Raw genomic sequence first — 143,008 nt, forward strand, 5'->3', positions numbered from 1 at the left:
GCAACACCCCAACATCCTGAGCTATTTCTAACAGAGGCTCAAATAGTAGAGTGCCAGACTTGAGAAAAAAAAAAAAAAAAGCTCAGGGACAGCGCTTAGGCCCTGAGTTCGAGGCCCAGAAAGAGTACACACATCCTGCAGTCCTGAGTCTCGTGGGAGTGGGGCATGACAGGAGTCCTGGCTTCCATCCCACCCTGCCAAATCAACTGTTAGGCTAAGCTGCATGGGGGACATTGAGCTGAAGCTGTGATCCACTAGCCACATGCCACAATAGTTTCAGGAAGTGGCCAGGGCAGGCTGAAGCATCCCCGAAGTGCCCACAACTGACCCAGTTTCAGGCAGAAGGAAGTGTGCCTCCTTGGTTCTACACATACAAACGATCGGGTTGCGAGCGCAGTCCCCATTCACCTCTTCCTCCGCAAAGAAGAATCGGAGTAAGCGATGTGTAGCAGCTGTGTGGTGAAAGGTTCCTCACCCTAACACCGGGCTATCGTCAAATAAAATGCAAAAGAACGGACAGGAACGTAATCGAATAGAAAGATCATCAACCAAGAAGAACCAGTGGGAGAGGCTGAAAAGTAAAGTGAATCTCAGCAGGTCTTCTTGAAGCTGAACCAGAAATATGACAGCTCTTTCTTCAGAGAACTGGGCTTTTCAGTACTGTTACATGCAACAGACCAGTAACAGTTAACTGAGACTCTTCCCCCCACACCCCCACTTTTTTTTTCTTTTTTGTCTGTGTGTGTCTGTCCTGAGATTTGAACTCAGGGCCTGGGCATTATCCCTATGCTTTTTTGCTCAAGGCTAGTATTCTACCACTTGAGCCACCACTCCATTTGTGGGTTTGATTAGTTAGAGATAAGAGTTTCACCGACTTTCCTTTCTAGGCTGGCTTGGAACCTCTATCCTCAGATCTTCCTCAGGTAAGAATCCAGACATGAGCCACTGGCACCCGGCCCATAGATCTCTTGATGATATTCCCAGCATTTACTATGCTAGAACAGAATAGAATAATATACTAGAATATGTCGTGTATTTTCCTCGTATTTGTCTAAAACACATGTTTTCATCATTTCTTTGGACTTCTTTCTATGGCAAAGATCCTCATGAACAATTTTTTTTAATGAATGGAATTTACATACTATTCTTCATTAACTAGATTGTGTATTAGATCAGTTCCTAAATACAACCCAAAAACCCATGAAGAGTTAAGGGCTGCTAATGGGATGTCTCTCGCACACACCCGTGGTCTGCCTAAAGATCTTAGAAAAATCAGTTAGCCGGGCCTAGCTACTTGGGAAATTAAGGTCTGAGGATCTCAAGTTTGAGACCAGCCTGAGCAGCATAGTGTTAACTTGACTCAAAATAAACTAAGAGAAAAGGTCTGGGGTATAGTTCAGTTGTAAAACAGTTTCTAGCATACGTGAGGCCCTGGGTTCAATACCTGGTACCACAGGATAAAGAGAAAAAGAAAAGAAAAGGGAAAGAAGGAAGGAAGGAAGGAAGGAAGGAAGGAAGGAAGGAAGGAAGGAAGGAAGGAAGGAAGGAAGGAAGGAAAAGCTAGACAATATGAGAGACTTAAGTTTCAAAAATATTGGGCATTAAAAATACCAGTCACCATAGTTTGCTAGGAAGTGAAAAGCATTTCTGGAATCCAGGTTTCTAAAAATAGGAAGAGTCAGCATTAGAAAACTTCACGTGCAGGCTCCAAATTAGGTATTTAGGAATCTGAGTAATGGGATTTTAAGATGTTTAGAGCCTATAGTCCCAGCTACTCTGGAGGCTGAGGTAAGAAGATCATTTGAGCCCAGAAGTCTGAGGACAATCTATGGAACATAGTGGGGCCTGGGGTGGGGGTGGGGGGCCAAGGAGGAGTGTCCAAAAGCACATAATAAAACATTAGAAAAGACATCTGTGTCAAGTGTTAGTGACTCATGCCTGTAATCCTAGCTACTCAGGAATCTGAGACCTAAGGATCCCAGTTTGTAGCCAGCCAAGATAGGAAATTCCATGAGACCTTAGCTCTGATTAACAAGCAAAAAGTCAGCAATGAAGCTGTGGTTAATTTCTCAGGCATCATATTGTATTTGATCACCTCGGTTTGCAGATTTTATTAACCTGTAGTCATTTTTTCCAAGTGAATTATTTTTCTCCTATTCCCTTTTGCCCTCTCCCCTTCACCCCTTCTTTCTCTTGGTGCTGGGGATTAAACCCTGGGTCTGTTGATTGCTAGACAAATGCTCTAGCACTGAGCTACATCCCCAGCTCTGGATACTATGCTGAAGTGTTAGCTGTCTTAAGGCTTTGACTCATTACTGGTTCTTTAGCAAATATCTATTTTTTTATACTAGGGCCTGAACTCTGGGCCTGGGCACTGTCCCTCAGCTCTTCAGCTCAAGGTTAGTGCTCTACCACTTGAACCACAACGCCACTTCCGGCTTTTTCTGCTTATGTGGTGCTGAGGAATTGAACCCAGGGCCTCATGCATGCAAGGCAAGCACTCTACCACTGAGCCACCTTCCCAGCCGTAACAAATATTTTATGAGGAAAAAAAAATCCTAGGCTCTGGAGGCTACCTCTCTCCCACACACTGACCCCTCTCCATTCCCATCTGGGGCATAACTTGGAGCTGAGGGTGTGCGGATGACCAGGCTGGAGGCACTGAACTTTCGCCCTTTCAAGGTCACTAGTCATGTCCTTCAGCATAAAACCCAGTGTGCATGACTGTTTTATTCCCCCCTCCCCCCCACACACACCTCATGTATTCTGCCCACTCCTGATGGATGAGATAAAAGCAAATGCACTCTGTCATCACAAGCAACATCGTGATAAGACAATACGTTGACTTTAATCTCCCATCTCTGGAGCAATCTGGAAAGTTCTGGCTACCAGCTTAGGAGGCCAGGAGACCAGAAAAGGCCCTGCGCTGGCATTCTGTGCATCTCAGAGCACTTCTTTGTTTGTTGTTTTAGTTTGTTGCTATGTGTGTGTGTGTGTGTGTGTGTGTGTGTGTGTGTGTGTGTGTGTGTGTGTGTGTGTGTAAAGCCTTGGGCCTGTGCCCTGACCACAGAGCCTCAGTGTTCAGAAACAGACTTGAAACTTCAAGTTAAAAGCTAGTTGTGAGACCTCTAGGAACACCATTCTGAGGACGTTTAGAAAGCCATGTTTCCTCTTCCTCTCACTTAGCCCAGGCCTACACCATCTATTTCCTACCACCACTTTCCCATCCCTCTCCACACTCACTTTTCTCCTCTTATAGAGACTGGGGTATCTCTGTGTTGCCCAGGCTCGCCTCAAACTCCTCTGACCATCAGTGATTGTTCTACCTCCGCTTCCTGATCAGCTGGGACAATAGGCAGCAGCCACTCCAGAGGCTTTCCCCCTTTTTTAGCCAGACATCATTTATTTCTGCTTATTCCAATGTCTTTCACTCCTACCAAATCCTCACTTGGTCTTTTTTCTCGGTCCTTCTTTTCGTGTTATTTTATGTTACCTGTGTGCATGTTACATGTGCTTCTCTGCTTCTCAGCTTCCCATGTTTCTTGTCACACCTGTGGGCAACTGACTGTCTCCCGCTGAAGGCTCTCAAAAGAATTTGCATTCAAACAGCCTCCGTGTGGCACAGGAAAAGCTCAGTACACCAAACCCACCATGTACCGTAATGTCAGGTAGTGAGGAGGGCTTTGAAGATAGCCTACTTGGGGAGACTGCTAGAGACGGAGGATTGGCAGGAAAGAACCTTGTGGCTAGAGCAGGAAAGGGGAGCCCAGAGCTCTAAGTTTCTTGTGTGAGTGTGAACAAAGGGGAAAGGTAAGGAATGACACCACAGAGACATCGGACAGTGACACATTCTGAGATCTCTAAAGACTATAGAAAGGCAATACTGGAGCTAGGAAGGTGGCTCAGTGGTAGAGTGCTTGCCTAGCATGCAGGAAGCCCTGGGTTCAATTCCTCAGCACCACATAAACAGAAAAAGCTGGAAGTGGTGCTATGGCTCAAGTGGTAGAGTGCTAGCCTTGAGCAAAAGAAGGTCAGGGATGGTGCCCAGGCCCTGAGTTCATACCCCAGTACTGGCAAAAAAAAAAAAAAAGGGAAAAAAGGGAGGGAGGGAGGGAGGGAAGGTGGGCAAGCAGGCAGGCAGGCAGGCAGGCAATATTGGACTGTGGTAGAATCAGGACTTGGGCCCTGTCTCTTAGCTTTATCATTCAAGGCTAGCACGCTATCACTTGAGTCATAGCTCCACTTCTAGCTTTTTGCTGGTGAACTGGAGAAGAGTGTCTCAGAGATTTTTCTGCCTGGGCTTGATCCTCATATCTCAGCTTCCCAAGTAACTAGATTACAGGCATGAGCCAACAGTGCCAGCTGCAGATTGCTTTTTGAAAATATCTATGAGTTCCTTTCTCTTAGTATGCCAGGAGAGAGAGAGAGAAAGAGAGAGAGAGAGAGAGAGAGAGAGAGAGAGAGAGAGAGAGAGAGTATGTGTGCCTATAAGCACATACATCTGTACTGAGAAATTAACTCAAGGCCTGTAGCTCTTGCTACAGGCATTTTTGTTCAAGTCTGGTGCTCTTACCAGTTGAGTCATTTCCTCACTTCTAGCATTTTGGTGGTCAACTGAAGATAAGAGTCTCATAGACTTTTCTGCCTAGGGATGGCTTCTAACCAGAACCCTCAGATCTCAGCCTCCTGAGTAGCTGGGATTACAGGCCTGAGCCATTAGCACCCAGATTGCTGCAGATTAGCTGCAAATCACTTATTTATTTCTGTGATCCCATTTCAAGAGACACATACTGTTTTTTGCTTTGTTGTTGTTATTGTGATTGTTGTTATTGTCTGTTGTTTTGTGCTGCTACTAGGTTTGAACTCAGAGCCTCAAGCTCTTGGTTGGCTTTTTCTCTCAAGGTTGGTGCTCTACCACTTAGGCTAATCTCTCATGTCTGGTTTTGTGGTGGCTAATTGGAGATAAGAGTCTCACAGACTTTTCTGCCTGGGCTGGCTTTGCAGTTCGGATCTCAGCCTCTTGAGTAGCTAGGATTTCAGGCAAGAACATGTGCCTACCTACATTTCTTCTTCTTTAAAAAAAAATCCCAAATGAAAATACCTTTCTTTTCTGCATTCAGAGATGAGAAACATTTTATAGTTGTAAATTTCAGACGTAAAACCAAAGATGGCTATGCGACATCACTCATACTTGTGACTTCTAAATACTATTATCCACACTAGGCACTGGAACACTTTGGAGAACTGGTTTATTCTTGAGGGCACCATCAGAAGTGTGTAAGAGAGCACTGGAACCGCTTGTTCACAAGGAGAAGAAGGAAGCCCTCAAACATCACTAGGATCCTGTCAAAAAGATCCAGAAGGTCAGACATGGTAATGTACACCTATAAGCTCAGCACTCAGGAGCCTGAGCACTTGGAACACAAACCCCAGACGGAGGCTGATCTGGGATATGCAATAAGAACTTATCTCAAAATAAGTAAGTTTTTTAAAAGACCCTCCCCCCAATAACAAAGAATTCTACTCACTAGCAATGGGCAACGAGAACATTTCCATGCTAGCTGCAAAGGACAGAAAGGCCAGGTCAGGCTTCTCTATGCAGCCTCTGACAGACAGGTGAACAGATGTGCAGGTCCATAAAGCAGAATCCAGATGCACAATCACTTTGGGGGAAGTGATGCACAGAAGATAATAGAGACGAGGGTCAGGGAGCAGCAGCAGGCAAAAGACAGTGTTGGTGTTTTGTGTGTGTTGGTGCATCCTAGTGTGTAAGTTCCAGGAAGCAAGAGTAAACCAGCCCTTCCCATGTAGTCATTAATTAAAAGCAATAACGATGTGTTATTCCAAAGAACAGAGCCATACCTCTGAGTTTCTTGGTTTCCTTAAGCCAATTAGACCAGCTCCTCCCTGGGAGAAGGCCAGGGAATTTAAGTTTCAGGGTGAAACAGAGCAATGAGACAGGTGTAAGGTTGTCAAGATGGCGTCACAGTCAGGGGACAGGGGGCGTCCATGAAAGGGATCTTGGTTTCCAACTGCTTTTTCAAAGAATAGCAAGTATTGGGCTGGGAAGGTGGCTCAGTGGTAGAGTGCTGGCCTAGCATGCATGAAACCCTGGGTTCCATTCCTCAGTACCACATAAGCAGAAAAAGCTGGAAGTGGCACTGTGGCTCAAGTGGTAGAATGCTAGCCTTGAGCCAAAGAAGCTCAGGGACAGTGCCCAGGCCCTGAGTTCAAGCCCCAGGACTAGCAAAAAAGGAAAGAAAGAAGGAAAGAAGAAAAGAAAGAAAGAGAGAAAGAAAGAGAGAGAAAGAAAGAGACAGAGAAAGAAAGAGACAGAGAAAGAAAGAGAGAGAGAAAGAAAGAAAGAATAGCATGTATTTAGGTAAGTAGACACATCATCCATGTGCAGCTAAAGGACTGTCACAAACCACTCCCATTCCAGAAATAGAGCACTGCCAATACTCCAGAAAAATCACTGTATGACTTCTTCCCTTAAAGCAGCCAGAAAAACAATGAGAAACATAGAAATCTTAACAATACACTCTGTCCAGTGATGGAGTCTGGAAAATCTCCCACAAAGTGGCCTTTGACCCTTTCCAGTGAGTCCTCATTCCTGCTCAAACCACCACTGCTCAAAGGTGTGTGTGTGCGTGCGTGTGCATGTGTGTGTGTGTGTGTGTGTGTGTGTGTGTGTGTGTGTGTGCGCGCGCGTGTGTGTGTGTACTGGGCCTGAACTCCGCGTTTCAGGCTCTCAACTTGGCTTTTTCATTCAAAGCTGACACCCTACCACTTGAACCATGTCTCCACTTCTAGCTTTTGGCTGGTGAACTGGTGGAGAGAAGTCTCTCTCAGAGTTGTCTGTCCTGGCTGGCTTCAAACCACAATCCTCCTATCTCAGCTTTCTGAACTGTTAGGATGACAGAGGTGAGCTACCAGCCTCTGACTTATAGTAAGATTTTAAAGAGGAGAAATATGACAGGTACGCCATCTTTATAATACTAACATGGGGAAGATCTTTCTAAAACCCAATAGAACCCAGAAGATACCAAAGACAAGATCGACTACATGAAAACACTGCTGTACTACAAAAGCTGAGACACTAACATTTTAAAGAACATTTTAAGCCTTGTGACCGTGGCTCCTGCCCGTTACTTAGCGACTGAGGAGGCTGAGATCTGAAGATTGCGGTTTGAAGGCAGCTGGAGCGGGAAAGTTCATGAGCCTTATCTCCAATTATCCACCAAAAAGCTGGAAGTAGAAGGGTAATTCCAGTCTTAAGAGTGTTAGCCTTGACCAACAGACCTCAAAAGGACACGGCCCAGGTGCTGAATCCAATCCCCAGGAGTGGCACAAAACAAAACACACACATTTTAAGACAGATATATGATATAGCTATAATATGCAGAGCCTCATTGACTTTTCTGCCTAGCTTAGCATCGTACTTTGGTTTTCAGATCTCAGACAGCTGAGCAGCCAGGATTACAGGCATGAGCTACCAGGCCTGGTTCTCTGTGTTATCTCGATGTCATGTTATCATATATGTAGAATTATCTGATTCCATTTAAATACAGACAAGTGTCAGCCCAAGGATGTTTTGCATTACCTACCTTTATTTATTTGGTTATTGTTGATAGTAGTAGGATTTTGAATTCAGGGGCTTTGCCTTTGCAAAGCAGATGCTCTTCCACTTGAGCTAGGCCTCCAACCACTATCTACCATCTTCTAGCCACAGACACCTCCCTCCCTCTTTCTTTTATTCATCCTTAGATGGTACTTGGCTTTCCATCTACATGATTTTGTTGCTTCATGAATGCTATGTCAATGGAATTACAAAATCTATTATTGTCTCTAGAGATTGACTTTCTTGCCACGTCTATAACCCTAGGTAATCAGGAGGCCCGGATCTGAAGATTTCAAAACCACAGCAGGTAGACAAATTTGAGAAACGTTGATCTCCAACTAACCAGCCCAAAAGCCAAAAGTGGAAGTGTGGCTCAAGTGGTTAAAGCATGAGACACTTGAGTGGAAAAAAGCTAAGCGAGGGACTGGGAATACGACTTAAGTGGCAGAGTGCTTGCTTAGCATGCATGAAGTCCTGGGTTCGAGTCCTCAGTATCACATAAAAAAAAAAGCCAGAAATGATGCTGTGCCTCAAATTGGTAGAGTGCTAGCCTTGAGCAAAAGAGACTCAGGGACAATGCCCAGGCCCTGGGTTCAAGCCCCCAGGACTGGCACCAAAAATAATAATAATAATAATAATAAAGCTAAACAAGAGCATAAGACCCTGAGTTCAAAAATCAGTGCCCATATACCCTGGCTTTTCTTCTCTCAGCAACTTGAGATCCATCCAAGTTGCATGTCTCATCAGCTCGTTTTATTTTTAATTGCTGGGTAATTAATTCCATGGCATAAACGCACCCTCCTTGTTTACCCATTCACCTGTTGGAGGTATGTGGTTTGTTTCCAATTTGGGGCTGCTATGAATAGATCTATTGTGCATAGATGTGCAAATTTTAATTTCTCTAAGATAATGCCCAGGAGTGTAATTTCTGTGGTATACAATAAGTACACGTGAGTTTTATGAGAAACAACATTACCATAGGTCATTAATAAGATTTTTCAGTATTATGAATGCTATATGAGCTGTATTAAAAAAAATAACAACGTACTGTATATTAGCTCTTGGAAATTATCTTTTCACTTCCTACTAGGTTTCTAAGAGTTCTTAATGTTGCCTTGTCTAGTTCATTGACTTTTCAATGCTGTAAAAATGTTTCACTATGGTACTGTGTCCAAACAATGGTGAAATAAATTGGAAACAAACTATAGCATTTAAGCCTGGTGCCTAAGGCTCACGCCTGTAATCCTAGCTACTCAGGAGGCTGAGATCTAAGGATCAAGGTTCAAAGCCAGGAAAGTCCATGAGACTCTTATCTCCAATAAACCACTCAGAAAAGCAGAAGTGGTGCTGTGGCCCAAGCAGTAGAGAGCTAGCCTTGAGCTGAAGGGCTGAGGGACAGCACCCAGGCCCAGAGTTCAAGCCCCATATGGGACTGACAAAAAAAAAAAAACACTTTTGGATATTTTCTTAGAAATCAGAATACTAAGTGGCCAGCCAGGTACTGTTGGCTCATGCCTGTAATTATAGCTACTCGGGAGGCTGAGATCTGAAGCTCATGGTTCAAAGCCAGCCCAGGCAGGAAAGTGTGTGAGAGTCTTATCTCCAGTTAACCACCCCCAAACTGGAAGTGGAGCTGTGGCTCAAAGTGCTATAGAATGCTAACCTTGAGAGAGAAAGAGCTCAGGGATGCCTAGGCCATGAGTTCAATGCCCATGACCAACACCAAAAAAGAAAAAAAAAAGGAATATTGAGTTTTGCATACTTTTTGAAATGCTTTTTGTGATTTTTTTTCCTTGAATATTTTCTGCTAAAATTGACACCTTGTTCACCTGATGGATTTTCTAGTTGGCTACTATTAAGTCTTCATCTTTATCTCCTCAGAACTGGCATTATTGAACACTTCCCTGATAAACGCCACGTGTTGCAAATAGTGATACATTTTTACCTTTTGTTTTCTAATAGTTATTCCTTGTTCTATTATTATAAAGTAAAGGGGGGGGGGAACCTTGTAACTACCTGGATGCTGGTGAATCACACCTGTTATCCTAGCTAATCAGGAGGCTGAGATCTGAGGATTGAGGCTCAAAGCCAGCCCAGGGCAGAAAAGTCCTTGAGGCCAAGGAGTGGAGGCATGACTCAAGTGGTAGAGAACCAGCCTTGAGCAAAATAGCCAAGCATGAACTTGATTGAGGCTGTGAGTTCAAGCCTCAGCATCAGCACAAAAGTATATATGCGATCACATTTCCTTACAATTCCACTTTCCAGTTTTAATAGTTTTTTTTTTTACTAGTTCTATAGAATCCATCTTGACACTTTTTCCTATTCTATTATAAATAAAACGAAGAAATGAACTCTTGTTGAAGTCAAAGACTTTATCAATGTTTCCCAGGGCCTGGTCAAGGAAAATAGTATTCTAGGAATGTATTCCACTTTTTTGTTGTTTTGTTTTGTTGGGTCCAGTTGTGGGGCCTAAACTCTGGGCCTGGGCGCTGTCCCTCAGCTCTTCAGCTCAAGGCTAGCGCTCTACCACTTGAGCAACAGCTCCACTTCCGGATTTTTGTTTTCTTTTTGCTTATGTGGTGCTGAGGAATTGAACCCAGGGCCTCAGGCATGCAAGGCAAGCACTCTACCACTAAGCCACCTTCCCAGCCCTCCACTTTTTTGTTCTTGCTAGTCATTGCGGCTTGAACTCAGGGCCTGGGGGCTATCTATCTCTGAGCTTTTTCACTCAAGGCTAGTGCTCTACCACTTGAGCCCCAATGCCATTTCTGGTTTTCTGGTTGTTAATTGGAAATAAGAGTCTCACTGACTTTCCTGCCTGGGTAAGGGTTTGAACTCTGGTCCCCAGATCTCGGCCTGCTGAGTAGCTAGGGTCACAGGGTGAGTGACCAGCAGCACCCTGGCTTGTTTTGTTTCTGTTTGTTTTGTGTTTTCAAGACAGGGACTCTCTATGTGCCCCAGGCTGGCCTTGAATTCCTAATATTTCTGCCTACACTCCCAATTACTAGAATTACAGGTGTGTGTTCCAACACCCAGCTGGAGTTTATTTTATTTATTTATTCCTGAGTCATCTACATTAGTATTTATTTACTTAGTTATAGAAAGTAGGAAAGAAAATGCTACTGTATGCAGACATGTATTTTATGTTTATTATATAATCATGCTAGCACAGGTGGCAAGTGAAATATTTCTTTCTTCAATATAGGTGGTTGTCTCTCTGAGCCCTCCTGAGTGTGTAAATGAATTTAATGACCAAAACCATTGAACATCGACTTGCCTAATGGAGAAGCCTATAAACTCGTAAAAAATGCTGTGGATGTTTGTAATGAAGGTGAATTCAGTTGGCTCCCTCTATCTAGAACTCCTTCATACCTAGATTGAGCCAATGGTTGATTGAAAAGACACCGGGACATTTTTTTAGCATCAGAGCTCAATGTGAGCAGACAATTTTTCTTGCCATTATGTCCCCAAACACTAGAGTATGTAAACTATTTGCACAGTATTTCTATTGCATCAGTAATGTAATCAGAAGTGCAAATTGTGCATCACAGATTGAAGTCATTAAGGGTTGTTTTTTTTAAAGTAAGTTTCCCACCGGGGGCCTGTGGCTCATGCCTGTAAACCCAGCTACTTAAGAGGCTGAGATCTGAGGATCAATATTCAAAGCCAGCCCAAGCAGGAAAGTCCATGAGATTCTTTTTTTTTTGGGGGGGGGGTCTGGTCATGGAGCCTGAACTCTGGGCCTGGGCGCTGTCCCTTAGCTCTTCAGCTCAAGGCTAGTGCTCTACCACTTGAGCCACAGCACCACTTCCGGCTTTTTCTTTTTGCTTATGTGGTGCTGAGGAATCGAACCCAGGGCCTCATGCATGCAAGGCAAGCACTCTACCACTGAGCCACCTTCCCAGCCCAAGTCCATGAGATTCTTAGCTCCAATAAGCCACCCAAAAAGCCAATAGTGGAGCTTTGGCTCAAATGGTAGAGGGCTAGCTTTGAGTGAAAAAGCTCAGGGACAGTTTTGTACTGGCACAAAAACAATCAAAGCATCTTAGATGACTTAAGTCTACAATATACAGAATCTCTGTATCTATGGGGGGGTAGCCTTAGGAATGCCCCTTTCTCGTCCCTCCCACAAATGCCAAAATCCTGGATGCTCATATTCTTCCTAGCTTACTATTTGCTTGCAGCGTATGCATACCCTACCACATGATTTTAAGATAATTTCTAGAGGCCAGGCACTGGTGGCTTATACCTATAATCCTAGCTACTCAGGAGGCTGAGATCTGAGGATCACAGTTCAAAGCCAGCCTGGGCAGGAAAGTCTATGAGACTCTTATCTTCAATTAACCCCCAGAAAACTGGAAGTGGCATTGTGGCTCAAGTGGTAGAGCACTAGCCTTGAGCTGAACAGCTGAGGGACAGCACCCAGGCCCCGAGTTCAAGCCCCATCACAGACCGAGAAAAATCATTTTAAGATATCTTACCCTAACAACACAATTGACAATGACATGCAAAAACACTGCTTAGAGAATAAATGACCAAAAAGAAAAAACTCTATCACTAGAACCAGGTGCTGGTGGTTCATGCCTGTCATCCTAACGACTCAGGAGGCTGAGATCTGAGGACTGCAGTTCAAAGCCCGCTGGGTCAGGAAAATGCAGAAGACTTGGATCTCCAATGAACTAGTAGAAAGCCAGATGTGAAGCCATGTGGCTCAAGTGGTAGAACACCAGGTCTTGAGTGAAGAAGCGCGCAGACCCTGAGTTCAAGCCCCAGTACTGGTGCACATGGACACCTGTCTGCATGCACAGGTGCCTGCGTGTGTGCGTGCGCACACTACCACACTCACACACACACACACACACACACACACACACTCTCACTGGGATCCTTACAGCGTTCGGAGGCCTTACTCCCAGCCATCTCCAGAGCTGGTCTTTGCATGTAATGAAGCATTCCCCGTGCCCTGTCTTGTCTGTGCCCTTTGAGATTCCTGCAATCCAGACACTATCTGATGGCTCTACCAGAGTGTCCCCATCCCACCTCCAGCACGCGCTGTCGGTCACCAGCTTTCTTAATGAACGGGAGGCAGACTGCCAGCCATCGCAGTGTGAGGGGTCCTGCCATCTCTCCAGCTGTGGGCCTCCCACTGGATCCCGCCTCATTTCCGTTTCCTTTCCAGTTGCTTCCTTCCCCTAGCTCCTACCACCCTTAGTGGGTTGAACCCAGGGCCTCACGTGTGACTCCTCTCACTCTTCCTTCTCCCCCATCCCCCTTTCTTCCAAGGCTGCTGAGCCACTGGATTTGGATTTGGATCTGGATTTGGGGACTGTGGGCCATCTTTCTACTGGTCAGTCCCCACTCCCAGGTCTCCCAGCATTGCCGTTCATGGCTGGTGCTCTACCCCCTGAGCTACTTCTCCAGGCTGACCTTTTGCTGGTTGATGAGAGATGGAGTCTGGTGGACTTTTCTGGAGGAGGGGGAGGGAGTGGCTTTCAATTTCTATGCTCTTAGATCTCAGCCTCCTTGAGTAGCCACTTGAGCCACAACACACACCTCCACTTCGGGCTCTTTGCTGTTCATGAAAGAGAAGAGCCTCACCAGACTTTCCACCAGGTCTGGCTTCAAACTGAGATCCTCAGATCTCAGCCTCCTGAGTAGCTAGGATGACAGGCGGGAGCCATCAATGCCCCAGCTTCTGATTTCTTTGTTTACAAATCCCATCTTCTTACTACCAAAATAGTTATCCTTCCCAATCATCTACACGGCCAGTGCTTGGTGCAGGCCTGAACCCGGTGCATGTGGTCAAGAAAAAAAGAGTTATTTACTTAATAAGTGGTCATCACAGTGATCCTTACCACCTTACCAGGCCCAGCAGTCTGGCTATCCTTAAGAGTTTAGTGGCCCTTGGGGTTGGGAAGGTGGCTCAGTGGTAGAGTGCTTGCCTCACATGCATGAGGCTCTAGGTTCGATTCCTTAGCACCACATAAGCAGAAAAAGAAGGAAGTGGTGCTGTGGCTCAAGTGGTAGAGCGCTAGCCTTGAGCTGAAGAACTGAGGGGCAGTGCCCAGGCCCAGAGTTCAAGCCCCATGACCAAGCCCCCCCCAAAAAAAGAGTTTAGTGGTCCAGATGATCAAGCCCCTCCCATAGCAATAGTCTCCCCCTTGGCCAGCAGAAAGCCTAGAGTCTAAGAATTAGACCAATAGATTAACATCCAAACTCAAAAACTCCAATGAAGTGCCACGGATCGATCACCTGGCTGGTGTGGAAATGTTCTGGAAAGATGAGTTGAGCTCAGCCCTACCAGAAGTCCTGGATGGAGATTGGTGGAAACATTCCAGACTTCAAGTGCTGTATGACTCACAGAATCTTGGAATCTTGGTGTGGAATTTAGGTGGCAAGAGCGAGGCCTGTTCCGAGAAGGGTAAGGAGAACCCCCCCTTTTTTTTGCCTTGGGGTGGGCTGGCACCAGCAAGTGGGTGTCAGTTGCCCCAGGGTCTCAAGGGACCTTGACCTAAGGAGTCCACTTTCGACGCTGTAAGCAACGGGGACTCCTAGAAGCTGCGGGGTAAGGACACGAAGAGGGTTAAATAATTACCTTGGCAACCTAGAAAGGCTGAGAAGGGTTAGTGGGGGGGCGGGCGGGGGGACAGGAAGGCAGGGAGGTCTGTTGGATCACGGTGAGGTTTTAAGACTGGAGACACAGCTGTGGAAATGGGGGTGGGGGGAGGACCGGCAGGCCTTGAGGCCCCACGGGCTTGGACGATGAAAGGAAAGGAAATGCTAGCTAGGAAGGTGTCAGGCGTCGGAAACCAGGGGACTGTGGTCAGGCATTTGCTGTTCATGCCCAGCTTGGGGTGGCACTGGTTCCCTGAAAGCTCTGATGTCTTTTCTGAAAATGCACATCTCCTAGAGGTGGTGGAAACTTTCTCTGATCTGGGCCTTCTTCCCTCAGAGTTGGACTCCTGTGGCTAGGGGGTGGAGGGTGGGTGAGAAGGAAAGACTTCCCATGTGTAGGCACTTGCCTCTAGTTATTAACTGGCACCCTACTCTGTAGAAAGGTGACATCCTGGCCTGTTGGGATTGGGCTAAGCCAGAATGCACGAGGTAAGGGCTATGTCAACCAGGATAGAGGAAATGAAGTGAGCAAAACTGTCAGAAGCAAAACCCAGCATTGATGGCTCATGCTCGTAACCCTAGCTAGCTACTCAGGAGGCTGAGATCTAAGAGCATAGAAATTGAAAGCCACTCCCTCCCCCCTCCTCCAGAAAAGTCCACCAGACTCCATCTCTCATCAACCAGCAAAAGGTCAGCCTGGAGAAGTAGCTCAGGGGGTAGAGCACCAGCCATGAGCAGCAACGCTGGGAGACCTAGTAGGGGGGACTGACCAGTAGAAAGATGACCCAGTCCCCAAATCCAAACAAACAGTATCCCCCAAAGCACATTTCTCATTGAAGCCCCCCCCCTTCACCCAGTTCTGGCCTCCCAGATCACAAATCTCAAGTTTCTCATCTCTTCTTCTTTGGGGGTGGGGTGGGAGGATGGGACTTGAACTCAGGGCCTGGGCACTGTCCGACCATGAGCTTCCTTTGCTCAAAGCTAGCACTCTTACCACTTGAGCCACAGCACCAATTCTGGCTTTCTCTGTATATGCGGTACTGAGGAATGGAACCCAGGGCTTCATGCATGCTAGGCAAGCACTCTACCATTAGACCACATTCCCAGCCCTCAGATCTCTTTACTTCTAAAGAGACTCAAATGTGTGCAGACCACAGCTTGTCGGTTGCCAGAATGCAGGGCAAAGATTCTCCTCTGGAGAAAAGTGTGTGTGTGTGTGTGTGTGAGAGAGAGAGAGAGGGGGGGGGGGGGAGAGGGAGAGGGAGAGGGAGAGAGGAGAAGAATGGGAGAGGGAGGGAGAGGGGAGAGGGGGGAGGGAGGGAGAGAGAGAGAAATCCCTATTTGTGGGGGTGAAGTTCACCCACACACTAACCCTGCAGGTAGGTGTGTATGTGGGCTGAGTAGTATGTATAGTAAGAGTTCCAGAGCTCACAGGCAGAGCGATTTCCTGGGGTGTGTATGTGGGGAGGGGGAGGCTGTCCAGAAGCTCCTATCCTTTCCAAAACAAGATGTGCAGATTGGAGAATGATTACAGCCTGACAGGAGGAGAGGAGGGGGTGGTAGGTACCTCATTAACCCAGGCTCACAGAGACCTCTCCCAGGTCTGGGTGTGTGTTGGGGAGACACTTGTACTTGTGGTTCTCATCTCTGGGGGGGGGGAGGTCTATGGACCCTCTCTCCCCTCCCTTCCTGCGCTCTCTCCCTCACTGGAGAGGACTGTGGAGTTCTGTCTGTCTCTCTCTCTCTCCTCTCTCTCTCTGGGTTCGCTCTGTGGCTCTCTCTGTCAGTGGGGAGGTCTCTCTCTCTTTCTCTGTCAGTGGGGAGGTCTCTCTCTCTTTCTCTGTCAGTGGGGAGGTCTCTCTCTCTCTCTCTCAGTGGGGAGGTCTCTCTCTCTCTCTGTCAGTGGGGAGGTCTCTCTCTCTCTCTCTCTCTCTCAGTGGGGAGGTCTCTCTCTCTCTCTCTGTCAGTGGGGAGGTCTCTCTCTCTCTCTGTCAGTGGGGAGGTCTCTCTCTCTCTCTGTCAGTGGGGAGGTCTCTCTCTCTCTGTCAGTGGGGAGGTCTCTCTCTCTCTCTCTCAGTGGGGAGGTCTCTCTCTCTGTCAGTGGGGAGGTCTCTCTCTCTCTCTCTGTCAGTGGGGAGGTCTCTCTCTCTCTCTCTGTCAGTGGGGAGGTCTCTCTCTCTCTCTGTCAGTGGGGAGGTCTCTCTCTCTCTCTATGTCAGTGGGGAGGTCTCTCTCTCTCTCTCTCAGTGGGGAGGTCTCTCTCTCTCTCTGTCAGTGGGGAGGTCTCTCTCTCTCTCTGTCAGTGGGGAGGTCTCTCTCTCTCTCTGTCAGTGGGGAGGTCTCTCTCTTTCTCTGTCAGTGGGGAGGTCTCTCTCTCTCTCTGTCAGTGGGGAGGTCTCTCTCTCTCTCTGTCAGTGGGGAGGTCTCTCTCTCTCTCTGTCAGTGGGGAGGTCTCTCTCTCTCTCTCTGTCAGTGGGGAGGTCTCTCTCTCTCTCTCTCAGTGGGGAGGTCTCTCTCTCTCTCTGTCAGTGGGGAGGTCTCTCTCTCTCTCTGTCAGTGGGGAGGTCTCTCTCTTTCTCTGTCAGTGGGGAGGTCTCTCTCTTTCTCTGTCAGTGGGGAGGTCTCTCTCTCTCTCTGTCAGTGGGGAGGTCTCTCTCTCTCAGTGGGGAGGTCTCTCTCTCTCTCTGTCAGTGGGGAGGTCTCTCTCTCTCTCTGTCAGTGGGGAGGTCTCTCTCTCTCTCTGTCAGTGGGGAGGTCTCTCTCTCTCTCTGTCAGTGGGGAGGTCTCTCTCTCTCTCTGTCAGTGGGGAGGTCTCTCTCTCTCTCTGTCAGTGGGGAGGTCTCTCTCTCTCTCTGTCAGTGGGGAGGTCTCTCTCTCTCTCTCTGTCAGTGGGGAGGTCTCTCTCTCTCTCTCTCAGTGGGGAGGTCTCTCTCTCTCTCTGTCAGTGGGGAGGTCTCTCTCTCTCTCTGTCAGTGGGGAGGTCTCTCTCTCTCTCTGTCAGTGGGGAGGTCTCTCTCTCTCTCTGTCAGTGGGGAGGTCTCTCTCTCTCTCTGTCAGTGGGGAGGTCTCTCTCTCTCTCTGTCAGTGGGGAGGTCTCTCTCTTTCTCTGTCAGTGGGGAGGTCTCTCTCTCTCTCTGTCAGTGGGGAGGTCTCTCTCTTTCTCTGTCAGTGGGGAGGTCTCTCTCTCTCTCTGTCAGTGGGGAGGTCTCTCTCTCTCTCTGTCAGTGGGGAGGTCTCTCTCTTTCTCTGTCAGTGGGGAGGTCTCTCTCTCTCTCTGTCAGTGGGGAGGTCTCTCTCTTTCTCTGTCAGTGGGGAGGTCTCTCTCTCTCTCTGTCAGTGGGGAGGTCTCTCTCTCTCTCTCTGTCAGTGGGGAGGTCTCTCTCTCTCTCTGTCAGTGGGGAGGTCTCTCTCTCTCTCTCTGTCAGTGGGGAGGTCTCTCTCTCTCTCTCTCAGTGGGGAGGTCTCTCTCTCTCTCTGTCAGTGGGGAGGTCTCTCTCTCTCTCTGTCAGTGGGGAGGTCTCTCTCTCTCTCTGTCAGTGGGGAGGTCTCTCTCTCTCTCTGTCAGTGGGGAGGTCTCTCTCTCTCTCTCTGTCAGTGGGGAGGTCTCTCTCTCTCTCTCTCAGTGGGGAGGTCTCTCTCTCTCTCTGTCAGTGGGGAGGTCTCTCTCTCTCTCTGTCAGTGGGGAGGTCTCTCTCTTTCTCTGTCAGTGGGGAGGTCTCTCTCTCTCTCTCTCTCAGTGGGGAGGTCTCTCTCTCTCTCTGTCAGTGGGGAGGTCTCTCTCTCTCTCTGTCAGTGGGGAGGTCTCTCTCTCTCTCTGTCAGTGGGGAGGTCTCTCTCTCTCTCTGTCAGTGGGGAGGTCTCTCTCTTTCTCTGTCAGTGGGGAGGTCTCTCTCTTTCTCTGTCAGTGGGGAGGTCTCTCTCTCTCTCTGTCAGTGGGGAGGTCTCTCTCTCTCTCTGTCAGTGGGGAGGTCTCTCTCTTTCTCTGTCAGTGGGGAGGTCTCTCTCTCTCTCTGTCAGTGGGGAGGTCTCTCTCTCTCTCTATGTCAGTGGGGAGGTCTCTCTCTCTCTCTCTCAGTGGGGAGGTCTCTCTCTCTCTCTGTCAGTGGGGAGGTCTCTCTCTCTCTCTGTCAGTGGGGAGGTCTCTCTCTTTCTCTGTCAGTGGGGAGGTCTCTTTCTCTGTCAGTGGGGAGGTCTCTCTCTCTCTCTGTCAGTGGGGAGGTCTCTCTCTCTCTGTCAGTGGGGAGGTCTCTCTCTCTTTCTCTGTCAGTGGGGAGGTCTCTCTCTTTCTCTGTCAGTGGGGAGGTCTCTCTCTTTCTCTGTCAGTGGGGAGGTCTCTCTCTCTCTCTGTCAGTGGGGAGGTCTCTCTCTCTGTCAGTGGGGAGGTCTCTCTCTCTCTTTCTCTCTCAGTGGGGAGGTCTCTCTCTCTCTCTGTCAGTGGGGAGGTCTCTCTCTCTCTCTGTCAGTGGGGAGGTCTCTCTCTCTCTCTCTCTGTCAGTGGGGAGGTCTCTCTCTTTCTCTGTCAGTGGGGAGGTCTCTCTCTCTCTCTGTCAGTGGGGAGGTCTCTCTCTCTCTCTGTCAGTGGGGAGGTCTCTCTCTCTCTCTGTCAGTGGGGAGGTCTCTCTCTCTCTCTGTCAGTGGGGAGGTCTCTCTCTCTCTCTCTCTCTCTGAGTTCGCTCTGTGGCTCGCCCTCTCCTCTCTCAGTGGGGAGGACCGTGGTGAGTCCTCCCCTCCCGTCGCCCCCTCCCCTCCTCCCGCCGTTTCCTCTCTCCTCCCGGGATGGCGGGGGGGGGGGGGCTCGCTCGGGGACCCCAACAGCTGCCTCTGGGGAAACGAAAGTGAAGTCGGCTTCAGTTTCCCGCGCGGGCTTTCCACCATTTCTTTCCTGCCTTGATTTTAACCCTTTCATTCCATTTGATTCCCCCCCCCACACACACACACCCCGTCTCCCCCGATCCGGGCGCGGGGTGAGCGCGGGCCCCCCCTCTACCCCCCCCCCACCCCACCCCACCCCAGTCCTCGGCCCCGGGAGGGCGGAAGCCGCCCGGGCCCGGCGGGCTGGCGGGAGAAGCGCAGTTTGAACAAGGAGAACTCTGTGCGGGGCGGCCGGGGCGGGGCGGGCCGGGGCGGGGCGCGGAGGGCGGGCCGGGGCGCGCTGACCGCCCCCCTCCCGCCCTCCCCACCCCCCCCCTCCGGTGCGTCCCGCAGGCGGGGAGCCCCGCACGGCCGCGCCCGGGGCCCCGGCGGGCGATGATCACCTAAGGAGGCTGGCGCGAGCGGGCCCGGGCTGGGGCGGCGGCGGCGACGGCGGCCACCGAGGCCATGGAGCGGGAAGCGGGGTCGTCCGAGGACTCGTCGGGATCCCCGGGGAAGCCGCGGAGGCGACGCCGGAGACGCCGGAGACGCCGGAGACGCCGGCGCTGGGACGGCAGGACGCGCGCCGTGCGCACCGTGCGCTCCAACCTGCTGCCGCCGGGCGCGCAGGACGCGGCGGGCCGCGCCGAGGGCCGCCCCGGGCGCCCACCCCGACGGCCGCCCCGGCCCCGGCGCGGCTGCGCGCAGCACCTGGCCGACAATCGGCTCAACACCACCAAGTACACGCTGCTGTCCTTCCTGCCCAAGAACCTCTTCGAGCAGTTCCACCGCCTGGCCAACGTCTACTTCGTCTTCATCGCGCTGCTCAACTTCGTGCCGGCGGTGAACGCCTTCCAGCCCGGCCTGGCCCTGGCGCCCGTCCTCTTCATCCTGGCGGTCACGGCCATCAAGGACCTGTGGGAGGATTACAGCCGCCACCGCTCCGACCACGAGATCAACCACCTGGGCTGCCTGGTCTTCAGCCGGTGAGAGCCGGGCCCGGGGGGCGCGCGTCTGTCTGTCTGTCCGTCCGTCCCTTCGCCCAACTGGGCGTCATCATCCATCCGATCGCTTTCCGCCCACCGAAGTGCTGGGATGGGGTTGGGGGGGAGGCCAGGCTGTGGGTGGCATCAGGCATGGGAGTGGGGGGGGGGGAGGTGATCTCCAGGGGCTGGGTACCCCTTCCCTCCCCAGAGGCCAAGAGGAGAGGGGGGGGGAGTCTCCAGTTGGCACCAAGTCTAAGGCAGAAGAAGGGTAAGGGAGGTTGGGGTCTGGCCCACAGGGTGGGGTGGGGGTAGGTGGGCAGCCTCCAAGTTAAAGAGGGTTCCCGGGGTCCCCTGTCCCTCCCCACCCCCACCTCGAGTCCGTGCCTCAGTTGCTGGAAACAGAAACAGTTCCAGAAACCGCAGGACACGATGTTTTCAGGACCAGGGGGGGAATGGGGGGGGAAGGTAGCCCGGTGGCTCACGCCTGGTCATCCTAGCTACTTAGGAGGAGGCTGAGGTCTTCTGAGGATCCAAGTGTTCTAAGCCAGCCCCCCCCCCCCCATCCCATCCCAGGGCAGGAAAGCCCGAGGCTCAGCCCTCCCTCCCATCAACCACCAGAAAACTGGAGGTTGGAGCTGTGGTTGCCAGGGGTAGAGTGCTGTAAGCCTTGAGAAAACAGCCCAGGGACAGCGGCCAGGCCCTGAGTTCAAGCCCCAAAGTGGATTTAAAAAAAAAAAAAAATAGACGAAAAAGCATCTGGGTCTGAAGTTAAAGCTGTCTGGAGACAGCAGAGAAAATTGTCCTCAGCGCGCCCCTGTGTAGCTCAGGTAGGGGTGATGGCCGGGATCCATGCGGGCTGGCTCCATTTTCTTCCTGGGAACTTGCTTCTTGATGGAAAGAGGCTTTGGGGCCTAGAGATTGTTCTTTCAAGTCTGGGTCTCCTACACGTAGGACACCCCCCCTCCCCAACCCCCAGGCTGAATCTGAAGCTGCATTTTCCCCCCAGGAGTCCCTCACCAAGCCACCCAGGGGACTGGAAGTTCCAGGATCCCTACAGCCTTAAAGAAGGCAGAGGGCTCTGCCAGCACCCCAGGCTCAGCCCCAGCCTGCTTGTCTTGTCTTAACCTTGCTAGACCTGTGGTGCGAGAACTTTTTCTTTCAATCACAGGGCCTTGAACTTGTCATTTACTGTTCCTGCTGTCACTAGTGCTCTAGCGCTTGGAGCCACAGCTCCACTTCCAGTTGGTTCATGAAGGATAAAGAGTCTCACAGGCTTTCTTGCCCAGGCTGGCTTCGAACCTCCATCCTCAGATCTCAGCCTCCTGAGTAGCTAGGATGACAGGCGTGAGCCCCTAGCACCCAGCTTGAGTACTTGTCATGCTCGGCAGGATTTCCAAACTGACTTTTCTCATAGATACAGGTTCAGAGAGGTTAAGTAACTTGGCCAAGGTCGCACAGCTGCCCAAGAGTGGTACCAGAATCCAATCCAGGTCTTGGAGACTGTGTTCCTTTACTAGGATTCCTGTGCTTGTGCCTCCCAAGCTTTGTATCATAATCATGGGAGGTCTGGGAGTGGGCCCTGGTGTATTTGACTAGCAGAGGTGAAACCTTTGAGTCTCACCGACTGTTAGCCCTCCAGAGAAGCCAGGAGCCAATCACAGAGCGGGGAAAGATGGTTAGAGCTGTGGAGGCTCGTTAGCGTGAGGGGAGGGGGTAGCAGGAACTTAAATGCCTCTCTGTCCTTCCACCCTGGCCTCCAGGCAGACCCTGAAGAACTTGGGTGGGGCTTTAACAGGTTTAAAGCTGTCTGTCCTGGGGCTCCTGGAGCTTTTGTGCTCAAGGACTTAGAGCTGCTTTAGGACTTCCAACCACTTTCTACCAGTTTTCTGGTGTTTAGTTGTAGATAAGTCTTATGGACTCTACTGCTTAGGCTGGCTTTGAACTTGGATCCTCAGATGTCAGCCTCCTGAGTAGCTACAATCACACGTGTGAGCTACCAGCACCCGACTCACAGATTCTACTTCCCAGCCCCCCAGGGGTGGTGCTTGAACTCAAGGCCTAGGCTTTGTCCCTGAGCCTCTCTGTGCTCGAGGCCAGCACTCTACCACTTGAGCCACAGCACCACTCCTGGCTTTTTCTGTGTATGTGGTACTGAGGAATCGAACCCAGGGCTTCATATATGCTAAGCAAGCACTCTACCACTGAGCCACCTTCCCAGCCCTCACGGATTCTTCCTTTCTAATATCACAGAGCAAACAATCCCAGACCTTCTTTAGGCTTCAGAAAATAGTTCCTCTTCCTTTTTTCCTGTTTGTTTTTTTTTTTTTAATGCCTTTTCTGGGGCTTGAACTCTCGGCCTCACATTCTCCCCAGGCTTTTTCACTGAAGGCTAGCGTCTCTACCACCAGAGCCACAGCTCTACTTCCCTATTATTTATTTATTGCTGGTTAATGAGAGATTAGAGTCTCAAGGACTTACCTGCCTGGGGCTGACTTCCTACTCTCCATTCTCAGATCTCAGCTTCTTGAGTAGCTGTGATTGCAGGCGTGAACCACCAGCCTCAGGGCCTGTTCTTAGAGTGAGGTCTTTAAGCTGACCTCTTGATTTCCCTTTGCCTAGTGTGATTGTGAAAGCTTTCACCCCTGTCTGAATTCACCGCTGCTTCCTGAGCCTTCAGCAGTACTTTCTTTACTTTAGGCCGATCCTGTGGAAATGGCTTGCTTTCCCAAGTCCTTCCCCTGCCCCTAGGCCAATTTCTTGAGTCCTTTTCTGGGGGAGAGAATGAACTTTGGGGGTGGAGGGTCAGGGAGAAAATGGTGGGGACACCTGAGTGTGGAGAGAGGGTGAGCCTTGGTCTGGCCATTTCAGCTTCTTCTGAATTGCCGTCTCTCTCCCTGTCCAGCCTCCTCTCTGGGAGACCCAGCCTGGTGGCCTTGTCTATGGGCTGTTCCCCTGCCAGGCCGGTCAGATGCTTTTGGTCCCAGAAGCTCTTGAGATGAAAGGAGAAGTCAGGGGCCCCACCGGCCCTGGGCCAAGACCCTGGACTAGGGCTGGGGTGCAGGTTGCTTGTCCAGAGAGGTGGCTGGAGGGTGGACAGCCATGGAAGACCACAGAAGTCAGGGGGACCAAGAGGGTGAGCAGGAAAGGGTCAGGAGGCCACTGACAGGGCTGGGGCCCTGACACCAAGGCTGGGTTATGGGGTGCGTAGGGTAAGAGGTACGTGGGAAGCAGGGGATGGTGGGAAGCTGGTGCATCAAGCTACAGTGGTGCTCAGGGCCTCTGGTTTACACAGCAAACTTGGGGTATGCCTCCGCTGAGCCTCTTTGCTTTAACCACTGGGCAAAGGAGGTGCCAGAGTCCCAGCCCTACCCACCTCTCCCTTTCCTTTCCTTTCCCTGCCTCTTCCTTTTTTTTTTTTTTTTGTGCTGGTACTGGGGCTTGAACACAAGGCCTTGTGCACTTGCTTGACTTTAAGCCAAGTACTCAACCACTTGAATTACACCACCACTTCGGGTGAGTTGGAGCTAGCCTCACAGGCTTTCTTGTCCCAGGCTGGCTTAGAATACTCAGATCCTTAGATCTCAACCTACTAACGAGCTAGGATTATAGGTATGAAGCCTGGCTTCAGTGTTTTGGGGGCTCCTCCTCTTCCACCTCCTCCTCCTCCTCCACCTCCTCCTTCTCCTCTTCCTCCTTCTGTTGTTTTTGAGACTGGGTCTTGGTATATTGTTCAGGGTTGCCCTGATTGACTCCTTCCTGCAAGTGATCCTTCTGTTTCTGTCACCGGAGTAGCCGGGACTACTACTTTGCTCAGAACATACATACATGCAGCACATCAAGGAAGCTTTTCCTACAGATTCTGTTCCCCAGGGCGGCCTCTGGGCCTCTGACGCGGTGCCTGAGGTGTTTGTTATTTCTGCGGTGCTTCCTAATAACTTGGTACTGGGCCGCCCTCCCTCCCCTTCCTCCCCGCCTCCCCACCTCAGATCTCTGCCAGTTCTGGGTCAGGAATGTGCCTTCCTCTGGCACGGAAGGTGAAGGCACAATCCACCTGTCCAGGTCTTGAGCCCATCTTCTCCTCTCATGGATTTTGGATCCTTATTTAGGGGACCCCTACCCCCACCCCAGCTACATTCAATCAGCCAAGAGAGAACAGTGAAGGGCTGTGCCTGTGACATGTTGCTTGGGGTCTCTGCCCTGTGGGGGTGAGGTCAGGAGTGGGGATCCTCTCTGATTGTTTCCACCTCTTGTATATACCTATATACCTGTGTCTATAGGGATCCATAGCGAACCTTCAAGAAGGTTGTCTCAGCAGTTGCAGACTTACTTAGGTCAGCAGAGTGGCCTCAGGGTGGGTGCCTGGTGGGCAGAGCTGGGGGAGGAGACCGGGTAAGCACCTGAGCGGCCCAGCGGGGCGGCAGCAGGGCTTCTGACTGTGGGAAAGCAGGGTACAGCGGCCCCCGGGTGTTGGTGGGAAATCGTTCCCTGGCCTTGGTGAACCCCGAGGTCCAGGCTGCAGGTCTGATCGCAGCCCACTCACCTGTCCAGCGTGTCTAGACGCGCCTCCGGTGGCCTAATAGTAGGGAAATCCCTCCCCTTCTCCCCTGACCCCCCAGCCCGAACACAGCAGTGAGGCAGAATTGTAATGTCTCCCTGAAGGATGGAGGAGGGGCGCCCTCTGACCCCCCCCATCCTCATCTCCCTGTTTCAGCCCAGCCTGGGGCCCTACTGCAAATGGAGAGCATGGAGATGGAGGGGAGGGGCACGCCTGGGTCTGGGGTCTGGTTCTGGGGTGCCAGCCCTGTTCTAAACCCCGCCGGGATTGGTCTGTATTTCTCTATCACTTCCATGATGACCCAGAAGAGGTATCCCCCTTCCCTCTTCCTCTTCCTCTTCCTCTTCCTCTTTCTCTTCCTCTTTCTCTTTCTCTTCCTCTTCCTCTTTCTCTTCCTCTTCCTCTTTCTCTTCCTCTTCCTCTTTCTCTTCCTCTTCCTCTTTCTCTTCCTCTTTCTCTTTCTCTTCCTCTTTCTCTTTCTCTTCCTCTTTCTCTTTCTCTTCCTCTTTCTCTTTCTCTTTCTCTTCCTCTTTCTCTTTCTGTCTCTGTCTCTGTCTCTCTCTCTCTCAATTTATTTGTACTGGGGATGGAACTCAGGAATACGTGCTAAGTCCATCTTCTGCCACTGAGCTCCTTAGTACCTCAGCCCCGATCCAATCATTTGTATCTATATTTATATTTATTACATTTATATATTTATTTACAAATACATTTTGCATTTATATTTTATATATTTATTTTATTTTTTTTTTAAATTTTTATTTTTTGTGAACATACTGTACAGAGGGGTTACAATTACATGGGCAAGCTAATGAGTATTTTATATACTTATAAAATATTTATATAAATGTATAGATACAGATGCATATAATATCCCACTTACAATGTAATATATAGAATAATATATTTTTTGTATGTTTTTATTGTAAAAATGCTGCATAGAGGGGTTACAGTTAGAATAATATATTCTATCTATAGATGTGCACATACAGATCTACAGATATACCCACATATCGATATGTATAGCTATATTTATATGTTGTATGGGAACTTGGGCGTAAGAAAACAGAGAAGCCACATTTCAAGATGGCGGGTCGGGAGTCTTTATTGGAAAGCCTGCAACTACAGGTGGACTCCTGTCTCAAAGACCTGCAGCCGAGAATCTGGAACAAGGCTTTTAAAGACAAAAAGTTCATGATTAGGGTGGAGATCCAATTGCAGCAGAAGCCGAGCTTTTAGGAAAGTAACTCAGGGGTTAGCATAAACTCTAAGGAACCAGTCAAGGTTAAGCAGATTGGAAGGTTTAGGGAGATAATAACAAAGCTTTCTTGGAGCTAAACGGCGGCATGATACCTCCCATTCAATGAATGGCCTCTCTCACCTCTAGGCTTTTCCGAGCTGGGTGGAAAGTCCCCTCTACCTAGCAAGGTGCAAGGATGGCTGTAAGGACAAGGCTTATTGCTTAGACGCAGTCTCCTTACTTTATATCTATCTATCTATCATCTATCTATCTATCTATCTATATCTATATTTGCCCATCCTGGGCAAATATAACTCCTGGCCTGGGTGCTGTCCCTGATCTTTTGTGCTCAAGGCTAGTGTTCAGCTGTTTGAGCTACAATTCCATTTCTGGCTTTTTGGTGCTTCGTCAGAGATAAGAGTCTCACAGACTTTTCAGCCTGGGCTGGCTTTGCGTCTGGATCCTCAGATCTCAGCCTCCTGAGTATCTGGGATGACACTGGATGACACTGGGCCACTGTACCCAGGCTTCCACGTGCCTGACGCAGGTAGAATCTTTTTGATGCGTTCCAGTCTCTGTGTTCAGGAGACTGAGCTGACCTCCTCCTCTCAATCTGCTTGAGTCTGTGCAAAGCCTCCAGTGGAAGTGGGGGTGGGGGTCTTTCCATGATCTTTTGAGAGAAAGCCAGAGGCTTTTGAGGTGCCCCATGCTGGTTTTAGAATCTCATTCATTTTCTGTCTTCCCTGTCCCCTTGATCCATACTTCATCTTTCCAGTTTCCCAGATTGTCCAGCCGGGGCAGCCTGGCTATTTCCTCCAGGGTTGTTACTAAAGACCCTGGGGGACGAGGTGATATTTTTTACCTAACTAAAGCCTCCTTTTTCTTTTATGCTGTGGGATTTTGTTTTTCTTGCCTCCCCTTGGCCTCCCAATTGTGTCTTTTTCCCCCACTCCCTTTCCTGGTGAGCTGGCAGGCCTCTTCCTCTTCAGATCTTTTAGACCTTGGGAGCCAATTCCTTCCTCCCCCCTCCCCTCTTATTACTTTTAGAAGCTGGCAGCGAAAGCCCTGTGTCCCCCCATCCCCCATATACACCCCCAAGCCCAGACCTTCTTTTTTGTCATTAGGAGTAAAACATTGACAAAAGCAGACACCAGGCTTCTTGGGAGTATAAAAGATTTGGAGCAGAAGATTTGCAAAAGAGATGACTTTCCATTAAGTCTAACACTAATGTTCCATATCAAATGGTCTCCTTTGGCTTTTTATTTAGGCCCTGTCCATATGTCTTAGGATAGGCCTGGTATTATTTATGCCTTCATTATCCTTCAGACTTTGCCATTTGTATCACTGTCAGTCCTGCTTATTAACAGTAATGTCCTCTAATTTTAGACTTACGTTGCTGTCCTGGCTAAAAGTGCTTAGATGAATCAATTAATAATAATTTAAAAAAAGCCGGGTGCCGGTGGCTCACGCTTGTAATCCTAGCTACTCAGGAGGCTGAGATCTGAGGGTCGCGGTTCAAAGACAGCCTGGGCAAGAAAGTGTGAAACTCTTATCTCCAATAGACCACCAGAAAACCTGAAGTGGCACTGTGGGTCAAGTGGTAGAGTGCTCGCCTTGAGCTGAAGAGTGTAGGGATGTGCCCAAGCCCAGAGTTCAAGCCCCACGACTGACCCCCTCCCCACCAATAAAGCCCTGGGTAAGGCTGGATGGGACTATTTTCAAACAATCTGTGTTTGTTTTTAAAATTAAAAAAATAATCTTTTTGGTATAAGTCACAATCATTTGGAGTAGAAGATTTGTAAAAGCAGATTTTGGAGTTAAGCTTAAGTGTGCTAGGGTAGGGACATTTCCATGGTTTTGGAACTAATTTTTCCAAACCAGGCCTCTGCTACTTGAACCATGCCTCCAGCCAATGAAAACTTTTGTCTTTTAACTTTTCCTCCTCCTCCCTCTTCTTCCTTCCCTTTTTTCTCCTCTCTCCCTCTTTTCACTCTCTCCCTCCTTTATTTTCTATACCTTTCTTCTCTTTGCTGTCTTGATTGATTTTTTTTCCCCCCCAGTTCTGGGGCTTGAACTCTGGGCCTGGTCACCATCCCTGAGCTTCTTTTGCTCAGGGCTAGTGTTCTGCCACTTGAACCACAGCACCACTTCCAGGGTTTTTTGTTTTGTTTTGTTTTGTTTTGTTTTGAGTAATTCATTGGAGATAAGAGACTTCATGGACTTTTCTGCTTGGGCTGACTTCAAACCACGATCCTCATATCTCAGCCTCCTGAGTAGCTAGGATTATAGGCTTGAGCCACCAGTGACTGACATTGTTCAACTTTTTTTTTTTCAGTCATGGGACTTGAACTATGGGCCTGGGCATTGTCCCTGAGCTCTTCAGCTCAAGGCTAGCGCTCTACCACACCACTTGAGCCACAGTGCTACTTCTGGCTTTTTCTGTGTATGTAGTGCTGAGGAATCGAACCCAGGGCCTCATGCATGTGAGGCAAGCACTCTACCACTGAGCCACCTTCCAGCCACTGACTGTTTGATTTTTGAGGCAATATTTTCCATCTAGCCCAGGGTAGCCTTGAACTTGTAGTCTCCTGTCTTACCCGCCCCAGTACTGGGAATACCAGTATGTACCTTTATATCCTGTGGTTATTTTCTTTTTAAATAAAAGTTACTCCATTTGTAAGGTTAGATTACTGATTTGAGATGCATGTCTTTTTGCTAATATAGATATTTACAACTATAACTTCCCAATAGAACTGCTTTAGCTGCATCTCTTAAGTTTGGGTGTGTTATGTTTTTATTTTTATTCACTTCAAATTTTATTAATTTCTAATTCCCCTTATGATTTCCTCTTTGATTGCCCAGGAGTGTCTTTAATTTTTGCTCACTCACTTATGAATTTTCCAGACTTCTTTTTTTTTTTACAGACTTCTACTTCCATTTCACTGCCATCTGGAAAATACATTTTGTAGTTGCCTGCCCTTTTAATTTATGAAAGGTTAATATAAGAGTCTGTTCTGAAGAATATTTCATAGGTGATTGGGAAAAATGTGTGTTGTGATTTTTTTTTTTGTCTCTTAGGTCTGTTTCCATATTGATCTGCCTAGTTTGGGTCATTATTAAAAATAGTATATTGAAGTGGCACAGTAGCTCAAAGTGGTAGAGTGCTAGCCTTAAGCAGAAGAAGCTCAGGGACAGTGCCCAGGCCCCGAGTTCAAACTCCAGAACTGGCAGGGAAAAAAAGGATATTGATCTTTCTGATTATACTTGACTTGTTCTATTTCTTTCCTTAACTCTGTCTCTTTTTGTTTGTACTTGGGTGGAGTGTGGGTGATCTGTTGTTACATGTGTTTAAAATTGTTGTGTTTTCCTAATCCGGTGCTTATAGTTCACACTTGTAATCCTACCTACTCAGAAGGATGAGATCTGATGATCACTCTTCAACACCAGCCTTGGCAGGCAAATCTAAGAGACTTAATACCAGTTAAAAAGCCAGAAGTGGAGATGTGGGTCAAGTGGTAAAGGGCCGTCTTCAAGAGAAAAAGCTAAGAATATGAGGCCCCAAGACCAAGATGAAATGATATAACCCAAAATACACTCCTTTATCACAATTTTTGTCTTAAAGCTGATTTTTGCCTAAAATGGATATAGTTAATCCAGCTCTCTCATGGTTACTGTCTAATTAATGTATCTTTTCTCATTCAAACCCTTATTGTGTGTGTGTGTGTGGTTTCTATTTTTCATTCCTTTATTTTGGTACTGGGGTGGGTTTGAACTCAAGACCTCATACTTTCCTCTGACTTGGATGTTGGAATCAGGCACATGTTAGCTGGCAAAAGGCCTTATTACTGGTGATTTGGTTTTTTTGGGGGGTGGTGCTGTGTCTGCTGGGGTTTTCCAGTTCTACATTATGAGAGAGATACTTTGAGATTATGTTGCTATCTTGTTTCTTGTGGAAGTATTATTGTCCAGTGAAGTTAGGATCTTATGTTGCAAGATTCTTGCAATGGTATTTCAGTGATGGCTTACTCTTTCTCCTGTCTCTTCTGTGGGTAATAACATGCATTCCTAGAACAGCTGCCTTTTTTCTTCCCTGTGTATTTACTTATTTATGTCAGTGCAGGCAAATGGAAATTTAGTATCTTCTGGGGATTGTAATTGAGTGGTCTTGTCTTTTATCTTACTCACTTTTGTTCTGTCTCTGGGGGTCTTCCTCAGGTCAGCTAGGCTGAACTCTGGTGTTTTGTTTTGTTTTGTTTTGTTTCTTTGTTTTTTTTTTGTGGGTTTTGTTTTTGGTCTATCGTGGGGCTTGAACTCAGGGCCTGGGCATTAACCCCGAGCCTCTTTGTGCTCAAGGCGAGTCCCTTACCCCTTGTGCCACAGCACCACTTCTGAGTTTTGAGTGGCTAATTGGAGATAAGAGTCTCAGAGAGACTTTTCTGCCCAAGTGGGCTTTGAACTGCGATCCTCACATCTCAGCCTCCTGAGTAGCTAGGATGACAGGTGTAAGCCACCAGGGCCCCGGGCTGTGTCTTGGTATTTTCAGTGCAATTCTTTCTTAGGTCTGTGGTGTCTGAAGTCCTGGCTGTTATTCTTTTCTTGCCATGGCTGAGCTTGCTCCTCGTGAGTGGCCATTCACTGTGATGATTGTCACCTCCACAGGATAGGAGGACTCAAATGGCCTACCTGGGGGGGGGGGGGGAGAAGCAGTACTACCAGATACTTAGTCATCTCTGTGACTGCCAGGCTGTGTAAGCCAGAAGTGATGTCCTTGTCATTCTGGGGACGGGACGGTCCCATCCCATAGGCCAGTCAGGCCCTCAAAAATGAACTCACACATCTGGATTCCTTGCCATGGGGCACACTGAGAAGAGGCTGTGTTGCCCGGCAGTGTCCTGCTCTTCCCAGCGCTGGGGCCCAGCTTCTTCCTGCCTTTCTTCCTGCCACAGGAGCCCACACTGCGCTTCACTGTAGGAGACCTGCCTTGCTATATATATAGCGGAATGGAAGGACTTACAGTGGGGGAAAAATGGAGACTGCTATTTTGAATTGTACTGTTTTTAGAATTCTCTTAGCTTGGCTTTCCATGTTGACTTGGTCTACGCTTTTTTAATTTTTTTTTTTCTTCTGGAGTACAGTGTGTCTGTCTGTGCTGTCTGGGCGTACCCTCTGGCTTATTTTTCCCGTCGTGGCGACTGACGGTATTTTGGAATGCCTTAGTCCACTTTAAGCTAACCAGGGAACATTAAAATCCACTCTGTGAAACGAAAGCCTGGACAAGCAGGCAGATGCTAGGCAAGATCGTTTTCTCTTCAGACTTCATTTGAATGGAAGGCAGGGTATTACATCAGGGTATCACAGTCTCGCCCCCAGCATGCTGAGTGGAGGGGTACGTGATAGAATAGTGGGGTGCAAAGCCCTACAGACAGGTGGGTATGTGGAAAGGTGGTCTGATTTGTGGCTGTTCCCCTTACCACAGCTATAATTGTAATAGTTAAGACTCAACCGGTGGCTCACACTTATAATCTTAGCTACTTAGGAGGCTGAGATCTGAGGATCGCGGTTCAAAGCCAACCTGAGCAGCAAAGTGTGTGAAACTCTGACCTCCAGTTGACCACCAAAAAGCTGGAAGTGGAGGGATGGCTTGAGCCATGGTAGAGTGTTGGCTTGAGCACAAAAGCTCAGGGACAATGCCGAGGCCCTGAGTTGAAGCCCCAAAAAATACAAAAATAAAAATAAAGAATACTGCTAGGAAAAGCTATGGGGAAGTGGTAAAAATGAACTCATTGTTTGTTTAATAATAAAGAAGACAACATAGTATATGTAATTAGGTGGTTTGGGGAAGACTTGTATTGGGGGGGGGGGGTCTATTTTAAAAATAGAAAATGAATTTAATTCACAGACCTATTTAATGGGATCTTGAAAATTGTCCTTTTTTTGCTTATCAGCAAGAAGAAAACTTTAAAAGCCCTAAAAGATGTCTCTTGTTTTCTAAACCTAGACTAGCAATAGGGGCAAGGTGGGGGTGGGGGGGAAGAAGGGGAAGTGTAGGTTGTACTGTAGGAATCCTCTCAAGCTGGACATTGGTGTCTCCTCGCTTACTCAGGAGGCTGAGACCTAGAGGATTGTTGTTCTGAAGCAGCCTCAGCAAGAAAGATCTGGGAGACTCTTTAATTGGCGAATTAACCAGCAAAAAACTGTACTGGAGGCATGGCTTAAGGGGGTAGAACATCAGCCTTGAGCAAGAAAAGCCAAGCGAGAGTTTGAGGCTCCGAGTTCACACCCTAGTACCAGCACACAGAAAATGAGAACAACATCTCAAAGGTGCCTAAGTGATTTCTCAGCAGACCTGTGACTTTAAAGGTAGTAGGGAATGCCCTGTCCATCCCAGACTGCTGTACGTATTTGTCCTCTGGCATCAGGCTTGTGGCTTGCAGGACTTACGGACTCTGGATGGGAACAGACAAGAGGACTTGGCAAGGATAGCCTCCCTCTGCTGGGCAGGGCCTCTAAGAGGTCCCCTTCCCAATTGTTAGGTATGGCTTTTCCTCTGATAAGTGGAGCTCTACCACTTGAGCCACAGCTTCCCTTCCAATTCTTGCTGGTTAGTTGGAGGTAATAGCCTCCCTCATTTGTCTTCCTGGGCCTTTTTTAGGGCTTGAACTCTGCACCTGGGTGCTGTCCCTGAGCTTCTGTTGCTCAAGGCTAACACTCTACCACTTGAGCCACAGCACCACTTCCAGTTGTGTCTGAGTAGTTTTATTGGAGATGAGTCTCCTGAACTTAGCTGCCTGGGCTGGCTTTGAACCATGATCTCCAGATCTCAGCCTCCTGAATAGCCAGGATTATAGAGGTAAGCCACCTGCACATAGCTTTAAAAAACAAACAAAAAAAACCCTGATCCTCAGATCTCAGGTGCTTGGTCATTTTGAGGCATTCTGGTCACTCTGACTCCTTTGTGCTTGGCTACAGAAGAGATCTGATTGGCTCCCTCTGTAGCCAATCAGATCCGGGCAGGGTAGCCAAGCTGGCCCTAGGAGTCACCCCAGCCCTAACTGGACAGAAGGCACAGCTCTTGGGTCTGCCTCAGCTTAGAACCTGGCTCTCAGCATTTCAGTTCTTCTAAAACTGAAGTGAGAGCCTGCTTGAGCATCCTGGGACCCTCAGTCGCCTGCCAACCGACTGTGTGGCCACATGCTTTCTTTTTCTTTCTGGCCTTTTTCTCTCCAGGCTGGGTGGAGGTTAGGAGACACAGTTGGGGCCTGGCCTTGGTTGCTCCTTGCCAAGTTGGAATTCTCTTTTGCTTCAGTGACAGAGTCTATTCTCACTGTCTAGCTTAGTCATCTCCATGTGGAATGGCTTGGGCAGTCTGCAGACTCAGAAAGCCAGAATAATCTGAGGAAGAGCCGGTGCTCTCAGGAGGAGGCTGTTCTTACGTGTCTCTGTCTCTCTCTGTGCAGACATCAGGTTTTCAACATCCATTAGATGTGGGGTTTTGTGTGTGTGTGTTTGGGGGGGGGGGTTGTGGGGCTTGAACTCAGGGCCTAGGCACTATCCCTGAGCTCTTTCGCTCAAGGCTAGCTCTACCACTTTGAGCTACAGCACCACTTCTGGTTTTCAGGTGGGTAATTGTAGATAAGAGTCTCGTGTACTTTCCTGCTTCATCTGGCTTTGAACCAAAATCCTCAGATCTGAGCCTCCCGAGTAGCTAGGATGACAGGCGTGAGCCACTGAAGCCTGCCAGATGTTCTGTTCTTTCTTTCTTTTTGGGGGGTGGTCCAGTCGTGGGGCCTGAACTCTGGGCCTGGGCACTGTCCCTCAGCTCTTCAGCTCAAGGCTAACGCTCTACCACTTGAGCCACAGTGCCACTTCCAGCTTTTTTCTTTTTGCTTATGTGGTGCTGAGGAATCAAACCCAGGGCCTCAGGCATGCAAGGCAAGCGCTCTACCACTGAGCCACCTTCCCAGCCCCTTTCTTTCTTTCTGTAATCAGAATGTCTTACATAAATAATACATAGGGGAAGTAATTGTGGACCTTGCACAGGGCAGGATTTATTTTGGGTTATGACTCCAAAGCAGTAAAAACTGACAAATGGGATAACATCAAACAGACAACTAAAAAGCTTCTTCAATACCAGCAAAGAACAGTTCTCACAAAACAGCTGAAAGACAGCTTACAGAATGGGAGGGAAATTTACATAATTGTTCTCCATTGAGCAGTCTCCAGAGATACATAGCATTTATTTCCTTAAAAAAAAGGCATTGAAAAAATTGAGCTGGGTAGTATTTTATTACGTCCTGTCCCTCATCTCTTTTTTTTTTTTAAGGCGGAAACATAAGCAGTAACATGTCATATTGTAACTGCTATCATTGCCTGGTCAGTATTTTTATTTATTCCTTTGGTTTTGACAGATTTGAGTCAAGTCCAATGTGAGAGCTGTTCTGGACATTTAACTCATTAGGACATGCACTGTCACAGTTTCTATTTATAATGACTTCCGTGTGTCTGTGTGACTGTGTGTGTGTGTGTATGGGGTGTGTACACACAGACACACACACTCACCTGTGTGTACATTGCAAGTACTAGGGATGGGTCTTAAGGCCTTACACTGGCTATATAAGCATTCTGTTCCTGAAATAGACAGACCTTTACTCCCTCCCTCCTTCCCTCCCTTCCTCCTTTCCTTCTCTTCCTACTTCTTTCCATCTTCTACCTGACTTATTACAACATTGCCTCCAAATGTTCTTTTACTCAGTGAAATGTATCTGTGTGTGTGTGTGTGTGTGTGTGTGTGTGTGTGTATAAACCCACTGTTATAGTTATTTATGTATTTATTTTAAAATTTTTAAATTGTTAATTGTTGTTGTTGTGGGTCGTGGGGCTTGAACTCTGGGCCTGGGCGCTTCTGGTTTTCAGTGGTTCATTGGAGGTAAGGTTCTCACAGAGGTAAGGTTCTCCTGAGTAGGCTGCCTTTGAACTGTGATCCTCAGATCTCAGCCTCCTGAGTAGCTAGGATTACAGGTGTGAGCCACCAGTGCCCAGTTCATGATACAATTTTAAAGAACTCCAGGCAGCTTCCAGCACCAAAAAACTCAAACCAAACCAGATGGGGAGTGGTTGAAGCCATCTATGTTTAAAACTATCTAGACTGCCTGTTCCTCCCATTTGAGGGCTCCTAGGAAAACGGAAATTATTTTTAAAGGAAAATAGTTTGAATTATTTGATTCACTTTTGACTCTCTTGGATAATGGATATCTTATTTTAAAATACGTCATCATTAAAACTAATACAGTTGGACCATGCTCCTAAGTAGCAAAATCTCACTTTATTACCCTAAACAGGATCTTTGTTCTAGGAAGACCCATAAAATTTTCTTTTCCGTGCATTGTAATTTACCTTGACCTCACAGTTTATGATACCTTCCTTTTATGATGGCTCAAAAGATGTGCTATGGAAAAAAAAAACTTAGACATCTAATCTCAAAGTATTCCAGGGGTTTTTGTTTGTTTGTTTTGTCGGTGGTAGGGCTTTAATTCTGGGCCTGTGTGCTGTCCCTCAGGTCTTCAGCTCAAGGCTGGCATTCTACCACTTGAGCCACAGCTCCACTTCTGGTTTTCTGCATGATTTATTAGAGATAAGAATCTCCTGGACCCTCCGGCCCAGGTTGGCCTTGAACTGTGATCCTCAGATCTCAGCCTCTAGGAGTAGCTAGGATTACAGGCGTGAGCCACCGGTGCCGGCTTGGGGATAGAATTATTAAAGAGAAAGGGAGAGTTTAAGAGAGGTTCTTGGGACAGGTAGAGTTGGAATTGTAGGAGAAATTGAAGGGAAGACAGTCCCCCCCATTTTACCCTTTACTGCAGGGAATAACTGAGCCCCCAGACTCCATGTTGATCTGATAACAGATGGTGTGTCTAGCAGGGCGGTGTCCTGGGCCAGCATCTTGGCGTCCAGTACGATGCTGGATCACGAGTGATTCATATCCTGGGGATAATGAATTGGGACGGTGTGAGATTTTATCCCATGACTCAGAATGACATGCGATCTACAACGTAACAGATTCTTTCTGGAAGTTTCCATGTCATAGCTTTGGATCATAGTTAACCTGGGCAATGGAAACCATTGAGGGTCAAACATAGGTGAAGACGGACTTTCCTCTGCCTGGGATGAGAAATAAAGGCTGTGCAGCTCCTGAAGCCAAGAAAATGTCTCTAGGTCAGGCCGAGTGTCCCAGCCCTGTGTCACCGTGACAAGACAGGGAGCCACCCATGGTCCTGTCATCCTTGTGGGTTTGGATAATCACAAGTCATGGATTTTGGTTTTATTTATATAGTTTGGTTTGTTTGTTTGTTTTAAGGCTGGGCCCTAGTGACTCACACCTGTCATCCTAGCTACTCAGGAGGCTGAGATCTGAGGATCGAGGTTCAAAGCCAGCTCACGCAGGAAAGTCTGGAAGACTCTTAACCAGCAAAAAGCTGGAGAGGAAGTGGAGAAATGGTTCAAATGGTATGCTGCGAACCTAGAGGCAAAAAGCTGCATGAAGGGGCTGGGAAGGTGGCTCAGTGGTAGAGCGCTTGCCTTGCATGCCTGAGGCCCTGGGTTCGATTCCTCAGCACCACATAAAGCAAAAAGAAAAAAGCCGGAAGTGGCGCTGTGGCTCAAGTGGTAGAGCGCTAGCCTTGAGCTGAAGAGCTGAGGGACAGCGCCCGGGCCCAGAGTTCAGGCTCCATGACCGGACCCAAAAAAGCTGCATGACAAAGATGAGGTCCTGAGTTCAAACTCCAGCAAAAAAAGAGGAGGAGGAATTGGGGGGAGGAGGAGGAAGAGAGGAGGAGGAGAAGGAGGTAGAAGCAAGATTCTTTTTGTTGTTATTGTTGTTGGTTATAAAGCCTGAACTCTGGGCCTGGGCGCTGTCCTTCAGCTCAAGGCTAGTACTCTACCACTTGAGCCACAGCACCACTTCCAGCTTTTTCAGCTTATATAGTGCTGAGGAATCGAAGCCAGAGCCTCATGCATGCAAGGCAAGCGCTCTACCACTGAGCCACCTTTCCAGCCCAGAAGCAAGCTTTTTGAGACACAATTCACACAATAGATAGCTTATCCATTGAAGTGTGCATTCTGCTCCTAAAGGCATGCCAAAGGGTTACAAGCCTGTAATCTTAGCTCCTTTTGGGCTGTGCACATTTATGTACAAGTTAGTGTAGACATATGTTTTCTTATTTCTTGTGTATTTATTGGGAATTGAACTAGGAGCTGACACTTTACCCCTTGAGCCATAGCTCTACTACTAGCTTGTTGTTAGTGGTTCATTGGACATAAGTCTCACAGGCTTTCCTGCCCAGGCTGGCTTTGAACCTTGATCCTCAGATCTCAGCCTCTGGGGTAGCTGGGATGATAGGCGTGAGCACCTGGCTTGTTTGGCTTTTTTGTTCATAGTTGGGATTCCAGGTGTGCACTACTGGCGCTTGGCTTCTGTTCTCTTCTTATACAGACACTATTGGAGTAGGACCCAGCATGTTCCAATGTAACTTTTTCTTAATGAATCTTATCTGCAAAGACTCCATTTTCCAAAGAAATAATGAAAAAAAGTAGAAAAGAGAAAATAAAAAGACCTTTTTCTAACTAAGATCATATTCTGAGGTTCTAGATAGGCATAGATTTTTTTTGGGGGGGGGCAGGGATACACACACACACACACACACACACACACACACACACACACACACACACACACACACACACACACACACACACCAGTAGTGCATATGTGTGTGTGTATATGTGTGTGTATATATATCACAGTACAATTGTCTTAGGCTTGTGGGGTTTTTTTTTTTTGGTTTTTGGTTTTGTTTTGTTTTGTTTTTTTGTCACGGGGCTTGAACTCTGGGCCTGCGCGCTGTCCCTCAGCCCTTCAGCTCAGAGCTAGTGCTCTACCAGTTGAGCCAAGGTCCCACTTCCTGTTTGCTGGTGGTTCATTGGAGATAAGAGTCTCACGGACTTTCCTGCCTGGGCTGGCTTTGAACTGCGATCCTCAGATCTCAGCCTCGTGAGTAGCTAGGATGACTGGTGTGAACCCCTGGTGCCCAGCTTGGGCTTGTTTTTAAGGACGTTTATTTTGGTAGAATGACTGCCGGCACGGTTTGGATGGCCCTCTTACGCCGGTGTGGCCATGCTGTGTTTTCTCCACCTGTTTACTTGGTCCGGTAGTGAGGTAGGAGCTGCACCTAGAACCTCTACCTCCAAGCGCAGACTTGCCATGCTTGCACAGCGCCTGGCTCATCATGGGAGCGCGCGGGCGTCCGTGGAGAATTGGTTCATGAAGACTGTTGTTGATGGCCAAGAATTTCGAGGATATTGCTAAATCGTCCCCCGTTGTTTAAACTCCATGAAAAAGCTTTCCTTAACCCGTGGGGCTTTTATAGAATTCCCCAACGAGGTGCCACACTAGGAATTCCCCTCCCTCAGCCTCTCCCCTCTCATCCCTCCCACCTCCTACCCCTCCTCCTTTTCCTCCCTCCCTTCCTCCCTTTTTATTTGATTTTTTGGCCAGTGTTAGGAATTGGAACTCAGGGCCTTGTGCTTTCACTTGACTTTTTTTAAATTTAATTTAATTTAATTTTATTTTTATTTTTTCTCACTTGGCTTTTTTGCTAACTACTTGGAGTCAAAGCTCTATTTGTGGCCTTTTTTTTTTTTTTTGTCTTTTTGTCAGTCATGGGGCTTGAACTCTGGGCCTGGGCGCTGTCCTTCAGCTCAAGGCGAGCGCTCTACCACTTGAGCCACAGCGCCACTTCCAGTTTTCTGGTGGTTTGTTGGAGACAAGAGTGTCACAGACTTACTTGCCCGGGCTGGCTTTGAACCGTGATCCTCAGATCTCAGCCTCCTGAGTAGCTAGGATTACAGGCACCTGCCACTGGTGCCCAGCTCATTTCTGGCCTTTTTGTTAAAGCCACTGCTAGAATTTGAACCCAGGGCCTGGACACTGTCCCTGAGCTTTTTGTTTGGTTGGTTTTTTTTGGGGGGGGGGGGCAGTCAAGGCTAGTGCTCTTATCACTTGAATCACAGCTCCACATCTGGCTTTTGTTTTTGTTTTGCAGTTCTTTGGAGATAAGCGTCTCACAGACTTTCCTGCCCAGGCTGACTTTGAACTGGGATCCTCAGATCTCAGCCATCCTGGGTTAGCTAGGATGAGGGGTGTAATCCACCAGTGCCTGGCTACATTCAGCATTATGAGGAGAGGGTATAAACAACGCAGAACCTCTTAGGGGGATAGCAGTCATCCAATCATGTGCAAGGATAGCTTGAAGAGCCATGGAAGGGCGGGGCCTGAGACCTCAGAACCTCACACAGCGTTGGTAGGAGCTGTGTTGCCTTTGGAGAGGGAGGGGCCAGGCAGGGTCATATCCAGAGGTCCAGACACAGGGCAGGCAGCGCTTCTGGGGTCTAGCCTTGTCTGATGAGGGCTAGGCAGGGTGTTGGTGAGGAGGCGGGGGGGGGGGGGGTGAGGGGGGGGGGGAAGCCAGTAAGTGGCAGCTGGCAGGGTGGCTTGCATTTCTTGGTGGTAACATCACTCACCCCAAGAATCATTTTGCTTTTGAATAATGGAAAGAGCAGCAGAGAAGGGAGAAGTCTGGCATGCTTTGATGCTGTGAAGTCCAGGAAGTAAAAGGAGCCAGGGCTGCCTGGGAGCAAGTAGCTCAAGAAACTGCTGTCTTGCTTTCCTTCGAAAGTCTAGGAAAGTGGGACTGGGAAGGTGGCTCAGTGATAGAGCGCTTGCCTTGCATGCCTGAAGCCCTGGGTTCGAAAGTTCAGGAAAGTGGAATTATGAACCTTTCCTTACATTTGCTTTTTTTTTTTCCTTTTTCTTTTTGCCAGTCCTGGGGCTTGAACTCAGGGCCTGGACACTGTCTTAAGTTTCTTTTGCTCCAGGCTAGCACTCTACCACTTGAGCTACAGCGCCACTTCCAGCTTTTTCTGTGTATGAGGTACTGAGGAATCGAACCCAGGGCTTCATGCATGCTAGGCAAGCACTCTACCACTAAGCCACATTCCCAGCCCTTTACGTTTTTCAAGATGTTGGAACTAAACTAACAAGTCAACTAAAGCAAAAGAAGGGGACTCTCCCATTTAAAGCAAAAAGATCTCAAGCAGGTCAGCCAGTTTCTTCACGAAGTTAACCATTTCCCCTAAAATGACTACTAAAAGCCGTCTTTTTGTTTAACATATCCAACACTCTTTAAAAACTTTGTTCCAATTGCTCCATAAACTTCCATAAACTTACCATTTTCCCTAAGACGGCTAATAAATAAGAGCAGTCTTTCGTTTAAAATAGCCAATACTTTTTCTTTCCTGCGGGGGGGGGGGGGGGAGGGAATGCAAAGAACAGCATCATTTAAAATAAGCTTAATAAAAAAAGATTTTATTTTTCAGAATTAATTCCTTTGTATTTGGGTTTGGCTTTTCCTCCCTCCTTCCTTCTTCCTCCCAGCGGGCCCCCCCCCCTTTTCTTTGCTACGCTGGGCAAATGCTCTGCCACTGAGCTACATCGCCTACCTGTTTCCCAGCATTTTGTCAAGACAAGTACAAAAAGCTGGTGGGAATGGCAGAAGGGAAAAGAGGGCCAGAAAGTGTGTCCTTGAGATATGTCCTCTGGTGGTGCCTGCACAGTGCCCCCTGGTGGTGGTCCTGAGTGACAGAAACCAGCTCATCTGGAGAGAAGGCTCTACAGCCAACAGAGTTGGCAGTGCTGGCTGCATTTCCTATTGAGGTTTTCATGTCTTTTGTATGTCTTTTCCCCCCCTAGTTTTCACCACTGGTTGGAAGCTCAGCATTCCCCCCCTAGCGATCCCCCACCACGGGACAGAGTATTCCATGCTATCTCGGAAGGGCTAGCAATAGAACCTGGAGACCATTGGGAGCAGCAGTGCCTCTTTTGCAGTGAGAAATCCATGTAGATAAAAGGAGAAACAGGCTTGGAGCATGTGTGGCCTGCCTGTAGTCTCATCCTGGGATGCTACAGGCGCTCGGTGGCCCTGAGACTTGTAGTCGTAATCATGTAGATTGTTATTTAACTAGCATGCATCTCTTTCTGGCTTTGTTTTTGTGGTGATGGAGAATAGCTGTTGGATGCCATGCAATTGACCATCAGTGGTCAGCCTTCATTTCCCTTGTCTTTTGTACAAAATCTATGTCTTGGATGGGGTAGCTCACAGTACTTGGTGTTTAAATTCAGTAGCTTATCTTTCTTTTCTAGTTGGCTAATCTACTGGTCATTCTCAACTCCTAGATTTCTTTTTTGTTTGTTTGTTGTTGTTGCTCATCCTGGGACTTGAACTCAGAGCCTGGGCACTCTCTGAGCCTCTTTGTGCTTGAAGCTATTGCTCTACCACTTGAAGCCACAGTGCCATTTCCAACCTTTTCTGAATAGTTTATTGGACATAAGAGTCTCACAGACTTTCCTGCCTAGGCTGGCTTCAAACCATGATCCTCATATCTTGGCCTCCTGAGTATTTAGAATTACAGGTGTGAGCCACTGGCACCCAACTTTCAATTACGAGATTAAACAACAACAACAACAACAAAAACCCCTCAGATATTGTAGTTTTCAAATCTCAAATTTGCTCTGGGTTTTATTTTTATTTTTTTTTTGGGGGGGGGGGTCCGGTCATGGGGCTTGAACTCTGGGCCTGGGCACTGTCCCTCAGCTCTTCAGCTCAAGGCTAGCGCTGTACTTCTTGAGCCACAGCGCCACTTGTGGATTTTTTCCTTTTTTTTGCTTATGTGGTGCTAGGGAATCGAACCCAGGGTCTCATGCATGCAAAGCAAGCGCTCTACCACTGAGCCACCTTCCCAGCCCTCCATGAGACTCTTATCTCCAGTGAACCACCAGGAAACTGGAAGTGGCGCTGTGGCTCAAAGTAGTAAAGCACTAGCCTTGAGATGAAGAGCTCAGGGACAGCACCCAGGCCCAGAGTTCAAACCCCATGTCCAGACCCCCCCCCCACAAAAAATATGTATATAAAAAAAAAACAAAAAGGAAGTAGGGCAGGTATAGCACTCACCTTGCCCCACAAAAGAGGATCATTGTCCTTTAGTTTCTGCTGTTTGAAAAACTATTTTTTAAAATGCATTTCTTAGCTGAGTGCTGGTGGCTTATGCCTGTAATCCTAGCTGCTCAGGAGCCTGAGGTCTGAGGATAGAGGTTCAGAGCCAGCCTGGGCAGGAAAGTCTAGAAGACTCTTATCTCTAATTAACCATCTAAAAGTTGGAAATGAAGATGTGATTCAAATTTAGAGCATCAGCCTTGAGCAAAATTCTGAAGTACAGTGCCCAGGTCCTGAGTTCAAGCCCTAGTAGTGGCACCAAAAAAAAAAAAACCAGAAAGAATGTTTCTTTTTTTATTTTGTGGAGGTGGATAAATCCTCCACTCTTAATTCCATCTTGACTCAAAGTGGAAGTCTATCATCACTTTCAACAGTGAAGCCATGCTTTGTGTGTTTTGCAAAAATCCAAAACAAAAAATTACCAATAAGATGTGTGGCTGCTTTTTCATGGCCTAGAGAGAATAATCCAGCAATGTTTCAAAATAGTATATTCCCCTGTGTTAAAAAACAAACAGTTCCAAACACACACATACACACACACACACACACACACACACACACAAATATAGCCTGTTTTAATTTAAACTGGAACAAAATGAGTATTTCCCCCCTCTGTGTTTAAAGCAGATTTGATCATAGATCAATAAAAGAACTTTGATATCACGAGTACAAACAGATTCTCACCGCCTCAGGAACAAATGTAAGTGTTCCTGGAAAAGGCTTCGTGGCTGAGTGGAGGGAGGGCCTTGTTATTTTCTCCCTACTTTGAATGAGAAAGGAAACTTATTTGTTTTGATAGCAGTGTTTCCTCAAAGAGGTTGTGTGGCCTGTGTGGCCCTGAACACTTACCCTCGCTTACAAAGCAGAAACAAACAGAGCCTTGCCCTGGACTTGATAGCCAAGCCTCACCAGGGAGAATGGACTCCGGGTTCCTGTTACCTGACTTGTTCTTTTTAAGTGTGATGGATACCTTGGGCTTCACCCGAGAAGAGTCAGAAACTAAGGAAGCAGTTGAGAGAGAGAGAGAGACAAACCAGAGGCACTTAAAATAAAAACCCAGCTGGGTGCTGGTGGCTCAGGCCTGTCATCCTAGCTACTCAAGAGGCTGAGATTAGAGGTTCATGGTTTGAAGCCAGTCCTAGGAAGGAAAGTCCGTGAGATTCTTACCTCCAATGAACCACCAGGTAACCGGAAGTGGCGCTGTGGCTCAAAGTGGTAGGGTGATAGCCTTGAATGAAAGAGCTCAGGGACAGCGTCAGGCCCTGAGTTCAAGTTCCACGATCAACAGAAAAAGAACCTCCCCCCGACCCCCCTTTTTTTTTTCTGTTTTAACTCCAGGCTTTTTTGTGTTATAGAGGGTGCAACCCAGACCGCAGTGGTCAGCTGCTGTTATAAAATGTTCCTTGTGTGTTGATCTGGTTCACTGGAGCCACATGGAAACACATGGCGTGGGGGCGGGGGGTGTGGGCAGATCCTGGAAGGGTGTTGAGGGAGAATCCTATCAATGCTACATTGCCAGGGCTATGGCACTTGGTCTAGGCTCCCAGCTCCCAGGAGCGTGCCTCAGTTTACTCTGGCCTCTGAGGCAGGTCTCTGTGGTTGCCCTCCATCAGGCAGACATACCCAGACCTAGCCTTGACCCAGCACATTCTCCTGGTTGCTTAGATCTCAGTCTCCTAAGAAGCTTGGATTACAGGCGTGAGCTGCTGCGGGTGTCAGGGCTGCTTCAGAACCTGGCTAGCCCTTGCTTCCTGGTACCACCCAGTCCTGTGCTTGCTCTCTTTTCAGAGTAGAATATAAACATCTCTTGTTGACTTGGTGCCTATTATGGGAAGGTATGAGAAAAATGCATAACTTGGACTTATGATCTGAGCTTATATGGCTGTTGTTTTCTTTGGCTCGTTTTCACCAATGTGTACTCTTAACACACGTGTAAGATAGCCCGTATATCCGGAGTAGTGCTATGCTTTCAAAGCAAACAACATAGCCAGCACTGGTGGCTCACACCTGTAATCCTAGCTCCGCAGGAAGCTGAGATCTGCAGATTGCAGTTAGAGGCAGCCCCATGCAAGAAAGTTCCTGACGCTCATCTCCAGTTAACCAGCCCAAAGCTGAAGCTTGGCTCAATGTATGTGTGTGTGGAGGGGGAAAGCTAATGGACAGCACCGAGACCCTGAGTTCATGTCCCATAAACACTCATCTTCCCTAGGACATCCTCAGATTTAAAGCAGCTGTGGAACACTCAGGTATGAGCATGGGGCTGGAGCACACCGGGCAAGTGCTAAGCGGTGAGGGCACCCCAGACTTCAGTCAGGGTGGGAGGGTCTCCTGAGCTGCCCTGTCTGGGGGCGCCCCCACCCCCAGAACTCTTCTGTCGGTAGCAGCTGTGTGATGCCATAGCCAGAACTCTGAGAATCTTCTGGTGTGCGTGAGCAAGAGAATGATCCTCAGATCTCAGCCTCCTGTGTAGCTAGGATTACAGATGTGAGCCACCAGCGCCTGGCGGCTTCTCTGTCTTACTTAGCTCTTACTGGAGCTTTGTACTCAAGGCTAGCGCTCTACCACGTGAGCCACAGCACCACTTCCGGCTTTTTCTGTGTATGTGGTGCTGAGGAATCGAACCCAGGGCCTCAGGCATGCAAGGCAAGCACTCTACCACTGAGCCACCTTCCCAGCCCCAGAGATAAGAATCTTTCAGGTTTGTCTCACAGATTATTTTTCCTGCCCAAACTGGCATGCAATTGTGATCTTCAGATCTCATCTTCCTGAGTAACTAAGGGTTACAGATGTAAGCCATCGGCGCCTGTCAACGTTTTTTGTTTGTTTTTGTTAGTCACAGGGCTTGAACTCCAGTTCCTGGGTGCTGTCTCTCGGCTCCTTTTGCTCCAAGCCACCTTGAGCCACAGCACCAGTTTTCTGGTGATTCATTGGAGATAAGAGTCTCCTGGGCTTTCCTGCCCGGGCTGGCTTTGAACCACGATCCTCAGATCTCAGCTTCCTGAGTAGCTGGGGTTATAGGCGTGAGCCACCAGCACCCCGTGTTCTTGGCATCAGATCAGCCTGAACCCTTGCTTTGGGAATGAACGTAGTCATGTGTCAGTGGAGTGAACAAAATCCCATGCATTTTGTCCCATTTCTGCTCTGGTCCAAGAAGAAAAAACCTCCAGCATGGACAGTGCCCAAATCATCTTGGCTCCCAGCGACACGTCGCTGACTTAACACAGCCAAAGAATGTAAAGGGCTTTTCTAGTGAACAGAGATGGCTTTGTAAGTTGTGTTGAACCCGAGGAGGCCACGTGCTCCCCCTCCTGTGGAACACATGTCCTGGGTGTGAGTCGAGGAGCGTGGATGCCATCGATGCCTTTGGAAATGCAGGGAGATGTCAGGCTTCCTACCCAAGGCAGACAACTAATTGCTTCCTGACTGCTACCAGGTAGCCGTGCATCCAGTCAGCAGAGGGAAGCTTGCAGACTATGGCTTCTGAGGCTCGTAAGGGCATTTTCTTTTCTTGGTCAGTCATGGGGCTTGAACTTGGTGCCTAGGTGCTGTCCCTGAGCTCTTTGGCTCAAGGCTAATGCTCTACCACTTGAGCCACAGCTCCACTTCTGGTTTTTCTAGCGTCTCACTGGAGATAGGAGTCTCACAGACTTTCCTTCTCCAGTCTGGCTTTGAACTGCAGGATCTCAGCATCTTAGGATTACATCGGGAGCCACCAACACTTGGCTTAATATCGGAGATACTTATCTCATTTTGTGCCAGTAGTGTAGAGTGAAGCCAGAGACAGCCCCTGAAGTTGTAAATGAAAACGTGTCCATGTGCTTTAGTGAGCTGGAAGGTAGGGTTTCCTTAAAACCAAGCTTATTAGACTGAACAATTTTACCTCCATTTTCTTTTATGGTGTCAGTCCTAGGGCTTAGGATTACAGGTGTGAGCCATTACCTTACACTGTGATCATCATTATTCTATTATTATTATTATTGTTGCTATTATTATTACTAGTGTGTGTGTGTGTGTATGTGCCAACCTTGGCTTGCACTCAGGTCCTGGCCTCTGGCTCTGAGCTTCTTTTGCTCAAGGCTAGCGCTCTACCACCTGAGCCTCAGCTGCACTTTGGGCTTTTTCTGAGTAGTTCCTTGGAGATAAGGATCTCATTGACTTGACTTCCCCCCGAGCTGGTTTCCAACTGCAGTTCTCAATTCTCAGCCTCTTGAGAAGCTCAGATTTACCACGAGCCACCAGCTCCGGGCTGTGATTCCCTATTATTACCAACATGATACTATCTCCGTGCCTGGAGGAATTCATCTCCAGACTGCCAGCGGATTCTGGCTTGAAAACTTGCAATTAAAAAAACAAACAAAAAATCACCAGGACTGCGTTCATCGCTGGCCCTGGTCGGGGTGAGATGTGTTTGTCAAGAACAGCTGTGTCCTTCAGAGACTAAACAGTCTGGATGGGAAATGTGTGCCAGGGGTGACGGAGGGGGCCATGGGGGAGACAGATGCACGCTGGGAATGTCTGGAGAGAGGACCCTCTCTGTCTCTGTGGGCATGCCGCTGGACCTTACCGCTTCCAGAAACGCCGAGAGAACAGGGTGCTTGCGTGCACGCATCGCTGTGACTGTTTCTCTAGCTGTGTGCATTCGCTTAGCTCTGGCGTTCAGCCACCTGCCCGCCATGTTGGCCGTATGAGGTTGGGCACCTTGGAGACCTGTGCTCACTTTCCGACTGTCTGGATCCCAGGGATCGAGGATACCCTGCCCTCCCCTTGTCGCTGCCCCGTCTGCAGTCTCTCAGACTAAGTTCATTCTGATCTACCGTCTCACTCCTGGTTGGGATTCCCGGTGTGTGCCACTATACCTGGCTTATTAGTTGAGATGAGGTCTTGCTAACTCTTTGCACAGACAGACTTTGAGCCACCACCTTCCCCATCTCCAGAGCATTTTTGTCACCCCCTGGAAGTAAAGCAGTCAGTCTCTGGTTTTGCCCTGCTGCCCACAGCAGCTGCTAATCTACGTCCTTATCTGGTAAGATTTTGTGACATGTGGGCTTTTCACATAAGTGGAGTTAAGCAATATTTAGTTTTATGCTTATTTTTTTTTAAAAAAATTCATTATGGAAACTTTTCAATAGATGCAAAAGTCGAGAGAATGGTAATATGGCCTTTCCTGAACTTCAGCTGTGTTAAAGCTCGTGTCAGAGCTGGGCGCCGGGGCTCACGCCCATCATCCTCGCTACTCAAGGAGGCTGGGATCTGAGGATCAGGGTTCAAAGCCCGCCTGGGCAGTAAAGTCCCCCTGAGCCTCTTATCTCCAATGAACCACCAGAAAACCAAAGTGGAACTGTGGCTCAAAGTAGTAGAGCGCTAGCCTTGAGCAAAAGCAGCTCATGAATAGCACCCAGGCCTTGAGTTCAGGCCCCAGGACATGGTGTGTGTGTGTGTGTGTGTGTGTGTGTGTGTGTGTGTGTGTGTGTGTGTCTGTCTGTCTGTCTGTCTATGTGTGAAGCCTTTTATCAGTCCTGTTGACTGAAGTCTCTTTACCAGGGAAGAGAAGAAATACGTGAACCGATTCTGGAAAGAAATCCACGTGGGAGACTTCGTGCGGCTCCGCTGCAATGAGATCATCCCGGCGGACATCCTGCTGCTGTCCTCCAGTGACCCGGACGGCCTGTGCCACATCGAGACCGCCAATCTGGACGGCGAGACCAACCTCAAGAGGCGGCAGGTGGTCCGCGGCTTCTCAGAGCTCGTAAGTGACTGGCTGTCCACCTTTTCTTTTTCTTTTTGCCAGTCCTAGTGCTGGAACTCAGGGCCTGGTCACTGTCCCCTGAGCCTCTCTGTGCTCAAGGCTAGCGCTCTACCACTTGAACCACAGCGCCACTTCCGGCTTTTTCTGTGTATGTGGTGCTGAGGAATCGAACCCAGGACCTCAGGCATGCGAGGCAAGCACTCTACCACTGAGCCACCTTCCCAGCCTCCATCAGCATTTGCCAAGCCATCGCACTAGCTCACGCCCATTCAAAGCAGCATTCGCAGAAGCAATGGCTCATTTCTCTGTGGGCCGTTGAGGAACAAGTTTCTCCTCAAGGGAGCTTCTAAATTCCACCACAGGTCTTCCCTGGCTGAATTCTGCCTCAGGCCATTTGCACAGGAGGCCAGGAGGCACACACACTGCAAGCCAGTGAGCTAGAATTTCCAGCTCCCTAAGGGTTCTTCCCCTTGTGTCTTAATCCCATCTGCGTCTCTGCCTTGGATGCATGGTGCATTTCCCCCCCACATCAGGTGTAATTAAAGTAGCACCGGTTCTCAGAGACTACAGAGGAGCTGGGAAGGAAAGGGGCTGCCCTGCGCCTCCTCCTGACCTTCATCCTGGCCTAGATTCCTTGTCTGATTCATGCCTTGGAGTCAAACTACCAACCTGTATTAGGCTACTAGGCCCAGGTCTGGGAACGCTGGTGGCTCACGCCTTTAATCCCGGCTACTCAGGAGGCTGGAGATCTGAGGGTCACAATTCCAAGCCTGCCGCAGCAGGGAAGTCTATGAGACTCTTCTCTCCAACTAAATCACCAGAAAGTCAGATTGTGGAGCTGCTGGGGCTCAAGTGATGAGAGCTGTAGCCTTGAGTGAGAAAGTTCAGGAACAACAGCGCCCAGGCCCTGAGCTCAGAGCCCCAGGAACTGGAGCAACCACAAAAATAGGCCGTTCCAGGAAGTGAGTCCCTGCATTTACAGGGATGACATCACATTGTATCCTGGTGACGTCACAAGGAAGGCACTTGTTTTCTGCCTCTTCCTTGAGCTCTTCCTGAAGAGGGCTCTCCCAAAGCCTTTTACCCAGAATCCACTGGGCTCCACTGGGGCGACTTCATCTGTTTTCTGTATTACAGCTCTTTTAGGTGTGGGCTGGTGGTATTCTGAGAAAAGCGTTAGGGTGGTTTAGGTACGAGCATCCCTGCCGGTACAGTGTCCCACCATGGGTTTGCCCTCCATGGCTGTCACAAGCACAGGCCCCTTGACTTAGTTCCAAAAGTCCAGGCCGAGCTGTGCACCCTGTGCTGTCCAGAGTTTCTGGACCTGACGTCAGCCCACGTGTAAGTGGGTCCCTTTCCGACAAGCCTTTGGATTATTGCGCTCTGTCATTGAGCAGTTGTGGTGGGAGGAGGGAAGATAGGGGAAAACCAAAGGAGGAGGCAACAATTCTCTTTCTACATTGCCACCACAAACCACCGTTTCCTAACTTCTCCTTTGAGAGACCTTCTGCTGGACCTATGTTTGTGGCGCTGTCTCCAAACATAATATAAATCACAGCAGACGCAGAAATTAGGAGTGAGCTGGGCCTGGTGGGGGCTCACCTATCATCCTAGAAGGCAGAAATATGAAGCCAGTTCTGAGCAATGTAGAAAAAACACACAGACACACACAGACACACAGACACACACACACACACACACACACAGACAATTTGGCTACATGGAGAGACCTTATTCTAGATCCAAAGAACCCCATGAACAAGTTGGCTAGTCCTCTTCTCCTCAGGGGTCCTGTGATTGATTGACTTCCTCCGCTTGGTAACAAATGTGGGGCCCCTAGCTAGAACACACAGACTTATCTCTGCACTGCTGGCCATCTGGGGAGTAATTCAGCCTCACTTGGGCTTCTCTGGGCCAGCCTCAGTCTCCCAGAACCTGAAGCTTTTGCCTCTTGTCTTGGCAATAAGTGGATCGACTGAGTGAATTGCTCCTGGCAGTTGAAGGGGTACAGGTCTCCATTCTCCTGCCGTCAAAAGGAGTTAGGAGGTGGCGGTGGTAGGATGGGAACTCTCTGTGGGGTCCATTCTCAAGAATAGCTTCTTTAAAGCCAGGCACTGGTGGCTCATACCTGTAACCCTAACTACTCCAGAGGCTGAGATCTGAGGATCGTGGTTAGAAGCTGGCCCTGGGGCAAGATACATCAGTGAGGCTCCTAGATCTAATTAACCGGCCAAGAGCGAGAAGTAGAGGTTTGGCTCAAGCGATCAGAGTGCCAGCCTTAAGCAGAAATAAGACAAGTGAGATTGTGAGGCCGTGAGTTCAAGTCCCAGTACTGGAATGCACATGCGTGTGTGCACACATGTGCACGCGCGTCTCACACACACACACACAGACACAACTTCCTTATTCATATCTTCTGATCTTCAGCTTCTGACTTCAACCGTATCTGAAAACATCCCCGCCCACTTACTCCCCATACAATAACGAGCACTTGGCAGTTCAGTGGCCCATTGTATAAACAAGTCCTTTGTGGGTGGGATGTTTAAAATCCCAGGATGGCTGCCAACCAAGACACCCTCCTGATAGAGCCCTCCAAAGATTTGAGGCTACACAGATAGGGATGGCACACTGAAATAATTCTGTCTTTAAAAGTTAGCATCTTAGCAACATCAGACTCACATTTTTGCTTGCTTGCTTGCTTCCTTCCTTCCTTTCTTCCCCTCCCTCTCTTTTTCTTTCTTTCTATCAATGTCTAAAAACATGCTTTCTGGTACTTGAATTCTTAGTTTATACATTATTATTCTGAAATTTGTGAACCACCACCTCCTGTAAAATAAAGGCAGTAAATCTCCAACAACTAAAAAATACCCCCAAAACAAAAATCAAGCTTATGATGGCATCATTATAATATCACGATCATTTGAATGATTCTGTTAGTTAAGTGAGGTCTTGTAAAATACACTTTGCTACTCTCAGAAGATCTGGGCAGTGATTTGTGTCAACTCAAAGAAATACTTTATCTGCATGATTAATGGGCCACAGGACATGGTGGGTTCTAAGACTACTTCGACCTTAGGCAGGGTGGGAAGGAAGTTGAATCTCGTTATGAATGATAGTGAATTTTGGCAGTAATGAACCAACTGGGTATGGCCTTCAGAGGCCAATCAGCACAGAAATGGTGTAGGATTTAGTCAGGGAAAGGGAAAGGAAAGGCTGGTGGGTGGGAAGATGAGTGTGTGTGTGTGTGTGTGTGTGTGTGAGAGAGAGAGAAGGAGGGAGGGAGGGGGGATAAGATGGAATCCAAGGCCTCCCTTGAGACCTTTTTTTTTTTAAAGAAAACAAACCAGGAGAAAGGAGTAGATGAATGAAGAGGAGAAATGGGTGGAGAGTAAGTCAAGAATTCAATGTAGCCAGGTGCTGGTGGCTCACACTTGTAATCCTAGCTACTCAGGAGGCTGAGATCTGAGGATCACGGTTCAAAGCCAGCCCGGGCAGGAAAGTCTGTGAGACTCTTATCTCTAATAAACCACTAGAAAACCGGAAGTGGTGCTGTGGCTCAAGCGGTAGAGCGCTCGCCTTGAGCTGAAGAGCACAAGGACAGCGCCCAAGCCCAGAGTTCAAGCCCCACGACCGACAAAAAAAAATAAAAGAATTCAGTGTATAGCCTACAAATTGAGAAAGGTTGAGGGAAAGGTTGGCTTGGGAAGGATGGGTAAAAATGTGAGTGACATGGATTGTGTTCATCAACTGCTGTTAAATGGCAACGCCTTTGTACATCTCTTTAAAGATTAAAAAAAAATAGTAATACTCTAAAACAAAAAGAGTTGGCAGAACACTTGCACAAATGCAAGGCCTTTAGTCCAAACCCCAGGATTACAGGAAGCAAACAAACACACAACAAGGGCTGGGAAGGTGGCTCAGTGGTAGAGCGCTTGCCTCGCATGCCTGAGGCCCTGAGTTCGATACCCCTCAACACCACATAAGCAGAAAAAGCCGGAAGTGGGGCTGTGGCTCCAGTGGTAGAGCGCTAGCCTTGAGTACAAGCTCTGTCACCTCCCTGGGTGTCCCCAGCAGCAGGTGTGCCACCCTGACCTGAAGTCACATCCGGTCAATCCCCGGTGTGGACTGTCCCTTCTCTTTATTCGCTCAAGGCCGGTGCTCTAGCACGTGAGCCACAGTTCTACTTCCAGCCTTTTGTTGGCTCATTGGAAGTAAGAGTCTCTCAGCTCTGTCTCCTTGGGTTGGCTCTGAACTGCCATTCTTATTAGCTCTCAGCCTCCTGAGTTGCTAGGCCTAGGCTGCCAGTGCCTGGCCAAGACTCATTTGTTGCAAAGTATTATACATTCACCAGATGCTTGTGAACCGTACAGGAGGCTTGGTGAACCACTGTTTTAGATGCTGCTTTGGTCCCAGCTGGGAGCATCTTTTCCCCTCTGTTACTCACACTGCTCTGTCGTGAATGAGCATGTGAGGTAGAAGTTGAAGGGGTACGGGAGGGCTTGGCTTAGGCCAGAAAGCAGAAGCAGAGCTGGGCGACCTCTGGTGGGCATTGGCATTGAAGAGGAGGAGGGTGGGGCTTCCCAGTAGAACCTAATCCCAGATGCCTCATTCTGGTTGGGGAAGAGCTATCTATGGAGGTGACATCTGTGTTAGTTAAGTGACTGAGTAAAGTATGTTCCCTTGGTTTGTCTTTTGGGGGGACCTGGTTGGATTCTTGTTTTTGTTTTTGGGTTGGTTATAGGGCTTGAACTCAGGACCTGGGCGCTGTCTCTGTACCCTTTAGCTCCAGGCAAGCATGCTACCACTTGAGTCACAGCACCACTTCCAGTTTTTTCTGGTGCTGAGGAATCGAACCCAGGGCCTCAGGCATGCAAGGCAAGCACTCTATCACTGAGCCACCTTCCCAGCCCCCTGGTTGGATTCTTACACACACCCCAGGCTGCACATCCAGCACTGCTTGGAGCAGCCATTGCGGGCTTGTCAGAAGAACTCTCCCCCAGTAACTCCTCCCAGGCAGGTGTGGATGTGTGTGCTCACGTGTGTGTGCATGTGGGTGCCTCATCAGGGTGAACAAAACATGAAACAGTTATGCGGGGGGCAGTTAAAAAGCATGAGGTGGAAAAGGATTTACCTAGTATCCGGATCTGCTCAATTCTAGCTAAGTGACCTGGCTTCCTGTGTGGACATCACAGGAAGTTTCTAGTACTGGGGTAGGTTGAGGAAAAGCAGCTTTATTCGTTAAGGAGTGACCACACAGAATTCAGAGAGCACTCTGTCTCTTTCTGCCTCTCTCTCTGTCTCTCTTTTTCTGTCTACTTTCAGTGTCTCTTTTTCTCTTTCTGTACTGTTAGCGTCTGTTTGTCTCTTCCTGTCTGTGTGTCTGTTTTTGTCTGTCTTTCTCTCTGTCCCTGTGTGTATCTGATCTCCCTTCTTTTAGTGTCTTTGTCTCTCAGTGTCTTTCTTCCTCTTTTTCTCTGTCTTTATCTCTGTCTCTTTCTTACACATGTACACACACAGACACACACACACCAACCACCACCACCACTGTGTGCTTAGCATCATCTGATGCTCTGGGTTTCATCCCAGAGCAGAGTAAGCTAAACCAGAGCGTCTCATTGGACTCTTTAGAAGTCTTTAGGTGAAAAGGAAACCAAGTGCTTTTTCACCTGAAATGACTTTTCAGCCATCCTACCTGCCATTGGCTGAAACCCCAGCACTTTCGTGTACGTGGTTAAGAAAATCAACTTCAAAGGCGTGCAGATCGAGGTTTGTTTTGGACGGAACTTCAAATAGTTGGTTTGGCCATCCGGCCTTTATCAAGTGTTTCAGAGCGTTGATTATCAGGCAGGAAGTCCTTTGAGGGCAGATTTGGGGGTGACGCCCCCACATCATCAAGGCCCCAGTGGGCCTGCGCCCTTCGCAGGAATTTGTCATGTTGTGTTGCTAGAGTCAAAGGAGAGGAAAGTTCTTTTGATGCATGCATAGGTTCCCAAGCCGAGGTCGGCCTGCTGGGTCTCCAAGTAGCCAGGATAGAAGGTTCTGGGAGGTGATGGCTGCCTTCTGAGAGGAAGCCCTGCCTTTTCTGGGTGTTCAGGAGACAATAACCCCCCCCCCACACACACACACACTCCACAGAAGACACAACCCAGGGAACTGGAATTGGAGCAGCAGCTCACTCACCTGTGTTAGCTTTCCATGAATATAACAGGTAATGAGGGTCACGAGCTTAGGAGATGGAAAGGTTTATTAGGTTTCCAAGTTTTGGAGTCGGTTGGGCCTGTTGACTGTGGCCCATCATGGCGGGGATGTGAGGCTGAGTCAAGACCACTCACCTTGTGACCCGGAAGCAAAAGAGAAAAGAGGGAGGGGCTGTAGTCCCACAGTCTCCCCCCCCCCCTTGCCCAATGACTTAACTTTCTCCCCTTAGGCCCAACCTCTTAAAAAGATTCCATCACTTCCCAACTGAGCCATGATGGAGACAAGGCCTTTGCTTTGTGGACTTAACCTTGCAGGGGAGGTTTAAGGTCCAAATTGTGGCACCTGTTGGTGTTCCCTGCCCCAGGTAATGGAGCTAAACTTCATTCAGTGATGTGCCTGGACCTCTTCTGAACGTTCATATCCGTTACTCCATTGAAGTCTCCTGATCGCCGTGACCTAGATGCTGTGATTCTCATGTTACAGAGGAGCTTATGTCAACCAGTGGAGTGACGTGGGCTGGTTTGAGGCAGGCAGTGGGCTCCATGTCCGATGGGCATGCCCACTCACAACTTCCCTTTATAGAGCACTCACGCTCCACTTCTGGATTTTGAGATAAAGAGTCTCACAGATTTGCCTGCGTGGGCTGGCTTTGAACCTCGATCCTCCGATCGCAGCCTCCTGAGTAGCTAGGGTTGACAGGCATGAGTCGCTGGCACCTGGACGAATGGGACTCTCTGAAATCTTTGGTTCCTGAAGATAATATTAGGGGATCTGTCTTCTCTGTCTTCACAGCCTTGTAGGGCTGGCACTCTGGTGCACATCTCCAGCCTTTTGCAGATTATTTTTTTAGATAGGGTCTCACTTTTTATGTCTGGGCTATCCTGGAACCATAATTCTCCTGTCTATACCTCCTGTGTGACTGGGATTACAGATGTGTCCGGCTTATCGGTTGAGATGGCAGTCTTTTAGCCTAGGCTAGCCTTAGACTTCTCAATCGCTGGGATTGTCCAAGTAGCTGAGATTTCAAGCATGAGCCACCACACCTGGCTCTTGTTTCTGGTTGTAGTCGGGAGTACTCTGTACAAGGGGGTCTAAATTCTGAGAGGTCAAGTGGCCTTCCTCCTCCTCCTCCTCCTCCTCCTCCTCCTCCTCCTCCTCCTCCTCCTCCTCCTCCTCCTCCTCCTCCTCCTCTTCCTCCTCCTCCACTTCTCCTCCTTTTCACCTTCTCTTCCCTCTCCCTTTATTTCCCTTTCCCCTCTTCTTCCTCCTCCTTCTTCCTTCCTTCCTTTTTCTTCTTCTTTCTCCTCCTCTTCCTTCTTTTTCCTCCTCCTCCCCCTTCCTCCCTCTTTCTCTCTTCCCTTCTTCTATTCCTCATCTTCCATTTTTCCTCCTCTTTGCCTCCTCCCTCTCCCTTCCCCTCCCTCTCCCTCTTCTTCTCCCTCCCTCTCCCCCTCCCTCCTCCATCTTTTCCTTCCTTCATTTCTTTTTCTTCCTTTTTCTTCTCATCTTCTTCCCCTTTCTCCTTCTTTCTCCTCCTCCTCCTCTGCCTTTCTCCCCCTTTCCCTCTTCCCTCTCCTCCCCCTCATCTTTCTTCTTCCCCTCCCATGTTTCCTCCCTCTACCTTTCCTCCTCCTCCTCCTCCTCCTCCTCCTCCTCCTCCTCCTCCTCCTCCTCCTTTTTCTTTTAAACATTCAGAGAAGGGCCCTAAAGAGGAGTCCCCAAGTGGTTATTTGTAAATCACAAACCCAGCCCTGGGGCTCTAGAGCCGGTTTCCATAGCTCTCTGCCTCCCGCCCGCTGGTCTTTGCCCATTTACCCAGGTCTCTTTTCAGAGAGAGAGAACTGCACTGCACCCAGGACCCGGCCTGGCCACAGCTGTACCCTGCTGCAGCCCTGCCCCCTTCCCTGGGCAGTGTGGTCCATGTGGATACACGGGTGTGTCGCATTCCTGCAGTCTCTGTCCGCACAGTCAGCCCAACTGGGCAGCTCCGGCTGCCAGACTGCTGTGCCAAATTGCATCTCTGACCTTGGCATTCTCTGGCTCACAAGCTACCCAAAGAGATGAAGCAGCACTTCGGGCCCCGGAATGAAGGGGAAGGATGCCACCAGCCCAGCACAGGCAGATGTGATTTGGTCACTGTCCACTGATCCGACTGCAGTGCTCTGTGCAGCCAGACGGCCTTAGCTAACCTAAGTGCCGATGCTAAGAAACCAGGCGAATGAGCATGCGCACTTGTCTGTGCATGGCAGTGTATACACCCACAGTGTATATGGGCCCCACGGATATAGGGACCACTTAATTTTTATGGGTGCTGGTCCTGGGGCTTGAACTCGGGACCTAGGTGCTGTCCCTAGGCTTTTAAATTTTTTTTCTAAAGGCTAACATTCTACCACTTGAGCCACAGCTCCACTTCTGGCTTTTTTGTTGGCTAATTGAAGACAACAGACTCAGAGATCTTTTCCTACCCAGGCTGGCTTTTGAACTGAGATCCTCAGCTCTCAGTCTCTTGGGTAGCTAGGATTACAGGAGGTGTGAACCCCCTGTACTGGGCTCAAAGTCTCCCCCTGCCCCCTCAGGCTGGACTCCTGATCTTCCTGTGTAGCTGAGATGGTAGATCTGTGCCACCACACCCAGCCATGGGTTGAGATAGGGTCCCTTGAACCGTGACCGTCCTGATGGTCTGCCTCTTGAGTAGCTAGGATGGCAGGTGTGAGCCGCCGGCACCTTGATCCACAGGTGTGATTTTAATTTTAAGGCTGCTTTATATCGCTTATGAATGGATCCAAGTGGGAGGAGCTTATAGCTGATTGATTTTAAATTGAACGAAGGAGTTCGTTGCGCCCCAGCCTTTATTTCCTCCAGGCTTGTGTTAGCTGGGGGTGCTCCATTATCAGTGCCTTGCTGTGTGCCGTGCCCCTCAGCCCGCGTTCCACCCAACCTCCCCAAATAAAGATGAAGGACCGACACATGTAGCGGCAGTGATTAACCAGGGCGCACCTCAGGTTGACTGAGTTTATCTGGTATCTGGGGATAAAGGCTTTGTTCCAACACAGCTCTGACAATTGGGGAGACCTGTGCTCCCCCAGATCCAGGGTTCTCCTGGGTATTGTGGACATTCCCAGCCTCTAGACCCAGGAGCCCTAATACATTTTTGCTCCTTAGATAAACTACTCACTTGTCCGTATGTTGTTTGGTCAGTAGAAGATAGGCTGAGCCAGCTCCCAGTATGTAAGACTGTGCTTTGTTGCTCTGGGTAGTGAGTGGCTGCATGGGTATCCAGGGACCAGATGTTCCGCAGATGTTCTGATGGGCGGGAGATGGGGCAGAGGGGCGTGGGGGCCAGGCAGACTGAGCTGTGGATGATGGGCAGTTCAGAAGGAGGAGAGCGAGGGAGTGAGGTCTTCAGTGCTGGGCAGGACATGAGGAGAATTTCTGCCAGGAGAGGAAGAAGGGTAAGGCGATGGTGACTGGATCCTGGCCCTCTCCTGTCTTCTAGAATGAGTCAGATTCACCAAAACAAGCAAGCAAGCAGATGTGAAATTAATGAGCTGCAATTAAAAGGACACCCGATCTGCTAAAAATAACCAATTTTTGAGAATTCTGCGGGCCAAGCCACTCAGGCTTTGTGGAAGCAAAGGCCTGGCGCTTGGCAGGTTAATTATGCTCCGCAGTGAGCCGCATGCAGGTGGAGAAGCCATTGTATTCTTAAAATAATAAATATCCCCTTTCTGGGAGACAAAAGAGCTCAGATCGGATCACAGTGTAGTTCCTGAAGAACAGGCAGTTCATTCGTGTTCGGTGGTTCTGTTAAAACCTCTCTTACAAAATACAAAGCTAAGGAAAGTTAAGGTGTCATGAAAACAAAGAGACCACGGTTAGTCATAGCTTGAAAATTGAGCTTGCCTCATTTGGGGGAGGAAGGGAAATGAGGGCTGGTACTGAGACTTGATCTCAGTCCCTAGTACCCTGCTTTGGCTTTTTCTTGTTTACGATGATGCTCTACCATGTGGAATCATTACCTTTAATCCTACTTTTTGGTTGCCAGTTGGAGATGTAATCTCTAGGATTACAGGTATGAGTTACCAACACACTTGGTTTTACCATTCTTCTTTCTTCTTTCTGTTTTCTTCTTTCTTCTCTTCCTACTCTTCCTCCTCCCTTCTTCTTTCTTCTTTTTTCCTTTCTGTGCCTATCCTGGAACTTGAACTCAGGGCCCTGCGCACTGTCTCTGAGTTTTTGTGCTCAAGGCTAGCCCCCTACCAGCTCTACCATTACAGCCACTGCCCAACCTCCAGCTTTTATGGTAGTTAATTGGAAATGAGTGTCTTGCAGACTTTGCTGCCCAGGCTGGTTTTGAACCATGATCCTCAGTTCTCAGCTTTCTAAATAGCTAGGATTATAAGCATGAGCCACCAGTGCCCAGCCTTCCATTTTTTAACCAGCTTTCTTTTTGAGATGTACACAGTAAAGGGCACATAATTAAAGTGTCCAGTTTTATGAGCCTTAATATACACCAAGTTAAACTATCACCACACAATCAAATTGATGAGTTCATCTGTCCCCCCCCCCAAAAGTCTGTAATCTGTATCTCCAGCCCCTTCCTGAATCCCCCCCCCCCCAAAACCATTGATCTTCTTTTAGTCATTCTAGATTATTTTGGACTTCCTAGAGATTTGTGTAAATAGAATCATATGGTATGTAAATTTTTGTTCTGTCTTCTTTCTCCTCAGTACAAATATTTTCAGATTCATCTAAGTTGTATATATAAACACTTGCCTATTTCTTTTTTATTGCTAGTACTATTTGCTGGTTTAGCTGTGTCTCAAGCTATATATCTTGTCAATAAATTAATCTGTTGAGATGTAAGGTTTTGTGGGCCCAAGGGGTTTCATTTCAGTTAGACAAAGGAAATAGGCAAAGACTTGGATCCTATACTATGTGTTTAACTTTCTAAGAAGTTGCCAGATTTATAGCTAACGGTTTCAAGTTTTCCAAAGTGGTTGCACCCTTTTATTTTTTTAATTCCACCAGCAGTAAGGGAGTTCTGTTCTCCTTCTGCTCAGTAGGGCCCTGCATAGTGGTGGGTAAAATAGATATATAACATAACATTTTGCTAGCTTGTCATTTCAAATGTACAATTTAGTGTACATTTCCCACTACACACAATATTGTGTAATGATCATTATCATTTTCTTCCTCCAAACTTAGTATCTTCTCAAACAGGAAACTCTGGAAACAGCAGTAATTGTCCATTTCACCATTCTCTAGTCTCTCGTAACTTCTTCTTTCAGTCTCTATTTATTTATTCTAGGTATTTCATGTAAAGAGTAGGAGACAATACTGTTAACATTTTTCCTATTTCACTTAGCACAGTGTGTTTAAGGAATTGCCATGATGCAGCATGTCAGACCTCTGTTCCTTTTTGTAGCTGAAGAATATTCCATTACAATTACAGGTGGATACTGCATTTTATTTATCTGTTGATGGACATTAGGGTGGTTTGTACCTTTTTGGTTATTGTGAAATTGATGTACAGGCAGTGTGTGTGTGTGTGTGTGTGTGTGTGTGTGTGTGTGTGTGCGCAGATAATGCTTGAACTCAAGGCCTGAGTCACTTCCAGTTTTCTGGTGGTTAACTGGAGATAAGAGTCTCATGGACTTTTCTGCTTGGGCTGGCTTTGAACTGTGGTCCTCAGTCAGCCTCCTGAGTAGCTAGGATTATAGGCATGAGCCACCAGCCCCTGGTTGACAAATCTCTTGTTTTAAGAATCCAATTACTGAGCTAGTCTGGTTGTGATTTAAATTCACATGTCTGCTGCAGTTCTGTTCTGCAGCTGAGCGTAAGAAGTTCTTGAGCCAAGCTCCTCGTTTTATACCCGAATTTTCTCTGTCATACTGTAGCCTAATTTTCTCCTAAAACAAGATGGCCATTTTCAGCTTGAGGCCCTCCTTCCTCACCCTCCCTTTTCATGATTAGACACCTCTCAAGCTCTAGTTTCTCTCCACTGCTCCAGGGACAGAGACCTTTTCTATCAATCCCGTGTGCCCATTGATCTGTAAGATATGGTGTGTGTGTGGGGGGGGGGGGGGGAGGGGGTCACATCCTATAGGCCATCTTGGCTGGCCCTGTGGCTCCCGCCTGTCATGGCGGAAGAGGCTCCAGGTGGCCTGGGGCTGTGAAGCAGATAGACTGGTCTGTCCCCCGGCTATGCTGAGTAGCCCAGCCTCACCCCTGCAGACATGCTTCATGCAGCAGAATCATGTTGGAATAAGTCCAGATTCTTTGGAGTGGGCCATTGTGAAGAGTGGAGTGCTCAATACTTGTGTCCAATGCACAGCCAGTCTTGATACCTTCATACCTATTTGATCAAAGAAAATAGTGGGGGGCGGAGAGGAGTCTGTTAACTGCCCCACCATGCTCATGCAGCACGAATCGTTTTGGCCCAAGAGGAAAAAAGAAAGATGTTTGATTGGGGGGGGAGGGCGGGAATTCAGGCTCAAACTCAACCCTATGAGCCTTTGGATTTGGGCACCTTGTCAATGAAAGCTTGGAGGCTTTTTTGTTGTTTTTTTTTAAGCTGTGAAGTAACCAAGAGATAGAGGAACAAAGGATGCAAAGGCAACAAGAGAGGTCAGATTTCAAGAGAGAAAAGCTGGCTTTCTGCTCTCAAACAAAGCCAAGACCACTTGATCTCTAATACTTGGGTTTATGACAAGAAAATTTGCAGTTCCAGGGTAGAAGTGGGGGATAAAGTAGAATGTCAGACACCCCTTGGTGCGTTTATCCAAGAACTGGCAGAGATATTGAAGTGGCCGGAAGCCACTGTGGTGCGGACATGATGGAGTCACTCTTGAGGATGGACTATGAAGATCCTGAAATCAGCATCCCTGTTGCCATGGAGACAGTGAGCCATCTGGAAGGGACCTATCACACACACACACACACACACACACAGATCCTGTCACGAGTTGGGCTGTCTGCTTCATCCATCCACTGCCCTGTCAGCCTGCTTATGCACAACTACGTGTAGACTTACCAAGGGCAACTAGATGATTGCTATTGTTGATTAAATTGTAATTTCAGGGGCACTGAAATCACTAGGAATGCTGAACCTAGCAAGTTGATTGGAAGAACAGTGACTTTGGTGTTTCTTCATCTGCTTGATACATTCTGCTCCCATCAAAACAATATGGGTGGTTTCGTTAGGACATTTGCTTATTGAACACACAGGATGGAGTAGTCAATGCCAGGGATCAGACAGGGTATCTCTTTGTTTCTTCCAGCTTATGAATTGGAGATGTGGACGTGGTATATGAGTATAAATAAGTTCTCGCATTTACTTACTCTTTGGTATTGACCAACTTTTTTTTTGGCCAGTCCTGGAGCTTGAACTCAGGGTATAGGCGCTGTCCTTGGGCTTGTTCACTCAAGGCTAGTGCTCTATCACTTTGAACACAGCTCTGTTTCTGGTTTTCTGGTGGTTCGTTGGAGATGAGAGTCTCATGGTCTTCCCTGCCAGGGCTGGCTTCAAACTACAATCCTTAGATCTCAGCCTCTTCAAAACCTAGGATTATAAGCTTGAGCCACTGGCACCTGGCTTAGACCAGTTTTGAAGTGAAAACTAAACCACAGATGTGTGTTTTCTCATGGTACCAGAGGCAAAAGTCCAAGTTGAAAGCAGCAGCATCTTCTCCCTGGGTCTCATAGCCAAGCCCCTGGATGTGTCTATGTCCGGTTCTCTGCTTATAAGACACCAATTCTGTTGAGATAGCACTCACCTATTCCCATATTGCTTCTATAAACGACCTGTCTCTGAATATGGACCTCTTTTGAGGTAATAGGTTAGGACTTGAATATTTGATTTGGATGGGGACCTATTTAGCTCATAGTAGTTTCTAGAAATCCTCCTTGTCTCCCCCTCCAGTTGCAAAGGAAAGCAGGCATCCATGCCCTGGGCATACACAGATCTCAATGTATATGATTATGACAATATTACTCTGCAGCTCTGAATTCCCAGAGACAGACTGCCCAACTGTTTCTGAACCATGTACAGTACATTTTTTTTCTTAAGAGAGAAAGAATAATAAACAGAGACAGAATATTTTAAGTCCTGTTTTTTCTCATCTGCCAAGAATAATTGTGGTGTTCTCCGGAGTCCACTGGCTTCCCAGCCATCTTGTACCCTGTATCTATCTTCTGGCTTCAAGAGAATTCACAAAGCTTTAAATAAACAAGAGGCTCTGATACACAGCCTTGCTCTGTAAATAGACAGTCCTTTCAGCCCAAGGAGGAGGGTGCAGAAACTTCCAGAAGAACCTTTTGAAAGTAGCATTCTTGGGGGCTGGGAAGGTGGCTCAGTGGTAGAGCGCTTGCCTTGCATGCATGAGGCCTTGGGTTCAATCCCTCAGCACCACATAAGCAAAAAGAAAAAAGCCGGAAGTGGCACTGTGGCTCAAGTGGTAGAGTACTAGCCTTGAGCTGAAGAGCTGAGGGACAGCGCCCAGGCCCAGAGTTCAGGCCCCACAACCAGACCCCCCCCTCCCCCCCAAAAAAAAAGAAAGTAGCATTCTTTGGGACAGGGCTATCGTTCAGTGGTAGAACATTTGCTTAGCATTCATGAGACCCTGGATTTGATCTCAGGTGCTACAAAATAAACTTGAAAAGAATAGCATTTTAATCTCAATTATTGTCTCTAAGTCCTTTCATTATACTTGATGCATTGCGAACTAGGAGAGATTTGAGAACATATCTTGACAGCTTTGTTTTTGCGTAGGTTGTGGTGGTGGAATAGGAATTTTAAAACTTCAATGTATATCCTCCAAAATGAAGAAAAGTAAGGGGACGGGGTAGATTGGAACTGGAGAGATAGATGAGAATGTGGAAAGGGGTGATAGGGATTAAGACACATTTCATTCATAAACTGCTTTGTTGAATGCCACCTCCTTTGTATAAGTACTTCAAGACATTTTTTTTGGTGCCAGTTCTGGGGTTTGAACTCAGGGCCTGGGCACTGTCCCTGAGCTTCTTTTGCTCAAGGCTAGCACCCTACCACTTGAGCCACAGCGCCACTTCTGGCTTTTTCTGTTTATGTGGTACTAAGGAATCGAACCCAGGGTTGCAAGCATGTGAGGCAAGCTCTCTACCACTAAGCTATATTCCCAGCCCTAAAGACAAATTTTGAAACTTTAAAAAAAAAAAAGAATTTCCTAGAATGGTGTTAACAGTGTTTATGAACTTTCGTGATCTAGCTCCCATACTTTTTTTCCCCTATGACGTATATGTGTGAAAAAGTTCACTTTTTTTGACCGTCATGGGGCTTGAACTCAGAATCTAGAAGCTGTACCTTCAGCTCAAGGCTAGTGCTGTACTATTTGAGCCACAGCACCACTTCCGGTTTTCTGGTGGTTTATTGGAGATAAGTCTCACACACTTTCCTGCCTGGTCTGGCTTTGAACTGTGATCCTCAGATCTCAGCCTTCTGAGTAGTGAGGATTACAGGCATGGAACATTGTTGCTCAGCTCGGTTCAGTGTTTGACCATTGAAAAAGTTAGAATGGCAGTCTGTGGGCTGATTGAAAGGAAATACTTTAGCTAAGCACTGGTGGCTCACACCTGTAATCCTATCTACTCAGGAGGCTGAGATCTGAGGATTGAGGTTCGAAGCCAGCCTGGGAAGGAAAGGCTATGAGACCCTTATCTCCAATTAATCACAGAAAAAGCCAGAAGTTCAGCTATGGCTCTAGTGGTAGAGTGCTAGCCTTGAGTAAAGGAGCTCAGGGAGAGCACCCAGGCCCTGAGTTCAAGCCCCATGATAGACCAAAAAAAAAATCCTTTAATCATACTCAGTTATGAATACTAAACCCACAGTGTGTTTCTTACATTTCCTTCCTTTCTTTATCCTTAACCTTCCCTCAGATCTGATTTCTTTATAAGGAGCAAAGCATCTATCAAAGACAAAACTACATTAATTGTCACTTTGAAGGTGCATCATGATCATTTTTTGTACCTTTACTGAGGCTCCAACTCGGGCCTGGCACTGTCATTTAATTTTTGTTGTCTTTGCTGAAGGCTGGCATTTGGCCACTTGACTCACAGCTCTCTTTGGGGCCTTTTGATGGTTCACTGGAGATAAGAGTCTCATAGACTTTCCTGCCTGGGCTGGCTTCAAACTGCGATCCTCACATCTCAGCCTCCTGAGTAGCTAGGATGATGGGCGTGAGCCACCAGCACCTGGCATTACAAGTCTCTATTTGAACAGAACAGCTGGAGCCCAGATTTGTTTCTCTAATGTATACATCCCATTATTCTAGGTCTCCGAATTCAATCCCTTGACCTTCACCAGTGTCATCGAGTGCGAGAAACCGAACAATGACCTAACTCGGTTCCGAGGTTGCATGTGAGTACTCTGCCTCATTCTGTGCCTGTCCTTCTTTTCAAGAAAACACACACTTTATAAGATGGGCCTTCTGAATATTCTTGGTCATTGCGGGGTGGGAGTGAGCTGCTTGGACAGCTGAGCAATCTCAACTACTAAGGTTGACTGTTTAGTAAAAATCCATAATCAGCAGCCAGGCACTCATGGTGGCTTATGCCTGCCATCCTAGCTATTCAGGAGGATCTAAGGATCGTGGTCCGAAGCCAGCCTGGGCAGAAAAGTCCCTGAGACTCTGACCTCCAATAAATTACTTTGAATTAGCCAAAAGTAGCACTGTGGTTCAAGTGATAGAGTGCTTGCCTTGAGCGCAAAGTGGCTCAAGGACAGGGCCCGGGCCTTGAATTCAAGCACCAGGACTGACCAAACAAAAAAAAAGTATCCAATCAGCAGATGACCTTAAGAGACCCACAAGGACAGATAGGGATTAGTAGCAGCTGAGTTATCACCATAAGGCTACTGGAGGGACACGTCAGGACAGTTTGCCATTGTTCCTTTACAATAGGAAGCAGAGAATGAACTCCGTCACTTCTTGCACTCATCATTCCCAACATTTCCATTGGATGGACTCAACCCAAAACCAAGGTCATGCGGCCCAAAGCCAAGGTCATGGCAATGTTCAGCATTCACTCGATGCAGAAAGACACCTCAGTGATGCACAATAGAATACAACACAAGGATCTCTAACTATAGGTCCTGGTGCTTAGCTCAGTGAATATTCCTGAAGGCTGGAAAACTTTACTTCACCCTTGGGAGGGTGGAGATTCCCCCCAGCCTGGGGTAAACCTGGCGTGACCGTGGCTTGTAGCTGGCTGGTACAGAAAGCTTTCCAGAAAGAGTTTACATAGGTGCTACCCTGTAGACTGAGCCCCCCCCCCCACACCAAGCCAGAGGAATCAAGGGGCCAAGAATGCTTACAGAACTTAACAAAGAAGAAGGGTCTATAATTTCATTGGTTTTACCTTCATGATATTGAGTCATGTCATCATGGAGCCTTAACTCTGAGCCTTAACTGTCCTTCAGCCCTTCAGCTCAAGGATAGCGCTCTACCACTTGAGCCACAGTGCCACTTCTGGCTTTTTCTGCTTATGTGGGGCAGAGGAATAAAACCCAGGACCTCGTGCAGGCAAGGCAAGCACTCTACCACTGAGCCACCTTCCCAGCCCCGAGTCATGTCTTGCATAAGCCGGGACCTTTTCCACTATTGGCTTCAGACTCTCATGCTCAGAAATCCAAGGTAGCTTTTGAGCTACTGAGGGCTGGATCCCTACTCCAAGCAGCCTTCCTTCCACTCCTGATTTTGGGAAGGGCTGTTCATATAGAGGTACAGCCCCATTCCCTGTACCTGCTGCCAGTCCTTGAGACTGTGGTCCATCTAAGGGGTTGTCAGTGAGCTTGGTGTAATGAGTTTCTACCTGATATAGTTGGATGAGAAAAATCACAGTACAGGGATGGGGGTATGGTTCAGTGGTAGAGTGCTTGCCTAGCATCGATGAGGCCCTGGCTCAGATTCCAAGCATAGCAACACGCGAATACACATTCACACCAAAACAGACAGAACTGTACTGTCATTCCTCTGTACCAGATGCATTGGTTTTCTTTTTCTTTTGGGTCCGGTCATGGGGCCTGAACTCTGGGCCTGGGCGCTGACCCTCAGCTCTTCAGCTCAAGGCTAGAACTCTACCACTTGAGCCACACACCACTTCCGGCTTTTTTCTTTTTGCTTATGTGGTGCTGAGGAATTGAACCCAGGGCCTCAGGCATGCAAGGCAAGCGCTCTACCACTGAGCCACCTCCCCAGCCCCCAGATGCATTGGTTTTCAAGACCACTTACTGATACCAAACCCTATAAATACTCAAATTCCTTATGTAAAATGGTGTGGCATTTCCACACGGTCTCTGCACGCCCTTCTGTAATACTTTAAATGGTCTGTAGATGACTTACGATACCTAATGCAATGTAAATGCTATGTAAATATTTGTCATGCTCTCTTGCTTAGGGAATAAGGCCAAGAAAAAAATAGAATGTACATGTTCAGTACAGGTGAATTATTTTTTCTCCATGTATCTTCCATCTGGTAGATGCAAAGGGCTGGCTGTAGCTACTTGAAAAAAATTGTGCCATATCAAAGACAGCTTAATCTGGAATGTTGGTCTTACTTCGTTGCTCCTGCTAAGGATGAGTGGAAACCGAGATGATTTGTGGGTTTTTTGTTGTTGTTGTTGTGGTTGAAGGTTTTTTGTTTGTTTGTTTGTTTTTGTCGGTTGTGGGGCTTGAACTCTGGGCCTGGGCACTGTCCCTTAGCCCTTAAGCTCAAGGCTAGTGCTGGACCACTTTGAGCCACAGCGCCACTTGCAGTTTTCTAGGGGTTTATTGGAGATAAGAGTTTCACAGACTCCTCCTGGGGCTGGCTTTGAACCGTGATCCTCAGATCTCAGCCTCCTGAGGAGCTAGGATTATAGGCGTGAGCCACCAGCAGCCAGCTGGTTGTGTGTTTTTTTTAATTTTCATTTATTTATTTATTTTTTACTGCTGCAGAGAGATTTCTACTGAGAGAAATGTGACCATCATGTCCTCTTACTTGAAAATGTGGAGCAGGACTTGGTGTCTAGCCATGTTTCTGACAGGCTGCTCTTTGATGCTTCACCTGGCAGTGAGGCTTTTCAGCCTTGAATCACTTTTTCAGGTCAAGCCTTACACTGTCTGGGAATTAATTGCCAGTGTCAACCATCCACACAATGCTGGCTGAGCGATCTCCTGCAGTTCCCTTTGCATTTGCTCTGCAGAAAACTGGCATTCTAGCCTCAATTTTATGATCAGCTTCTCCTCTATGCCGGAAAATAGGGTGATTTCTGTGGTCAGTGTGCAGGAGGCTAGGACCCGGCAGGAGGGAATTTCTTCAAAGGTCTCTGGTGAGCTTTCAAGAATAAGAATGACTGAGGGAGGAAGCATTTGGATGATGGGTTTGTGGGCAGGCAGGCACACACAATCTGTCTATTCAGAGTTATGAAAAGAAGCTTTTTGGAAGGTTCTTCTGTGGTAAGCACTGTTTGGGGAAGGTTAGGCCAGGCTCCTGCTGTGCTTCTGGAAGCTTCCAAGGCCTCTCCCTCTGTATGACCTGTGCAACTCAGACTGAGGCTCTCCTAATGTGTTCCTAGCATTGGGCTCTTGTGGCCAAGTGCATAAATTTGAGAATTTCTGGCTTCATTGCTGACTAACTTGTTAATCTACATACTAGTGAAACAATTTTTTTTAATTATCTATTTTTTTTGTTTTTCTTTTCTTTTTTTTTGTGCTTGACCTAGAGCTTGAACTCAGGGCCTGGATGCTGTCCCTGAGCTTCTTTTTTGCTCAAGGCTAGTGCTCTACCGCTTGAGCCACAGCTCCCCTTCAGGCTTCAAACTTTCTGGTGCTTCATTGGAGTTACCAGTCTCATTCACTTTCCTGCCCAGACTGGCTTTGTGGAGTGCGATCCTCAGATCTCAGCACCGTGAGTAGCTAGGAGTATAGGCCTGGGTCATTTTTACATTTTTACTATCGTTTTTAGGATCGATTTTTACGGCCTTTTTATTATTTTTAATTTCACCTTTAAATCCATTTTCAGTATCCCTAAGTAGCTGTACAAAGGGATTCCAATTCGACACGCCAGTGTGTGAGTCCAGTGCATTTTGATCAGTGTCAGCCCTTGCATCCTTCTCCCCCATCTCCCCAAGCCCACCATCCCCTGTTTTCCTAGTTTCCTAGGCTCTGCATTGAATGTGATGATGACGCCCCTCTCCTCCTGTCTTCACTGTGAACCCCTCTCCCTTTCGGGATTAGTAACATCCTCTTTTCTAGAGGCGTCTTGCTGTGTTTGTGCCAATATGAGACGCTGATTGAAAGTAATACTTGCCCTGCAGAGAAGGCCGTACCGAGCCAGGGCCCTTCTCGTTTCCCCGCTCTGTGGGCCTCGGTAACGGGATTGGTTCCTGGAAGGAGGAGGAGGCCTTGTCACGGGCGCTGGCCGCTCAGGCCTGGAACCCTCACCGCTCTGCTGGAGGCCGCGAGGTAGTGACTGCGCGGCCGCGTGGCGCCGCGTGCGTGGCCGCGCCAGCGTGCGTGGCCGCGTGACGTCACGCGCACGGCCACGTGGCGCCGCGGTCGGTCACGTCGTGCGTGCCCCGTTCCTCCCCAGCATTCACGAGAACGGGAAGAAGGCCGGGCTGCATAAGGAGAACCTGTTGCTCCGAGGCTGCACCATCCGGAACACGGAGGCCGTGGCTGGCATCGTGGTCTACGCAGGTGGGTGCGGCGCCCGGGCCTCGTGTGCGTGTGATCACGTAAAGCTCACACGACAGAAGTACATGTGATAGAGTGTATAACGTATAACGCATTGCACATGCTACAGCAACATACTACTATATCATGTATAACACACTACTATATCATGTATAACAACATACCATTATATCATGTATAATGCATAATATAATACATTATAACAGACTACTATATCATGTATAACAACATACTATTATATCATGTATAACATACTATTATATCATGTATAATAACATACTATTATATCATGTATAACACACTACTATATCATGTATAACAACATACCATTATATCATGTATAATGCATAATATATAATACATTATAACATACCATTATATCATGTATAATAACATACCATTATATCATGTATAACAACATACTATTATATCATGTATAACAACATACCATTATATCATGTATAATAACATACCATTATATCATGTATAACAACATACTATTATATCATGTATAACATACCATTATATCATGTATAATAACATACCATTATATCATGTATAATGCATAATATAATACATTATAACAGACTATTATATCATGTATAACAACATACTGTTATATCATGTATAACAACATACTATTATATCATGTATAACATACTATTATATCATGTATAATAACATACTATTATATCATGTATGACATACTATTATATCATGTATAATAACACACTACTATATCATGTATAACACACTACTATATCATGTATAACAACATACCATTATATCATGTATAATGCATAATATAATACATTATAACAGACTACTATATCATGTATAACAACATACTATTATATCATGTATAACAACATACTATTATATCATGTATAACATACTATTATATCATGTATAATAACACACTACTATATCATGTATAACACACTACTATATCATGTATAACAACATACCATTATATCATGTATAATGCATAATATAATACATTATAACAGACTACTATATCATGTATAACAACATACTATTATATCATGTATAACAACATACTATTATATCATGTATAACATACTATTATATCATGTATAACATACTATTATATCATGTATAGTAACATGCTATTATATCATGTATAACAACATACTATTATATCATGTATAACATACTATTATATCATGTATAATAACACTATTATATCATATATAACATACTATTATATCATGTATAGCATACTATTATATCATGTGTAATAAGATACTATTATATCATGTATAACAACATGCTATTATGTATAACATACTATTATATCATGTATAATAACATACTATTATATCATGTATAATGTATAATATATAATGCATTATAACATACTATTATATCATAAATAATGTATAATATATTATACATTATAATACATTATAACATATACCATTATATCGTGTATAATGTATTATATATTATACATTCTATTATATAATAGCATACTATTATATACAGTAGATGTCAAAATTTTATAATATATAATGTAACTATAAAATTGGCATTACCTATTATAATATATACATAATATTTATATATTGTACTGTATTCTCTAATAGTATGTAAATATAGTTACATAATATAGATGAGTATGAGATTGTATAACTGCAAAATTACATAAATATAAACCATTTCTACATAAATTTATATGTTTGTATGAATATGAGATTATACATATAAAATTATTTTATATAACAGAACTATACCCTATTATGCACTTATAGTTTATATGTGAAACTATTATATATAATCAGTTTCTACTCGGCCAGATAGACTGAGTCTATCACGTAACTTTGGCCAGACCACAGCATAATCGTTCACCCCATAGGACCCCCCCACCACTGGTCCTGTGTACGTGGGGGGCATTGGTTCACTGTGTGCCTCATCCTCCCCTCCCAGGACACGAAACTAAAGCTCTGTTGAACAACAGCGGGCCCCGCTACAAGCGCAGCCAGCTGGAGAGGCAGATGAACTGCGACGTGCTGTGGTGTGTCCTCCTCCTCGTTTGTATGTCTCTCTTTTCAGCCGTCGGTAAGTCTTCCAGACAGCTCATCAGCTGAGGGGCTGTGGCCGGATCACTTCCGGAGAGGCCAACCTGGCAGGCCGTCTCCACTCATTCCACGCCAGCACCACCTCGACTCTAGAGTTTGAATCCAGTAGCCATGTGGCAGATACCTTGATGAATGGGTTGCATGTAGTTAGGTTATTTTCTGAACTGATGAAGACCTGGAAGGAAGAAGGGATTCATGGCCAAGGTAGTAATGAGCCCAGTGGAAGAAAATTCAGGAAGCTGGAGATGAACTCATACCAAGAGAAACATCAATGTTACCGCTGGGAACTTCATGGAAAGACAAAACTAGTGGCTCCTAAAGAGGGGCGTATGTGCTTCTTGAAGGGGAAGGAGAGGGTAGAGGCAATAGTGGATATGACCTTCACCTTGACCCTGAGCTGCTGTCCTCCAGAACCAGGCAGGTGTGATACGATCCTGATAAAATGATGTGCTGAACACATAAATAAGACTTCTGTTCTTAGATAGGTGCTAGACCCAATTCGTGAAATGGCATGCATTTCCATTGGCTTCTTATTCTGTGTGAGGATTGCTGGACCCTTGTGGTTCCTATCGGGAGGCTGAGACCTGAGATTGGGATTTCAAAGCCTGCCTTGGGCACTTAACCAGCAAAAAGCCAGAAGTGAGGGCATAGCTCAAATGGTCAAGCACCAGCCTTGAGCAGAAAAAGCTAGGCAAGAAGAAACCACAGCCCTATGTTCAAGCCCCAGTCTAGACAGACAGACAGACAGACACACATACACACACACACACACACACACACACACACACACACACATAAAATGATTACATTTCAAAATAATGATCAATGTTGCCCATTGAAAAACCTGTTGCTTTTACACTAAGCAGCTCACGAGCCTTTTTTGGTTTTGTTTTTGGTACCAGTCCTGGGTCTTGAACTTGAGCATTTTTACACATGATGATTGCTTAACCATTTTGAACACACCTTCACTTCCAGCTTTTTTGTTATTCATTGGGAGATAAAAGGTATTACTGACTTTCCTGCTCAGGCTGACTTTCTGAACCTTGACCCTCAGATCTCAGCCTCCTGAGTAGCTAGGATTTCAGGTGTAAGCCACCAGCACTGAGCTTGTTTTTGTGGGGGAGTTTTGGTGAGACGTGCCCTGGCAAATACTTTACTAGCACACAGGCACTTTTGCCTTCTGACCAGTGGAGCCATTCAGCACCTCCCGATGTGAGGAAAATGTCAAGTCCAAATTCCTCCATCAGTCTGATTGTGAGTGTCAAGAATTGGCTGTGCTTTTACTGTATTGCAGGAAAGGAAAGCTAAGAAACCAAAGAGCTGTGTCTCGTAACAAATCGTAGTTTTTAACCTTAATTTTATTACCAGCTGTGACCCCAGCTTTCACTCGGCTCAATAACCTTTGTCTTTGCATGTGGCTTCAGGACATGGATTGTGGGTTCGGAGGTATCAAGAGAAGAAAGCATTATTCGAGGTCCCTGAGTCTGATGGCAGCTCTCCCTCCCCAGTCACAGCGGCCGTGTATTCCTTTTTGACAATGATCATAGTTCTGCAGGTATGATCACTGCTTTAATTCTCCACAGAGAACTTCAGAGTCATTGTGCTCACCGAGGATTTCCAGTCACTGCTGTAGCCCCGAAGGTGCCAATGGTGTCTTTTTAGTGTGATGCTTCTTTAATTTCTTTCATTTATCTATAGGGTTTTTGCCTTAGGGGATGTTCAAGTCAAAATTCTCTTTGAATAGTTGGATGTGGTTGTGGTCACTGCTTCATTGATTTTCACATGTTTTTAAAAAATTGGGGGGTGCATGACAATGATGACGGAAGGTAGATCTTCATGCATGCTGTACAGGTGTGCTGTCAGTGACCCCTGGCTTGCTCTGCTAACTTCAGGTGAACTTCATGCTGGGTGCCAGTGGCTCCTGCCTGTAATTCTAGCTCCTCAGAAGGCTGAAATCTGAGAATCGAGGAATGAAACTGAAAAAGTGGAGGTGGGGCTCAAGTGGTAGAATGCTAGCTTTGAGTGGAAAAAGCTCAGAGACAGTGCCCATGCCCTGAGTTCAAGACCCACTATCAGCACACACTCACACTTACACACATACATACACACCAGTGGACCAATGGAACTGGGTCTATAAAAAGATAGTATATTACTCAAGTTTTGGGTTGTTTTTTTTTGGTCGGTTGTGGAGCCTGAACTCTGGGCCTGTGCGCTGTCCCTCAGCTCTTCAGCTCAAGGCTAGCGCTCTACCACTTGAGCCACAGCGCCACTTCCGGCTTTTTTCTTTTTGCTTATGTGGTACTGAGGAATGGAACCCAGGGCCTCAGGCATGCAAGGCAAGCACTCTACCACTGAGCCACCTTCCCAGCCCCCTCCTTTGCTTTTTTCTGTCAAAGCTAAGGCTCTCCCATTTGAGCCACATCTCCACTTCCAGCTTTGGTGGGGGCAAGGGGAGTTTAACTGGAGAATTGGAGGTAAGAAAGAATCTTAGGAATTTCCAGCCCAGCCTTGCTTTGAACTGTGATTCTCAGATCTCAGCCTTCTGAGTAGTTAGGATTACATATGTGAGCCACCAACACCAGGCTGAGCATTGTTTTGTTTTGTTTTTTTAAATTTTTATCATTGTTTTACCACTAGTATTCATTCATATATCTTCTCCACCCCCAAAACAGTACCCAATCCCTGAGGACGTATGTCCAGAAGATTTGTTAGTGTAGGAACGGTGTTCAAGTGAGAAGAGGCAGGAAAGGTCACTAACCTTTTGGGAACACAATGGCCAGAAGGTGCGCGCTTAGCCTCATCTAGAAGGAAAACCTCATTCTTTCTTACCATAGGTGTTTTATCCAACCAGAAATAGCTTTATTTTGAATTTCAAATTAGTTTTTGTTTTGTTTTTTTGTTTTGTTTTGTTTTGTTTTCGTTAGCCATGGGACTTGAACTCAGAGCCTGGGCACATCCCTGAGCTTTTTGCTCAAGGCTAGTGCTCTACTACTTTGAGCCATAGCACCACTTTGGGTTTTCTGGTGGCTTATTGGAGATAAGAGTCTCATAGTCATTCCTGCCTGGTCTGGCTTCAAACTGCAATTGTCAGATCTCAGCCTCCTGAGGAGTTAGGATTACAAGCATGAGCCACCAGTGCCCGGCTAGTATTAGTTCAATATTGGAATGCTACAAAATGAACAGTGATTTTAAGGAAGCTGATGTTTTTCTCAAAGTCTTCCTCCCTTTGCTTTGGTTTTTTAACTGTATTTTTTTTTTGGGGGGGGGGTCTTTCCTTTTTTGGGAATTGAACCGAGGACGTTACACTGGCTAGGCAAGTTGCTTTGCCAGTGAGCTACATTTCAGCCCTCCCTTTGCTTTTTAATCATGCATCATGGTGGAAATAGATCCTGTAGGATAAACTGGCCTCCTTTTGTGGCTGCTCTCTGAACTGTGGGGTTGCGTCTGCAAGTGACAGACAGCTTCTGTCACCCAGGGCCCAGGGAAAGCCTGGGGGTTGAATATTGCTGTGGTTTGAGATGACTTTGCTTTTACAAGGAGTCTGACGATGCTATGTTTTTCTCCTTTTTTTTCTCTTTTCTCTCTTTCTCTTCCTAGCCTCTCTCAAGCAAACCTTAGTAATACGAAAACGCTTGCTTCTCTCCAGACATTCCCAGACACCATAGTGGATTTCTACTCTGCAGGTGCACTTAGGCTCTTCCTAGTTTAAACTCTTTTTGCCAATACTCTAATCCTTTTCCAATAGTGATTCTAAACCAACCCATGTAAGAGCTTCAAGGTACAGTATAGTTCCTGTTCCTTGTGGTTTGTAGTCATTTGTCAGTGAAGTAGATTGGACTAATTCTGTGATTTCTGGTGCTTGCCATCATTCACCCTGTGTGCCTTCTATCTTCTTCTAGGTTTTGATCCCCATTTCTTTGTATGTTTCCATTGAAATTGTCAAAGTGTGCCAAGTGTACTTCATTAACCAGGACATAGACTTGTATGACGAAGAGACTGACTCACAGTTGCAGTGTCGAGCTCTGAACATCACCGAGGACTTAGGGCAGATACAGTACATTTTCTCCGATAAAACTGGCACCTTAACTGAAAATAAGATGGTTTTCCGAAGATGCATTGTGTCTGGTGTTGAATATTCTCATGATGCCAATGGTGAGTCTGGCAGGGTGGGTGTTGGGGGCTTCCAGGATGGGCTGGACAGGAAGGCTGCTATGTCTAAAACTATATCCCCCCCCCCCCCACTGCACACACACCATCACCACCACCACCACCACCACCACCACAAGACTCAGAGAATGCTGATCTTCACCTTGGGAGCCTGAAGCCTGTGCTATTTATAGAACAGGCTGACATGGCCCAGCTCACTGCAGAGTCTTTGGAAATGATGGCCATCTATTTCCGTATTCATTTTCTGCCAGGCAGATGCAGCAGCCAGCCAGGGGTTTCACACCCCCGAGGAACTCATTTTCTGGGGCAAAGCAGTCGCTTTACTGTGCCACACCAAAGGGACAGAGAGATGTTCCCTTTGTCACTTATCCATCTTCCTGTTATCAGCTGAAATTCTCAGAAGGGCCGCCTTCTTTCCCTTGGAACACAATGTCCATGGGAGCTGGAGAGAAATGCAGCGCCTTACTTGTGATTATCTGGGCAGGCCCTCCTCCTCCCAGCTCTCTTCTTATCCTCGGCTGCCTCCTTCCTTGTTGAAGGAAGCCAGAGAGTTACTAGTTTCGTAAGCCCAAGGATGACTGGAACAAGCGGTCTCCAACCCTGCCAGGAGAGGGCGCTATGGGGAACGTTCCCCCACTCAGGAGTGTTTCTGAGGGCGATTGTATGTCCCAAGAGGACCCCCTTTCTTTCCTAAATCAGCAACAGAGGACATCAAAAGCCATGCCCAGAAACAAACTCCTGAGTTATATAGCCCAAGCTCCCTAACACTTAACTGTCTTCCTTCACTGTACAGTTAAAGTAGCCTAACATGGCACGTCTTGTTTTACTGTTTTTTCTGCCAGCCCAAGTAAACTGCCTGTGTCCCATGCAGCCATTCTCAGTCTCCTTCTGGTGTCATTCCTTTCCTCCTGCCTCATCCCCGGGCCTGCATTCCTTCCCTCTTCCCAGATGCCTAAACTTCATACAGAATAGCTTGTTCCCCAGACAAAATATTCCGCAACAGCCTTTTAGAATTTCAACATTTCAAGAGAGTCAAGAAGAAGAGGTTTGAGACCTAAACAACGGATGGACTCGAGTCATGAATCTATATTCCAGAATAGTTAAGTGTCTATTTCAGATAAAGGCAAAGCCGGTTACCGGTGACTCATGCCTATCATCATAGCTTCTCAAGAGGCTGACTTCTGAGGATCCCAGTTCAAAGCCATCCCAGGCAATCTCCATTGAATCAGCAAAATGCCAGAAGTAGAGGTGTGGCTCAAGGGGTAGGGTGTCAGCCTAGAGCAAAAAAAACTAAAAAAGCTAAGCAAGCATATGAGGCCCTGAGTTCAAGTTCCAGAACTGACCTTCCACATACACACACACAATGAAAGATAGGCAAGTGAGGTGGCAGATTCATTAGCTTGACTTAATCCTGCCACATTATATATAGATATCAAATACTGATCCATTTTAGTGAAGGATCTGAGCCATGACCACATGGACCTCTAGGCTCTCATGGCGACTGCTGGCAGGATTGGTGAGGACAGACAGATCTCCCCTTCTGCGGGAGGAAGCCGAACTCCCAAATACACAAGGCTCAAGGACAGACACAATCTCACTGGTCTAGAATTTGCTCTTCCATGCCATCCAGCTGTCATCAAATTGGGATTTAGGTCACAAGGCTGAACAAGGCCATGGACATTTTCAGCAGGCTTCCTGGTATTAGGGTACCTGGTGTTTCTACCCGGCACTCTGCACACAATGTTGGGATTACAGGTTTGTTTTGAATTAGTAATCCTGACAAACAGTCCAATCACATCATGTTGATTCGTGATGCAACAGGCCCTGCTAACTGGGCAAATCCAGGAAAAGTTGTTCAAATAGTAAGTTAGTAACAACAGAGCAGGAGTACCACCATTCCCAGAAGGCCCCAGAGACTGGTCAGCAGTGCCTCCGATGGGCTCAACTGGACCATTGCTTCTTGGATTGAGTTTGACTGACTGGACCCAAACTCTGGATGCTTACAATCACACCATGTGATCACAGAAGGAATATCAGTGTTTTGTGTGTGTTGGTGTGTATTTACATGTAGATAGAGTGATATTTGTGCCAGTACTGGGTCTTGAATTCAGGGCCTGGGTGCTGTCACTTAGATTTTTTTGCTAAAGGCTAACAGTCCACCACTTGAGTCACAGCTCCACTTTGGGTTTTCTTTCTTTTCTTTTCTTTTTGAGTCATGGGCATGGGCACTATCTCAAGAATAGCTAGTGCTCTACCAGTTGAGCCATAGCTCCACTTCCAGCTTCTTTTGGTAATTTATTGTTAAGAGGTCTCACAGACTTTGCTGCCTGGGCTGGCTTTGAACTGTGATCTTCAGATCTCAGCCTTCTGATTAGCCAGGGTTATAGGCATGAACGACCAACACCTGGCAAGGATATTTTTTAGCCCTTTACTGGTAGAAACTCACTAAATGTGGTGGCCTTGTCATTGGGGAACAAAGATTGTGTGTGCTCTGGGGTGTGGGAGTTGGTAAAGGCTCATGGAACACAGAGCACCCTAAGTCAGCTCAACCTGCCCTCATGATGCCCTGCCCCATGTCCCTCTCCCCACAGCCCAGCGTCTGGCCAGGTACCAGGAGGCTGACTCTGAGGAGGAGGAGACTGTGCCCAGGTCCAGCACGCTGTCCCAGCGTGGCAGCATTGGGAGCCACCAGAGCGTGCGGATCATGCACCGAACCCAGAGCACCAAGTCCCACCGGCGCACCAACAGCCGTGCAGAGGCAAAGAGGGCCAGCATGCTGTCCAGGCACACGGCGTTCAGCAGCCCCATGGTGAGCGCGGCCAGGGAGGGTGGATGGCCTTGTGGGAAGGCTACCTGTCTGCCTTCCTCCTGTCTTGTCACTGCCAGCTGGGAGCTGGTGGCTCATGCCTGTCATCCTAGCTACTCAGGAGGCTGCCATTCTGAGCATCATGGCTGGAAGCCAGCCCAGGGAAAGACCATCCATGAGACCCTTATTTCTAATGAACCACCAGAAAACTGGAAGAGGCGCTGTGCCTCAAAGTGGTAGAGTGCTAGCCTTGAATAAAAAGCTCAGGGAGAGGGCCTGAGCCCTGAGTTCAAGCCCAGTGACCAACAACAACAAAAAAGTGTGTCCTATTTGATCAGATAAGCCCCTGCTGGGTACTGTGGCTCTGATCAGTTTTCTGGCTGACAGCTTTTCTACTCCCATTGTCTCTTTTCCAAAGACTCAAAGCCCTCTGTGTCATGGTGCCTATGGGCTGGGTAGCTGCTGTGTAAGCCACACAGAGAGAAAGCCTGGCCTGCCAAGTGAAATACATGAATAAAACATCAGAATAGCCAGGTGCTGGTGTCACGCCTGTAATCCTAGCTCCTCTTAGAAGGCTGAGATCCGAGGATCGTGGCTGCAAGCCAGCCTAGGTGGGAAACTTCAGGAGACTCTGATCTCCACCAGTACAAAGCCAGAAGTGAGAATATAGTCATAATATTTTGGGTACACATGTGAAAATGCAGCGTGGAAGATGGAGTGGATGGGAGGAGGGGGGAGCTGGAAGAGATGGGGAGGAGGAGCAAAGGCATGACATTCATCAAAGTGCGTGGGACTCATAAGCTGACAAGCTGTATTATAACCCCCTGGTACAACTACTTAAAGATCATCATAATTTTTTAAAAGCCAGAAGTAGAGCTGTTGCTCAGTTAATAGAGTGGCCAGCCTTGAGTGAAAAAGCTGAAGGAATAGCGCCCAGCAGTGAATTCAGTACCGTCACAAAAAGAGAGACAGACAGACAGACAGAGACAGAGGAGACAGAGACAGAGAGAGAGAGAGAAGGCAGGCAGGCAGAGAGGCAGGCAAAAGAAAACAAAAATGTCAACTGCAAAAAAGGAGAGTGGGTCCCTCTCTTTACACACACACACACACACACACACACACACACACACACACACACACACACACACACACACACACAGTATTAATTAGGTAATCCTAAATCCCATTAAAACAACTTCCTCCGACTTACCTGCTGTTCATGTACTGCCACCAGAGAGGAAAATCTCCGGAAACAAGTGGAAATTTTCTGGGTGGCCTCGCTTGTCTAGATGTGTACAGAATCTGCCACTGAACTATGATAATCTAGAGTTATGGCCACAGGGCCCCTGGGAATGCTGGGGGGGGGGGGGAAGGGGGGAGGTGGCAGGCAGGTTACTGCATTGTGGGACGTTCTCCTGAGGGAACGTCCTGTGGGGCGTTCTTCTGTAGTGTGTGTGTGTGTGTGTGTGTGTGTGTGTGTGTGTGTGTGTGTGTGTGTGTGTGTGACAGATGTGTGAAAGATCAGACTTCCTGACCTAGCAACTTCATGATTCACAAATCGTCACACACAGTATGGCAAGGGATACCTAAAGAGCCAAAAAAGAAGAAGATGATGATGATGATGACCATCATAGATAAATCATGGGTACCTTCATCCATTTTGATAGGACTTTTTTTTAATGTGGGTTTTTTTTTTTTTGTTTGTTTGTTTTTTTTCAGTCGTGGGGCCTGAACTCTGGGCCTGGGCACTGTCCTTTTGAGCCACAGTGCCACTCCCTCACAAACTTTTTTGACTGGGCCTGGCTTCCAACCACAATCCTCAAATCTCAGCCTCTTGAGTACTAGGATTACAGCTGTGAGCCACCAGCCCCTGGCTTATTATATCCATATTATAAGAAATGTTTTACTAGTTACTTGTAATAAAAACGTGCCTTTCTTCCCATATGTTTGACCTTCACTTCTACAGCTAAAATTATACACAGATGCCTTCAGAGATGACATGTATGCCTGACATGCCTTTGTTGCCAACTGTAAGAAACCACATCAAGGCCCCTGAAGTCGTTGAGCATGAAAACACTTGCTGGGTTATTCAATCAGACCCAACTGGGGGGCCTCTATTTGTTTCCCCTAGGAAAAAGACATCACGCCCGACCCGAAGCTGCTGGAGAAGGTGAGCGAGTGTGACCGACGCCTGTCCATCGCCAGGCACCAGGAACGCCCCCTGGCCCACCTCTCGCCCGAGCTGTCCGACGTGTTCGACTTCTTCATTGCGCTCACCATCTGCAACACAGTGGTGGTCACCTCCCCGGATCAGCCACGACAAAAGGCAAGTGAAGTGCTCTGTCCTCAGTCTTCCCGAAGTGACTCAGGCATGCGCGCTGCCTGCAGGGTGTGCCACTCAGCCTCAACAGCACCTCTCAAATGTGAAGGGTGGACAGGTGAGTTTGGGAGGTCTCAGCTTGCCTCAGTGTTTCCTGGACTCGGACAGGGGCAGAAGGAAGCTGCAGACAATGATCCACTCAGTACTCAGCACCCCAGAGCCACACGGGAAGAGGGGGCGGCGGGGGCAAGCTGGATTCCAATCCAGACTCTGGGTGTTCTGACTTCATGTCTTTAGATATGTCTGTGCTTCTGGTACCTCACTGGGCCCTGGGGTGATGGGTGAAGATTTATGGAGAAGCTCAGAGTGGATGTCAGATGGGTAGTAATAAGAATTCAGCGAGGCCCCTGTGGTGAAGTGGATAAGAATCGGTCAGGTTACCTAGGGGGAGAAACAGGAATCAAGTTGGTTTGGGTCTGGGCTCATATGAAGGCCCTTTCTGAAGAGAAGAAAGGTATTTTTGTTTGCTGATTTTTGTTTTTTTTGGTCAGTCCTGGGGCTTGAACTCTGGGTCTGGGCACTGTCCCTCAGCTCTTCAGCTCAAGGCTAACTCTCTACCGCTTGAGCCATAGTGCCACTTCCGGCTTTTTCTGCTTATGTGGTGCTGAGGAATCGAACCCATGGCCTCATGCATGTGAGACAAGCACTCTACCCCTGAGCCACCTTCCCTGCCTGTTTGTTTTTATGCTGGTACTGGGCTCACATTCAGTGCCAGGACACACTCACTGTGCTGTAGCTTTGTTGCCCAACACTGATGTTCTACTACGTGAGCCACCCCTCCACTCGTGACTTTTTGCTGGGAAACTGGAGATAAAAGTCTCACAGACTTTATTGCCCAAGCTGGCTTTGAATCCTGATCCTCAAATCTCAGCTTCCTGAGTAGCCAGGATGACAGGCGTGAGCCATCGCCGCCCCAGCAGAAGGGAAGGTTTTATGTGTTACCCACAGGCTCCTTAGAAGGCCTGCAGGTGGGCCACGCATCACGAGGGCTGAACCTGTGGATGTGCCAGCAAGCCAGGCAGCCTGGCAGGGGGGAAGATGAGGGCATACAGGGACTCGATCATGCCCCTACCTCCTCTTTTTCTGGGCACAGCTGAACCCAGCTGAACCCAGTGAGCCTAGTGGATCCCAAGGAGACAGGGTTGGGCACTGAGAGGCTCTCCTGCTGCCTGTTCCAAGGAGGAGCTGTTTCTTGTGGCAGAACACAGATGCCCCTTTCTGGCCTGAATGCAGTAATTCTACCCACATTAAAGCTCACTGGCACATGCGTTGTGTAAGTCTCTGAGCTGTCTAGGTTGGCTGGCAGACACAACCAGTGTAGCAATTATGTATATTATACATACTATCTATTATATATAACACATAAACATTTAACCATATAGTTAATATGATTTTAAATAACATTACATGTTATATTATATAATTATATTATAATCATGTATAATTATATAATATATATTAAATACTAGTGTATAATCATATAATTATATAATATATGTACAGTATAGAACATGCATAATTACATATTATGTTATAGTTCTATATACATATAGTGTGTCATATACATATTTTATATATTTACTTTAATAGTTAATATATTGAACATTTTTAAAGATATTTTATATAGCACAAAATTAACAACAATAATAATAATTTACTAAGAAAGGTTCTTTGGGGTTTAGAAATGTGATTTTTTTTTTAATTTAAATTTTTTAACAAAATGACACTCTGCAGCGCGTTTTGATCAGGGGAAGGAAAGGCCCAGTTTTGTGACTGGCCGTGGCGAACTGAGTCCCTCTCTGCTCACTGTGAGCCCCCCCCCGCCCCCCGCTGCGGCCCCAGGGTCCCCGCTCGCTCCTGACTCCCGCTTCTCCCGCAGGTGCGGGTGAGGTTAGAGCTCAAGTCCCCCGTGAAGACCATCGAGGGCTTCCTGCGGAGGTTCACGCCCAGCCGCCTGGCCTCGGGCTGCAGCAGCGGGAGCCTGGCCACCAAGTTCAGCCAGAAGTCGGGGTCCAGCTTCCTGTCCAACCTGTCCCACGACAGCATCTTCGACCGGCTGGGCCAGCCGGCGCCGGCCCTGGCCAGCAACGGCTACAGCAGCCAGGCCAGCGGCACGGACGGCGCCGAGGGGCCCGAGGGCGCCGGCGGCTGGAGCCCCGAGCGCGCGCAGGCCCCGGACCGCGCCGCCGCCGCCGCCGACCCCGAGCTGCGCTACGAGGCCGAGAGCCCCGACGAGGCGGCGCTGGTGTACGCGGCCCGCGCCTACAGCTGCCGGCTGGCCGACCGGCTGCACGACCAGGTGTCGGTGGAGCTGCCGCACCTGGGCCGCCTCACCTTCGAGCTGCTGCACACGCTGGGCTTCGACTCCATCCGCAAGCGCATGTCGGTGGTGATCCGCCACCCGCTCACCGACGAGATCAACGTCTACACCAAGGGCGCCGACTCCATGCTCATGGACCTGCTGCGGCCCTGCTCCCCAGGTGCGCGCCCGCGCCGCGCCGCGCCGCGCCCCGGCTCCCCGCCGGCCCGGCCCTGCTCCCCCGCCGGCCCACCGCATCCCCGCGCCCCGGCTCCCCGCCGGCCCGGCCCTGCTCCCCGCCGGCCCACCGCATCCCTGTTCCCCACCGGCCCACCGCATCCCCGCGCCCCGGCTCCCCGCCGGCCCGGCCCTGCTCCCCGCCGGCCCGGCCCTGCTCCCCGCCGGCCCGGCCCTGCTCCCCACGTGTCTGCTCCCCGCGCGCCCCTGCTCCCCACCGGCCCGGCCCTGCTCCCCGCGCGCCCCTGCTCCCCACCGGCCCGGCCCTGCTCCCCGCGCGCCCCTGCTCCCCACGCACCTGCCCTGCCCTCCACGCTCCTTCTCCCCACCTGCCCACCGCATCCCTGATCCCCCAGCACCCGCCCCGCCCCTGCACCCCACGCTCCCGCCCTCCCGCCGCGGCCCGGCTCCCCAGGTGCCCCACGAACGGCACCTTTCTCTTCCATGCCCCCCACCGAGTCCTCAGGTACCCTTCCCTCTCCCCGGTTGTATTTCTGCTCCTCAGACACTCCCTGCTCGCCCCTAAACCCCTAGGTACCCCATCGGCGTGGGGAAGTCTTGGGGCGTGGGGTTGTTCGGGGCGCGCGGGCGGGGTTCGGGCCTGGACTCCCCGGCCTGGACTCCCCGTTCGGCCGCCTTCTGCAGCAGCGAGGCCGGGGGTCGGCTGGGAAGCCCGAGTGTCCCAGCTCAACAGCCCAGGCTGAGAACCCTGAGACCCCAAGTGCTGGCAGCTTCCTTCCCGTCCCGTGCCCGGGAGCAGCCCAGCCGCCCAGGCCAGCCCAGGCCAAGGGCGGCGGCGGAGGCTGAGATCTGAGGATCGCGCTTGGAAGCCAGCCTGGGGCTGGAAGGGCCGAGAGATTCTTACCTCCAAGTCCTCCCAGAAAATGCCAGAAGTGGTGCTGTCGTGCTTATGTGGTAGTGTGCTAGCCTTGAGCCATTAAAGGACCCAAGGGGCTTTGGGACAGAGCCCGGAGTTCAAGCAAAACAAAAACCAAAGTCGCAGACTTTGCTGCCCAGGTTGGTTTCAGACCAGGATCCTCAGATCTCAGCCTCCCGAGTACCCAGGACTTGCAGGCCTGAGCCACCAAACCCCCTGTTTCAAACTAACAGCCAACTTTGGACTTGGAACTCTGGGGACGCGGGGTGCCCTACTATTTCATAAAAGGAAGAAAAGGGCCCCGGGGAGAAAGAGGGTAGATCTGCAGCAGGACATCCTGGTTTGCCCTTTCCTACTCCTTCACCGTCTCCCATTTGCCTGCCCACCTAGACGATGCCAGGGGGAGACATCAAAAGAAGATCCGAAGCAAAACACAGAATTACCTCAACCAGTACGCGGGGGAAGGCCTGCGCACCCTGTGCATCGCCAAGAGGGTGAGTGGGGGCCGCCCCTCGAGGGCTCCCTCTGGTGGCCGCCCCGCCGCCCCGCTCACCTCTGCCTGGCCTTCAACCACAGGTTCTGAGCAAAGAAGAGTATGCCTGTTGGCTGCAAAGCCACCTGGAAGCCGAATCCGCCGTGGACAACCGCGAGGAGCTCCTCTTCCAGTCTGCCATCCGCCTGGAGACCAATCTGCATCTGCTGGGTAATTTACCCCTTCCAGCTGCCGGGTGCGGTTGGAAGGGAATTGAGCTTACAGAGAGATTGGTGATCTGGAGCAGGTGGCCCTGCCCGAGCTCTGGGCACGCTCTTGAGTTGGCTGAGCCTGGTTAGGGACTAGATTGGGTCTGGCCCCATGGTAGCTTGTCTCCCAGGACCCAGAGAGAGTTCCAGGGGGCTCATATGGCAAGCAGGTGTCCCGTCCACACGGCCACCTGCCTGCCCTCTACCCAGCTTTTGCACACAAAAAAAATAGAAATGACAAGTTCTTTTGTTTTGTACCATACTGGGACTTGAACTCAGGTTCTTGTGCTTTGGGTTGGCTTTTTCCGCTCAGGGCTCTTCCTCTACTACATTTGTACTTCGGGCTTTTTGCTAGTTAATTGGAGATGACTCTGGGCTGGCTTCAAACCAGGATCCTCTCAGATCTCAGCCTCCTGAGTTATTAGCTAGGATTACAGGTGTGAACCACTAGGGCCCAACGTCAAGCCTTTGGATAACTGATCGCTGATGTATTTCATCCCTCAGACAAACCCAGGAGAACATTTATGCTCCAGAAACCGCTGATTTTTGCATTTTATAAATATTTCAGATTCACTTGGGATCAAAAGAAGACGAGCTCATTTTTATTGAAATGTGCAATTTCCTTCTGGGGGTGTTCCTATTTATATTTCATAAATACTGATCACTACTGGTAATAAATTGGGGCATTCATACTTTTGCACTTAATTTTAATATTGAATTTCAGCTTTGAGATATTTAATATAATATTTATCGACGTAGCAAAGGGATTTGTCAGTCTTTATATGCATGGGCTGCCAGCTCTGTCCTCACGGAGGAATTGGTGACAATATCAGACACTCCCTGCAACTTGGGGACCCTCCTCAGAACCCCCTACCCCCACTAGTCATACACAAAGCTCCAGAATTCTGTTAGGTTTTTTTTTGTTTTGTTGTTGTTGTTGTTGTTTTTCATTTAACAGAAAAGACTACCTTGTGTTTAGTTCCTTGGGCAGAAGAGTTGGGTGATCTACCATTTCTATATGTGCATATCTAATAGGCACATATCTAAGTGAATAGCAATTAATATTTAATAGTATAATGTGTGGTAGACATAATGAATACACATGGGAACTTCCTGTAATGTCCACCATGAACTATTCAGAAAGCCCCAAGATCCGGAGGTCTGGTGACCTATTCCACACTGCATCCTTGAGTGTGAATTACAATGCACCTCTTCCTCTTAAAAAGACATTCTGCTTACTTGGATTGATGGAACTGGGGTACTCTTATGAGCATGGGCCTCTCCCCGGCTGGGTGTGGAGCCACATGCATGTAGTCACAGCGACTCTGGAGTCTAAGCATGAGGAGAGATCCTCAGGATCCCAGGAGTATAAGGCCAGCCTGAGTAATATGGACAGACCTTATTTTCCAAAAAGCAAGCAACAAGGTCAGGGGTGATGTTGCATGCCTGTCATCCCAGGAAGGCCTGTCATACTTGGAAGGTGGAGATGGGAAGGATGAGGCTGGCATAGACAAAAACTTGAGAACCTTATCAGATACACAAACCCAAAGCAAAAGCAGCCGAGGGTGTGGTTCAAGTAGCAGCGGGCTTAGAACCCTCTTCCAGTGGACAGTGATCCCACTGTTAGCAGTGCCATCTCCTCCCTGAGATTTGGGAAGGATGTGACTGTGAGATTTCAGGATGAATTCTTGTCTTGATCTGGGTTCTGGGCTCGGTTTTTCTGTCCTGGCTCAGCCGAGAACTCGTCATTACACTCTTGAGCAAGCAATTGAGTCTTTTTTTTTTTTTTCTTTTCATCTCGGTTTTCTTATGTGCCAAGAAAAACAATGCCAATGTGCGCAGGGCCCTGGGAGGGCAAAAGGGATGTCCTGAAATCTTTGAGCATGGTTTAGGCCCAGGCCTCCTAATTGAGACCTCCCTGTTCCAGCCTCCTGGGATTATAGACAGGAGTCACCATGCAGTTTATATGTATGGTGTTCGTTTGTAGGGGGTGGTGTTGGTGTTGGAGCTTGAATTCAGGGCCTGGGTTTTGTCCCTGAACTTTTTTACTCAGTGCCGACACTCTACCACTTGAGCTATACTTCCACTTCTTGCTTTTTGGTGGTTAATTAGAAATAAGAGTCTCATAGATTTTTCCCAACCATGCTGGCTTTTGAACCATGATCCTCAAATCTCAGACTCCTGAGTATCTGGGATTACAGGTGTGAGCCATTGGTGCCCAGCTGTATTTAGGTTTTAAATGGCAAGGCCTAGGCTAGAAAATAAAAGCAATCCTCACTCACCACTATTTAGGACCATGGCTGGAGCCACGAATAGGCCATTTAGGGGTACTATATTGTTTCAACTCTTCGGCTTCATTTTTTTTTTTTTTGGTCTGTCATGGGGCTTTAACTCTGGGCCTGGGCACTATCCCTCAGCTCTTCAGCTCAAGGAGAGCACTCTACCACTTGAGCCACAGCACCACTTCCAGTTTTCTGGGTGTTTTGCTGGAGATAAGAGTCACAGAATTTCCTGCCTGGACTGGCTTTGAACCGCGATCCTCCGATCTCAGCCTCCTGAGTAGCTAGGATGACAGGTGTGAGCCACCGGCGCCCAGCTAGCTTTATTTTTTTCATCTCTCTGAACCAAGTACCTATTTCTAAAGATCTTTTCATTTAGATGCTAGTGTTTCATAGCCTCGAGAGACCCACAAATAAATACCATCAGTGGAAAAGTTCCGCATCCACACCTTATCCTGGAAATTTTCTTTTCCTGCACATTCTGGCCAAAGACTCTAAATTCAGAGGAGAGTGTTCTATTTGTCTCCCTCCTTTCCCCCCCCCCCCCCCCCAGCACCTTTACCTGTGGCCATTTTCTTGCTAGTTCGTCTGGAGTGTCACCTGCAGCTCCACTACAGGGGACATCTTATCCTTTCCCATGGAAAAGTCACCTGGCACAGAGGTGGCATGGTGGCCCCAACCCAACTCTGAACTCTCCAACCTCCCATACTTTAACACTCACAAATGCCAAGCCCTCCCCTGGGTCCCATGGGCATTTAGCCAGAGTTACGTAAGTTATATCACATACAGCCACCTTGGGAGATGCGCTTCAGATCACTTAATAAAGGCCTTTTCTCTTTGAATGCTGCCGTATTTCATGCTGAGGTCAGGTGAACCTTCCAGAATTCCAAGAGTTTCCTAGAATTCTGTGCGTGACCCAGACCTGCAGGGTTTCTAGGTCAGGTTAAGGGAGGGACGTCCCCCAAGAGGGAGCTCATTGGCCAGTAACTCCTGAAATGAAGGAAGTTCTAGGGTGCTTTTGGTTGCTGCTGTTGTTTGGTTTAGGTTTTTGTTTTGTTTTGTTTTCTGTTATTTATATTTATTTTTTGTTAGTCGTGGGGTTGGAACTCGGCCTAGCACTATACCACTTTGAGCCACAGCACCACTTCCGGTTCTCTGGTAGTTAATTGGAGATAAGAGTCTCATGGCCTTTCCTGTGTGCGCTGGCTTCGATCCATGATCCTCAGATCTCAGTCTCCTGAGTAGCCAGGATTACAGGTGTGAGCCACCAGCACCTGGCATTTCTGTTTTTCTTTTGGGCTGGGATTTGAACTCAGAGTCTCATGCTTGTTAAGTGGACACCCTGCCACTTAAGCCATGCCGGCATCTCTGTCCCTTCTCTGCCTTTCGTGATTTTCTGTATAAGACCTCATGTTTTTGCCTGGGCTGGCTATGCATACACAGGCTGTCTTCCTGTTGATTCATCCTGTAGCTGGAATCACAGGCGTGCTCAGCGCAGTAGTTGTGATAGGGTCCTGCTGACTTTTTGTTTAGTTGGTCTCTTCTCACACTTCTCCCAATCAGGTTCTCTCTGAGAACCAGAGATGACAAGAATACCCAGCCTGGGAAGTTCCAGTTTTAAGGTGTTAGCAGCAGCGGGTGACTCCTGCCTGTTATCCTAGCTGCTCTGGAGGCTGAGCTCTGAGTATTGTAATTGGAAGCCTGCCGAGGAAGGAAAGTCTTTAGACTCTTATTTCCAGTTAACCACACAAAAAGCCAGAAGTGAAGGTGTGTCTGGAGGTAGTTCACTATCATTAAGAAAAAAAATAATAAAGCGCAGGGACCATTCAGACCCTGAATTCAAGTTCTAGAACCAGCAAGTGTGCATACGACCACCCACTCACCCCTACACACATAAGCTAGAATTGGAAGTATGGCTCTAGTGATAAAAGCGCCATCCTTGAGCAAAAAAAAAAAAAAAGCTAAATTAGGAGCCGGGCACCAGTGGCTTACCCTTATCATCCTAGCTACTCAGGAGGATCAGGAGGATCAATCCAAGGATCAGGATTCAAAGCCAGCCCTGACAGGAAAGTCCATGGTGCTCTTATCTCCAGTGAACCACCAGAGAACCAGAAGTGGCGCTGTGGCTCAAAGTGGTAGAGCGCCAACCTTGAGCACAAAAGCTCAAGTCCAGCGCCCAGGCCTTGAGTTCCAATTCTATGGCCAACAAAAGAAATTGGAGAAAAAAAAAAAAAGAAGAAGAGGAAAAGAAACTAAGGCAACAGCATCCAGGCCCTGAATTCAAGCCTCAGTCTTGACACTAGACAAATAATGTCGATGCCATCTGCTTTGGTAACAAGTGGTGAATGGCTCTGAGCAATGGTGGTGTTGGCAGAAACTTGCCAGAGGATATGTTAGATTTTAAATATGGCCCTTTGTGCCTCTGCCTCACAACTCATGTAAAGTTCTGAGTTCGCTTCCTAAAGCAGAAGGAACTCGAGGCCCTTGGAGTCTGCAACACGGATGTTCAGTGACTCCAACAGCTCTGCAGTGTTGAATCACGACAATTTTCCAAATGAGAAATGGCTTTGCCTGTGGGTAGCGCCCTCTGCAGGGTGCAGGCAGTCAGGGTGTATCTGATGTGTTCAGTGGAGCCCTTGCAGGTGGGGAGGGGCTAACACACTACCGCTCCATGTGATCAGGGGCCACTGGGATTGAGGATCGCCTGCAAGATGGAGTCCCAGAAACCATCGCTAAATTTCGGCAAGCCGGCCTGCAGATCTGGGTCCTCACTGGAGACAAACAAGAGACGGCCATCAACATTGCGTACGCCTGCAAGCTCCTAGACCATGGCGAGGAAGTCATCACTCTCAATGCTGATTCCCAGGTAGCTTGGTTTCGGGGAGGCTCTGCCTCTGTCCCCATGTCCTGGGAAGAGGTGGGGGGGGCTCATGGCAGGGCTCCTTTGGGGAAGCCATCTAGGAGACTTCTGTCTCTAGCGGCTGCTGTGGGAAGATCCTTTGCTTCCTGAACCTCCCCCCCCCCCCCACTAGGTGCTGGAGCTCTGTCTCTGGGACTTTAGGATATGTTTGGAAGATGTGGAGGTTTTTCTTTTTTAGTGCCAAAAGAATACGCAGCTGGACTTGATGATCACTAAGTTGGACCTTTTTATTCTTGACATACTATAGTATGGGAGAATTTGTTTTGCTCAGGAGGTCACGTGTGTGTGTGTGTGTGTGTGTGTGTGTGTGTGTGTGTGTGTGTGTGTGTGTGTGTGTGTGTGTGTGTAGCCAACTCTGGGCTCCATTTTGCATTGATTTCCTCTAGATCAGTAGCTGTCTTTGGGATACACCAACAGGGACCCAAGGATCTTTGCAGTCAAGTCACGTGTGTCCCTTAAATCCCCAAGAATGTAAGGAGCACGTAGCCTCACCTACTAGCCTCTGTGCCGGCTCTGAGCAAACTTCTGGAGCCAAGCATGAGCTCAACTCAGAATATGGCCTTGGGCCAGGCACGGGTGGCTCACGCCTGTAGTCCTTGCTACTCAGGAGGCTGAGATCTGAGGATCGAGGTTTGAAGCCAGCCCGGGCAGGAAAATCTGTAAGACCCTTATCTCCAATTCACCACCCAAAAGCCTGTAGTGGAGCTGTGGCTCCAGTGGTAGAGCACTAACCTTGGGCAAACAAAATAATAATAACAACAACAACAACTCAAGAACAGCCCTCAGGTCCTAAGTTCAAGTCCCAGAACTGGCACACACAAATATATATATATTTGTTTTATGTATATGTAGTCTGGGGGCTGGTTCATAGATTCTCGATAGGGCAAATGATCAAAGCGATAAAAGCTCTTCTAAGGCTCAAAACCAGACTCGCTAATTCCTTCGCAGTTTGACACCCAGACCCTGATTTTCAGACACTGTTACCTATTCATAATACCTCCCCCCTTCCCCCCTCCCCCCCCCCCCACTATACTACTGAAGCCAACATTTGCTTATTTGCAGAGTCTCAAAGACTTTGCTGTCCCAGGTGGCTTCAAACTAGGATCCTCTGGATCTCAGCCTCCTAAGTAGCTAGGATTACAGGTGTCAGCCACTGGTGCCGGCCTAAATCCTATTTTTTTTTTTTGGGTCCGGTCGTGGGGCCTGAACTCTGGGCCTGGGCGCTGTCCCTCAGCTCTTCAGCTCAAGGCTAGCGCTCTACCACTTGAGCCACAGCGCCACTTCCAGCTTTTTTCTTTTTGCTTATGTGGTGCTGAGGAATCGAACCAAGGGCCTCACGCATGCAAGGCAAGCGCTCTACCACTGAGCCACCTTCGCTCGAGGGACCCGCAACGATAGTCCTCCTTTTATTTTTTTTAGTTTATTTAGTTATTTATGATACTGGTCGTGTGAGGCTTCTCTTCTGGTAAGTTGTTGTTTTCTGTTACTAGGAGTTAAATTCAGGGCCTCGTGGTTGCTAGGCACGTACTGCTTTGCTGGAACCACACCCCTCCCCACTTCTGCTATAACTCTTGCCTGGGCTGGCCTCAAAAGCATTTTCTTCTTCTGCCTTTGTGGCAGCTGAGATTATAGGCATGCACCAATACACCTGGCCCTTTTGGTCAGGTTTAATAGCAGTATACTAATTTCATCAATCTTTCAAAGAACAAGGTTTTAGTTTCTTTATTATTTTTTGTACAGGTAACTGGGGCTTGAACTCAGGATTGGGAGCTGTCTTTTAGCTTTTTCTGCTCCTACTACTTGAGCCACAGCTCCATTAATTGGAAATAACAGTCTCACAGATTTTCCAGGCCCAGGCTGGCTTTGAAGTGTTGATCTTCTGATCTCAATTTTCTCCAGTAGCTAGGATGACAGGTTCGAGCCACCAGTGCCTGGCAAGATTTTGGTTTCACCGATGAACGTTTGTCCTTTATTTTTTTGTTTTTAATTTTATTGATATCTGCTGTTGCCTCTTTTGTGTTCGATTTCTTTCCCTAGTTTCTCAAAATACAGTCATGTGTTTCTGATCTGAGAATATTTTTCTGTTTCTCACGAGCACAATTTTGTGCTTTCATCTACATATTCAGCTCAAGATTGTTTTTGGAATTGTTGCCCTGAAAATTCTTGTTTGAGCCTGAGTTTGTTTAGAAGGATTCACTTTCATTTTGAAGCGTCTGAAGGTTTTTCCTGTGGTCTTTCTCTTACTGATTTCTAGTTTAATTCCATTATGGTATGAGAACCTGCATTTTAGAATTTCAGTTTGGTCTTTTTTTTTTTTATTTCTAATTTTAGTGTGTTGTAGCAGGACTGGAGCTTGAATTCAGGACATCTCCCTCTCCCTCTCAACTTTCTGGCTTACAGCTAGCGCTCTATCATTTGAGCCATGCCTCCAGTCCTATTTATTTACTTATTTAATTGACTTCTGTGCCAGTCCTGGGGCTTAAACTCTAAGCCTGGGCTCTGTCCCTGAGCTGCTTTGGCTCAACACTAACACTTGAGCCACAGCACCACTTGGCTTTTTCTGAGTAGTTTATTGGAGGTAAGAATCTCCCAGATTTTCCTGCCTGGGCTGGCCTAGAACTGCAATCCTTAAGCCTCAGCCTCCTGAGTAGCTAGGATTACAGGTATGAGCCACAAGCACCCAGCTGTTGACTTATTGTTGACTTGGTGTTTGCTTCTTAGGCTTTTCTGTTGTAAACTTTTCTCTTTTTCTGCCCACACTATACTCATTCAAAGAAGTCACTAGACAGAGCTCATATTGAGGAAATATGGAGTTTGAGTTGCATGCTAGGGGCTCACACCAGCCCAACACCCCATCCTAGCTACTCAGGAAGCTGAGATCCCGAGGATTGTGACTTGAGGTCAGCCTGGATAGAAAAGTCTCTGAGACTCAGTCTCCAAAATAACCAGCCTAAAAGGTGGGCTGGAGGCATAGCTCAAGTAGTAAAGGGCCTGCTACCCGAGGAGGCTGAAGGAGAACCCTGACTTTGATCCCAGTGCCAGGAGAGAGGCGGGGGAGGGAGGGAGAGGAGGAGGGAGAGAGAAAGAAAGAGGAGAGGCAGGGAGAAAGAGAGGAACGAAAGAGAAGGAAAGGGAGGAAGGGAAAGAAAGAAAAGAGAGAGGGAGAAGAGAGGCGGGGAGAAAGAGGAGAAAGAAGGAAGGGAGGAAGGAAGGGGGAAGGAAGGAAGGAAGGAAGAAAAGAAGGAAGGAAGAAAAGGAAGGGAGGAAGGAAGGAAGGAAGGAAGGTAGGAAGGTAGGTTAGGGCCTCGGAACTATTAAGCACTTAGAGCTCCTTGCCAATCATCTCACCTGGTGTGAGACATTTTACGTTATAATATGATCCATCTTTCAAGCATCTACTGCTTTCTTTCCTTTGCAGAAAGAAAGACCTCCCCCTTCAGCTGACCTTTCTGGAGGTCATCCTCCCTCCCCCCTCACACTCCCTCCCCCACCCCAGGTCATCGGATCTGGCAGCCTGGGGCCCTGGAAAGCAGTCAGCTCAGAGCTCCCAGCGCCGGGTGACCGGGGGAGTCCGTGGTGTGACCCCCGAGTGAACCACACCGCCCTCTTCATGTCCTTTTCAGGAAGCGTGTGCAGCCCTCCTGGATCAGTGCCTGCAGTATGTGCAATCCAGGGGGCCCTACAGTGCCCCCGAGAACACGGAAAGCAATGTGAGCGTGGGGTTCTCCCCTCTCTACCCAGCCTCCACGTCCTCGGCCTCCGGCCCCAGCCCCAGCCTCGTGATCGACGGGAGAAGCCTAGCGTATGCCTTGGAGAAAAACCTGGAGGACAGATTTCTCTTCCTGGCCAAGCAGTGCCGCTCGGTCCTCTGCTGTCGGTCCACCCCTCTGCAGAAGAGCATGGTGGTGAAGCTGGTGCGAAGCAAGCTCAAGGCCATGACGCTGGCCATAGGCAAGTATCGGGAGCGGCCGGGCAGCGCCGGAATCCATGGCTGTCTCATTCCGCCGCTTCCTCCCTTACAGCCTGGATGTTTGATTTCCTTCCACACAGCGCTGAAACAATTGTGGGGAGGGGGGAAATTCTTCACTGTTGGTTCCATTTGTGACACAGTTACTGATGTGATAACTCGGGTGGCAAGTTCTAGACATGTCAAGCTTAACTGGAAGCTAGGCGCTGGTGGTTCACACCTGTAGTCCTAGCTACCCGGGAGGCTGAGATCTGAGGACAGAGGGTTGAAGCCAACCCTGGCAGAAAAGTCTGTGAGAACCTTATCTCTGATAAAGCAGCAAAATGGTGGGGATGGAGGTGTGGCGCCAGCGATAAGAGCCTTTGAAGAAAGAAAGAGAGAGAGAGAGGGAAGGAAGGAGGGAGGGAGGGAGAGAGAAAAGAAAGCAAGCAAACAAGAGTGAGGCCCTGAGTTCAAGCCCCCCTGTAGGTACACAAGCACGTCCACAGCATGTGCCTGTACACACACACACACACACACACACAGAGCTTACTTGGATAGCCACAAAATATAGTAGTAGGTACACAGAATATTAAGAAGTCAATAACCCAGTGGTAATTTCAGAAGACGAGACAGATAAGGTATTGTCTGACCCAGATAGTCCTGGCTGCAGGAAGGTCCCAGGTGCCCAGCATTAGCCCAATCCAAGGAAAAAACGCCCTCTGTGAGGGCTTTGAGTCACTCTGTGTCTTTTGGGATTTGAGGCTGTTTCTTGTAGGAACCCAGAAACTGTAATGATCAAAATCCCTAGTCTGTTTCTTTGCCTCTCTCCCTCCCTCCCTTCCTTCTTCCCCTCTTCCCCTCCCTCTCCCTCTCCCTCTCCTCTCTTCTCCTCTTCTCCTCTTCTCCCTCCCTCACCAGGCTTGGCCTCATGTTCTCATTCGGCTTGCCTGCCCACGGCACACTTCTAGCCCAGCATTTTTGGCTGGTTCTTTGGAGATGGAGTCACACCGACTTTTCTACCTGTGCTGGCTTCGAACCTCAAATTGCCCCCAGATTGCAGCCTCTTGAGTAGTTAGGATTACAGGTGTAAGCGGCTGGCGCCTGGCCCCCTACATCTCTTGTGAGCTCAGCTTCACAAATGGTGTTAAGATGGACATCTTATAGGAACAACAAGATCTGAATAGCCATACAGTTTTATATAGAAACAACGCGATCTGAATAGCCATACAGTTTTATATCATATAGAAACAACGAGATCTGAATAGCCATACAGTTTTCCCTCATTAAGTAAACTTAAGGACATGTATCTAACGGTATTTTTCCCCTTTTAAGCACTATTAGCTGAAGAACCTTCTAGGTTGCTCTCCAGTGATTCCCCCAGGGGCAATTTCTCCTACTTGGGGGTCAAGCGGAGTCTCTAGCACAGGCTCAGGGACTCTGCAGTGCCACCTAGTGGTGAGAAAGCTAGAAAGGCGGAGTCTACCATGATAACCCATGGTCATGTCCGCCAGAAATCACCCCTTGTAGAGGGAGGGTTGACATCCTGACCTCAGGGCACCTTATCAGGTAGGAGAAGGCTGATTTAAAGCCTTAAATGTGGCGGGGGGAGGAGGGTTAAGAGTGAGGTCCTTGATCAAAGCAGTTGTCAAGCAGACACAGCCTTTGCTCCCTTAACACGCTGGGGTCCGTCTTTATCATCATGTACCTGGAGTGGCCCTCGGGGTTTCTTGGAGCAAGTGGATGGTAAGAACAGTGGGTTACTGCCTAAACATGGGTTCCAGGCCACTCACTACTCACCCATGTCCTTGGTACTTCGGTACCCTCTGAGAGAACATGAGGACGAGTCTGCCTCAAAGCCTGGGGTGCAGGGTGAGTGGGAAATGATGTTCTCACAGCCTGCTCAGCAGCCGACTCCGCCCACGAGTCACAAAGCAGAAGTCCAAGCCAAGGGCTGGTGGCTCATACCTGTAATCCCAGCCCACTCAGAAAGCTGAGCTCTGAGGACTGAGATTTGAAGCCAAGCCCCAGGCAGGAAAATATGTGAGAGACTCTTGTCTCTAATTAACCCAACAAAAAGCCGAAGTGAGCCAGGTGCAAGTAGCTCACGCCTACAGTCCCAGCCACTCCGGAGGCTGAGTTCTGAGGATTGCAGTTGGAAGCCATGCTTGGGTAGGAAAGGCCATGAGACTCTTATCTCCAAGAAACTACTTCAGAAAAAGTATTGTGGCTCAAGTGGTAAAACTGCAAACCCTGAGCAAAAGCAACTCAGGGACAGAGCCAACAAGGCTCAAGAGTTCAAGTCCCAGAACAAGCACACGCAAAAAAAGCCAGACGTGGAGCTTTGTGGCTCAAGCACTGGAGTGCTAGCCTTGAGTGACAAAGCTGTGGGACAGTGCCCAGCTTATGGCTACACTCTGCCTTCGTTAATCTTCATGTTGTATCATTAGTGCACCTGTCACTTCTATGATTTGAGCTATTCTGCCACGAGCTCCCAGAATGCTCACTGCCCCTGAGGAGTAATGCTTTTATATCTCTACTTTGCCTCTTCCTGAAGGTGATGGGAACTCTTGCCCTTAGGATCTTAAAACCTGTTGTCGGCCAGTCGTTTCCACAGAATAAGCAGAAATTCTCATTCACTACATCCTCAGAGAGACCAAAAGATATACACACTAAGTGCTAATCAATGTGAAGGGAAAAAAAAATCTCTGTAGTTGCTGGGCAGAATGAAAGCTCCTCCATGTAGGTGAGCGTAAACTGCTTGGGTGGGTCTGAATTGGAGCTGCCTGGCTGGAATAGCTGAGTTCTTGTAAACAAGAAAGGGGATGATGAGCGCATCCTTCATTATGCCAGACACCGAGGGCTGTGTCTGTACAGGAGCCAATACTGTAGAGGGAACATCGAATTAAAAGGTGACTCAGTGTGGAACTGCTTTGGGGAGCACTTCTTGATTAGCCAGATGGCAACCTCTAGTTTATTCCAACTGCTTACCTCCATCCTCCCAGAGAAGATGCTAGAATTGCTATTTTCTCTGATCTTCCCCATGATTCATTCACAAAACCCAATCTAGTGGGGACCTCATCTTAGGCCAATTTACTTCTGTGCTGCTCAGCTGGCTGCCAGTGGCTCACACCTATAATCTTAGCTACCCAGGAGGCTGCGATCTGAGGATCATGGTTCGAAGCCACCCCGGGCAGGAAAAGTGTGTGACTCTTATCTCTAGTTAGCCACCAAAGGTCAGACGTGAAGCTGTGGCTCAAATAGAAAAGTGCTAACCTTGAGTGGGGGCAAAAAAAGGCTAAAGAATAGCATGTAGGCCCTGAGTTCAAGCCCCAAGACCAGCACACCACACACACACACACACACACACACACACACACACACACACACACACACACACACACACACACACACACCTTATTCTATACATCCCAAGTGACTCTTCCTGCCTTTGTTCTTTCTAGGTGATGGAGCCAATGATGTCAGCATGATCCAGGTGGCAGACGTGGGCGTGGGAATCTCAGGCCAAGAGGGCATGCAGGTACTGACCAATAGGGGCTGTCCGCTGGAACCAGTCTCATTGGCCTCTTGTCCTGTCATTCTTCAAGCTGTCTTAACTTTCCTCTGGGCACCTCCAGACAAAGCTAAGGAATTGGCCTTCAGGACTGGCCTTTTGCGAAGCTAGTAAGTAGCAGAAGATACGGTAGATATGGTGGAATGTCAGTTGCTCTGTATTTTTACAAAGCAATGTGCAATACCTGTGTCTGCCCATGTCTATACACGTGTATTTTGGGGAGATCTGGTTTAGCAGGAGGCAAGGCGAGTTAGCACCAGCAAACCAGGTTAGCCCTGGGAAGCATTCTCTATTTTCTATTCCTAAACACTGCCAATACCCTGTGGAAACTGCCTTTGTTATGGTGCTCTTGGTACTACTAAAAGATTAAATGTCCGTCTCTGTGTGTGTGTGTGTGTGTGTGTGTGTGTGTGTGTGTGTGTGTGTGTGTGTGTGTGTGTGTGCTGGTCTTAGGGCTTGAACTCAGGGCCTTCACTGTCTTGTTTAGCTTTCTCTGTCAAGGTTGGTGCTCTACCACTTGAGCCATGCCTCCACTTCTTTTGGCTTTTTTGGTGGTTAACTGGAGATGAGAGTCCTATAGACTTTTCTGCGCATGCTGGCTTTTTGAACTATGATCCTCAGACTGCAGCCTCTTGAATAGAGAGGATTATAGGTCTGAGCCAGTGGTGCCTGCTCAAATGGAGACTTTAGGGAACACTTAATTCAGTGTGTTTCTAAAAACTGGATGGTTGATCGCCACTTATTAATTAATGGAACTACTTACACATTCACTTGATTGGTGATTATTTATTTAAGCGCTTTCTTATGGGTAGGAGGCCTGTACAGTTAATGTTTCCTTGATGTTAAATAACTCAAGTAACAGATCCTCAGCTGGAGGCCTGGTGTAGTTGTCCCTCAATATCTGTGGGGAACTGCATCCAGGACCCTTGTAGACGCCCAAATCCAGAAATGCATTTACATGAATTCATATGTTTGCAGATTATCCTCACACAACCTCTAATATACATCTAATCATCTCTAGTTACTTTTAATGCAAATGCAGTATAAACGTTTGTGATACTGTTTAGGGACTAATAACAAGGAAGAAAATCTGTACATTTGCAGTACTTGTTTTCCACGTTTGTTTCCAGCCACAGTTGTTGTTGTTTTCCATTTTTTTCTTTTTTATGTCTGAGACCAGAACTCGAACTCAGTCCCTGATGCTGTTGCTCCTTGGCTAGGGCTCTAATGGAGCCAGGCTTCTCAATATGGTGGTTCAGATCAGTCCTAGCTTCTCAGCAGATGCAGAAGTGTTTTTCATTGTCCATCTGCTTGCCCATAATGGCCTCTCTACCAAGCCTGGGTTGGCAAGCTCTCTTTTTTTTGGTAGGTCATGGGGTTTGAACTCTGGGTCTGGGCACTGTCAATGAGCTCTTCAGCTCAAGGCAAGCACTCTGCCACTTGAGCCACAGCGTCACTTCCGGTTTTCTGACAGTTAATTGGAGATAAGAGTCTCACAGACTTTACCACCTGGGCTGGCTTTGAACCGAGATCCTCAGATCTCAGTCTCCTGAGTAGCTAGGATTACAGGCGTGAGCCACTGGCACCTGGGATCAAACTCCTTTTTATTCTTGCTTTCTCTCAGTGGCTCAGCCCCTACCCCTGAGGTCCCAGCCACCACAGCAAAGGACTCACCTCAGTGTCCCTTCACTCGACATCTAGACCTCAAAGAGGAGTTCAGCCAGGTGCTAGTGGTTCACGCCTATGATCCTAGCCACTCAGGAGACTGAGATCTGAGGATTGTGGTTGGAACCAAGACGGGAAAGCCTGTGAGACTCTTATTGCCAGTGAATCGCCAAAAGAGCTGGAAGTGGAGCCATGGCTTTATAGAGTGCTAGCCTTGAACAACATAGTTCAAGGACAGCGCCCAGGCCCTGAGTTCAAGCCCCAGAACCAGCACACACACAAAAAAACCCCACAAAAAACAAAAACCGACATTAAAACAAACAAAAAACAAGACCTTGCTACATCTACCCCATTACCTGTTGTTCATCCTCGGAAGCTTTAAATGAGTCCTATAAAGCGATCTCCCTGAGGGCCTATTGAGAATAATTTGGTTTTGATGGAAAGAGATGATGGGGGGGAGGGGGGGGAAGAGGGCAAAGCCACACCTAACACTGAGTTTGAAGCTGGGTGGTTTTTTGTTGGCTTTCTTCCCACCATCCATCCATTGCCATGCATTTGGGAACGGGGACAGGGCTTATGACAAAGAGGCATGGCTGATAACCAAATCTCCCCTCCCTCTCAAGGCAGTGATGGCCAGTGACTTTGCAGTGCCCAGATTCCGATACCTGGAGAAACTCCTCATTGTCCACGGCCATTGGTGCTACTCCCGCCTGGCGAACATGGTGCTGTACTTCTTCTACAAAAACACAGTACGTATTACACACCTGTCACCAAGAAGGTGACTGCGGTGTATGACCGGGTGCCAGTGGTTCACATCGGGAACCCTAGGTACTCAGGAGGCTGAGGTCTGAGGATCGTGGCTCAAAGCCACGCAAGGCAGAAATGTCCATGAGACCCTTCTCTCCAATTAACCAGCAAAAAGCTGAAAGGGGGGGGGGGCTTGTGTCTCAAGTGGCAAGGCACCAACCTTTAGCAAGAAAGAAGAAAGGAGAGCATGAAGCCCCAAGTTCAAGCCCCAGAACAGCTTGAGTGAGAGAGAGAGAGAGTGGGGAGGGAAGTTTCTAGATGCTCTGCTGAGACGTTGCTTGGTTGTTTCTTGGGACTAAAGGAACCAATATAGGTGCACTCTCAAGATAAATGATCTATTACAGGCATCCCATAGAGGTAGTTGTCTAGTCAAGATTGTCCCATACTTTGCTGAAAAAGAAAAGTAAAATAAAAGGCGCATTTTTTTTCTCATTTCATATGAAAATCTCCATGCTGCCTCTAGCCTGCCGCCTGTGTGCCTCCTGTTCACGCTCTCAGTGGTTTGTGATGCCTGCCGTTCTGTTCTCCACTTCTCCCACCCACTCTCTCTCATCTCATTTTCCAACATCTTCTAGCAAATGAGTACGGAGGCCCAGAACCCGTCAGGGCGTGTCTAATGGAAAGACGCGGCAGGTGCACTGTTCTTCCCTTGGGAGTTCAGCCCTCCCGTCCTCACAACCCAGCACTGAGAAGCCTTAGCTGCAAACCCAGAGGCTCCTCCCCCTTCCCAGGAGTCGACAGCCAATGGGAATGGTCAGGCTGGAATCCAGCCTTATTTCTTTCATTCTTTACAAGTGGAATCTGAAGCAAGTTCAAGGTGCACCTTGGCTTACTGTAGAGCTGTGTCGTCCTGATACTCATTACACAACAGTTATATGGCAAGCTGCAAATGGCAGTAGCTACATGAGCTCCACCTAGCCTACCCACCATCACACTTAACTACATGAGCATATGGTAGGGTGTTGGCTGTTTTCCCCCATGGTCTTGTGGTTGACTTGGAACTGCGGCTCAAAGCCACGGCTGAGCATTTCAGAAGAAGACTGGACTGCGTATCCCCAGCCTTGGCAAAGTTGAAATTCAGAGTTCAGAGGAAGGCACCAAGAAGCTGTTAAAAAGTCATGTTGAATTGTGATGGTCCACACTAGTTATTCCATCTGCTCCAGAGATGGGGAGAGGAGGATTGAGGGTCGAGGCCAGCTGTTGCAAAGGAAGCACAAGACCCTATCTGAAAAACTAAAAGCAAAATTATTAGGAGGTATGGCTCAAATGGTAGAGTGCTCACCTTACATGTGCCAGGTTTCTGAGTTTAAATCCCAGTACCAGGAATTTTAAAAAAAGTGGAAAATAATACCCTACGTCAAATCATGGTAAGTTGAGGACCAGCTATATTTACCTTCTTTGGATTTTTCTTTACCTAAAAGATAAAACCTGGGAATTGAGCTAACTCTGGTTGCAAGAATGATAACCTGGTATTGTTGGCTATATATCCTGGCTGTGCTCAGAAGACTGAGTTTGAAGCTAGCCTGGGCAGAAAGAGACTCTTATCTCCAATTAACTACCAAAAAAAAAAAAAAAAAGCCAGGTGCTGGTGGCTCACACTTGTAATTGTAGCTACTTAGGAGGCTGAGATCTGAGAATCATGGTTCATCGCCAGCCCAGGCAGTCAGTCTATGAGACTCTTATCTCCAGTGAATCACCAGGAAACCAGAAGTAGCATTGTGATTCAAAGTAGTAGAGTGTTAGCCTTGAGCAAAAGAGCTCAGTGAGGTGCCCAGGCCCTGAGTTCAAGCCCCATAACTGACCAACAAAAAGACAAAAGGCGTGGCTCAAGGGGTAGAGTGGGATCCTTGAGCAAAGAACTTAAGGAACAACTCCAAACCCTGCGTTCAAGCTCCAGTAAGAGCACAGAAAAAGAGAGAGGAAAGAAAAATGGAAGGAAGGAAGGAAGAAATGACATAAGCCAGTGCATTCAACATTGTAGATGCAAACTCACCAAGGTCAGGGTAGCACTGAGTTGGACACAGGCTCCCGCCTGCTATGATATAAAGCTGTCTTTCCTTATTGGAGAACAAAAGGAAGGGAAAGGGTCGCCTGTTTTTAGTTCATAAAAGATGCAGGGCCTTGGTTAACAAGGATCTCTCCACAGGAAGGGTTCAGGGATAATGGCTCCTAACACGAGAGATTCATCTGTTTTAAGAATACGTTGGCCTTCCCTTCCAATAAAGAACGGAGTAGGACCGTTTCCATAGCAACAGTGGTTTGGGAACAAAGCTCTTTGGTACTACAGGAAAAAAGAAACTCAATTATCTGGGTATTTTTTTTTCTCCCTCTTTCCCTTGATTGCAGTCACTCACCAGTGACTCACAAGGCTGAGCCTGAGGGGTGGGGAAGTGTGGGGGGGACAAAGTGAGAAAGTCAGCCATGGGAAGTAGAAAGGGAAAGAAAGTCAGTGAGGAAAAGTTCAGCCAGGCGCCGGTGGCTTCACGCCTGTCATCCTAGCTGCTGAGGAGGCTGAGGATCACCCAGTTCAAAGCCACCAGAGCAGGAAAGTCTGTGCGAGACTTTTTATCTCCAGTGAACCACCAGGAAACTAGAAGTGGTGTTGTGGCTCAAAGTGGTAGAGCACTAGCCTTGAGCGAAAGAGCTCAGGGACAGCACCCAGGCCCCATGACAACAAAAAAAGTCCCAATTTGTCAGTTGTTGCTAGGGAGGGAGAAAATTGTGTGTTAAGAGACTTAAATAATAGCTTGAAACATGCAGAGAGAGAACCAGCCATCTCTTCTGATCTCAACAAGCCTTTTTCAGGTCAAGAAGACAAATCTCAAAGAAATCAAGTGTCTGAGTTCAACAAGGTGTAGATAGTTATGATTTCAGAAACAAAACCCAGGCCAGGGAGTACTCAACAAAGAGCATCCATTTACCCCTGCCTCATTCCCTTACCCCAGACCAAGAACCATTTGAGGTTGAACAAATTGGGTTACTCACACGATGATTATGGTCAAACCACTCAACATCTTGGAACCTCCCATTTCCTTTTCTGGGAACAGAAAGAAATCTGCCCCTGCTTAAAAAGAATATAATGATGTTACTTCATGCTAAGAACATGCCTCAGAGGAGAACAGGAAGTTCCTAGCTTGTGCCAGGAGCTCTGGCGAGTACTTTAAGAGCATTAGCTCCTTACTCCTCATAACCAGTACTTGGCAGAGAAGACTGCCGTGAGCTATGCCACATTACACAACTAACTAATTTAAGGCTGTTTTGTGACTATAACAAAATACCTTAGGTAAACAAGGAGGAAACGTTTATTTGGGCTGGTAGTTCCTAGTTCAGTGGTTGTTCAGCCTTGTCCTGGCACATGAAAAGAGCAAAGCTGCCCACCCATGAGACTAAGAAGTGAAAGACAGGGAGGGGCTGTGTCCCCTTACACCAATGACCTAACTTCCTCCCATAAGCCCCACCTCTATCCCTCCTGAAAACATCACCGCCAGGGATCAAGCCTTTACCACGTGGGCGCATTTAAGATCCAGACTGCAGTGCATGGCAACTGTTAGACTCCCATGCCTTCCCCCCTACCCCGTATAAATGCACTCAGTGTGCCAGTCCACACTCAGGACCTCGTACTAGTCTTGCTGTGCTCCCCTTCCTTCAGAGTTTGGGCTTGAGGAAGATGAACTTTCCTATACAGCAAAGAAGACCAGAGACTGGATCCTCGGAAGAGAGCCCAGGATATAATCCCACTACGCTGTAATGTTCATACCATCGCTGTCTTTGCTTTTGTGCTTGTGGGCACTTTTCTCTTGAATGGGAGTTGATCCATTGTCCGCTGCTCCTCATTAAAAACAAAAAACTAGAAAAAAAAAAAAGTATGGGCTGGGCATGGTACTTACATGCCTGCAGTCCCACCTGGGAGGCTAAAGCAGGAAGACTTCAAGTTCAAGGCCAGCCTGGACTACCTAGAGACCATGTCACCAATGAAAAGTAAAAGGAGAAGGGTGATGGAGGAGGAATTCAGGATCGGGGATGTAGCCCAGGCAGGTTTTCTTGAGGGCACAAAGGGCTATCAGAGAAGAAGCCACCAAGTCCCTGTAAAATGTAAAGAGCCCTTGTCCCACTCAACCCTTGATTCTGTGTTCAATGAATTAATCATCACTAGCTTTTCAGGCACAGAACCTCACCCTGCCAGGGCTGCTCCTGGAAATTCCAAATTCCCATTGGCCAGTCCCCCTAGTGATGGGGACAAGGAAGGTCTGGAGAAGAGGAGAGAGGAAGAGCCTGTAGCAGGACTCCCTGCAGGGCTGTCTTGAAAGAGATTGCTGCCTGTTGATTTGATTTACATTACAACTCCACAGGGATGCTGGTTCAATTGACTAGAATTTCTACAGGGTCTTAGACCAGGGGCGGGACTTCCCCTGCAGGCAGAGCCCAGGCCCTCTGGTCTCACACGTCCTTTCTCGGTCGTAGATGTTCGTGTGCCTCCTGTTTTGGTTCCAGTTTTACTGTGGCTTCTCCGCGTCTTCCATGATCGACCAGTGGTACCTGATCTTCTTTAATCTGCTCTTCTCGTCACTTCCCCAGCTTGTGACTGGGGTGCTGGACAAAGACGTGCCGGCCGACGTGCTGCTACGTGAGCCACAGCTCTACAGAAGTGGCCAGAATATGGAGGTGAGCGCCTGCTGGTCTCTGCATCCCCCACATTCACCTGTCGGAAAAAGCGCCAATCTCCAAGAGTCTACACCACACACACACACACACACACTCATCAGGAACTTCTATCTGGATGACTAGGTGGAATGCTTACTGCAGAGAAAACTGCTCACATCAGGAGGCAGGAAACAAAGGAGGAAGAGACCCGAGTATCCCCATCCATTCATTGCCTGAAGGGCCCAAGGAAGGACCTAAAGATATCACCCCCCCCTCCCTGAAGGTCCTACCACATCCAATAGAGTCACTCTGCCTCAGCCCACCATGGAACAGAGAATGCTGGGAGTTCATCCTGTGGAGAAAATTGACCAATAGGAGCGTAGCAGCTCTTCCCTGAAGTGGTAGTGAATGGTCATTCCATCCCTTCCACTAGAGCCTGGGCCAACTACTTGGGGTCTTGGTATGGTTAAATACAAATTTGGTCACCCTGGTCATGAAATCTCTGTTGACATCAGAGTCCGTTTTGCATGTAGGTATGTAATTGTCTTAGTCTGTTTTGCATTACTATAATGAAATCCTGGAGGCAGCTACTCAATAAAGAGGGTTGTCTTTTTGTTTTTGGTTTTTTGGTTTTTTTTGATTGGATGTTACAGAGGTACAGAGGTCTAAGGTTGAAGAGCTGTATCTTTTTTTTTTTTTTTTTTGTGCCAGTCCTGAGAACTTGAACTCAAGGCATGCATGTTGTCCCTGAGCTCTTTTGCTCAAGGCTAGCATTTGAGCCATAGCACCATTTCTGGCTTTTTTTGGTAACTCATGGGAGAGAAGTGTCTCATGGATTTTCCTGCCCTGGCTGGCTTTGTACCTTGATTCATACATATCTCAGCCTCCTGGGTAGCTAGGATGACAGGGGTGAGCCACCAGGACCCAGCAAGCTGTTATCTTTTAACAGTTTTAAAGTACTGACTTCCCAGAAGCCGGCTGTGGTGTCGCATGGCAGGTGTGACGACTGAGTTCAGGTCTCTTCTGTCCTTTACCGGACAGAATAGGAATTCAATCATGGGACTCCACCCTGAGGAATTTATTGAATCCTAATTACTTCCCCAAAGCTCCATCTCTAGATGTTCTGGTCAATTAACTTTACCTTCTTAATTGCTCACCATGGGCATTAAATTTCCACACGGAAAGCCGTGGAGAATGCTTTCAGACTATACCCAGATCGTAGCAATAACCTTTTGATTTTTAACATTAGGTCACAGCCATCTTTTAACATTAGCATTTCAGGCCCCTAAGAAATACCCAAGGGATCCACCACAAAACCTAGAAGGTCTAAAAGGGCTCAAATGAGGGGCAGTTACCCAAGACTTCACATGATTTTTCCTACTTGGGAGAAATGGTCCCTCAGAAGATGCAGAAGAGCGCTCTCCTCTTTCACTGATGAGTGACAGCCATGACAGCTCACTGTCAACTCCGAGTGAGTGAGCATTTGCATGGTGGTTGATCTTTTTTTTCTGGTTTTTGTTTTATTGTTATTATCAAGGTGATGTACAGAGGCGTTACAGTTGCATAAGTCGGGTAATTCCTGGTACGTTTCCTTTTTGGATCATGTCATCCCTTCCTTAGCCCTCTCCCAGTTTTTCCCTCCCATCCCCACCCACAAGTAGTGGAGTTCATTTTCCACATAGTGTCCAGTGAGTACCACTGCTGTGTTTTTTTCACCCTTGGTCCTTCCATTTCTTCCCCTTTTACCCTTCCAAAGACAGATTAAATAAGGCAAAAGGAAAAGAAAACAAAAACAGCAGCAAAGGAAAAACCACAAACCTCTAGTTTCCATTTCCTGGAGACCATTTGGATAAATACTCCTTGATACGAGCAGAGGCACATAGCATTGCGCCTTTGTCTTCCTCTCCTAAGAATATTGTCCTTTGGTCTCGCCGTGCGTGGATGCCTGGGGTCCTGTATCAGTCATCACGTCCCCGTGTCGTTTAGATCTAGCTTCCACCGAGGAGAGAAAGCATGTGCCGTTTGTCTCTCTGAATTTGACTTACCTCACTTTAACACGACTTGTCCCAGGTCTGTCCATTTCCCTGCAAATGGCATCATATGATTCTTTTCTAATGGCCGTGTAAAGTTCCCTTGTGTATCGGTTGGGTGATGGGGGTTTTCATCGGCTGTCCGGGGCTTCACCCTTCCCCCCATCCTGAAACAGCAAGCATTGTCCTGGTGCGGGACTGTGCACGAAGGCTGCCATGGCCACTGTGATCGTCCTGTTTCTCTTTGTGTCCCAGGAGTACCAGCCCCGTGCCTTCTGGTTAAACATGGTAGACGCCGCCTTCCAAAGCTTGGTGTGCTTTTTCATCCCTTACCTGGTGAGTAAAGCGCCCGGCCCAGGCTTCCGCGTCCTCTGTGTCCGGGCACCCTCCGACACAGGACCTGGCGGCCTCTCCGCTGTCTTTTCAGGCGTACTACGACTCAGATGTGGACATGTTCACCTGGGGGACCCCCATCACGGCGATCGCACTGTTCACCTTCGTGCTGCACCTGGGTATTGAAACCAAAACCTGGGTGAGAGATGCCGGTCGGGTCACCGTGCCCCCCCACCCCCCAACCAGAGGGCTCTGAGGCTATGGGTCCCACACTTCCCAACAGCAGGGTTCCTTGAGAACTTCGGGTTCTTACTTTTTTTAGCAGGCAGGACAGACTGCAAAGCTGGCCTTAGTTTCATGAGAAGGAAAATGATACCTTACTGGGCTCTGCCCAGCTTTTGGCTCCTTCACACCTGCTTTTCCTTCCTTTCTCCACTACCCAGTGGGGAGGGGAGGGTAAGCGAGGTTCCCTTTACTGCTGTGTGGTCCTTACACCCCTGTTCCAGGCTAGTCTCCCAAGCCCCACCACCCACCATGGACAAAGACTACAGTCTGCCTGGTTACAGTGGCTCCAGTTTATAATCTCAGCTACTTGAGAGGTAGAGATCCTTAGGAGGATGATAGCTCAAAGCCAGCTAGGGCAAAAAAAAGTTAGCAAAAACCCAATCTCAGGAATATAGTGGCACATAGCTGGTATCTTAGCTACTTGAGAAGCATAAGTAGGGGGAATTTATGGTGCAAGGCTGGCTGTGGGTAAAAGTGTGAGACTCTGTCTGAAAAATAACCTCAAAGAAAAAGAAAGGCTAGAGGTGTGACTCCAGTGGTAGAAGGCCCTGAGCTCCAAACCCAGTATCAAAGATAGATAGATAGATAGATAGATAGATACTCAATTTTTATTAAGCCCCTAGAATATCACACCCTGTCACTGAAGACTGATATGCTTTTGTGGTCATCATTGTTTCCATCTTTTTTTTGTGCTGATAGCGGGGCTTGAACTTAGGGCCTGGGCTCTGTCTTAGCTTCTTTCCTCAAGGCTTTATCACTTGAGCCATAGCTCCACCTCTGGCTTTTTAGTGGTTAATTGGTGCTAAGGGTCTCACAGACTTTCCTGGCCAGGGTGGCTTTGAACCTTGATCCTCAGATCTCAGCCTTCTGAGTAGCTAAGGTAACTTAGGTATGAGCCACTGACAAAGACCTAAATTCTTATTTTTAACTCAGCCGTAGAATATCACATCCAAGTTCACTGATGACTGGTACATTTTTGTGGCCCTCATCATTGCCACTGTGTGTGTGTGTGTGAGAGAGAGAGAGAGAGAGAGAGAGAATCCTAAGACTTGAACTAAGGGCCTGCATGCTGTCCCTGACCTTTTTTTTTTTTTGCTCAAGGCAAAGGCTAGCACTCTACCACCTGAACCATAACTTCACTTTCAGCATCTTCTGATGCTGACTTTCCAGGTTGGCTTTGACCCGTGATCCTCAGATCTCAGCCTCCTGAGTAGCAAGGCTGACAAGTGTGAGCCACTGGTGCCCGGCATCATCGCCACCTTTTTAAGTTGACATAACAGCCCTCTCTCCGGTTCCCCCTACAGACCTGGCTCAACTGGATTGCTTGTGGCTTCAGTATCCTTCTGTTTTTCTCTGTGGCTTTGGTTTACAATGCCTCCTGCGCCACGTGCTACCCTCCCTCGAACCCCTACTGGAGTATGCAGACCTTGCTGGGAGACCCCGTGTTCTACTTGACTTGCTTCCTCGCGCCCATCACGGCCCTGCTGCCCAGGTGGGTGTTATGGGAGAGGCTGTCTCTCGCCCCCAGAGCACGCAGAGCGTCTCTGTGCTTGAGCCCCGAGTGAGCCTCCAAAAGTACACAAGCACCGCCCACCGCCGGTCTACAGTCTTTAACTTTTCATTTTTCTTCCCCCCCGCCATGCTTTTTCCAGATTGTTCTTCAGAGCCCTCCAGGGAAGCCTGTTCCCCACTCAGCTCCAATTGGGACGTCAGTCAGCCAAGAAATCCCCCAAGAAACTCAACACTCCCCAAGAAATCTTTGCTCAGGGACACCTCCCAGGAGACCCAAGAACTGAGCATTCCCAAGGGCGGACCCTGAATCCTTCCAGGTCCCTGTCCAACAATTGTGCCTCCTGCTCCCCCGAGGCCAGGGGAGAGCCCAGTGCGGTGGACACCAGTGTGCCGTTGAGAGAGAACACCCTGGTGGAGGGGTTGGGGACCCAAGCCCCAGGACCCTCCCTGCTGGGAGAAGCTACTTCCCAAGACTGTCCTGGAGACTCGAAGAGGAAATCGACCAGTGCAGGCCGGGCAGCACCCCTGGCCTCCCTCTTCAACCTCCCCAACTTCAGCTCCCTCAACTGGGCCTCCTCCTTGTCCCTGGTCAGTGGGCTGGGGAGTGTCTTACAGTTTTCCAGGAGTAGTTTACAGATGGATAAACAGGATGACGAGTTCCTGGCCAGTCCGCCGCCATCAGATCAGGACTTGCATGGCTTACAAGGACAAGTCTCTGACTATTTCTAGGGTCCTTTTTCTTTATAGAACATAGATGTTAATGTTATTTATGTTTATTATTTGCACAGGAGAGTTCTAGGGGAGATGTTATTTTTAAATGTTTCCAAGGCTTAATCCAGAGAAAGCAGAGGTACCAAAAGAAAAGTTTTATTTTTTAAAGTTCTAAATAGAGTATATTGATAAAGAAAAATAAGAGCTTTAACATATATATGTGTAAATATATATATATAAAGTTTAAAGAAGAGCAACATGTGAACAGTGTGTTGAGATTTATTTTGTTTCTCATCTCGTTGTGGAAGGAAAAAGGGCATGTTGCCTTCAGTATGGTTTCCAAGGTGGGGGTGTGAACCCCAGCTGTCAGGAGAGATGGCAGAGGGGAGGAGCATGTGGCTCCAGTTGACAGATTTCTCCACTGGCTTCCACTGGCCGTGGCTTCTCTTCAGTCAGAAAAGGAAAAGTGAGACTTCAGGAAAACTTCATGTGTCAGGTGCGTTCCAGTGCTTGATTCTATCCAGGCATTTCAGAATGATCTCCTTGTAGGTTGAACAGCCCCCATGTAGTGATTTTGGCTGATAAAGATCTTCACGTGCAATAAAGAATCATCACTTTGCAAAGAAGGTGTCTGGTCACCACTGTTACACAGGATTGTTGATCAGGTGACTTATGTGAGGTTGTATTGGAAAGTGTTAGTATTTAACTCTATGAGCCACTTCCTTATATGAAGCCTTTTGGATTCAGAAGAAAATGATATGATGATGTACAAGCCAGACTCTCTGCCCAGCCTGTTACCCCTCAACCCCAGCATTAGGCTCTTGGTACCAACCAGACTGTACCCACCTAGAGGTAGATTATTTCCAGGCATTCATCTGATGAGCCATTATTTCTGTCCATCTAAAACAAAATAAAGAAGAAAATGATTGAAAGTATAAGCAAAGTGCTGCTGGCTCACACCTGTAATCCTAGCTACTCAGGAGGCTGAGATCTGAGGATCATGGTTCAAAGCCAGCCCAGGCAGGAAAGTCCATGAGACTCTTATCTCCAATTAACCACCAGAAAACCAGAAGTGGCTCTGTGGCTCAAGTAGTAGAGCACAGGGACAGCGCCTAAGCCCAGAGTAAAAGCCTCACAACTGACAAAAAAAAAAACAACCTATAAGCATGTACATAAACGTATTATGAACATGTAAATATATGTGTCAGAGTCTGCCCAACACCCAGATAACCCTGTACTCATTAGCTATGTCCCTCCCTCCCTCTTCCTTCTTTCCTTCCCTTCCTTCCTTCCTTCCTTCCTTCCTTCCTTCCTTCCTTCCTTCCTTCTTCCCTCTCTCCTTCCCTCTCCTCTCCCCTCTCCTCTCCCCTCTCTCTCCTCTCGTCTCCCCTCTCCTCTCCTCCCCTCTCCTCTCCTCCCCTCTCCTCTCCTCCCCTCTCCTCTCCTCTCCTCTCCTCTCCTCTTGTCCCTTCCTTCCTTCCTTACTCACCCCCCACATCTCTGTCTTACCCATACACCATCTCAGCTTTTCCACTCCAGGCTGGCACTCTACCACTTGAGCCACACCTCCACTTCCAGCTTTTTTGGTGGTTAATTGGAGATGAGTCTCATGGATTTTCTGGCCCACATTGGCTTTAAACTGTGATCCTCAGATCTCAGCCTCCCAGTAGCTAGGATGACAGATGCACGCCATTGTTGCCTGGCTGTTAACATCTCTTTCTAAGGGACATCTCTCCTCCTGGGAAGGAGAAAAGGAGAAGCATCCGGGCAATGGCTTTTGGCCCGTTCAGAGAAATAAGCAGTGCAAATGGTAGTTAGCTGTTTTATAGGATGAAATTCATAGAAATAATCTCTCGCAACCAACAATTTAATCTCATAATTAATATGGGGATGAATTGCACAACTCTTACCAAAAAAGCACTAACTATTACCAAACCTTCATTTTCAAAATCAAAATTTTAACAACAATGATTATTGGAATGTTATAGATTAAGATGACCATTTCTTAGATTCGATGTGTTCACATACCTAGGAGATCCAAAGGACTAAATTAAAAGGCTCTCAGAACAATAGGAGGAAATACAGAGCCACTGAAAGCTGGCTCTGCTTTTGGTGACACTGGGACTAGTTATCTCAACTTAAACTATGTGGCTACGTGGTTCAAACTGAAAACCAAATAATCTAATGTCGTGGAGGGCAGATGCTGTAGTCGAATTTAGCGCTCAGTAAATGTTGGAGCTGTGGAAGAATGAATGGTAATCGTGAAAAGCAAAGGCCTTCCTATTAAATGCAGAGGTTAAGAAAAATGCTTGTTGTAACTCATTACTATTTAATATTTTCCAGAACTTCTGGCTAATGCAATAAGATATGAATTTTTTAAAACTGATTATGTTAGAGACTAAAAGTACCATGACATAACATTCTAAGCTAAACCTAGAAAATCCAAATGAATCAATTAAAAAGCTCTAAAAGAACTAAAGAGGAAACAAATGGACATGCTTTTAAGGAACAAACATGACCACAACTTCTCATGAGAACGAAGGTAACTATAAGGACATGCTAATGGTGATTGTGAAAGATCTCATTTGCCAAAACAATGCCAATGCTAATGCAAATTAAAATGCTGAAAATAACTCCCGGAATAGAAGCAACTGGACCAGCATTTGGGAAGAGGTTAAAGATCTAACCACAAAGATATGCCTCACTTCTAAAGGTGCTATGTTCTAAAACAATGTTTAAAGCCTTTCTTAGTGGGGGGGGGGGGGGGGAGGGGATAGTATTGATTGTGAAACTTGAACTCTGGGCCTGGCCACTGATCCTGAGTTCTTTTTTACTTAAGGCTAGTGCTCTACCACTTTGAGTCACAGTGCCACTTCCAGTTTTCTGGTGATTAATTGGAGAAAAGGATCTTATGGACTTTCCTGCCCAGTCTGATTTTGAACCATGATCCTCAGATCTCAGCCTCTTGAGTAGCTAGGATTATAGACAGGAGCCACCAGCTCCCTGGCTTGCCTTTTTCTTTATTCATACTCTTGGTACTCGAAATATTCTCTTAATATCTCCTTATATTGGATGCTGAAACGCGGGATCCAAAACCCAGGACTTGAAACAGTTCCTTACATTTGGTGCTGAGATCCAGGACTCAAAATCCAGGACTGGAAATATTTCCTAACACACCAAGCCAAATTTAATATAATATCTTAAGATCTATCTGGACCTTAGAGCAGAGATACCTCACTACAAGCTTGTGCTAAAATGGTCCCTACAGTTTTGAATGTATTGCCTATAAGTCTAACTAAGATTCTCTTCATAATTTTTGGAAGCAGACACTATAATCTTCATCCTACGCTCCGCCCCTAAGCAGTCATATTTTCTGGCCTTGTACCACTCCATCATCACAAACCGTACCGGCATATGCCTCAAGAAACACCTGTCCAGGGGCCCTTCGACCTTGTCTTACCTTTTGTGTGGGATTTGAGCTCAGGACCAGATAGATCACTGTCCCTGAGCTGCTTTGGCCCAAGGCTAGTGCTCTACCATTTGAGACACAACACCACTTCTGGCTTTTTCTGAATAGTTCATTGCTGATACACATAGACTTTCCTGCCTGGGCTGGCTTCAAACTGCAATCCTCTGACCTCAGCCTGCTGAGTAGCTCCGATGCCAGGCATGAGCCACCAGTACCCAGCTTCTTTCCATCCTGAAGTGTAGTCTCACCTAATGGCACCCAGATACCCTGAGGCTTTGTTTTTGAGTTGTCTCACTTGATTCTTATATTTAAATGTTCCCGTCTCCTTCCTCCACCCAGCATTCGCTTCTTGCGAGGAGAGTCTATAATTCTCCCGAGTGACTTGTTTAATAACTACCTAATGAATCATGGTTATCCCAAATTAGCTGGGCTGTCCATGCCATGCATCAGTGGAAGAATAAGTCAGTCCTACCGACTTCAATTCGCTGTGGTCTGCTCCCCTCTCATTATATAATCTCGTGGCCGTCTTAGGCTGGAGATGGAGGTGTGCTGCGGTTGGGCTCGCTAACATCCCTCAAGTCAAAGGCCTGGTTCTCATGGTGATGCTAGTGGAGGAAGCGGAACTTTTAAGAGGTGGGGCCTAATGTGAAGTTGCTAAGCCAATGGGGGGCGGAGCTCGGTGTCGGTGAAGGGGATTGGATTATGAGCGTGCACACCTCTCCTCCCCTCTCTCTCTTGCTTCTTGGCTCAGGAGACAAGCTCCATCATGCGTTCCCCAGTGTTGCTATCCGGCCTCCTGCCTCCCCACCCCCACCCCAAAACCAGGGGCCCCTACGATGAGTCTTTCCAATTTTAGAATGGAATAAATGAGTGGGAGAAGGGGAAATTTGACTCTCATTCTCACCCTCCCTCCCTGAGCAGATGGATTTCTCTGCTGCTGTGTGCCTGTGGACATCAGACATCAGGCCCTTCAGCTCTTGAAGGAGGATTTGTGTTCATGGCTCTCAAAGGGGCTCTCAGGCCTTCAGCCTCTGACTTGGGGCTGCAGCATTTCGTCCTGCTTGTTCTGAGGCTTCTAGCTCCTCGGGCTGAACAAGGACCGACTCTCCTGGCTTTCCAGGCTGTAGAGAGCCGTTGTGGACCTTGTAAGCCTCTCTGACCCTGTGGGCCAGTCTAAGAAAACCCCTCTCGTACATAGATTCCGTTCGTTCAGTTTCTTTGGAGAATCCTGACTAACATTGAAGGACATCAGCAAACCAGTTTGGCCAGTTTGCCCCCTCCTTCTCCAGTGGCCGGCTCCCAGGGAAAGGTCCAGCCATAACACAAGCCAGCCTTTCTACAAGCTACCACCCAGGGGAGTGCCTTGGTTCTTGCCAAGGCCAAGGTCTCAGGCCAAACCACCTCTCTTGGACCACCGCCCAGGAGACGGTCCAGCCTGTTTTAAACAGACCAAGCATGAGCCACGTCCATCACTCTGGAGAAGGTCTGCCTGAGTCAAACAGACCAATCATCAGCAGACAGATTGCCTGGAGGGCGGAGACAAAGGGAGGGGGCGAGAGGCCACACCAAGCCGCAGGGTGGGACAAGCAGTCTCCAGGTCCCCACTGCTGCTGCTGCTGCTGCTTCTGGGTGGGCTTCACTTCCTCTTTACTAAATAAACTCTTTAAAAGCGTGCTTGCCACCAGCGCCCGACACCACTAGCTTTTTTTCTCCTTTGGTTTCTCTCATAAACTGATAGCTTCTGGTCATCAGGGTCAGAATGGGGGACAATACCAAGGCCTCTCGCCTCCTTTCCAGCCCCTGTCATTTGATCTTATAGTGGAAACCAGCTCCATTACGCCTCTCCTGCCTGGCAGGCACCGCTGGCTCACACCTAGACTCCTACCTAATTACTCAGGAGGCTGAGATCTGAGGATCACAGTTCAAAGCCAGCCCAGGCAGGAAAGTCCATAGGATGCTCATCTCCATTGAACCACCAGAAAACCAGAAGTGGTGCTGTGGCTCCAAGTGGCAGAGCACTAATCTCCAGTGAAAAAGCTCAGAGAGAGCGCCCCAGGCCCTGAGTTCAAGCCCCACGACTGACACACACCCCCCAAAAAACAAAACAAAACTGCGTCGCCCATGCACAGAATGGGTCTCTCTCTCTTGCACAGATAGTTATTGTACAAGTCCTGGGGGTGGGGAGGGTTCCCAGCTCATTCTTTGGACCAATTTAGCCAGTTCAAACACCGTGTTAATCAGATGTCTCCTATTGAAGGAATCCCTGCTGGTGTTTGTATACAAAAACTCTTTTGATCAATCTGAACTTAGTTTACAGCCAAGGCCAGTGCTTCCAATCAATAGAAGTGACAAGAGCGTATCAGGACATTTTCAGAGGTGTTGCTCTGCTCTGGTCTTCACTCATCAAAGCACAGCTGGAAGGGTTCTTTTTCTTTTTTTTTTTTTTTTGCTGGAAAGTTGGTGACATGGTTCAGACACCAGATGGCAGGAATAAAAACCCTCCTTCACCAAACCCAGTTCCAACTGGTACATGCTGTGCCTGTAACTCTACCAGGAAAAACCATCTGCTACTTTCCTAAGTGACCTGAGCTGTGGGCCTGTAGCCACTCACAGTGGGTGGAGATAGTTTAGTCACCGCTTCAACCCGTGGCGAATTTCAGGCCACTCCTGGCCACTCCTGTTGATTTTATCATTAAGCTTTTCAGTTTCTTCCCTCCGTGGTTGGACCAGCTCACAAGTCCTCTATTGTTCACTCAACCCAGATCCTTTCTGGTCCTGCCCTTCTCCACCCTTTCTGGCTAGAAGACCAACAGAATCTTGGCTTGGAAAGAGGCAGAGCAAAAGGCTTCTCTCAGGGTGTGAAGGTGCCCTAATTTCTCTTCCATCTTTCCAGTAGGTCGCCTTCTAGAAGATCCCAAGAAAATAAGATTTTTTTTTTCAAACAAATTTTTTTTTTTAAAGCCACAGAAACTAAGAAAACGGCTCATCATCTTGTCTTGAAGAAGTCATCTTTCAGTTGTACAGATTTCAACGCTGCGTTTCAAAGTTAAGTGACAAAAATGAATGAAAAATGCACACGATACCGTGCCTGCTCCAACAACTGATCTACGCTCAGAGAAATGCCAACAGACAGACAGACAAACAAAACTTCTAGGCAGCCAGGGCTGATCCCCTCTGCATTTTTTTTCTTTTGGTTGGTTGTGGGGCTTGAACTCTAGGCTTGGGCACTGTCCCTGAGCTCTTCAGCTCAAGGTTAGTGCTGGACCACTTGAGTCACAGTGCCGCTTCTGGCCTTTTCTGTGTATGTGGTGCTGAGGAATTGAACCCATAGCCTCATGCATGCGAGGCAAGCACTCTACCGCTGAGCCACCTTCCTAGCCCCCCTCCGCATCTTTTTGGAGCAATGCCATAAAATGTAAAGAGAGTTGCCCAGAGATACAACCACTAAATAAGACAAAGAAAGGGACTGTGGCTGATCAGTGGTGAGCCTAGCTGTCTGACTGGAGTTTTATTTATTTATTTTTTTTGAGTCTGGTCGTGGGGCCTGAATTCTGAGCCTGGGCGCTGTCCCTCAGCTCTTCAGCTCAAGACTAGCGCTCTACCACTTGAACCACAGCACCACTTCCGGCTTTTTTCTTTTTGCTTATGTGGTGCTGAGGAATTGAACCCAGGGCCTCAGGCATGCAAGGCAAGTGCTCTACCACTGAGCCAGCTTCCCAGCCCCTGGAGTTTTATTATTATAAACAGATGTCCACGCAGGGGCGGGTGGTCTGTAGACATGCTCCAACTTCTCTCTCTTCTTAGGCCCCACCGTGAAGGTCACCCCACACACATGCCTTCTGGGTGCACTATGCAGTAGGTGCTCTGTCTAGAGGATCTTTGGAGGCCTCTAACATGTCAGGGATGTTATTTACCCACAATGCAAAGGAACGTTCTGGCTTGTCATCCAGTAACCATGAGGACACATCGTGTGACTCCTCTTTCCCTTCCAGCTCTCCCAGCGTACCCAGCGGGACCCTGAGGTTCGTGGCCCAGGGCACTGAGTAATGGCGCTGGCAGAGAGGGTCTCAGGGATTCATGCTGACACTTGCCATCACCTCCTTTTTTTGTTTTCTTTTTGCCTCACCCTCTTTTCACCACCTAGCGGGAATGACTTGTCTGTGTCTTCCATCAGACTCCTGAGCAACACTTTACAACAATAATAAAGTGCAGGGTGCTGTCAGAGGTGACAAGTCTCCATCTCAAGTGCCCAAAATGCCCCCATAATGTGGGCATCTGTGAGGGGGAAGAAAATCGTGTCTTTGGCCTTAAAGAAAAGTGAGTGACTGCATGAAGACACACCTCAGAAGGCACACCTTAGATTGTTCAAGAAGCAGCAGAGGATGTGGACATGTTTTGAGATTTCTTTGTGCACTGTGAATGGTCCCCTTCTGTAAATACATCTCCCGGTATTCAAACTAGCCAATCGCCAGCAGATTGTGAACCTGAGCTCAGCCAATCCAAGCAGAGGGGGCGGGGCCTGCTGGGTTAGGGGTAAATAAGGGACAGGCTGCCTGTCTTGCTGGCTTGCTTGCTGGATTTTTGACGGAGGTCATTCACACTCTTCTACAGAAGTAAATTTTGCCTTGCTGAGACAGTTCTTTATTTTCGTGTCGATTGTTGTGACTCCAGTGGTTCTTGGAGAGGATGGTTACAACACCATCCAACACAACTGACTCCCTAGGCACCTGCTCAGATAGGTAACTGTAGGAAAACTGAGGTCACACAAAGCAGTGAGGCAGCCCAGCTCAGCTGCTGAGAAATAGCCAGAAATACTAATGTTCATCCTAATTTCACATGAAGACACCAAAGTAAAGTATTGCCAGACACTACTGGCTTTTGTTGTAGTTATTGTTGTCATTGCTTTTGTTTTTGTTTTTGTTGGTTGTGGGGCTTGAACTCAGGGCCGGGGAAATGTCCATGAGCTCTGTTTTTGCTCAAGGCTAGCACCCTACCATGTTGAGCCACAGCTCCACTTCCAGTTTTCTGGTGGTTAATTGGAGATAAGACTCTCATGGGCTTTCCTGTCTGGGCTGGCTTTGAACCCCAACCTTCAGCCTCCTGAGTAGCTAGGATTACAGGTGCCCTGTCACCTCTGAGTCTTTAATATAAGAAAAAGGTCTTAATGTTTTACTGTTCTTAAGATGGTGCGTGTGTATATGTGTGTGTTGGGGGAGGGTTTGAGTGGGGCTTGAACTAAAGGCTCCTGCTATCACTCCACTTTCTTGCCTACAGAGGGTGCTGTACCGCTTGAGCTGTATCTCCAGTCCAGTTTCTTGCTGGTTAATTGGAAATGGAATCTGATAGACATGTCAATCTAAGCTAGCCTTAAACTTCAATCCTCCAGATCTCAGTCTCCTGAGTAGCTAGGATTATAGGAGACTTTTAAATATGACAACCTCCCAAAGGAACCAACGTCAGCAAGGAAAGACGTGCAAACTCTACTCTGAGTGTGCCTGTCACCAAAAGCAAAGCAAGTCCTTCAACACCCCCTCCCATACTCTTCAATTCTGACCCCTTGTGTAGCTATAGCCACGTGACATGAACTTTTTCAGTGGTTGAGTCTTCTTGGGTGAATAGAAATAAGAAGGGATGTTAGGAATGTTTGAAACTAAAGAGAACATAGAATGCTAAATGAAAAGAGCCCTGTCAGAAATGCACCCTTTCTCCTGCTGGCCCATTGGTTGACATACTGCAAGGGGAGTGGATAAATAAGATGGACACCCAGGAAACTCTTAGCCCCTTTCAGCTCCTGTCTGTAATTTTCCACTGAAAGCTTCTGGTAACACAGCATGAATCTCTCTGTTCACCGCTGTCCAGTGAAGAAACTGGGAGAGATGGGTGTCCGATTCTTCTACTCTACCCACGTCCTGTTGCTGGACTCACCGACACCACAGCTCACTGTCAGATGGTCTGCAAGTCGATCTCCTAAAACAGACATGGCAGCAACATGTATCTGCTCTGACTGGGAAATTCTAAATCACCTCTTGGAACCTGGGTAGCTATAAATCTCTGTCCTGAGTGGTGGCTCACAGGAGCAGGAAACACATGTTTAAGGGAAAGTCCTTCTGCTATTTTTAGCTGCTGTCCTCCCTCAGAGCAAACAAAAAGCTGCTGGATTTGCAGGCTGGAAAGGAGACCTGTTCCAGGATGGGGCCTGGGCAGCTGCTCAGGATTCCTCCACAGGACACCCAGCCCATAGGAACGCACCCACCAGCGCCCTTCCCCAACTCCAAGGCACACACCAGGCCATGTGTGAGCTTTATTCCCTGTATAGCCATTACCACCTCATGATGTCTTCTTGTTCATTTGGGGGGAGGGCTGGGAGCTTGGTATCTGTCTCCCCCTCTCCCTTCCCCTTCACGTTGAGAGAAGAAGTAGCCTTGAAAAAACCCCAAGAGATAAAATGACAGAGGGAGAAGAGAGAAAGAGGGAGGGAGGGAGGAGAATCCAACACATGAGATTACAAATTTTCCTAGCTAATGGAGGGTGATTTTTATAACTGTCAAATGCCATTTTGATCTTTGATGTTAAAAATCCACACTCTAGAAGGGAGGACACCGATCAAGATGCATTGTATATGTAAATGGCTTTGTTAAATGCCAAAAATAAATCAACCCATAACCTAAAAATTAAGAAAAGTGAGGGAAGGGGTGGGGTGGGAGGAGTGGGTGAGAAAGTTGAAAGGAGTGACATGGATCAAAAGGCACTGTATCAAACTGCTTAGTTGAATGGCAACTCCTCTGTACAACTACTTAAAGATAATAAAATTATTCCCCCAAAAAACTTTAAAAAAATAAGCCCAATGGCACAAGACAGAGAACTGAGATACCCCCTGCGAATTCCCCCCCCCTTTTTTTTACTTTGTTTTAAGAAATAAAGAAGCAGAAAATGCCCCTTTTCCCAAACACATGCAATCAGATTGAGTACTTGCAAGCAAAGTCCATAAAAGAAGTTTCTCTGTGCTCTGTACCCTGAAATTTTGAACATTGAAAAGATGAGCCTACAGCCTCTTCTTTTGGGGAGAGAGGAGTAGGAGGTGTCTCTTTTTACAGCTTCAGGCCCTGAAGGGAAAATATCACAAGTTTATTACTGAAGATAACACACACACTTTTTTTCCCCCTTCTTGTTGTGATTGTTTTAAGGAAGTATACAATTACATCGCACGGTGTAAAAATAAGAGAGATAAATTCTTGGCTACACTTAACTATGCGGCTGCATAGTTATTCCTTAAAAGGGAGCGGGGTGCGGTGTGTTCTGAACCTAGAATCATGTTCAGGGGGTGGTAGGGGAAGTACAGGGAGCAAGAGGTCACCTACCTCAAACCCTTCCCTTTTGGAATGTTCCAGAGAGAGCCTGAGGCAGCTCCCCAGGATACACTCTAGATGGCATCAGCAAGGCAGTGGAGTTACAAAGCACACGCTAGCATTTCCCAGTGCACAGATGAAGATAAACGGAAATCTCTGATGGGCTGCACGGAGCCCTCTTTGGGGTGGATGAAACTCTCCTCGTTCCAGAGTGAGCTACTTTGGGCTTAGATTATTCATATGGGTGAGCCACATGGGGCTGCTGCTGGCTGCAGGGTCTCTGTCTCTGTCTCTCTGTCTCTCTGTCTCTGTCTCTCTGTCTCTCTGTCTCTGTCTGTCTCTGTCTGTCTGTCTGTCTGTCTCTGCTGATGATCCTGAAAAGGTGATGAGAATTGTAGTCCCCACCCTGGGGTTTGCCTCCCTTGGCTCCCCCCCCCCCCCCAGCTCAGACAGGGATTCCCAAATCTGGCCAGGCATCAGACATAGGCACACACCACACACCCAGCCCTCAATCAGGGGTCCGGAAGGGTCTGTTTAAATCGGCCCATATGGGCTGGGAAGGTGGCTCAGTGGTAGAGCGCTTGCCTTGCATGCCTGAGGCCCTGGGTTCCATTCCTCAGCACCACATAAGCAAAAAGAAAAAAGCCAGAAGTGGCGCTGTGGCTCAAGTGGTAGAGCGCTAGCCTTGAGCTGAAGAGCTGAGGGACAGCGCCCAGGCTCAGAGCTCAGGCCCCACAACTGGACCCCCCCAAAAAAATAAATAAAAAAAATCGGCCCTTATGATCCTGAATATATATATATATACATATATATATATATTATATAAACCTACATTACAACAGCTTTGGAGACAACAAGCACTAGCGTTAGTTTTTGCCATAAGCTTTTTAAAAATCCCATCTCCAAGACAGACAGACAGACAGACAGACACACACACACACACACACACACACACACACAGAGGCAGATCGAAATAAGTGTTCTGTGTGTGCTGTTAACTAACCTGTTTTTGGTGTGTGTGTGTGTGTGTGTGTATGTGGTTGTTGTTGTTTGTCAGTGGTAGGGCTTGAACTCAGGGCCTGGGCACTGTCCCTGAGCTCTTTTTGCTCAAGGCTAGTGCTCTACCAGTTGGAGCCACAGCACCACTTCTGGTTTAGAAGTGGTTAGTTGGAGATAAGAGTCTCATGGACTTTCCTGCCCAGGCTGGTTTTGAACCATGACCCTCAGATCTCAGCCTCCTGAGTAGCTAGGATGACAGCGGTGAGCCACCAGAGCCTGGCTAGCTAACTTGTTTTAAATGGAGACAATAATAACCAAGTCCTTTTGAAGAAGAAGTACAGGTTTCTCTTTCAGGAGTGTCAAGATCTCATACATGAAGAAGAGCTGTGTTTTTAGATCTAGACGTATTTTATTTACAGTTTTCATTTCTGTCTACATTACAAGTATCCAGGTCCTTCAATGGAGCCATTAGGTCTACTCAGTATTGGTGGCTCACGCCTGTCATCCTAGCTACTCAGGAGACTAAAATCTGAGGACTGTGTTTTGAAGCCATCCCGGGCAGGAAAAGTCCATGGGACTCTTAATCTTCAATAAACTACCCAAGAAGCCAGAAGCAGAGCTGTGGTTTAAGTGGCAGAGCAAAAAAGCTCAAGTTCTGAGTTCAAGCCCCAGGACCAGCATACACACAGAGATCCATTATATCTCTCATTTAAGGATAAAATATCTTCAGAAAGGTAAAAATGGAGCCATTTTCTGGATCTTTGAAAACTGTAGTGAGTGATTTTAATTTCATGAATTAGGAACTTCAAAGGCATGGTTAGTTTCTTGGGAAAGAAGAATATATGCATAATGTCAATCAAGAATGAATACTGTGGGGATCATTTCGGCAGAGCAAGTCAGGATCAGGAAGAAGCCATGATGCTGTTCTCTAGGCAATTGTGCACTAATGAAATCTGCTCCAGGCTCCTTTCCATAGGGAAGCGATGTCTTCGCGATTTATTTTCTTCTCATGGGCCTTCCTAAAATCTGAATCTGAAGCAGTTTTCATCATGCTTAATATGACTAATCTCCCCCTCCGTGCCTTGCAAGCTTCACATTAAAAAAAAAAAAGCCCGGGCTGGGAAGGTGGCTCAGTGGTAGAGAGCTTGCCTTGCATGCATGAGGCCCTGGGTTCGATTCTTCAGCATCACATAAATAGAAAAAGCCAGAAGTGGTGCTGTGGCTTGAGTGGTAGAACACTTGCCTTGAGCTGAAGAGCTGAGGGGCAGTGCCCAGGCCCAGAGTTGAGGCCTCACAACTGACAAAAATAAATAAAATAAAAATTAAAAAATAAAGAACCATGCTAGGAATGGAAAAGGCTGACATTGGAAAAGCTATACTTTAAAAATATTTTTAAAGCAATAATTGCCTTCCCTGGATCAGCTTCCTGTGTACCATTGTTTTTCTTTTTCAAGCTCCCAATTAATTGAATATATGCAATATATCGGAGCCATATATAAAAGGGAAGTTTTGTGAGTGAACAGGGCAGACAGCAGGCTCTCAAAGAAGCATGGAAGGTGCCCTGTTGATTTTATTTTTATTTTTATTTTTTGTCCATCCTGGGGCTTGAACTCAGGGCTTGGGCACTGTCCCTGAGCTGCTTTTTGCTCAAGTCTAGCACTCTACCTCTCGAGCCACAGTACCACTTCTGGCTTTTTCTGAATAGTTTGTTAGAGATAAGAGTCTCATGGACTTAACTTCCAGGGCTGGCTTTGAACCACGATTCTCATATCTCAGTCTCCTGAGTAGCTTGGATTAGAGGTGTGAGCCACCAGCCCCTGAGTCCTGTTGAATCTTAATGTGGGCAGGACACTTGGACCCAGTAACACACATGGCCTGAAAGGAGGGAGAAATCACTTTCTCCCTATCCTCAAACTCCTTTTGAGCTTGCAAGTCTCATTCTTGGCTTCCTCATTGTTCCTGCCTCCGACCTCCGTCTAATCCTTCCTCAGATCCTGCTATCAGGTTTTATTGTTTTCTGGGACTGCGTACACCACCCATCAGCCCATGGAGAGACAGCAGCATCTCTTAGACCTTCCCCTATGACGGGTGTGTTCCTGCATGAAGGATCTGCTCCAGATGAAGGTGTTAGTGAGGTCCTAGAGCCCTTGCAGATACTCCCCCTGAACACTCAGCTGTCACCCACCTGCCCCACCCACTGCTCAACCTTGTCTCTTTTCCCTCAGAGCCAACAATACCTGCTAAACTCTATAATGAACAGTTCTGGTCTCTACTGTCTGCTATGAAGTCAGGGTTCTATGTTCTGTTCAGTATTATGTTCCAGGGTCAAGTACAATGCCTAGCTTACAGAGGACAGTCAGTACCCACATGTGCAGAGAATGAGTGATTGGATGGATGGATGGATGGATGGATGGATGGATGGACAGATGAATAGGCTCCAGGCACCCCTTCATTTGGGGGCTCTGCCGAGAGACTCAAGACTGGCTGTAATTCTCAGTGGTACCTCCCTCTCTGTTCTTACTGACTGCCTTTCTTTTCCTGTGTTCTCTTCTTACCCACCAGTTCTACTCATTGTTATACACCTTAATATAATTGACTAGGCTTCAAAAAGGAGCTAAAACAAATGTGGGTGCTTAAGCTGCTGTCTTTAACTAGAAGTGCAATATCTGTCGTATTTCTGGACCTACTTGTCTTTCATTCTGTTCCTGATAGGAATTTTCCTATTCCTTTGCAAAGGAAATCCCTTTTTTCCCCTAGATTCTTCTTCTGGTACCTTAATCTCTCTCTCTCTCTCTCTCTCTCTCTCTCTCTCTCTCTCTCTCTCTCTCCTATTTTAATGTTGTAACTTTATTCTTTATGATTGTTTCTTCCTAATCTATATACATGTTCTCTCTGTACTTCTCCCTACTTAAAACTGATTGATTACCCCTCCAGGTCCTCCTGTCTCTTTCCTTCCATTAAGCTAAATCTCTAATCTTTCTTCTGAGACAGATACTAAGATTGCTGAAATAACTACAAGACATTTCTGATTCACAGCCCCACATGGAGCCATATAAGAAATTATCACAGGGAAAAAGTACATGGATAAAGGTAATGCTTTACTGAATAGCAACTGCAATTTCTCAGAAAATCACAACAAGAACTGGGGGAAAAAAATGGGTTCGCATTCAATTAAAAAGCTTCTGCACAGCAACCAATAACCAGAATGAAAAGAAAACTTTCACAGGGTGGGAAATCTTTGCCAGTTATTCATCAGAATATCCAGAATATATAAATATCCCTTCCAAAAATGGTCTAATTAATAAACAGGGAAATGGATTGGATAGTTTTCAAAAGAACAAATACAAATGGTGAATAAATATGAATAAATACACAAAGAAATGTTCGACATCTTTAGCCATCATAACCATGCAAATCAAAACATCATTGGGACTCCATCTCACTCCAGTGAGAATGACTATCATCAAGAAAACAAACAACAAGGGGCTGGGAAGGTGTCTCAGTGGTAAAGCACTTGCCTTGCATGCATGAGGCCCTGGGTTCGATTCCTCAGCACCACATAAGCAGAAAGAAAAAAGCTGGAAGTGGCGCTGTGGCTCAAGTGGTAGAGCACTAGCCTTGAGCTGAAGAGCTGAGGGACAGCGCCCAGGCCTAGAGTTCAGGCCCCACGACCGGACCCCCCCCCCAAAAAAATAAGAAAAGAAAAGAAAACAAACAACAACAAATGCTGGCAAGAATGTAGGGAAGAGGCAACCACTACACATTGTGGCTGGGAATGTAAATTGGGGCAGCTACTATGAATATCAGTATGGAGATTTCTCAAAAAGCTAAAGATAGAGCTATAGCAGAATACGATCCTTCAATACCTCTCCTGAGTATAGATTGGAAGCATGCAAATCAATATATATCCAAGATACCTTCACACACATAGTCAGAGTAGCACTACTCACAATATTCAAAATCTGGAATCAACTTCAGTGTCCATCAATTGAATAAATATAGAAAATGTAGTACGTATGTATACACATGGAATATTACTCAGCCATAAAAAATAAAATTATGTCACTTGCAGAAAAGTGAGTGGAGCTAGAGCTCATTATGTTAGTCAAATTGAGAAAGACAAATATGGCATGTGGAATCTAATCCTTAAAAATGAACAACAGGGGGGCTGGGAAGGTGGCTCAGTGGTAGAGCACTTGCCTTGCATGCCTGAGGCCCTGGGTTCGATTCCTCAGCACCACATAAGCAAAAAGAAAAAAGCCGGAAGTGGCTCTGTGGCTCAAGTGGTAGAGCGCTAGCCTTGAGCTGAAGAGCTGAGGGACAGCGCCTAGGCCCAGAGTTCAGGCCCCACGACCGGACCCAAAGAAAAAAATTGAACAACAGGAGCTGGGCGCTAGTGGCTCACACCTGTAATCCTAGCTCCTCCGGAGGCTGAGATCTGAGGATCAAAGTTCAAAGCCAGCTCAAGCAGAAAAAAATCCATGCGAGTCTGATCTCCAGTGAACCACCAGAAAACTGGAAGTGGGGCTGTAGCTCAAAGTAGTAGAGCCCTTGCCTTGAGCAAAGATGCTCAGGGACTCAGGGCTGAGTTCAAAAGAACTCAGTGCTTCAGGAAAGCAAATACATTCTTTGGCTTTTCCTGAGTGAGCTATTATCTATTTTAATCAAGGAGTATCTGTACAGGTTAGAATTTTTCCAAACTGACTTCTGTCCTCAAGGAAACTGAAATTTAAAGCTTTACTGGTTGTGGACTTTAAGGGAAAAGTAAAGAAAGAGTTAAGAAAAGAATGGAGCGTGTGTGCACTCTCTCCTTTCTGCTTTCCCTCCCTGCCTCCTTCCTTCCTTCCTCCCTCCCTCCCTTCCTCTCTCTTTCTTTCTTTCTTTCTCTCCCTTTCTTTCTTTCTTTCTCTCCCTTTCTTTCTTCTTTCTTTCTCTTTCTCTTTCTCTCCCTTTTTTTCTTTCTTTCTCCTTCCTTCCTTCCTTCCTTTCTTTCTTTCTTTGTTTCTTTCTTTTTTCTTTCCTTCTGCCAAAAGAGCACCAGGACATTATCACACAATCACTATTGCGGACCATAATAAGCTCAGCAATTTGCAAGCAGTTAAACCCACTGGGGTCTTATTATCTATTTATAAGGTCCTCTGTCCGGCTGTATTATAAAGCTGTCTTTGGTCCCTGTGTGTGCACCCCTGGGAATGGCTCACTGCAGGTACTTGGTTCTGCAGGAGGTGCTGGGTGATTGGTGAGACAGGCTCTTCTGGAAGCAGGGTACAGGCACACTGAACGCAGCCCTACTGCTGGACCATGATTTAAATAGAACTGAGGAGGAGGGGGTGAGAAGAAGTCCCCCCCACCTTTTCCTCATGTCTGGAAGCAGGGCTCTCTCCCTCCTCCCATAATCTCAGTCCTTGCTTTTCTTACTGCTGCCTACTGTATTCTAGTGTGCTTTCCAAGGACCCTAGGGCATTCACTCTTGAGGATATTCCTTCCCTTCCTCCTCAAAAATAGTCCTAGCCAGGCATGGTGGCTGTGATCCTAGCTACTCAGGAGACTGAGATCTGAGGACGGCAGTTTGAAGCCAGTCCGGGCAGGAAACATCTGCGACACTCTTATCTCCAAATAACCATCTTTAAAAAAAAATGGAGTAGAGCTGTGGCTCAAACTGGTAGTGCTAGCCTTGAGCAAGAAAGCTCAGGGACAGTGCCCGCACTCACCCGATTCCCGTGCCTGCCACTTGTCACAAAGAACCAGCTGGAACACCGCGCTGAGGGCTGTGACCACACATCTTCCTGTTGCCACCCACATGAGCCGATGTTCCTAAAGCCAACCCGCTCGAGAAAACCCAATGGCAGTAGGCCTGGGGTTCACGCCTGCCATCCCAGCTACTCAGGAGGCTGAGATCTGACGGTCACAGTGCAAAGTCAGTCTGAGCAGGAAAGTCTGTGAGACTCTTACGTCCAATTCACCAGCAAAAAGCTGGACGTGGAGGTGTGGCTCAAGGTGGTAGAGTACCACCTTGCATAAAAATAAGCATATCAATATTGTGTGTATGTATGAAGAATCCTATATTTCACAACATGTATGCATTACCTAATGTTCAAATGGGAGTGAACATATCTCCACAGCATTTATCATTTCTGTTAATTGAGAACATTCAAACTCTTTCTTTTAATTTGCATGAGCCTGTGCCTGTGTGTGTGTGTGTGTGTGTGTGTGTGTGTGTGTGTGTGCACGCGCACATGTGCACGCATGCACGTGCGTGTATTGGCCCCTTGTTCTGGCTCAGTTTTTTCCTGAGCACATGATTAGGACTCTACCACTTGAGCCACGGCCCTATGTCTGGCTTTTTACTGGTTAACTGGAGACAGGAGTCCCCAAGAATTTCCCACCCAGGGCTGGCATTGAACTGAGATCCTCAGATCTCCACCTCCTGAGTAGCCAGGAATACAGGTGTGAGCCACCCAGATATAGTAGCTCAGGGTTTTTTTGAATGGATAGAACCAAGATTCACGTTTTGTATTCAGTTTTTGTAACTCCTTGTTAGTTTCTTTGGGTCTTGATGTTTAGAAGAATCCAGAACACTTATGACACGCCCATATGGTTGATTTATACAATGATATAATTTCTACAACAGAAAGAACAGCAAGTCATTTAACTTGGGGGCTCTTTTTTCTATATTTCATATAAACCAAAAGGTTGGGGTTGGGTTAAACATATCATATTCAAATATACATTATCTTGAACATCTGAAAGATTTCTCATTAGGTGCCGGTGGCTCACATCTGTGATCCTAGCTACTTAGGAGGCTGAGATTTGAGCATCATGGCTCAAAGCAACCCTGGGGGACATATTAAAGAGACTCTTATCTCCAATTAAGCAGCAGAAAGCTGGAAATGGAGGTGTGGATCAAGTGGTAGAGCTGCAGCCTTGAGCAAAGAGAGCTAAGCAAGAGTGTGAGGCCTTGAGTTTAAGAGGTAGTACCAACACAGAAGGAGAAAAAGAAGAAGGAGAAGTGCCGCGGACCGGGTTCTGTCGGGACGACGGAGGACATCTAGGGGAGGAACCTGGAATAGGATGGGGAGATGGCAAACAGACAACTCACACACAAGAGGAGTGGATGCTGAGTGCTGAGTGCGATTTAATGCAGAGGATAACAAACTTTTATAACAGAAGTCTTCATGAGAGAGGGCAAAAGGTTACACAATCTTGCTGCATGGCTTCATTTTTAGGTGGTCACCAGGTGATCGCCTGATAGGCACTTGTTTCCGGCTTATCTCTAAGAAATACAACGATTACAATGTTTGTCACCAATTAACCATTACCTATCTTTACAGAGGCCTTAACTTTCCCAAATAGATCTTTCCTGTTTCTTCTTTAATAGTAAACCTCAAGGAGACCTGGATCTAGCAATTCTCTAGGTCTAGCAATTCTCTTAGTAAATAGCAGGAAATTCTTTCTCCTAAGTAATTATCTCAGCAATTGCCATACATTCTTTCTGTTCTAGCTGAGCCTACAGCTTCTTGTAAGTCCCTTACAAACAATTCCTTCTGCTGAAGTGACTTTGTGAGACCCCCAATACTTTTATATTTACTTATAACTTATCTCCTAGCCTCCATAAGAGGTGTTTCAGGGTAGCACTTAACTTTGGTGAGTTAGTCATATTTTTAAGACACTCATCAGATATTGGAGTCGTCAACACTCTTAAGAAAGAGCTTTGAATAAGGGAACGTTGACAATGAGCAAGTACAAAGAGCAGTAGAAGCAGTAAAAGATTAATAGGCACTCTTATGCAGTGAAGAAAGGCAGAAACACATCTTTTCCCAGGGGTTTTTCCAGCCTTTTCCCAGGAGTAGGCCTCTTAGAAGCCCTATTCTCCGAGGTAGACTTCGGTGAAGTCCCAAAACTTGGAGATAGGTTTCTGTAAAGCCCCATTCTCTGAGGTAGACTTCGGTGAAGTCCCAAAACTCAGAGATAGGTCTCGAAGCCCCTATCATGGTCTGATAGATGGTTTCCCATGCTAAGCAGACTCTACTGGGGTCGGCTTGGCAGAGAAGAGGAGGAGGAGGAGGGGGAAGAGGAGGGGAAGGGGAAGAGGAATGGGAGGGAGAAAGGAAAAGAGAAGTCACTGACCAGTGGAGCAGGAGCCCAAGATGCAGTTAGCTCTTCCATCCTAGTGCTGTGCCACCAACATTGGCCTGCAAGAAAATGGAGGAAAATCCAGGGGTTCCCTGGGAAAACCACAAACAAGCTCAGCACTTGTCTCCACCCAGAGCAGATAAGTTATTCGCACCAGAAACGAGGGCTGTTCTCAGGGACACAAAGGTTTCCCCAGCTTAGCACATGGTCTTGGAATCTGGAGTTCTGGAACCTTCTCTAGATAGAAGGATGGTGATGTGTTGCAGAGTTCTTTTACCAAGTACCCTCAGGAACCAACACTGGCTGGCAATGAGGGTGCAGAAAGTGCGAAGCCCTGAAGGTCTCCCATGCCAAAAGCATCTGCCAGTCCACCGCCTAGCCTGAGCTGTGTGGATCATAGCCAGAGGCTGGGTGGGGTGTGTAGGGGGGGGATCCTGTCTGCACAGACAGCACAACCACAGGGCCATTTACACCCCATCTTTCCTGCCATATGGAATGAGCAAGAGAAACAGATGGGTCCCTTTGCCAACAAAATGACACATGCATTATCGGAAGTATTCTGCCCTCTTCCACCCTCCCCCGGCCAGCTGGGGTCCCAGCAGCCTGGCTGATTAGCACCGCATGGAAGGCAGGACAGTAACCCGAGCAAGGATGCTGTCGCACAGCTCGGATTTCATGGTGTTTCCTCCTCCTGGAGGAATGTCTTTTGACCGTCTCTGCTGCCAGACCAAAGCCTCGAACCCTTACAGTGTGCCAGCCACACAGATAGTGAACCCCAAGGGCTTTCTGCAGAGATCAGTCTTGTGATCATGTGTCAGGTCATATAATTTCCTTTTTGATCATTTAATATGAGCCTATGCTGGAGCTGGAACTCAGGGCCTGGCCACCGGCCCTGAGCTCTCTTCTGCTCAAGGCTGGCACTCTACCACTTGAGCCACAGCTCCACTTCTGACTATGGTAGTTCATTGCAGACAAGAGTCTCATGGACTTAGCTCTCTGGGCTGTGTTTGAACTGTGATCCTCAGGTAGCAGACTCCTGAGTCATTAGGAGTGCAGCAGGCCTGAGGCCACCAGTGCCCGCTCCTCCTTGATTTCATTATCTAGAATTCCAACATCTCCTGAAAGTTTTGTATAGAAAAAGAGGCCCATTACTGGACACATGACAATTAAATGGTCTTTAGATGGTATCTCAGCAGTCATTTAGGTCACAGTTCTTTAAAAATGCAGCACTGAGCTTCCTTCTCCTCCTCCTCCTCCTCCTCCTCCTCCTCCTCCTCCTCCTCCTCCTCCTCCTCCTCCTCCCCATCCTCCTCCTCCTCCCCATCCTCTTCCTCCTCTTCTTCCTCCTCCTCCTCCTTCTTCTTTTTTGGTCAGTTGTGGGGCTTGAGCTCAACACCTGGGTGCTGTCATAGATATCCTTTTGCTTAAGGCTAGTACTCTACCACTTTGAGCCACAGCACCCCTTCCAGTTTTCTGGAAGGTTCATTGAAGATTAGAGGCTTTGCACCTCTATCCGCAGATCTCAGCCTCCTGAGTGGCTAGGATTACAGGTGCCCAGTTGCACTGAGCTTTCTATTCATCTCAGGCTTAGGAACAAGTGATCTCTGATCTTTTTCCTCGTTTGTTCATTCTTAAGTTGATGTGTTTATCCCCCCCCCCCCTCACCATTCAATCACAGGACAGAGGACCGTATACACTTTGAGCACAGGTCTATGCTGTGATGGTTAGTAGCAATGATGGGAAGAGCTGGACTATGTAGGATGATCCATGTCTGATTGTGCTGGAGCAAGGAGCCTTTGGGTCTCTGGTCCCATTCCAAGTTCTTACCATCTATCTGGCTTCAGCAGCCCCCTTCCCCATCTTGGATAGCTAGAAGGTTATCTTCAGAAGACACACAACACATCCTGCACATCACAGTCAATCACCAATACCTGCTTACTGAGAGACCCATAAAGTCTATAACTCCCAAGGTGTCTGAACTTGTTGCTCTATAAGAAAGACTATTATTCAATTTGAGAAGAAGATATATGCTAAGATGATCTATTCATTGGTCCAGAAATCCGTGAGTCAGATACTGATCTTCCAGATAAACCCAGTTGTCTCTCAATTACTTGGGTAATTGGGACCAACCTCTGCTCCAAGAAAAATTATATATACATATATATATATATATCTGAATGATGTTAGAATCGATCACTTTAAAAAAGCATCCCAAAGCTAACAAGTGAGTGAAGAATCATCACAGCACACAGGGAAGGAGAGCCAGGAAAAGTAAGCTGCAGTCTCAAAGCTAATTTTGCACACACACACACACACACACACACACACACACACACACACACGAATTTCACTATAAACAAGGAAGCAGCAGGTAAACTGAAATCAGGTTAGCAGGACTCACAGTCAAACAGCCAGGCCTCCTGGTGTGTAGCTACTGGCAAATGGTGCATGCATCAAGCTGGTCGCCTAAAAGCTGATCCACTCTCAGGGTCTAGGGTAAAGAGAGCATGAAACACTGTGCCCGCATCTGCAGCCTGGCTTTGAGTAATCTGTGTGGCCCTGATTGAGCCCTCAGGCTTTGCATCTGGATGTAAACCGTCATAACGGTGTGGTTGCTATGCTTTAGATATGAACTAGCGCCCTGCATTGAAGCCTTCATTACCAATACAACGTTCATTGTTGAGGAGAGGGGAGGGGCAGGTCTTTGGGAGGTGATTGGATCGTGAGAGTCAGGAACTCCTTGGTGGGTTAATCCATTGATGGATCCATTCACAGGCTCTAGTTAGGAGGCGGGGTCTAGTTGGAGGATAGAGAGCATTAAGAGCAGGCTCAGCACCATCCTCTCCTTCTTGCTGTTTCCCAGTTGTCCTACATTGAACAAAGGTGAGACCTTTGCTCTGTACCCCCACCATGAAGTTCTGTCTTTCTCTGTTGTTGCTACAAGCCCGGAACCAACAGAGCCATGTGACGATGGACTGAAACCCATGAGCCACTGTACATCTTTACTGCTTTAAATTGGGTTTTCTCAGCTATTTTGCCCTAGGGATGGGACCAGCCCAGTGCTGTGCCCATCTTCTTTCTATACAGATGCCACTCTGTGGATGTCTAAGATTCCCCCCCGCCCCCAAGGCCATGTATCCCCAGGGTGCAACTGTAGAGAGTGGTTGTCACCTTGGAGCGGTGAGGCTTCCTGCAAAGTCCTGGGTGTTAGGAAAATGGAGGAGAAAGGAAAGGAACAGGCGGGAATCTCCATCTCCACAGGTGAGGATCGTTGATTGAGGCTTGGCAGTGAGGCGCAGCAGCCTTCCCTTGGGAGTGGATGTGGTGTAGGGAGGTAGGTTGGGGTTGGGCTTTTAAGGGGTCTGAACAAGGAAGACAGAGGTTATGGAAAAGGCTACTAGGGCTGAGGAGGCGGGGAACCCTTGGTCAGGCCCATAACAGAATAATGCTGGATTGGCCCGCCTGCCTGTCAATCATGTCCGTGCATACCTGGGGTGTTGCCTGGCATCTGTGTTCACCTGGGATAATGGAGGGGGGGGGATGTCAATCCTTCATATTCAATCTTGGGATACACCAAAAGATTGGGCCAAGTGGGTAGAGATAAGTCGTTCATATAGGGTCTTTGGATAGAAAAAAAAATCAGGCTGGAAGAGGAGACTGGGAAAGAGGTCAGATTCTTCTTTGGAATTTCATTTTCTGGTCCTGTTAGGGATTTGTAGCAAAGAGTCCCAGGGGGAAGTGGGGGGTTATGGTAGGCATATCATCCTGACTCCAGTGGTCCTACTCTTTTAGATAAGGCCCAGACCTGCACTCTCAGATGAGGTCAGGGGTGCAGTTTTCCTGAGAAGCAGGAGGGGTTCCCCGGGGAGGGTGGTCGGGGGGGGGGGGGGGGGGGGGGGGGGGGGGGGGGTCCATGGGAGTTTTGAGAACAAAGCGGATTCCTATCACTGAGGTCACTGGGATCATGCGCCCAAAAAACGTTCTAAGGGGCTGGGAAGGTGGCTCAGTGGTAGAGCACTTGCCTCACATGCATGAGGCCCTGGGTTCGATTCCTCAGCACCACATAAGCAGAAAAAGCTGGAAGTGGGGCTGTGGCTCAAGTGGTAAGGTGCTAGCCTTGAGCTGAGGGACAGCGCCCAGGCCCAGAGTTCAGGGCCCACGACTGTCAAAAAAACAAACAAAAAACAAACAAAACGTTCGGAGACCCTGGCTCTTTTGTCACCCTCTTTTACTCTGTGGCCAGGAATGAGCATTTTTCTCTGCCAAAGACTTTCTGCCAGGCTGCCACAAATCCGAAGCAATGGGACCAGTTGATAATGAATTAGAACTTGTAGAACTTGAAGTCAAAGCAAAACGTTTCTCTTGACAAGTGAATTATTTCCAGTATTTTGTTATTGTTACAGAAAGCCACTGTATACACTAGATTATGGTTTATTCACAAAACGGAGAATAATACCAGGATTAAAAGGAATTCTACCAGAGAATGAACTCGGGGATATGTTATTAAGGGAGAAAGAAAAATGTTTGTAGTAGACCAACATTTATCAAAGTCAGATCAGATATATAAGACCTAGGTAGACACATAGAAATGTAAGTGATAAATAGAAAAAAAAAAAAAAAACAGAAGTGGTGCTGTGGCTCAAGTGATAGAGTGCTAACCTTGAGCAAAAGAAGCTCAAGGACAGTACCTAGGCCCTGAGTTCACGCCCTAGGACTGGCAAAAGAAAAGGAAATGTAAGTCATAAGATGGATAGATATAGGTGACAGATGAAAGATATAGATAGACAGCTCTAGTTCCTATTCTTTATGGCCGTTATATTCTGTAAAGTTACTGAGAACTCTGAATTAGGAATATTGAACTATTGCTCCTAGAGGAAATACAGTATGAGCCACATGAGCCTGAATCTCCTAGCCTATCCATAGTTTGTTTCTGTTTAAAAGCACCTTATTTAACACCTTTTTCAATGTATGCTGTGTAAAAATTGAATTGCACAGCCATTCAGCAATTTAAAGCCAAGGACTCAAGAGGTCATTTGTGGTTCCTAGACTCACTGGCCTGCATCCACACATCAGAAGCCAGTCTCATCAGTGTCAAAACCCCTGCCTTTCTCATAACCTTTGGTTCCCACACAGCAGGTGTTTTACAAAGTCTCCTGCCACTTCCTAATCGTCTTGGCTTGCCTCACATACGCTGCTGCAACTTGAACAGTTTGCATGTCAAGTTGCTCTTTGAAATGTTCAGCTTGCTTGAGCTCTTTGGGAAGAGGTTCATCATCTATAAATACCTTTGGATTTCAACTTCACAATGATCCTGTCCACTATGCTTGCTTTCTTCTTCCTCTTCCTCCTCCTCCTCTTCCTTCTCTTCCTCCTCCTGCTCCTCCTCCTCCTCCTCCTCCTCCTCCTCCTTCTTCTTCTCCTTCTTCTTCTTTGTCTTCTTCTTATTATTATTATTATTATTAGTGCTTGTGGGGCTTGAACTCAGGGCCTGGATTCTGTCCCTGAGCTCTTCAGCTCAAGGCTCATGCTCTACCACTTGAGCCACAGTTCCACTTCTGATTTTGTGGAAGTTCATTGGAGATAAAAGTCTCATGGACTTTCCTGTTGGGGCTGACTTTGAACTGTGTGACCCTCAGATCTCAGCCTCCTGAGTAGCTGGGATTACAGGTGTGAGCCACCAGCACCCAGCTAGCCTCAATTTATCACATGGCACCATTCACAATAGTCAAATTATAGAATTGGGGGGGAGGGTTTCTCTGAACAGTCAAATCTGTGTTCTCAGCCACTCACTTGTTCTTCGGAACGGTAAGGGAATCTATCAACACAATGCTGGACCTGCATTTCTGGATTCATCTGCAGGTCACAGTGACAAGTTCCAAATAGAAATGGACAGCTCTGGCCATGAGAGCATGCTGTTTTTCCCAAAGCATTCTGAGATGGGTCTTGGTAGCGCCCACACTGGGCTATTCTGAGGGATGTTTTAAATAAGAGTTCTGGCACTAAGCCGCAGAGCTCCTGAAATATAAGCTGGTTCTTCTAATCAAGCTCTTACTGGTCTTTCTGAACACTGTCAAATCGATGCTCTTGGCAGTATAGTTGTTCCTCTAATTATCTTTTGTGTGAGCCAAGAAGCTGAACTTTCTAAATAAAGATTTCAAAGGCTCCCCTCTTGAGGCAAGCCGAGTTCCCATGCGGCTGGTTTGAGTCTCTGCGCTCCTAAATGGTCCTGGAAATTCAACAGACACCTGGGAGCTAAGTGCCAGCGACTCACACCTGTCATCCTATCTACTCAGGAGGCTGAGATCCGAGGATCACAATTAGAAGCCAACCCAGGCAGAAAAGACTGGGAGATTCTTATCTCCCATTAACCAGGAAAAAAAAAAAGGTAGATGTGGCAGTGTGGCTCAAGTGGTCGAGTGCCAGCCTTGAATGAGAAAGCCAAGTAAGAGCTCAAGACCCGGAGCTCAAGCCCGAGTACTGGCATGAAAGTACAAAGAATAAAAAAAAAGGGACATCTGGAGGAAGTGCCTGCCTTTCATATATCCAGGTTCAAGTTCAGATCTGCACATGAACCTCAGAGACCAAGACTCCAAGCTTCTGTCTTCTCCAGAGAGGATGCTTTTGTTCCAACTAGGACACTTGTCTATTGCAGGCTTCTATTCTGTGAACATGCATTCAACAAGTGGTATGGAGAAACCACTTAGGGAATTCTCTAGCTTCAAAAATCTACCTACAAGCTGGGCATGAAGGAAAATGGACATAGGAGGAGACAGGAAAAGGATATCTTATTTTATTTTACTTTATTTATTTATTGTTTTTGGTTGTAGGGCTTGAACTCTGGGCCTGGGCACTGTCCCTCCAGCACTTCAGCTCACGGCTCATTGTACTCTACCACTTGAGCCACAGCCCCACTTCTGGTTGTCTGGTGGTTTATTGGAGAGAAGAGTCTCATGGACTTTCCTAGCCTGGCTGGCTTTGAACCATGATCCTCAGATCTCAGCCTCCTGAGTAGCTAGGATTACAGGCGTGAGCCACCAGTGCCCGGCTATGATATTCTTTTGAACAAATATCAAAAAGGCCAGACTCCAAAGTAAAAAGCAGAAAGTAAACTTTCAAAGCAGATAACCCCTGCCACACTTATATACTCCTTTTAATATTATCTTAAGATTAGGAGACCTGAAGGGCTCTCTAAATCTTCTTTTTTGGTTGGTTTGTTTTGTTCCTGTCCTAGGGTTTGAACTCCGAGCCTAGCTGCTGTCTCTTCGCTTTTTTTTTGCTCAAAGCTGGCACTCTACTCCACTTGAGATATAGCACCAATTCTGGATTTTTTGCTTTGTTTTGTTTTTGGTTGGTTCATTAGAGACAGGAGTCTCATGGACTTTCCTGCTTGAGCTGGATTTGAACTGTGATCCTCAGATCTCAGCCTCTTGAGTAGCTAGGATCACAGATGTGAGCCACCAATAGATAGTTGCCTTCTTTGGGAATATGGGAAAAATCTAAGAACTGTCTGAAGATGAAAAAAGACCACGGGCTGGGAAGGTGGCTCAGTGGTAGAGTGCTTGCCTCGCATGCATGAGGCCCTGAGTTCAATTCCTCAGCACCACATAAGCAGAAAAAGCTGGGCGTGGCGCTATGGCTCAAGTGGTAGAGTGCTAGCCTTGAGCTGAAGAGCTCAGGGACAGCACCCAGGCCCAGAGTTCAGGCCCCATGACCAAAAATAAAAAAAAGAAGACCAAGAATGACCAGCATGGCTAGCAAAAGGAAGTCCTGGTGGTGACGTGAGTTTTGGGTGAGCCGTATCCATCTTACCCATCCCGTCTTAAGGATCAGGAGTCACTAGAATGCTAACCATTTGCATTCTCTAAGCTCAGAAAGTCTGCCAACAGCAGACAAAATCTGCCCTGCTTTTACAGAAGCATATAATGTAATGGGAATGGAGTAGAATTTAAGACCAGGAAAATGATTCTTGTGTCTCCAATACTGTCCCTTTATTGTCCCTACAAGCCCACTGTCCCACATAGAGATCTGGGGACAGTGCCTGCAGATACTTCTGTAGGTGCTCCTGCTGATCCCACTAAGATTCCCAATCACCCTCACTGCCAGTACCCTACAACGATCTGTCAAAGTAAATACCAAGCTGGGGCACTGGTGGTTCACACCTGTCATCCTAGCTACTCAGGAGGCTGAGATCTGAGGATCGTGGTTCAAAGCCAGCCCGGGCAGGAAAGTCTGAGTCTCTTATCTCCAATAAACTACTCACAAAAATCCAGAAGTGGTGCTGTGGCTCAAAGTGGTAGAGCGCTAGCCATGAGCACAAAAGTTCAGGGACAGCACCCAGGCTATGAGTTCAAGCCCCATGACCAACAACAACAACAACAACAAAAAAGTCCAAGATATATTTGATGACAGAAATCTGTGCCTAAGCAGGAAAGTGCAAAGCTTAACACAAAACCATTCCCTTGTGGGGAGTGCGAGCAATTCAGAAACTCCTTAAGGCAGTACCTAGCTCATGGGGACAGGCCTGAGATCTCTTCTCACATGTCTTTTCCTAGCTCTAATTGGGTCAGGGTTTAACAAGAGCGATTTCATCTTTTACACACTTCAGATCTCTCAGAAGCTGATAGCCCAGTCAGACCCAATAGTCATTTGATTTCCATGTTGTCTTGTCTCTTCCAGGTTCAAGTTCAAGTCCTTGTAGAGATAGGCAGGGCTCTGACAGCCATACTTCAGAGCTCAGGCCCCTTCTTCTGTCTACTCCCTTAATCGCAGCAACCCAATCAATTCCTTGTAGGCTTGCTCACTAGGCCATTGGATATGTGTTTTCATCCAATTGAAACGAATTCCAATATGACTTTGTCTTTAGAAAAAGAGAGATTTGGGGCACAGCGCGCAAGCGCGCGCGCGCACACATACACAAACACACACACACACACACACACACACACACACACACACACAGAGCAAATACCCTATGAGGACTTGGAGAAAATCACCACTAGAGCCACCATGAGAGGCCCCAGGACGATTGGACCATGCTGACCTGTGGATCTCAGCGTGGAGAACTGCCAGACAGTGAGTTTCTGGGGTCTCCATCACCCATTTGGGAGTCTCAAAGTGGCAGTATTGTCAGCAAGATATTACCAGTTTCCTGTGCATCCTGGTGCCAGAGTTCGTTAAGGACAAGCATGTGTCTACAGAGAGTCCTTTGAGTTTGTTCCACTCACATAGTTTTCCAGAGTGCATATGCATTTTCCACACACTCATGGTTGATCCCGTACAAATCCCAGATTTACCTGAGTGTATTTAACAAAGCAATGAAAAGTATTCGTTTTTCTGTGGCAATAAAATCCCTTAAGGACTGCATCCTCGCAGTTCCTACAGAGCCTTTTATCCCACTTCCTTCAGAGTTTTGCATTCAACCCATGCCCTACATTTGCCTGCCTGGGATCCCATGAATGGCTGTGTTACTCAGCTTTGTGTCACTGGGGGAAAAAAAGCCTCAGGTACTCGACTTAGAAGGAAGGAAAGGTTTATTTGGGCTCACAATTTGGGGTGGGATGTTTCTGATTTGGGTTGATGAGAGCAACCTGGTTGGGTTATGAGGAAGAGGAAGTTACTCACCTCACAGAGGTCAGGAAGCAAAGAGAGAAAAGGGAAGGGGCAGGAGAGGCCAATATCCCCTTCAAGGACACGCCCCAATGACCTAACTTCCTCCCGCTAGTCCCCACCCCACTACCTCTCAATAGCATTAAATTGGTAAATGAAACTTTACCATAAGGGTCTTTGGGGAACACGTATCCAAGCCATAGTGATGAAAATGTGAATACTTTCCCTAATTTTTTGCTACTTCAGAAATGCTTCAAGGACTCACAGTGTCCGTGTGCATACATGTGCACGCACACACGTGCACACACACACACACACACACACACACACACAGAGATAAAAAGCCCAGTGATCCAGGTGACTTACCCCTGTAATCCTAGCTACTCAGGAGGCTAAGATCTGAGGACCATGGTTCAAAGCTAGCCCAGGCAGGAAAGTCCGTGAGACTCACCACCAATTAACCACCAGAAAACTGGAAGTGGAGCTGTGGCTCAAAGTGGTAGAGCACTAGCCTTGAGTGAAAGAGCTTAAGGATAACGCCCAGGCCCTGAGTTCAACCCCACAACCAACAACAACAATAACAACAACAACAATAACAAACCCTTTAATGACTTAAGATGTACAAATAATCCAGTAAATAATGAACCAAGACTGGACATAGAGTATATACCTATAAAATCTCAGCTACTTGCGGGGCATATATAGGAAGATAATGGTCCAAGACCAGTGTAGCAAAAGCACAAGATCCTATATGGAAAGTAAACAAGGCTTGAACTCCTGGCCTAGGCTCTGTCCCTGAGCTCTTTGGCTCAAGGCTAGAACTCTACCATAGCTCTACTTTCTGTTTTCTCGTGCTTAATTGGAGATAAGAGTCTTTAAGGAGTTCCCTGCCCAGGCTGGCTTTGAACTGCAATCCTCAGATCTCAGCCTCCTAAGTAGCTAAGATTACAGGCGTGAGCCACCGGGTGCCTGCACTATCAGTCAATATTTTGACTACCCAGTAGCTCCTGCATTTATGCTGGGGATTAATGGAGACAAGCCACAAATCCACTACCTTAGTGCATTGCTTGGCTTTCTCCTCTTCTTTCTCCTCTATTCCCTTCGTCCCTTTTCTCCCCATATTAGAAACAAAACCAGCAACAAGAACAACGTGTTTCCCCTCCTCCCACATGGAACTGGACTGCGTACCCTGAACGCCACGGACATTTCAGCAAACCTGAGCTCAGCTGTGTGGGGGAGTGTCTTATTGGTTTATCAGCAGGCACAGCACAAGAAAAACATGGCTGTTCAGGGTTAGCCTTTCATCCAAGTGTTTTTAATTAAGTGGCATTCTGTCGTCCTTTTTCTCGGTGAATTCCTCTCTGCTTCTGCTGACTTGAGCGTCTTTAACCCTTACCTTTATCTTTCTTTCCACATCTACACTGACTCTACCAGGTTCTGTTGGAAGTCTTCCAATCCTTTAAATTCCCTTACCCTTCATCTATGTGTTTTTTCTTCTGGGCATTCCACGGGATTTTTTTAGACAGATTGAAACATGCAGTTTTTACAAAAGAGCATTAATGCGATTGGGGTGTGGTAGCTCATGCCTGTAATACCAGCTACCAGGAAGATGAAGATAGGGAGGATCACAGGACAAGGCTAGGCACAGGTCAATGTGGTGCCTCACAATTGTTCCTCTTTAGAGAAAAAGGGGGAGGACTGGGTACAATTAATACATTAATACTACCATATTGGTCATTATAATTTGTTGTTAGTGAATTATAATTAATTATATCATCAATACAATGGACACATTAATACAGTTAATACATTGACATATTAATACATAAAGACAATTACCATATTAACGGCCAAGGTACTTAATACAAACTGTCTGTCCTTGAAAACAGAAGTGGCATGTTCATCTCTGTATTCCAAAAAGCTAGTGAGAATGAAAAAAAGAAAAGTAAAAAGCTAGGGAGGCCACATCTCAAAAAATAAACTGGGTACTCTGACACATACCAGTAATCCCATCTATCTAAGAAGTATAGGTAAGACCATCACAGTCCCAGAGAGATCCAGGCAAAGGGTATGAACCTCTATGAAAAAAATTAACCTAAAGCAAAAAAAGAGGGGTAGGTATGGGGAAAAGGAAATTAGCTCAAGTGGAAGAACATCTGCTTAACAATTTAAACCCCAGAGCTAAAAAAGAAAGACTGGAAAAAGGAAGGAAGGAGGGAAGGAAGGAAGGGAGGGAGGAAGGAAGGAAGGAAGGAAGGAAGGAAGGAAGGAAGGAAGGAAGGAAGGAAGGAAGGAAGGAAGGGAGGAAGGGAGGAAGGGAGGAAGGGAGGGAGGGAGGGAGGAAGGAAGGAAGGAAGGAAGGAAGGAAGGAAGGAAGGGAGAAAGGGAGGGAGGGAGGGAGGGAGGGAAGGGAGGGAGGGAGGGAGGAAGGAAGGAAAGAAGGAAGGAAGGAAGGGAGGAAGGAAGGAAGGAAGGAAGGGAGGAAGGAAAAAAACATGCCAACATTTTTTCTTTGGTTTTTTTGTTTTGTTTTGTTGGTTGGTTGTGGGGCCTGAACTCTGGGTTTGGGCGCTGTCCCTCAGCTCTTCAGCTAAAGGCTGAGCTCTACCAGTTGAGCCACAGCGCCACTTCTGGCTTTTTCTGCTTATGTGGTGCTGAGGAATTGAACCCAGGGCCTCATGCATGCAAGGCCAGCGCTCTACCACTGAGCCACCTTCCCAGCCCCCAACGTTTTAGGCACTGACTAAAAAGCATTTTGGTGGTTATTCTTGTCTTTCCCTTCTGATGCTGAGGATCAAATCCAAGGCCTCCTGCCCTTTACCACTTGGTTACATGCCCAGACCTAATAGCATTGTTTGGATAGTAAGGGTTCATTACTCTTGCCTTCCAACTTTGCTCTTCCTTTCTGTTTCCCTCCCTGCCTTTGGCCTCCCTTACTTTTCTGGTGAATCATTACGTGAGTGTGCGGACAACGATGGGCTGGCGGGAGTGGGCGGACGATGGTGACTCACCCGCCTAGGAATAGTCAAGTTCTGAAAAATCAGACGTGTGATAGACCGAAGGGCGAGTCCATCCTCAGGCTGGACCAGGATTCTGCCCCATTCACTGGATCTGCTAGGCGGAGAACTCTGGTATAAAGACCGTGAACACAACTTTTCTGACCTTGAGAACTGTAATAGTACGTTCATGTCTGTATTCCTGGTCCCTGGTATCCAGGTTGGTATTTCAAACAAGCCTACCCAGTCAATATTTTGTGAGGGAAGAGATGAATATATCCAGGAGCCCCCAACCACAACTACAGTTGTTTGATGTGTGTGTGTGTGTGTGTGTGTATGTGAGTATGCGCACACATGTGTGCGTGTGTGTGTGTGTGTGTGTGTGTGTGTGTGTGTGTGTATGTGTGATGTTGGAGATGGAACCCAGAGCCTTGTATGTGCTGGGCTAACACTCTTCCACTGAGCTACACCTCAGCCTCATGACTGTGATTTCTTCCCACTCATGGTCCTTCCCATGTTCATGGTGCTGGCCTAGGATGTATAACCTTTTGCTCTTTGCCCTCCTGTGCCCAAGGAGGGATTGACTGGATAAACTTTTGAGGTATCTGCCTATGTGTGCCATTCTAAATTTCCTTCTAAGACTCCTGCAGGGTAGCTGCCGTTCTAAGGCACAAATGGAAGAGGAAACAAACGATGGGAAAAATAAAACCGAAGGGCCAGGGAAAGAAAGAGGGTTAGGAGAAAAGAGACAGGCAGGGAAGGGTGAGCACTGGTGGCTCACGCCTGTCATCCCAGCTACTCGGGAGGCTGAGGTTTGAGGATCTCCGTCCAAAGCCAGCCCTGGCAGGAAAGTCTGTGAGACTCTGATTTCCAATGAACCACCAGAAAACCGGAAGTGGCGCTGTGGCCCAAGTGGTAGAGCACTCGCCTTGAGCAAAAGAGCTCAGGGACAGGGCCCAGGCCCAGAGTTCAAGCCCCACAACCAAACCCCTTTCCCCCGCAAGAAAGAAGGAAGCAGAAAAGATGGAGGTTGCAGTCTGACAAGTGTGGAGGGAGGCGGGGAAAGGTGGAGGAGGGACTTGGGGAGGACTCTGTGGGTGAGTGGGGTACTGGGACACATCTGTCAGGTTAGAGCAGACTGGGGTCCTGCGTCTGCCCTATTTCAAAGGCTGGCAAGAGAGTAGACAAATGTCTTCTCTCTGCCCTAGATGCCATTTGCAGTCTGACCCAAATGAAACACAGAAGAGAAATGAGACTCTTTCCTCGTCAGCTACAAGTTACCAAACTCTGGCTCACAGCCCAGATCTTGGAAGTAGGCCATCTTTGATAAAGTAAGGCAGCCTGCAGATGAGGAACGCATCTGAGAATTGCCTCCAGGGGCCCAAAACGCAGGCCATAGGAGTCTGCGAAACATCATTTCCTTCAGATAGTTCAGAGCTCTCTGCTCTTAGGATGCATTCGGGGAGAAACTTTCTCCTTAACAACACAAAAAAAGACAAGGAACTTTTTTTCACTGCTGGT

The 143,008-nt window shown here is 47.6% G+C and overlaps 1 protein-coding gene across 1 annotated transcript; it reads left to right on the forward strand.

Annotated features, from left to right (window-relative positions):
- Positions 1 to 19,555: 19,555 nt before the first annotated feature.
- On the forward strand, positions 19,556 to 109,160 carry Atp10a (ATPase phospholipid transporting 10A (putative)). Its single transcript, XM_042697493.1, has 21 exons — positions 19,556 to 20,073; positions 47,513 to 47,717; positions 64,226 to 64,311; positions 68,523 to 68,629; positions 70,577 to 70,708; positions 72,153 to 72,283; positions 74,628 to 74,880; positions 77,487 to 77,704; positions 79,833 to 80,027; positions 81,961 to 82,561; positions 83,885 to 83,988; positions 84,071 to 84,197; positions 89,196 to 89,380; positions 93,058 to 93,385; positions 96,845 to 96,921; positions 99,243 to 99,368; positions 103,888 to 104,088; positions 106,353 to 106,433; positions 106,525 to 106,629; positions 108,020 to 108,207; positions 108,368 to 109,160. Exons 1-21 carry the CDS (start codon positions 19,556 to 19,558, stop codon positions 108,954 to 108,956), a joined length of 4,557 nt encoding a protein of 1,518 aa, XP_042553427.1. The 3' UTR covers positions 108,957 to 109,160.
- Positions 109,161 to 143,008: the final 33,848 nt, after the last annotated feature.

Source organism: Dipodomys spectabilis, unplaced genomic scaffold, assembly GCF_019054845.1.
Source record: "Dipodomys spectabilis isolate Male_0828 unplaced genomic scaffold, ASM1905484v1 ptg000219l, whole genome shotgun sequence".
In the NCBI taxonomy this organism is placed as follows: Eukaryota; Metazoa; Chordata; class Mammalia; order Rodentia; family Heteromyidae; genus Dipodomys; species Dipodomys spectabilis.

What these genes read in the sequence shown, in the direction of transcription:
- Atp10a (XM_042697493.1), top strand. Translation starts at nt 19,556, where the DNA reads ATGGAGCGGGAAGCGGGGTCGTCCGAGGACTCGTCGGGATCCCCGGGG. An exon ending in TCCGCGGCTTCTCAGAGCTC is followed by an intron (nt 47,718 to 64,225) that starts GTAAGTGACTGG and finishes CCATTATTCTAG; the next exon opens with GTCTCCGAATTCAATCCCTT. An exon ending in CGGATCAGCCACGACAAAAG is followed by an intron (nt 80,028 to 81,960) that starts GCAAGTGAAGTG and finishes CTTCTCCCGCAG; the next exon opens with GTGCGGGTGAGGTTAGAGCT.